At 33.4% G+C, this 144,179-nt stretch overlaps 1 long non-coding RNA gene and 1 pseudogene across 1 annotated transcript; both read right to left on the minus strand.

Annotated features, from left to right (window-relative positions):
• Window positions 1-10,345: 10,345 nt before the first annotated feature.
• On the minus strand, window positions 10,346-72,350 carry LOC146997017 (uncharacterized). The gene is made up of 4 exons (XR_015040983.1): window positions 72,088-72,350; window positions 32,553-32,653; window positions 22,868-22,963; window positions 10,346-10,853 (listed from the first exon to the last, which is right to left on the minus strand). It is a non-coding gene; the product is annotated as an uncharacterized LOC146997017 (long non-coding RNA).
• Window positions 72,351-143,416: 71,066 nt separating this feature from the next.
• LOC146997018 (ATP-dependent RNA helicase DDX19A pseudogene) overlaps window positions 143,417-144,179 on the minus strand; it is an 880-nt pseudogene continuing 117 nt past the window's right edge.

A 144,179-nucleotide genomic window follows, 5' to 3' on the forward strand; every position in this document is an offset into this window, starting at 1 on the left:
GCGCGAGACTGTTGCCACTCGGAAAAATGAGTGCGAAAATGAGAGCTTTTAATTAATTTATCGGCTGATTCAATCCCTACAAAAGATGAGAATGATCGAAATGACTTCCCACGAATTTTTGGAATTCTGGAGTACTTTTCTCGAAACTCAACTCCCCGCCGTTTCGAAGATGATGTCACAAACAAATAGACAGATTTTTATTAGTACAAATGTGCTTCATTATTGTTCAAAATTAAATTTGTCGATTTTAGATCAAGCATCAGGTTTTCCGGTTAAACACTTGCAGGGCTTGATTTGAAATGATTATGTTTCTTTGTCATTTATTATGATGCGTTTACAGTTCATGCGTTTCGCAAGAAAGCTAAATAAACAAGCTGCCTATGTTTCATTTGATGAAAAGGGCGAATGGTTGAAAACAAGGAAAGAGTGCGTTTTCCCCCTATATTCGTTTTCTTAACGTAACCAAATTTAATGGTTAAATAAGCTAGAGATACATTTGCAAAGTATTGTTGAATCACTTTAATACCTGTTGAAACATTGTAGCCATTCTTAACGAATCACGACATCAAAGGAAAGCATAATTTTCCTTCTAAAATATTTTCCTCGTTTAAACATCCGTAAGGTGAAAAATAATCTTGGGAAATTTCATGCTAATGAACAAAATCATTAATAATTTCAAAATTTTGCAATTTTAAACCGTAATTTTAACTCAAAATGTTTTTTTAAACGAGAAACCTAAAATCCACAAGCATAAAATGTAAATGGATTCCAGTGTACAATATTTTTTGCTACATTTTCAAAGAGAAATTTAGACAATAATCACTTTAACGGAATTTAAAATTTATTAACTGATTATTTTATTGATAATCGATCTTCAGCAGAGTTGGCTACCATTTTGCATGAGATTTTCTATCAGTTTGTTTAGCTTAATGCTCGATTTGTAGAGTCTATTAGGTTTAGAAGCGGAACAGCAGAGATGGACTCCCGCACCAGCACTTTAGCCTTTGAGGAATCGGAATACATACTCCGGAGAGAATCCACGCTGACGCAGCCCTCGCGGCACCCACTGGGCAACAGCGACACTGTTACCGGACGCTACCCCTGCCGCATCTTAAACAAACGATAATGGTGTTCCGTCTGAAATGTCGTTCCCCACTCCCGAGGTAGCCAAACCAAACCAAACCAAACCATACTTCTTGCGATACTATGAACGGGTCATATGGTCCCAGTCGTTGCTGAAAAGAAAGAAGACGGATTTAAAGAATTTAAAGAGCATAACTGCATTTGATTTAACTAGAATAAGTAAAAATAATTTTTTTAAAAAATCTGAAAGGTTTCAGATTTTAAATTCCGTCCAAAGAGGCTTTTTTTTTTTTTTTTTTTTTTTTTTTTTTAACATTTTGTCTGTTACCTTTATTTATTAAACGTCATGTTCTTCGCACTTAAACCATAAAATTCAGTTCAAGAGTGTTAATAATAAATAGTCTTAAATTGAGTATATCTTTAGCCCTTTGCACTCGAGCGGTGCCTCTCAGGCACCACTGCATGTGATGCGATAACTCGAGCGGTGCCTGAGAGGCACTATTCGAATCTATGTGTTTATTTGTGTTTGACCTAAGGAATATCGCTTGAGAGATCTACTTGGCCTTTTGTAGATCATATTACGAGGTGTCTGAATAGCTATAAGGATGTCTTATCTCAAATAAAGGTTGTCTTCGCAATGCTTATGCGATTAAATGTCTTATCTCAAAAATACTTGCGACCGCGGGTAGGACTCTGTCTTCGACATCAGTTCGAACTCAACCTTCTTGCCAATCGCAGTATTTCTTTCAAAGTTACTGAGCCCAATAAGTATGGAACACGACGAAGAAGCTACTTCTAGCGAAGACGAGTTTAATTTTTCGGCAATTACGAACGAAATTACATCACTACATAGACAGCTTGCCCATGAGAACGAAGACGGAAGTGATAAAGATAGTGACGACGTTAGAGGAGCAGGAAGACGAAAAATCCGAATAATCGATAGTGAATCTGGAAGCCAAAGTGATTGTACAGAAGAGACTGAACCTTCAGAATGGACAGTGTGAACAGAAAAGCGCGTTTATTGCAAAGGGTTAAAATTTCCGATACAAAGTCTCGCGCCCTGGAGATATTTTTTTTTTTTTTTTCCCGTACAGTGTTGCCATGGCTCCTTTGAAATCCTTGAGTTTGTTCATCAAAAATTCATTAAAGTTTTTACAAAATATGAAATCGATAATAAAACAAATCCAAATTTGGGCTTCCACACGCCCATATTCGTAGGAGGATTACGTCATTCAAAACTCGATGGCTTTAGAGAAATATACGTACATTTATGCAGATTTTTCATTATTTAATTTCTTCAAATATAATGCAGGACTCTCAACATTTAGTGGCAACCGTTAGAAAAGTGAAACGGACATTTATAGTGAACCAACACAAAATGGCAAAATGAAAACAATAGTCCTTCAGGGACAAAGCCCTTTGGACTCACTATTGTGTATTTTATACATGCCTGCAGAGAATTTTTTTCGAAATTATTAATCATATGGTTCTTGGAACAAAAATTAACTGATTATTGTAAAAGTTGGACTGGAGTTGTACTGTATTTTAAAAAAAAAAATTGTAATCTATTGTCAAGTTATTATGAGCTTTTATATTTTTAACTTGTTCCAGCTTCAAAGGACGACATTTTTGCGATAATTAATGAATTAGATAAAAAGGCAGAAATCTTATGGGAGAAAAGGATTTCGGAATGTGTAGTCGAGGTATTAAATACTGGATTAAACCAATGTACTAATTGAGAGATTAGAAATAACCCAAATCAAATGAAAATGGACTTGTCTAAAATAAAAGAAGACCAGTTAGATACAGTAATTAAGGATGCTGGAGAAATTGAAAACATCGAAAATGACTGAGGATATTCAACGGAGAAGGAAGATAAAAAAAGGATCAATTAGAACATGAAATTGAAGCAGATGTAAAGAAGAAAAATGAGATCATACGTAAGCCCTTGAACGAAGACATTCATATTTAAGATGAGATTAGGATTGAACTTTAAACTGTTAAAGATTGGGTTTAGCCTATATTTTAGACTAGTATTTTAACCTCGTTAGCCCTTACCTCGTTAGCCTTTTTACTGAATTTATAAATTTAACATTAAATTACAGGATTTTAGATAGTGTTCAGATAACTAGATTAGTGTGATAAGATAGATAAGTGTTTTTATTATACTATTGGATTTATTATAGTTGTTGAAATTTCAGGAAATTAGGTATACATGCGGATTTATTATACGTATTGCATGTGTAAGGAGTTAAATCGAAATTTGAAAAAGTAAGAATGTTTATGAAAGAAATTATGAAGATTATAAATGATAATAACGTAAGAAAAATTTGGAGATTTGTAAAATAAGAAGATAATGAAGTTTATGGGTATAACTATAATGGATGCTTTTATATTTTGCTGGCGCAAGCGATAAAGTCGCCAAAAATGGTACAACCGAATGCCAAACGGAATTTCGTCGCTGATAACATTTTACGTATCATTTTCAAAACAAGTCGCAGCCATTTCTTATTAGATTGATTGTTTCTTTGATTACTGTCATACAATTACATAGAATTTTTATCAGATAGTTCAATTTTATGCCCTAAAGCCATTCGCAGTAATTAAATCAATTAGGATGCAATCACACCGTTCACCCGAAAATATGGAAAAGGCAAAGTCAAGATTCATCCATTCTAATGAGAATGCACTAGCGAAGTAAAGCACTGAGGTTTGATTTCTGAGTAAGCTATTCTTAGGAATTGAAATAATTCTTGCATTTAAACTTGTAATCCAAATTAAGATTTAACTTGAAATTAATGTAGATAATTACGGAGAGAATTAGATTTTTGTAGCATAGTTTACGTGAGATGAGATCACTTCGGGTCACGTGATTTGAAATGGCGAATACCATGAAATACCATGAAATTTAATACCATGAAAGTATAGCATATTCTTAAATTAATGTCTTTTTACAAAATTTTAAACGATATTAAAATGTTCATGCCTTCAAAATAAAAATTTCTTAGAACTAAAATTTGTTAACATTTTTTTATGTGTATACTGTGTGTTGTCGCCGATTGCGCCGGCGAAACGGAAAAGTACTATATAAGGGAAAATGATAAAAACAAAGAACACCTTTTAAAAAGAAATTTGAGAGCGAAATAATAAAAGACGTAGTGTAAAATAACCAATATATAAATCCATGGTTTAATCCCAGAATGATAAAAAAATAAAGAGTAAAAATAATATTAAACGTATATAAACATATAACGAAGTTGTAAATATATATATACAGGATGACCCAAAAGTAGCTCCACAGTTTTAAATTAAAGAAGAGTATCGAAAGTTAAGTAAATTTATATTTTGAAACTCATAGTAGAAAGTGTCATTTTTGAAGTTTTTATTTACGAAAAATGACGTGAATCGTGAAATCATATCATGAAAAATTCATGATAACAAACAACGAGCTCTTTATTATCTTCCTGTTCGCAAGCTTCCTGCTTTCATTGCGTCCTCCTATTGATGCTGTCTATTCAGATTTGAATATTATTTGTAATATCGTATTGACTAGAAGGAGCATATTTGACATTACAATATCGACGGAAGTTTTTCTGCATAGAAATAATGCTTATTCTGTTTCCCAAACAAAATTGCTATGATGTTTATCCATTTCGCTCTATATCGAAACTTCCAAGTATTTCTTTTAACCTAAAAAACGAGAAACTCAATAAATATTAATTAATGCCAGAAAGAATTATTGAAATTAAACCATGAAGGTACTTTTGCGCCAGTGTACAGTGTATGTACAGTGGAACATCGAGCACCTCTATATGCGGAAAATTCGGGATACGAGGAAAGTATGAGCGAAACATTTGTCTCTAAATACGAGCATTGACTCAAGTAACGAGCAATGAGCCTGGCTGTGGGCATGCTTGGCGCCATTTCCCGATCCGGCTCGACTCTTGTAATCCCCTCGCCAGATCACTCGGTGTTCGTTGATCTACGTGTTTGTGCGCTTGTGAATTAATTGTTTATTACATTTAACGTGAAAATAATTATTTCGCGATGCCTCCCAAGACTGCCTCGGGCAGTGCTGCAAAGAAAAGTTAGGAAGCCATGGCCGTTGAAATTAAGAAAGAAAGAAATCGTTAATTAAACATAAGCGTAAGGTGAGAGAATTGGCGAAGACTTACGGCCTTCCGACATCGACGATCTGCACTATTCTGAGAAAGCAGGAAGATAATTAAGAAACTTAAAGTAGGCAAGGAAGATACCATTACTTCCAAGCACCATCCAAAACTCCTAGAAGCTGCTGTTGGTGTGTATTTAATGAGAAGCAGTTAAGGTCGGAAGCTGTCATAAAGGTAAACGACGGTTATATTATTTACCAGTGTTATATATTAGGAAAATGTATTTTTATGTTGATATTTTTGAGGGTGCGGAACGGATTAACTGGATTTCCATTATTTTAAATGGGGAAGTTTGTTTTCAAATAAGAGAAATTCGCCATACGAGCTCAATGCTGAAACGAATTAAATTAGCATGTCGAGGCTCGAACGTACGTATTAGCATGTACGAGGAAGCACGAATTGAGTCATTGAACTGAGTAATGATAATTGAATTGAGTAATGGGGGCAATTTCCCCTTGACAAGTCTGTCTCCAGCCTGCTCAACAATGACTCACTTACGCAATTTTTAGGAATAATAAAAATTGTTTGGAATAATATATTTTTTCATGGTTTTAGATAAGTGCAATTAATTTACATGTGCTCTTAGAATTTAAATGATATTGTAAATTAGGTCGTAGCAATAATAATAATTGTTATTTTTATTTCTTTGTAATTAAAATTTCTTAATTAAATTTTAATATTATATTTGCTTTATAAACGAATAGAGAATTTTATATCTGCTCTCTCTTCTTTATATATATATATTATACGCATACTCACCCTGTTATTCGGATGGGTGAGCTCTGATTTTTATTCTTATATGTATATTCTTATATGTTTTATTCTTATATGTTGGTTAATTTAGATTTTTTTTTAAATGATTGAAATTTGTTGTTCTTTCATTAGGGTTAAGCTTTTGTGCCTTTAGTTAACATCGTAATGATGAAGATCAAAGTGGCGCTAAACCCTAGCGTGGTGGCTATTCAGTTACATTTGAAACGCTGAATTTATACGCTGAATTAATTTAGCTAGTGCTACAAATTTCAATGTCTTTTTGTCCAGTGGGAACAGAAGTTAACGTTAAATTTTTGTGAACTGAAAATTTTATATTCGTGCCCTTTGGATGGGGTGCTTGTTTTCAGGCAGAAACTAATTGTAATTGTGAAAAAAAAAATTGTTTAAATGTATTTATTAGTATTTTTAAGTTTACCTGTGTTTTATTATTTTTACTGAAGATGTTTTGACTTTTGGTATATTTTGTGCTGTGTATTTTGTGTTTATATATTTTTTGTTGTGTACTGCAAAAAAGTGAATTGATTGAGTGAGAATAAGTTTAAATCAAGTGCACGGGAAACACTGCAGACATGTATAATTAACAGGAAACGTTTAAACGGAAAAATCTTTTTATATTCTCGAGTGTGACATATTTATAATGTGACATCGAAAAATGAAGTTATCATTTTTCCGAATACTGATTATTAGTCTAATAACAGAAAAAGTCCTTGATACTTTATATCACGAAATCTACAGCTTGGAAATAAATAAATAAATGGTTGCTGATTACCCTGCAGGTAGACTTGTAGCCGAGTCTCGAAGTAAACACGATGTTTGTCTCTGTACAATTTGTCTGCCAAAAAAAAAAGGCAAAGCGGTACAAGACATATTGGGGCCTTTTAGGTTATTTAAAAATTAAGCGCAATCGTACAGTCATCCAAATGGACAAAAATAGAATGTCATAAGAGTGACAAAGTGAAGGAACGTAATGCACAGGATAAGATCTTGACATTGTTAGTGCTGCCTTGTTGGCGTGAAAGTGAATTGTGGTAGTACTCCACTTGTGGGTATAATCAGAGCTGAAATTGCGCCGGAACCCGACTCCGGTACTTCTTAGTTTCTAAGATAAATCATAATTGTAGGCGGAGCGCACGGGAACTCTAAATATAAAGGCTCCGGCACTTCTTTTATGTAACTGAATAACAATTTTAGTAGAAATTTGATCTCGAAAATTTTCTTTTTTACAATAATATTCTATTAAAAATCGCTTATTTAATTTTAGTTTTATCTCTTTACTTTTTATTTTAATTATTTAATTACCTTAGTATTTAATTAAATAATTTTTATTTAATTAAATAATAATTGATAAATTTTAATTAAGTAATCATAAATTAATCTGATAATTTTTAATTATTATAATTATTTTAATATATTTATTTATTTACTTTTGTTCCTCTCTGTTGACGGTTTTCCGCAGGGCTCCGGCGCTCCGGACAAAAGCTGGTACATCACACACATATATATAATAAAACATAGACGCAGAATATAAATAAATGAAAATTATGTCATTAGATAAAATACAAAAATACGTCCAGAATAATAGTAGAAACACAAAGTTCTCGAGATCAAGTACAGAACTCGTGACCTACTAGAGAAGTGCTCCTCTTCCTGCTGCGCTGTTAAGTCCGCATCAAGATCTCACTGACATGATAGTATGATAAATGCTGAATCAATACGGTTTAGAATAAACTGATTCTAGAGTAGAATGAAAAATATACAGATATATACAAAATGACTTGTGGGCATTATGGTGAGTAGTTGTCACTCTTTTGACGGTATTTTCGATTGTAGAATCATACTCGATAATTCGTGTCATTGTCGAGTATTTCTTCATTTTGAAGAAGTTGGGGCCTGTAGGGATTCAGAAATACATTAGAATATATTCAGAGTTTGGACTATTTGTTTCGTGTGTATCTGGGAATTTCTCATGTATCAATAATAGTTAACTATAGTGTGGAAGATTTTATTTTGGAAAACTTAAATTTTTTGTGAAAAGTTTTCTCCCACAGTTGAGGCAGTAACTCCATGTAAAGATACTGATAACAGTTTGGAGCAGTTACTCCACGTACTTGCTGTCGTCATGCCTGGAATCAAAATATCGTGCTGTTTTATATCTCATTTGAAAGTTTTAACTCATAAAGTGAGTAGTTCAGATATTGCTTTGCACTGCTGTATTTCGTATTTTTGTCCTTGAAATCATAATTTAGATTAGCGGTTCTCAACCTTTTGACTAACGTGTACCATCTAAACAAAAACTAAAAACTTTAGTACCACTAGTACATTTTGCAATGATTATTTTTCAATTTCTGAATAGAAATATTAAAAAAAATAATTTGCCATTTGTACAACTTATTGGCTATTTATATTAAATTTGAATAAAAAATATTAGATTAAAAAGTGATTACCATTTTTACTCTCAAAATTCAAGTTATAATAATTTAATTCTAAAATTCACTGTGAAATTTGGGCCTGTTTTAAAAAAAGAGAGTTCAATTTCTTTATTTTTGTTATTTCACTTAGTTTTAACCATAAATTAGGATCCGCTTTTAATTTTGTTCCGTATTTATTTTTCAAATATAACATGGAAGAAAATCCTCGTTCACATAAATAGGCTGTGCAAAAAGGCAATAAAAATTTAATAGCTTTATTTGAAATGCTTATAAATTATTTTTTTCGGTTCAGCCAAAAGTTAAAATGTGTGCTATTTTTGAAATCTTCAGATCATAGGAAATGTTTATCAAATGTTCTTTTTCTTCACGAGATTTTGTAATTTAGTAGATAAAAATACTTACCTATTTTTCTCTTGCATACCACCGGTTGAGAATCGCTCCTCTAGATTATTTTTGTAATCTTAGGTTATGAAACTTTCAAAATTGTACTTAGATTGTATTCAGTAGTTAACAACAACAAAATTATCAAAGTACTTCATTTTTATTGCAGATCATAAACACTTTAGCTGTCTCATGAGATATTTTTCATGAGACTCAGTTGAAAGACCGAAATTTCTTTTTATTTTTTGCATATTTTATGATATTTGTACCTAATAGTTTCTTGTAGTACCCAGATAATAATGCTTTACTCTATTATTAAAAAATATTACAATTTAAGTTAGTGTATAATAGTTATGATGTAATAATAGTTAGTATATGATGTTTTACTGAAAATTTGCTTTAGACATTCGGCCAGATTTTGACTATAGTTCAAGGAAACACCCTGAAAAAATACGTGTTCATTTCAAAATATCAGAAATTTTTTTATATGGATTGTTCAAGAAAGATATATTGGGTCTGTCCTAAATTCGTGCGCATTTTTTGGAACATTTTAATCAACGTGCGCAAAAATTTAACGTGCGCAAAAAACACAATGTAACATTTTAATCACTTATACATTTTCCTCCATTATCTACAGTGTCTCGCCATCTTACAGGCAGCTTTTTTATGCCATTGCTGTAGAAAGACAGCCATTGCTGTTTTGATACAAAATTGAAATTTCATTGTGTACATCCTGTTTAGAATTTAATTTTTTCCCCGTAAAAAATTTTGTAAGGCACGAAATAAGTGAAAATCACTTGGGGCAATATCTGGGGAGTAAGCAGGATGTGGCAAAAGCTCCCAATTAAATTCACTCTTTTTTTGCAGCGTTGTTCGAGCCGTATGCGGACTAGCGTTATCACGATGAAACAACACTTTCTTGATATTCACCCATCGTGGGCGTTTTTTGATCCATTCTGAATTTAGACAGCAAAGTCGTTCACTATAAACTTCTGAATGAATCGTTTGATTTGGTTCTAAGAGTTCAAAAAGTCCTGAACGAGGTTCATCACTAATGCTGCTTTTTCCAACTTTAAATTTTTTAAACCATTTCTGGACAGCCCTTACACTAATAGCATGTTCACCATGCACACTATTAATTTTTATCGCTGCAAACCTGGCAGATTCACCACACGAAAATAAAAAATGTAGCACGGCACGTTTGTACTGATTATCTATATTCATCAACTAGGGGTACTAAAATGCGTTGGATATTTACGAAAGTTGGTGATGAACTGAATAATATGTTAATGAAACGATGACAAGTTTCAAAAGGTTGAAAATTGTATTGTTTTAGTAAATGCGTCATAGTGAATTCCACGCACATTCTTAATGCGCACGAACTTATGCATATGTGAAAGAGAACTATGCAGGGTCAGAAGGCATCCGCTATTACAACCGCTGTTTGTTGTATTAGTTTTAACTTGTCTTCATTCATTTTGTATTCTATTAAAATAACTAGAAAGATTTCGAAAATATATTTTAATGCAATTACAAATTAACTGATAATACGCAAAAATCTATAGCTTTCTACATATATTTTTCTGTAAAGAAATAATGGATTCGAGTCAAGAAAAACCTTTTATTCACCACGTTCAATGTGACATTTCCTTCATCTTTGTGCATTCTGTCCATGACAAAGTGCGTACACACTTTTACCCGTCAGTTCGTCTGTTGTGTAATCCAACAGTTCTGACACTCTGGGAAGAAGTAATGGAAAATTAGAATAAAACTTTGGCAACAGTAATTACTGAAATTTATTTTCAAGTTCCGCTTTATCTGGGTCACAGCTTGCCACTCGAAGTTCGAACGCGAGACGCGTCACGATTATATCGGTCCCCAATCTTACTTCGTTGATAGAAGGTAAAGGTGATGCAATGGTCATGGTCACCATTTCCGTCACATTTGCTGATCTCTGTTTCCTGCCGTTAGAGAAGCTGTACTAAGTCTTCAAATGAGACAGTATTAGTACAACCTACAAAAAATAAAAATTTGCTTCATAATATTTCATGTAAAAGAAAACTAAGCATTGATTAACCAAGATTCACACAATCTATATAATTTCAGTTTAAGCATGTCAGAATTTATTTGCTGGGTGTTTCTCTTACTTTGACTAAACATTTAAAAAAAAATTGTTTTTATCTCGTTTTCTATCTAAGTGGATAAAATATATGATAAATAAGGTAAATTTAGCATTTAGGATTTTTTTGACAAATGGTTTTGAAGCCAAAGGCTGGGGACATGTATGTCCCAGCAAAAAACCCACAGGAAAAAAGCCCACAGGAAAAATGCTCACAGATATAAATGCTCCCAGGAAAAAAGCCCACACAGAAATATGGCCACGTAGAAAAAAGCTCACATGGAAAAATGCTCACTTAGAAATATGCTCACACGGATATATGCTCACATGGAAATAAGCCCACTGATAAATAAAATACGTAGAAATATCCTTACATTAATCAATCTTGAAAATCGTACAAAAACTTGAATTGTTTAAAGAAAAATTATTTGATGATTTGAAAAAATTATTGGACAAATGCTCACATAAACCTTTTCAGAGGCGGTATATAAAAGAATGAAAACTATAGTAAACTTTTGCATGTATTATAATATTTTATACTACTGCCCCTGTACGACATTTTTATTCCTTTAACCGCCAACAATTAATTTTTTTTTTTTTTTTACTCTATTTTTGCATAGTTTTGATATGTATCTATAGAAATTGGTGTTTGAATGTAGTTATTTAAGTTTGGAGCCCAAAAAGTTCTAGAAGACCACAGTTTTCAATCGAAGCGTGGATTCATTATGATGCAGCCTTCGGAAAATCTCCTAAAACCAAAAATTGTTACGAAAGCTTTCATAAGGTACTAAATTCATTATTTAATTGTATCCATCCCAGTATGTGGTTTTTATTTGACGGACTCATAAAAGATTTAGTCTTTTGATAGATTTTAGATTTTATTATTAGCTTTTGTGAATACACGGCGTAATGAAGTAAAAAAAAAAAAAAAAAAAAAAAAACGGGGGGGGGGGGGGAATATGAAAATTTACATTTGCTAATCGCGAACCATGTAAAAAAATATGATGAAATCGATGATAAAATTAAATATTGACATATTTTAGCTAATATTCAGCACGTTTATGTATTCATAACTTTTGAAATATATATTTGTGATTTATATATAATAAGGTACTTTCGTAATTTAAATAAAATAATTATTTATGTTTGCTTACTCTTCTAAATAAGACAAACATTGTCGAAACGAGTCTGTCGGTTGATACAGAATTCCTCCTAAAGAGCGAAATTGTGCAACTTCAGAACTTAACTACTATTTAACTTATTTAAACTTAATTACTACTTCACCTATGATTTTTCAAGTTACTTTTATCATTACTTTTCCTGTGGTTCAATGGCAAAGATTAATGTTAAGAAAAATATTCTTTTTTTTTTTCCTTTTTACGCAATGTTTAGAACGCAGTGTTATCTTATTTTGATGATGTTTATGTTAGCAATGCTAATTTAATGTGTAACTTATATTTACTAATATTTTTTTAACAATTAAAATTGTAATAATTTTTCACTTATATTCTGTTTAATTTTTCTACTTTTCCTAATTCAAAACGGCCCATTTCTTAATCTTATATAGCAACTGATAATCTTATATAGCAACAGATAATCTTATATACACATAAGTTATACAGATTTTGATATATATATATATATATATACCATAGATATTTTGGTAATTTAAATATTTTTTCTATGAGCAATTCCCGTAGATATTCAAATCGATTACTTATTGATTAATCTAACGATATTTCTACGTATTTTATTTATCAGTGGGCTTATTTCCGTGTAAGCATACATCTATGTAAGCTTTTTTTCCTTGTGAGCATATTTCTAAGTGAGCATTTTTCCCTGTGAGCTTTTTTTCTATGTGGGCACATTTCTGTGTGAGCTTTTTTCCTGTGAGCATTTATACCTGTGAGAATGATTCTGTGAGCATTTTTCCGGTTACCGTCACAGCCGTAGTTAATGTCCCACACGTAGCGTTCAACTTACTGTAAGCACACCTATTATTCTGGAAAACATTATTATATGAACAGCTCATATTTGTTCTTTTCGCTACGCTCATTTGTGCGGCGTCGTCTCGATTTTCCATCTATTGGAAGAGGATCCCCAACAGTGAGAAGATTCTAAGTACTTTTTATGTCAGCAGTCATTTTTAAACTTTCAGTGGGACATACATGTTCCGTTAGTTGTCAAAGGGTTAATATTAACTTGGTTGGAAATGGGCGTGCAAACAATTATTCCATACAAAAGTATGTGATAGATGGTATAAGAAAAATATTTTATTTCTAAAGAATCATATTTTATTTATTTCAAGAATGCAAATGTTTATGAATACTTTCACTCTGTTAATTACAAATCTCGAGAGATTCATGTAACTTCCATGTATTATAAATTACACAGTTACGGATATCACTAAAGATTAAATTAAAATTATTAATAAGTATACCACATTGCATTTAAATCAGCAAATTAGGTAAGTCGCACACACGCATTAAAGATCTTATAGGGCGTCGAATGGCAGGCCTTTCGAAAACTGGCAGTTTGCCAAGTTATGTCGATGACAAACATTGTCGAAACGAGTCTGTCGGTTGATACAGAATTCCTCTTAAAGTGCGAAATTGTGCAACTTCAGAACTTAACTACTATTTAACTTATTTAAACTTAACTACTACTTCATCTATGATTTTTCAACTTATACTTTTATTATTACTTTTCTTGTGGTTGAATGGCAACGATTATTATTATTGTTAAGAAAAATATTTTTTTTTTCTCCTTTTCACGCATTATTTAGAACGCAGTGTTGTTCTCAGCTTATTTTGATGATGTTTATGTTAGTAATGCTAATTTAAGGCTGCATTTTAACTTAATAAAATAGCTGTTATTCTTTAAAATTATCGTATTCGTTCATCTGGAGAACTTGTAGTTCATTTGAGTGATTTTAAAGGCGTCCGTAACTTTTCGTTTGCAGTTGTTTTTTACATCTGATAACAACAACAAAAGGCGATCAACTCTGCTGCAGCCCCAAAGCGGGATGATGAGATTCTTATTTATGTTTATGCTTGCATTTGTTTATTTATTTTTTTAATTTTTGGATAAATTAATGGAAAAATGCAATTAATGTTTTCCCACCAAATCTGAGACAGCATAGTAGGTATAGGTTAGTTTCACTTCCAGTCTACTTTGCTGCTTCATTTTCATTTGCAAGCTAGTTATATCTAATTCCGTTTAAAACGTCTGATCCGCAAAGATATATTAGCACAGATGGAAGCAGTGCACATACAACTAAACTTATTCTACGACTGTCATCATCTTGAAATGAAGAATAAGCCAAATGGCCTTCGTCTTTTGTACAACATTTTGATACCCATGACCATACCGCTCATCGTTCCTTGGTCTGTATTGTCTAATAATGAAACTGGTGCAAGTTTTATACCATTTCATTCCTCAATTCTTCGGCGCGTATTCGAAAGGTCCGTGGTTCGAGCCCCGGCGAGGGCACTGCTCATTTTTCATCTCTCCTACTTTCAAAAATTACCTATTGTCTCTACGTTGACGTCCAAACTAAAAAAGGTGGTGGATGAAGATTCTCCGCCACCAGGATCTGTCGATGGGGGTCCCTTAATCTCCAGTCGCCCTTTAAAAGGGGGAAGTATATAGGTTACAGGTTACGGAGGGCACGGTCACTGTCCCTTTATCATAATGGTTAATCGGTATAAGCACCGTTCCCACCAATATCTAGAGCCGAAAGATGAGATCACACGGGCACCCTGCACCCGGAACCGAAGCCCAGAACCCGGACCATCCAGAAGGCAGTCCAACAGACCAAAAGCGCCCTCCAGACAAACTCAACCAAAGTCCGGGCATTTATTAAAGAAAAATAATACAAGGGCTTAAAATTGTACAGCAATAGCACAATGAATATGACTTGAGAATAAATACATGATTAAATATAAGCAAATAAAAGAAATTAAAAATAATAGAAGTAAAAAAAAATATAAAATCTAAACTTACAAAGAGAATACATTACATTTACAATATAATATTCAATACAATATATGATATTCAAACATGTCACAGTATTAAGTATCCAAGGTACAATATATAATAAAATGGCAAATGAAGAAATTAAAATAAGTAATGCCTACATATTGAACGAACCGAGAAGACTTAAAAACATAAAATAGTAAAATGGCAACGTTGTAGCCATATAACAAAATTAGGTCTATCAGTAATAAAACAAGCATTGCTGGAGCGGATCAAAGGTGCAATAAGAAGAGAATGATACAAAACAATATAAGAACTCAAGATATACGTAATCAGCAACACCAACAATTAATAAATATGAAAGACAAAAATATAAAGTACATGGAACAAAAATATATTATATATATAGTGCAATTACAATAAATATACATCATATAGGGAAAAAAAAAAAAATTTAAAATGTTGTCCCAGTACTTATAATATTTCGTATGTTAAGTATAGTAAAAATTTATAGATATACCTAATCATCAAAGTTTAATGAATATATGAAAAATTAAAATCAGTACATGTAGCAAAAATATTTATAGTAGATTACAATACAAGGTGAAAAACCGAATACAAGAGTGAAAAACTAAATTATGAATCTCCAATACTATGAATAAATCCTAGTAAAAATACCTGTAAAGTCGGCTTCCCGCAATATATGGCAATATGCGGCAGAACAATTTTACAGTCAATTAAGAAGTTCCAAAAAGACAGATACCAGTAGTAGTAATTAATGCATTAGAAAAGGAAAAGAGTTACGATACACGGGAAAAAAACAGAAAAACAATAAATTGAGAATTACAGACAAACAAAGAACTAAGAAAATTTAGTTATAATAATTTAATCTAAGAGTGCCAAGGAACAATTTTATATAGTTATTAAATTAGTCACTTATCGATAACAACATTTTCTAGGGGTCAAAATTAACATTAGCTCTATGGAGTTATGCAAAAAAGAACCAGGAAAAAGTTAAAAGTATATAATAACAATAATGTACATCTTCCATGCACAATCGCATTTCTATGCCTTCGTGGCGTAATGGCCAGCGCACTCGGCGCGTATGAGAGGTCCGTGGTTCGAGTCCCGGCGAGGGCACTGCTCATTTTTCACTTCTTTCCTACTTCAAATTAACCTAGTGTCTCTACGTCTATTCGGCATATATAATCTTTCAGGTTATGCACCAGGAACTCCACCCCATCCTCAGTCTATCAATTTTCAGGTCGCACGGCTTGATTAAGTTTTCCTCAGTTTCTGTATGTCCCCCCCCTGCTTTGTTATTTCGAGAGCTACGATTCAGGAAACTTCCATAGTTTCTGGTTCAGAAATCTGGTTCATGGAAATATGCGTCATCTCTTTTAAAAGAAATCACATAGCGATGTCTTTATATTCAGTGGGAACATTGTAAACATAAAACTGTTGGAAAAAATAAAAGCAATCGAGGGAAAACAGAGCCAGAACTTCGAAACACAGCATGCAAATGTGGTTTGTTAAGTTAAGTAAATGATTAAACTTGCAGCATCATTCAGAATTGTGGAGCGATACAGTGCGCGTCTGAAGTTTACAGCTGGTAGAATGTTAAAGGGCAGGTGTGATGAGGGACGAGCATTTACAATCTCTGCTATGCTGACGGCTTGGATAGAGATTGTAATAAATTTGTAATGTGGCATTGCAATGAAAGATGCCTTTGAGACGTACTCGACGACGTACAAACATTTGTCAGACTTTGAGAAGGGTCGCATCATAGGGCTAAAAGAGGCAGGTTGGCTGAATAAACGGATCTGAATATTGGTCAAAGTGATGTGGTCGTTGCTATGTTATGCTATCAGTGATTAAATGCCATTTGGAAACTCGCAGGGATTCTGGGATATCCTGGGATACGATTAGCAGGAGACTATAGGACGCTGGGGTTAACACTTTGAGGCGCGGCGCCGGTCCCTGGGGACTGGTGGTGAACTTTCCGTGTGGCCGGCGTCGGTCCCTAGGGACCGGAACTGGAATTTTCGTTTGGCTGGCGTCGGCCCGCGGGAACGACAGTATTAAAGTTAAAAAATAAATAGAGTCTTAATGAAATGTGATAAAATTTAGTGTTAATGAAATGTATTGAAACATTCTAAACAAAAATACGGCTTAGCTCGCTGCCGGCTGAACGGAAAGGACAAAAAATTCGGCACCGCGCTCAACGTGTTACGATCTTGACGTCTATTAAGATGCTTACCATTGACAGTCCACCATAAGCAGTATCGTCTTACATAGTGCCGCTGTCGCTGAAGCTGGACAATGTCCGATCGGAGAAAGTGATATTCAGTGATGAATCCCACTTTTTGTCAATGATTGATGACTGCTGTGTATGTGTCCGAAGACGGAGAGGTGAGCGATCGAATGTACCATTTATAACCGATCAGAACATAGGGTGTGATAGTCTGAGAAGCGATCAGATAAGACAGTCGTTCACCATTAGTCATGCTGCGAGGTATTCTGACTGCTCAAAGATATGTTGATTAAATTTTGCAGTCGATCGTACTGCCTGTGCTAGCCGATGGTCCAGGTTCTGTTTTTCGATAGGACAATGCTCGGCCACATACAGCATGACTTTCCAACAATGTCTTCAACATGTCCTTCACTGGCCTGACAGCTCTCGCTTATCAAACATGTTGGCCAACTAAATTCAGCCATGTAGAAATACTGAATAAAATTATAGATTTGTGTGAATTACAAACAAAAGGACATTCTTATTTATATTATTATGTGCGCACCGATGATAGCTTGTTGAAATTAATTTTTTCAAAAGCAATTTACTGGAACTTCAGCTTTTCCTGCTGATTTAGCGGAATAAAATTTAAATAATAAAATAATATTACAAAAGGTAAATCCATTATTATCATTGAGATTGCAAGCCACTTTTATGACTGCTAATATTACAAGCTCGCAGAGTGATCTGAACAAAACTCTAAATTATATTGAAGAACTAATGCTTTCTCCAGTTTTATATAGTTTTCCTCTGCCCGCCGAAAAATTTCCAGTACCTTCGATTTCTTGAAATTGCTGGAAGGTTTAGACAGTTAAGAGTTCAGTTACAGTTACACAAAAATCGGACCAAAATGTCGCTAAGCTTTAAGACAATATCCCACCTTCGCGCTATTTCGCCAGTTTGGAAAGACAGCCGAACGACGATGTTTCGCCCTCTGAGGCCTTTTATGCTACATTTTACAGGAGGTACTACAATTTACGCATAGGTTCATTAAAATTATTTACCATATGTACAAAATTCATAGCATTTCCCCTTCCGAAAGACTGCATATCCCGGGCAGTGAGACTCCCGGACAGGTAGCCATAATTACAACTAAGGAAAATCAATAACTGAACACCAACGCAATACTAAAATAATAATTTCAATAAATAACGTACAACAAATCAAACACCAAGTCAATAAATAAATGCATACATTTACAAATTTATTTACCCGAAGGACCATGATCTATTTACATTATATACACTATGGCCATAGTAAGGGACTAGCCTCTCGTAACGAACGATTTATATTTAGAATCTGATGACATATGGATCCGAACTACGTCGCAGTTTAGCTTAGTTCTTTCCAAACATCGGCACAGAAATTAGAAGCTCCAAGCCCTTCCTAATTTATTGCCTCACCAGTCATGTCCCATATCCAGATTATTTTCTGAAAAGGAATCTCTCCAATAGCAAAAATGGCGTGTGTGGAGTCAAAGGAGATGCAGACCATTATCTATGCTTCTGCCGTCTCACACATTCGGAAACCCACCAATCTAGATTCTAACTTTAAGGGGGCTCATACACCTTAAACCCCACATGATCTTCGAATATGTGACTGTTGCAAGAATTGGAATATTTGATTTATTTTAAAAACAATTACTTCCAACTTTTTACAGCTGACTACGTAATATAACTGCTTTGGGAACTATAACCAGAAAGTTTGTGTTGCCACAAATATTTTTGTAATTTAATCCGCTTTGTGACAAAAGTTTTCTCCATGTTTTCACCTCGTGTGCATGATATTTTAAAAATGGCTAATGGTACGTACATACTTGAAATTGGATGGAATTCTTTATATGGACACTATTTTCTAACGGAACCAAAAATCTGATGAATATTTTAATATTAAAAAATTTTATGGACGAAAACATTACAATTTTTTTAATAAAATATATTTTATAAACTCAACTCCAAATAAAATAAAAATTTAACATGATATTCTTAGAATTTTTGGTTCATGGTAATTTCCAAATGTTATAAAAGCTACATATTAAATATGGAATTAAAATATGCAACAGAATGTTTTAAACTGTGCGCGCAAGGTGGAAACATGGCGAAAGATTTTGTCACAAAGCGTATTAAATTATAAAAATATTTGTGGCAATACAAACTTTCTCATTACTATTTCAGAGAGCAGCTATATTATGTAGTCAGCTGTACAAAGTTGGAAGTAATTGCTTTTAAAATAAATAAGTTATCCCAATTCTTGCAACAGTTAAATAATCGAAGATCTTGTGGGTTTTAAGGTGTAAGAGTCCCCTTAAAAGACTGGAAATTTTCTCTTTTTACATCCCTATGGGACCAGGTACTGCGTTTGACGGTGAAATTTCTGCGATTCGCACAGCTCTGTCCCAGCTACCATGCCACTTGGAAAAATTCACAAGAGTTGTTATACTCAGTGATTCCCGAGCTGCTCTGTTGGTTATCGTTTCAGATGAAAATTCCATATCACAGGATATATTGGATTGTCGACATCATCTACAAGCCCTGCTTCGCTTGAGAAAATTATAGTCCTGCAGTGGGTTCCTACCCACTGTGGGATTCCAGGTAACAAGAAAGCCGACTTCTCGGCAAAAAAGGGTGCTTTAATCATGCAGAATATTTCTCGTCCTTTGCCTTTCCATGCTATTAGGGACCTTATTAAAAGATCTATCAATGTACGTGCTCAGGAAGATCTCTATAATCGTGTTTCTCATAAGTCTTGGAAGAATGTTATCCCGAATTTGTGTAATGGCCCAAGGGGTAGAGCCGTCGCTGAATTCCGCCTTGCCACCGGAAATGACTGCGTATAATATCATCTTCACAGATTCAAAATTGTTCCTTCTCCGATACGCACTCTGTGCAGCTTTGGAGAGATGATGGATGCCGCACATCTATCTCATTGTCCTACTCTGCGCAAGACATTTTTCGCCGAGCGTTACTGGGAGGCAAGAGATATGTTAGATTAATGGACTCTGTTACAGCTGTTTTTTTTTCCATTGTGCTGCTGTATTGTATGTTCTTGGTATTTTTTTCCTGTTACTATTCATAATCTGCCATTGGAAAAAAAAAAGTTTAGAAGACTGGCGATAGCTCAACACAACCTATATTTAAAAATCATGAAGGTACGCAAAAAAGCTCGGTGCTTTAGGACTGGACCTATGCCGAGTCACAAGTTAAGTCCGAAAACGATAAAGCCGAAACGCAAGAGCAATGTCTAGGTCACTCAATAATTGACTCCGCGATACATTAATAATTTCCATATTGCTCCAAAATACCTAACTTACTGAGCTGAGACCATGAGCTTTATTTATAAACTTTGAAAGATTTGAGCTCAGATCTAATTAATTACCTGTAACAAACGTCACATAACAAGAATCAGACTCCCAATATATTAGCAAAATCAAATCGCGTATGTTTTTATATACTTACATAAAAATGTAAAATTTCCAGTACAACGATCTTCAAAATATCAGCTCTACTATATTTACGTAATCGAATATTTTAATGAGTATTCTAAACAGTTTGTGTAACTTTGTATGTAATTTTATGTTATTATCTTCTTATGTTTAAATTAACAATTCCGATGTATAACTTCAGTATTACTTAGAAATAGCATATACTTAGTTCACGTATTTCATACTCTAGCTGGTTAGTGTATTGGGGCAATACGTGTTTGATTCGGTAGTGAAGTTGTTGGTGCTCCCATGCACTTTTACTTGTTTACCTGTTCAGGATTGTGTAAGGATCGTCCGAGGGTGACTGTAGTTTAGGAGAAACTCCTTTCCTTCGAATTGGATTCCATAACCACACTTTGTCATTTTTGTTAAATTGATGTCCTGTAGCTCTCGTGTCGAACTGGGCCTTCATCTTCTCCGTCACTTTCTGTCGAGCAAAATTGAGCATCATTTGAAACCGTGTCTGGAGAATGGCACCTCAGGCGATCCGAAGGGCAATCAAACAATAAATCACAAAGCTGACGAAGGTGACGACCGAAGAGCGTCTGAGATCGGGATAGCACTACGGTGGGCCAGTAGAAGCAGAGTTAACGTGTGGTCCCAGTACTGTTGATTTCTGGAAACAATTAGCGAGTGGTTGCTAAAGGTAGTTCGGTCAAACCTCTCTACCATGGCTGTGCGTGTAAAGGAGTCGTTTGGGTTTTGTCTATGCGGAGTAAAGGTCTTTTATTACAGTTGAGATAAAATTTCTTCCTTCAGAGTTCGTACATCAAGGAGCAAAAACGGAATTGGTCGCTCGTTCCCTTGTAATCTGGATAATTCATTGGTTGGATAAGACTTGTTATGGTGGACGGCAGAAACGCAACACAGACGTTTTCCATGTTTCTTAGCCCATTCTTTTATATATTAGTAGCCGGCTTATTTTCTTCTTATCCCATTTCATATTTTTTGATCTCACAGGCCTAAATTTCGGATTTAAATTTAGATCTTCGAAAGTACCTTTATTTTAATATTGGCAGTTATGAGGGATTTTATAGTACTTGATTTAAATCACCATGTTTGCCAATTGATCAATCTCAAAACATTAAATTTTCAGTCGTATTTATAGGAACGGACAGAGAAATCTTTATTTAATATGTGGTATGGTGACTTCGGACAGAATATGGGATCTTCAAACAGTTTAGTGAATTGCTTTGGAATTCCACGCCAGTCTTCAGAATGTGCACTATTTAGATCCTCACAGACATCGGTCTCGGTGCAGTTTTGTTATCCAATGCATGCTTAGTAGGACTGAAGTGTGTTGAATAGACTGTTCAGTCCACTGGAGAGATATCTTCTGTTTCCGAAAATTCTGAGAACAGCGTTATTAGTCATTACCAAAACGTCTGGTCCAATAGAATTCCTAAAAAGCCTTACATATGATTCCAAGACGTCGTTCATATATTTGATGTATGAAAGAAATATGTTTGATGATTCCACTGCAAACCATACAACGGATTCCCTGGATTTGTATGAACAAGGTAAGGCAAGTTGCTTGTTCCTGGTTCTTTCCAGTTGCCTAGAGCTGCAATTCAGGTTTTTACCTGGAATCGTTAATAAACAGTGCAAGCTCTCATTCCTCTTGCGTGTACTGAGTATGATGAGGGTACCATGTTACAGGGGTAGCTATAGAAGATGGAGGGAGTGAGACGCAAACTATCGGTTTTTCAAGCATAACGTCAAACTTCATGCAGCGATAGAACAGTTGATTGGAATTTTCGGTGTCACCAAATCTTTTTCAATCGCTTCGTGTTAACACCATACATCTTTGATGACGCTGTCTATTAATTGAATGATTGCGGTTTGAAGTTACTGAAATGTATATTGAGATCTTGAGCCACCTCTATGTGGGTACGAATGAAGTGCGAGTTTTGTCTTTTATTTGACAGCTTAGGATAAATAATAATTCTCAAAATCTAAATTAAACATGGTTATACATTCAGATTTCAGTATTAGTGCTTTGCGGAACATGTTAGCTGCGTACTTTTGAGCGTTAAAGGACGGAGGGGAAGAAGGTCCGGTTTTCACATAATCTAAATATTCGTTTATAACTTTAACTACTATTAACAATTTTTTTTTTCAGATTGCTAAAGAGTGGAAGAAAAAAAAAAAACTCACTTTATATGCAGAGCTCTTGAAGCGGGAACCTTGTTTGGATAGGGTAGATTTCATCCGTATAGAAGAGGATATGTTCGTTCTTTTATAGGATGGGAACTGGAAAAAAAATAAAAAGAAGAATCATACATGTCACTTAGGGGAAGTACGAATGATAAAGATAGTGTATTAGAAGTCGTTTAAGCTGAAATACCTAAGAGAAACAGTTTCTTCCGCGGCCCCAGAGACAGGTCGGCAAGATACTTCGCTTCTACCTAAAGATCTCAAGTTCTATCCACGGTAAGTACGTGATATTGAATTATAACTGTTGGATGTAAAATAAATAAGTAATATAAACGAATGAGGGCGGGGGCTGTAATAACGAAATTTGTTGTAAGTTACAGGTTCGACGAAAGGGAAAGGGGCCCCTAAACAGAAGAAAATGTCCGGGTGGCACAAGAAATAGCCCCGAAAAGGAAGAAGGAGATTAATTTAGGAGGAAAACGGTGCCACCCAGAAAGGGGCTTTTGCAAAAAATTTATTACATCTCCAGAGATACGGGTCGTAAATTTTAGATTTTATTTTGAAGTTTATTTCTAACACAAATGTTGTTGCAGTTACCCGGTTTGTACAAGTAAAAATAAATTTGTTTTACGGTTTTATGAGTCTTTATTGTTTATGTTCAAATATTCATCACGATGTTTTTTCCGGTTTAAAAATCAGTTCATCAAGATAATTTTTGGCGTTAAAATCACTTCATCTCGCCGTTTAAAAGTCAGTTCATCAATATATTTTTTTGCCGTTTAAAAATCAGTTCATCAATATATTTTTTGCCGTTTAAACCTCAGTTCCTCTCGGCGTTTAAAAGTCAGTTCATCAAGATATTTTTTTTTTTTTTCGTTTAAAAATTAGTTCATCTCGGCGTTTAAAATTCAGTTCATCAAGATATTTTTTTGCCGTTTAAAAATCAGTTCATCAATATATTTTTTTGCCGTTTAAAATTCAGTTCATCTCGGCGTTTAAAAGTCAGTTCATCAAGATATTTTTTTGCCGTTTAAAAATCAGTTCATCTCGGCGTTTAAAAGTCAGTTCATCAAGATATTTTTTTGCCGTTTAAAAATCAATTCATCTCGGCGTTTAAAAGTCATTTCATCAATATATTTTTTTGCCGTTTAAAAATCAGTTCATCAAGATATTTTTTCGCCGTTTAAAAATCAGTTCATCAAGATATTTTTTTTTTTTTTGGCGTTTAAAAATCAGTTCATCTCGGCGTTTAAAAGTCAGTTCATTAATATATTTTTTTGCCGTTTAAAAATCAGTTCATCTCGGCGTTTAAAAGTCAGTTCATCAAGATATTTTTTTGCCGTTTAAAAATCAGTTCATCTCAGCGTTTAAAAGTCAGTTCATCAATATATTTTTTTGCCGTTTAAAAATCAGTTCATCAAGATATTTTTTGCCGTTTAAAAGTCAGTTCATCAATATATTTTTTGCCGTTTAAAAATCAGTTCATTAAGATATTTTTTTCCGTTTAAAAATCAGTTCATCTCGGCCTTTAAAAATAAGTTCATCAAGATATTTTTGTAGCGTTTAAAAATCAGATCATCAGTTAAATTTATCGTAGTTAAAAAATTTTAGTCTCTAACCTCTTCATTTTTGTAGAATATATTAACCTGCTTTATTTATGAAAGTAATTATAAATTAATTTTATGAACTCGAAATATTTACGTTTTCCCTATAATTCAATTCATTCTTCACAAAATCCAGCTCTTTTGTATATTATTTACCCTCTGGCCTATAACGGCCTATCACGAGTCTGACTCGTGATAAAGAAGTTGTGCCATAAGCAAAAGCTACGAGTCTGACTCGTGGTGAGGAATTTGTGTATAAAATGCCAAGCAGAGCAAGCAATTGGAGTTATTCTACATCGAATATTTTTCATTTGATTGGAACGTATTTTGCTTTTTTCAGTTGTTTCTGACGAAACTGGATGAACTGTTACTTCCTCGTAAGCTCCGTTACGTTCACACGTTTCAGGTATAATTTCGCATAAAGAATTAAAAAACTCTTATACCCATCATGCCAAACTCTCATTACCATCATGCAATTATTTTTCTCAAATTATCAATTGATTATGATTACACCCTAGACTTCTTAAAATGATAATTTCTATCTAAACATTTTTTATTATTTCACAATTCCTTTCGTTACACGAAAATATATATGTCATGAAAGGGTTAATCTTTGGATTATGGTAACTTAGAGATTTTTTGGCGAAAATCTGGCGACCAACCCTGCTACAGCAACCTGCTAGTTTTGTTCTGGACGCCATTTTGTTTTCACGAAGTAAAGGCAATTTTTTTTTTCCCCCCTACTCAACATTTTTTTCCAACAATCTGCTAGCCGAATTACGCTTATGCTAGAACTTTTATGGAACAAAAGTGCTTAATCATGACGAAGATTAGGTGCGAAATTGGGAGAAAGTGCAGAATCGCCCACTGCTTGCCGCGTTTTTAAGAATTGCACATACACGGTATCATCCATGTACACGTCGACCTATTTTCACTTAAAAAAAAATATCCCAGAATTGCACAAAAATGGCATTGCGCACACTCTTGAATTTATCCATGTACACTGCTAAAGTCCTAGCTAGTAACCTTTATCGCCTTACCAAAATGTCGCCAAACTACCTGTTACCATATTCCAAAGATTAGCCCATGAAAGTATACATTTTGCTCCAGTTCGGATATACGGCTGAATAGTTGAAAGGCACGGCGCGGGACCGACTTTCTTGTTTACTATAGCTCGCGCAATTGGCAGATATCGTGTAGGCCAAGGGGTTAAGGAAATTTAATGATTAAAACAAATTACCTTTGAGGTCTTCCATTTATTACGAAACATTTATTAAGAGCATCCGCTGTCTGTTATCTGATAATTACTGACGTTCGTGCAAATCATGATATTCAGAAATATATCTCCAATGAACTTTATCTTATCAGCTTTGTTTTTTATGAACGTTACGTTACCTCTATACCGAACTTCCATTGGATAAAAATAAGATTTAAAGAACTCTGCGGATTTCTATGAATGAAACTTTTTTATGAATTTTTTCAGAATTTCTACACTTTTTAACTAAAGTAAAGCATTCTTACTCTTTAAAAATCATCTAAATTTTGAATTTTAGGAGGCATATCTCCCCCCTCCCAAAATTAAATTACCCGATTATACATTCCAAACAAAAGCTAAACTGAGCAGATACAACATCTGCTTTTTGGAGAACCAAAATACACAGTAAACACAGTTTGCGACACCAAAGAACTTGAATGGGATCTCTCATTCCATTCAAGGTGCTTGGATAAGCTATTCACACAGATCTCTGTTCAAAACTGATGAAAGCTCAAATTGTGCCGGAGCCCACAGGAGGTCAGCTCCGGTACTTCTTAGTTTTGGGGATAAATTCTAATTTTAGCCGGAGTGTACCGCAGCCCTAAATAAGAAGGCTTCACTTCTTTTATATAACTGAACAACAATTTCAGTAGAAATGGGATCTCGAAAAAATTTTTTAGCAATAAACTTATATTAAAAATGGATCATTAAATTTTAATATACCTCTTTGCGTTTTATTTAATTACTTTAATCCTTAATTATTCATTTAATAAACAATGTTAAATTAACTATGAATTCAATAATAATTATCAATTAAATAATTATTAATAAACATTCATTGCTAACATCCATTCTACAATTACATAATTATTAATTAACTATTCAGTTTTTAAATTGTTAATGATTTTAATAGTCATTTTATTCCTTTATTTACTCTTGGTTTCTCTTTCCTGCCGGTCTTCTATAGGGCTCCGGTACTTCTACTTTTAGAAATTAAGCCCTGAATCTGATGTTATGACGGAAATTTTCGCTATTTAAGAAAAGAGGAGCTTGGGAAGAATAAAATTTTCTACATTCATAAAATACATAAGGCATTTCCAAGCAATAAAAATAAATAAATATATAAAAAAAAAAAAAAATACAACCATCAACCCAAATACATCCTTAATTCTAAATTAAGGATGAAATGTAACCTTATGTACATCTCTTCTTAGACCAGTAGGATTTCCTGAACCAGTTTCATGAAGAAATAATAAATGTAAAACAACAAATACAAAATTACAAACTGAAAAATTAAATGAAAGGAAAAAAAAAAAAAAATTCGAGTCAAAGTAGAATTCTCCATTGCAAATCCATGTCAATCTCGCTCTACTAATATTATTCCAACATAAGGCACAGCAGACGCAAGTTATTCATCTTTTAGGAAATGAACATTTTGTATCGTTATCAGTTTGTTTTAGTTCGGTATTTAAAATGCTTATTAAGTCCTTTCTTGTGAGTGGGGGGGAGGGAAATTTTGCATTCCTTAGGTCTTTCGCAGAATTTTCGAACGTTATTTACAATTTAACAAATATTCTAGAAACAGCTAATCCACTGAATATATCTTTCCATGCCTAAATAATTTTTTTAATGCCAGTTAAAATTAAATACGAAATGACAAGCCTAATCTGGATATCAAGTACCAGTTCAGGCATCATATTTGAAAGCCCAACACAGCAAGCCCACACCAATTCGGTTTGTTCTCCAATAAAAGCTCTGTACCTGCAATCAATGAAGTTCTACAGCAGATGAAAAAATAAAGTGCAGAATCAGGACTCGGCTTTGATGTGCCTACACATCCAAAAAAACCTTCGATTCGTGCTGCTGGCCGGAGGTTCTAGGAACATTAAAAAATATAAACGGTCCAAAAAAACAATTATGAAATTTTCAAGATTACTTCACTAACAAACGCAGTGTAATTATAACTAACAACCACGGTATGACTGAAAATGCCAGAGTCTGTCCACAGGCCTCATGCCTAAGTGCAGATTTTTAGAATCTGGAATTTGACTAAATCACTAATCACAAATGGCCTTAACACTCTGAATGCATAGCTTTCATGGACGATGTGGCAAAGAAATGTAAGTAACACAGTAGAAAATTGCAATTCTCTACGAAAACAGTAAAATTTAATAATTTCTGAAGAAAAATCCCACGCCCTAATTATCCACAGACCCTCGTAAAACGTAGCAAAACTTCCACGATTCGAAATCGAAGGAGGCAGAATGAAAATAGTTAACTCCCTAAAATACTTAACCATTTCCCCAAGCACGCTACCTTTTAAAGTTGGAGTTTTGATTAAAAGATTTGATTTGATTAAACTTTTAAAGTTCAAACCGGACATGAAATTCAATGAATTTATGAAGGTACTACGTACCGATGTTAAATGTGAATTTGCAGGCGAGGTGCAGGAGGACTTTCTAAAAATCTTCCCCGACACTGAGGACGATCACCGGGTAATTACCAAATTCCTGGATGAAAAGAAAATTGATCACTACATAATACTGTCCAAATTAGACAAACCACTCAAAGTGGTATTAAGAGTTATGCCAATAGACTGCTCATCGAAAGATATCCATGAAGAGCTCACGAGGATGGGCTACAAAGTTAGAAAAGTCGCTCAAATGCACCGAATTCGGACAAGAGTCCCCATGCCCTTGTTTCAAATTCACATCGAAAAAACTCCGGAAGTTGAAAAAATATATGATATAACTAAGTTTCTAAACTTTTATGTTAGTTTTAAACCTTATCGAGTAAATGGGAGTGTTGTGCAGTGTCATAACTGCCAGCACTTCCATCACTCATCAGACAACTGCAAACTAAAACCTAGATGTGTTAAGTGCGCTGGCACCCATAAAACTGAAGAATGTGTCAGCAAATTCATAGAAAATGTTAAATGTTGTAACTGCGGGCAGACTGGACATCCTGCGAATTATCGCGGATGCCCCAAATTCCAAGCTCCCCAAGGTGCCAGATTAAATAGCAAAAAAATCATGACTACCAATAATAGCAACCAGCCTGTTAAGGACAGTTTTGTAAAAGCTGGAGTTTCCTATGCAAATGTAGCTAAAACGTAGCTAGTGGGAAAACCCCCCAGATTCCTGAGGAATCAGTTAATAGTGAAAAGAGTGAAAGAATTGTAAAAAATGAGAAAAAATAAATAAACCATGTAACCGTAACGATGTTGGCCTATCTGGCCTATTTGAGGTATCCAAATTTATAAAAGATATTGTTAATATGTTCAATGGCATATCCTTTGTTAATGTATTGCGTAAAATATCAAACAAAATGCCTGACCTACAGGCAACCCGAAACACTGTAGATAAATTGTTTATTTTATTTGAATTGTTTAAAGAAATCTTTGGATCTGCCACTAATGTAAATAATGTATAATGTGAATAATGTTTTGAATATAATTACATAGAACGCAAATGGATTATCTCATAGAATTCACGAGCTAAGAGATTTTATAAATGAGTACACTCCTACAAGAACACAAACTTGGCCCAGCCACACCTATTTATGTGCAAAACTACATAGTGCATCGTTCAAACAGATCTCCGTCAATTTCCCGCCCAAGAGGGGGTGGAACTGCACTCCTGATTAAACGCTGCATCCCACATATTCCTGTCACAATACCGCAGCTTTCGGTCCCACTGGATATTTCCGTGCTGGACGAATTGTCATCGGATCACAATCCGGTTAAGATGATTCTGGACATTAGTAGGTATACCACAACAGACACAAGAGCCTTTAGGATCGACTGACATATATTTGCCAAAGCTCTCAACAACATACACTATACACTCCCTACGATACAGACTGGGGATGACATTGATAGTTTTATTCAGGAGCTTACCCAAAAAATCAACACCGCACATGACGGAGCCAAAATTGAAATTCTAAAAAGGAAGCAGACAAGGAGCAGAGATTTGGAAGCACTAATCAAGCAAAGAAATGCAGCACGTAGACGTTTCCAACACACAAGGTGCAGAGAGGATAAACAACAGTTCAATCGCCTATCTAATGCAGTCAAGTCTCTTACACGCGAACAAGCACAACAAAGCTGGACCAGCTACCTTAACTCACTTTTCCACAGATGACAACTCACTGTGAAAAGCTGTCTCTGGGTATACTAAATGCTACAATAAAATTCCGCCCCTTAAAGGCCCCACGAGGATTCACTACACTGAAACTGAGAAAGCAGAATTGTTAGCACAGCAACTGGAATCTCAGTTTTGCACGAACAACATACATGATACATCAACAGAACATATTGTTTACACATTTCACAACAACATCACAACAGATACAAACATAAACAACATCCCTCCAGTCATGCCCTCGGAGAATGTTGACTATGCCAATAAACTCAAGAAGAAGAAGAGCCCTGGCCTGGATGGCATTACTAACTCCATGCTTAAGAAACTTCCATTGAAGATCCTTTTCGTACTAGCGAAGCTTTCACTAAGATTATGCAGCTACAATATTTTCCACAGGCATGGAAAACTGCGAAAATCATACCCATCCTCAAGCCAGGAAAGTCATCATCAGACCCCGAGGTTTATCGACCGATCAGTCTACTCTCCTCCATGAGCAAGCTCTATGAATCAACACTCCTTCACAGAATCAACGACCATCTGGAGCGTAACAGCATCCTCATCCCAAGTCAATTCGGCTTCCGGAAAGGCTTGAGAACAACCAACCAACTGTACAGGGTGGTGGAGCTCATCTCTGAAGGTCTACACAAGAAGAGAGTCACTGGAGGTCTGTTTATTGACATAGCCAAGGCCTTTGATCGAGTCTGGCTGGAGGCACTTGTTTACAAAATACACAATCTGGGCTTCCCAGATTACATCACAAACATCACCAACTCCTACCTAACAGGTAGAAACTTTGTCGTTCACGTCTCTGGAACAAATTCTACTGTACACCCTATAAGGACGGGGGTCCCTCAGGGGACCCTTTTAGGGCTCACTTACTTTAATATTTACGTGAACGACATCCCTACAACACAGAACACAACACTGACTATGTATGCCGATGACACAGCAATCCTCACACAAAGTGCATTTGCTGGTTCAGCTATCCAACATTTACAAAATTACATACAAGCACTGGAGACTTGGCTCCTGCAGTGGAAAATTAAAGTTAACATCGACAAGACCCAAGCTATCCTGTTTACAAGAAAAGAAAAATTTAAAAAGAATCTCACCATGTATGGCAATTCTATCCCCTGGGCCAAGCAAGTCCCTTATCTTGGGGTGACCCTCAATAAAACTCTGTCATGGAACCCACACATCACAAATATTATCAATAAGTTTCGAACCCGTAAAGCTCAACTCTTCCCCTTAATTGCTCGAAACAATGCTTTGTCAATAGATAACAAGTTACTCATTTATAAATCCATATTGCGTCCATTACTATGCTATGCATGTCCTGTATGGGCGTACTCATGCAATAGGTATCGAGGTAAACTGCAAATAGCACAAAACTGTATTCTCAGGCAAATTGCTAACGCACCTTGGTATGTGCGCAACAATAAAATACATGAAGAACTGGGCGTACGCCCTCTTAAGTCTGTATACTATCAAATAGCCAAGAGATTTCACTGCAGGCAGTTAGCAATCCAAAACCCTACCATTAAGATACCTGAGTACGACCCATACAATCTGGAAAACGAACACAGACCATTGGCCATTCTAAATGAGTGGATTATGTAGCATAGCATAGTAATGCATTTCTGCTTCATGAATTTATATATCTATGTAGCACCTTCTTTCTTACTACTGTTGTAATCACTCATACTATATTTTGTATCATCATCTATTTATGTTTATCTGTAAATTTTCGATATCAGATTAAATTATGAGTGAAATGAACTTGTTGACAAAAGTTGGATGAGCGCAGACAGGTGTCAAATATGTCAGAAATTAATGGCCAAATGATGAATTTGGAACGCACATGGTAAAAGACCAAGATTAGTTCAGCGAATGTCGGAAAGCTGTCAGAATGTAACTGATTACAGCAAAAATATGAGGAAGTTATTCTACCAACTACTTTGAATTGAAAAACACATGCGAAATTCTAGTAAAAAATAACATAAACCAAACATTAAATAAAATAGCTTATATTTGTGTTTCATACAAGTATGGGGAAAACCAAGACCATCATTAATACAGACAGCACAAGGATTGAATTTCGATGAATTTACCCAACTCTTCAGTCACTTTAGCCAATGGTGGCTGAATCCAGAATTTCAGCCACCCGGCTTAAAACTCATTGGATAATAGATTATGGGAAAGCACATGGGTGCCGTCTCTCTCAGAAGGTACGCTTTTACGGAAAACATTCTATGGGAAACTGGCTCGCATTAACATTGCACAATGCGAAACACATAAAATTCCTAATCTGCCAACCCGTTCACTATGAACAAGATTCGGGGTAAATTTCTGATAAGATCCTTGCACTTATACCAAACGAACTTGGTACTTACGTATTATTCCGTCGACCGTTGGTGAAAATTTTGGCAACTGTCGCCAATCGCCAGTCATTACTGTGGAATTCTCAAAGAAGTGGTCATCCACACTTGGGCTAAATCGCGCTATTTCGCCGTGCGATGCATTAATCCACAAGTACCACGGACATTTCCAGTACGAAATAAAGGGAAAACAACTATTTCATTTCCAAAAAAATCCTGTTGTTATTATTATAACACTGTTTAATACTAAAATACAAACGCAGTAGAGGAAATATATATTGTACATAAATGAAAGATCACACTTACCAAGGGCTGGTCTCACTTTGTGCACTGCTTTAGTCATAACATCTTGACTTTCAGGTTTTCACCACTCGATAGCTTTCTGTCCTTCCAGTCCATTACAGTTACTGAAAAAGATAGCCTGGGTTAGTTCAGGAGGTAGGATTATAACTTAGAATATACAAAAAACCCAAAAAATCTACAAAAAAATTAAAAAATTTAAAAAAAAAAAAAAAAAAAAAAAGATGAAATCATAAAAGTTAATGTCATCTCAACTATTCGAAATGTCTAAACTATTCTACAAGGGGTAGGGCCTTCGGCCCAGGTACCCTGGTGTACCGAAGCACCGTTCCACTGGGTTGGTTAGTAGGTCCATGTAGATAATCATGTGACATAGTAAACCCCTCCTCCCTCTTCGGCTCTACCAACCCTCTAAAAGTATGGCTCTGAACCTCGCCTTCATGTCAATAGCGAATGTTTGCGCCCCGCTTTAAAATGTTACAGAGTCACAATTTTTGTATACATAAACGTCTTTGCACTTTCGTGCTACAATGTGCATTCAGAAGTTACGGAACATGATTGCATAATGCTCCAACTCCAACTTGCTTTATTTGCCGCGATTAACCTGCGAAATTGCAGGTTGTGTTCCGGCTATCGAACTTTGGTGCTTCTAGGAGCGCTGCAGGTAAGGAAATGCCGAACGTAGTTCTCGTGGAGACAGGATAGCAGATGCAGGGGGTGTGACCAATGTCACGTGATGAGCGATAAGACATCTGGTTGGCGATGAGGTATCCAGGCATAGTAGCGCTGTAAATCTGAAGTTTTACAATAGTTATACATAAAATAGTACTAAATCAGTTCATAAAAGGTGTGTGTTGCAGTCATAAATGCAGAAAATAAAATACGATTCCAAAAAGTAAAATAGTATATACAGGAAAAATATAAGTAATATCTTGTGGGCGTGGCTGTGTGTGTCACATGATCATCCGGCTAAGATTTCTAAACATCATTATTTACAAGTCAAATAAGTTTTTCAGAGTACTACATACTTAAAAACACAAGGATCATTAAACATAAGTACTTGATTAGGTATAATAGTAGTGGATAAGTAAAGCTGTCATTAGTAAAAATTGTGTATAATCAAGTGCAGTGATTAGATATAATATTCAAAGCAAACTGTACAAGGCTATTTGTGCATACATTATATGTAATTACTTACCACTAATATTTATCACTACTTTCTGATTATAATGTATGCACAAATAGCCTTGTACAGTTTGCTTTGAATATCAGAAAGTAGTGATAAATATTAGTGATAAGTAATTACATATAGTAAAGTATCGTGTGCAAACAATTGTAGAGAGTAATTACAAAATTACATATAGTACAGTACCGTGTTTACGAGAATTCAGCTCAGTTAGATGGAAGACACCGAAGGCAGAGGTTTGTCTAACAGCTGGGCTTAATTTTTCTATTTTATTTTTCATTTGTCCAAATACTGTTAAAAAATACTTGTATTTGTGCAAACTCAGTTTTACTGCTTAAATTTTTATCAAGGTTTAACACCAGTCCTACTCTCCTCCCCTTTGTTGGCTCGACCAATCAAAATCGTCTGGCTCTGAAAACCCTCCTCTACCAAAAATGCCTGCCGATAGCGCTCATGCTACACTTTCTCTCCTCCTTCTGCTACTTCCCACAATGAAATCTATATTTAAAATAGAAGAGAAACACGCCAATGTGACAGTGACAATTAAAATCGCAATAACAACCTTGTATTTAGCGTAAGTATATTAAAACACTCGACAGATTTCGATGGCAGCTAAAGGTGCCTCCTCCTCAGCAGAACGAAATTCCTAGAGAAGGGGGGAAAAAATAAAAATAAAGCAAAGGAGTCTCAGAAACACGTGGTCCTTATCAGCACTAGGACCACTAACTAACAAGTAACTAAACAAGTAACGTTCAAATAATTCAAAGGGTAATTTTACACGAACTATTTCGGTATCTGTTCGAAATTTGTCTGAAAGTGCAAGGTGCTTAAAAGCTCAAATAGAAGTAAATAAAAAATGAAAGGAAAAATTTTCAAATAAAGCTACAGTAAAAAAAAAACAAAAAAGCAATTTCTGATAAAGGTACAATAAAAAAAAAAAAAAAAAAAAGATAAGAAATAAGTAATTCTTTTGTTTAAAAACGTATATGGGGGATGAAAACGTATTCGTCCGGAATAGAAAAAGCTTTGAACTTTCCAAGTACAAATAGGCCTTGAAGAATTTCGCTATCTCTACACGAATTTGCGAAACTAAGAAAGAAAACTAAATTGCAGTGGCTTTAGTTGCATTAAAACTGGCTGCCCAGAAGAAACTTTCATTATGTTTAGCAAGTGAATGGCTCGGTATTCTTTAGCCCAATTAATTTCGGTTACCTTTCCATGACTTGGAGCAAAGAGAGAAAGACGCATTCAACTGATAAAATGTTCGAGATCTAGAAAATCGGAATCTATTGTAATAAGGCACCGGCAGTTGCAGAGGAGAATCGCAGGACCAGTGAGAACCACCTTAAGGATCTTTAAAGAGCAGACAACCCAAATGGGTCATGTGACTGCTCTGCGGTGGCCTTATAACCCAGATGTCAGCCGATCTTGTCTAAGCCCTTCGAGACCTCTTAAAACAGATTTGGGGATTTACCTGTCCCTCTTAACTTCGGCCAGCAGGGAGATCAGTAGACGCCGCGGACTTCGCGGCCCATGTCCTGTGGTTCAAAGCTTTAGGCTATTTTTTGACTTCATTTCTTTCTTTAGGCAGCACGTCTTTTTTTTTATCCATTACACATGTTTTTAAGTTTCTGCAGAATTTTTTCCCCTGCTCTTACATATCACTTTTATAAAGAAAACGCTTTCGTCTCGATGATGGATACTTCATTTTGTGGGACAATTAAGTTGTTCGCGATTATTAGTCAAATTTGACCGCGGACAACAAGCAGGGTAAAAATTTTATTGCGTTACATCCAAAGCTGCGCGTAAATAAATATTTAATGAACAATGTATTAGTAGCACGGGAAAAATTGCAATCGAAATACTTTTTCCTTTAACAAGGTGTATTTAATTATAGCAAAGCACACTAGGGCTATCTGCCTAAAAAGAGGGATGGCTTCGTGGAGGACTTTCTAAGGGAAAATGGCTCGTATACACGTTACACATGGGGAAACCCACGAAAACACCCATGCAGCCAGCCCGTTCGCGGGATTCGAACCTCGGACCGAACTACCAGTGTTCAGCGACTCAGCCGCTGGTGGGCCTTTCCTTTAACAAGACACGTGAATCAAGTTTTAAGCCTTGCTTAGCATCATTTCAGTGTCCAACAGGGAAACTATTCTTTATCCATTGTCCTGAGTTTTTGTTTCCATTAGTTTTTTATAAATTCCTTAACCAGTTAACTGTGATTGACGAGTATACTCGTCATGTGTGTAATGAAATGGAAAGATAAGAGGGAGGTTTATTTAGTAAGTATTGTACATAATGACAACGTAATAGAAACAAAAAAAAAAGAAAAATAATAACAAAGAGAATGGAGCTAGTGATTGATTATAATAAAAAAAAAAAATGGGTGGAACGGATATGAGCGAATATCGTAGCTTACTCCATAGCAAGAAAACGAGTCAAAAAGTACTACAATAAGATATTTCTCCATTTCTTAGACATTATGTGTCTGAATACATTCATATTATATAAAAAAAAATAATGGAACATTACCGCGTATTAACTTTTTGCTCAAATTTATTGAAGACACTTTTGCGACGTATCCAACTGAAAGAAATAAATCGACACAAATTCGTCATTTAGGCGGGATTAAACCAATTAGGCGGGAGTCGTGTTCCGGATTATACACCCGGAAGATCGGAAAAAAAAAAATACCCTACGCGAAGGTGTTCGCATTCCTACAAACGTAAGATCAGGACGGAATCGCGTTACTGGAGTTCGATTTACAAAGTCCCATTGTGTATCCCCCTGTTTCGCTGAATATCGCCACAGCAGGAATTTAAATTCTTACTTTTATATGTGTAATATTTAATTTAATTTATTGCGTCGTTTTTAGTTTAATATGTATGTAATATATGCTTATGTTAACCCAATAAGTAAATATTAGTAATTTTCAATTTTATAAAATAAACCCATCGTTTTCATCCAGTATCTTACCAGCGCAACTTACTCTGTGATGGACGAATAGACTCGTCATGGCTCGATTCCGGCAACGCAAAACGGTGCACACTCTTAAACAAGGACGCCACAGTTAACTGGTTAAGATAAAGGCATTCTTTTATGAAATATTATTTTCCTCATTGGTCGAAAATGAATGCTCTTTGATATTATATTTAACTATTTCCTTCGGTCTTCATTATGGTGTTCAAAGCATCATGTTTAAATATTATGCAAGTTTGCACTGCATCCATTTGTCCCACACGTTCATAGTTCAAGTGCATCTGATTATCTATTTATCCTGACTTTTTTAAAATCTTTTTTTTTTCTTTGTTTTTATACTCGTTCTTTAAATTTCTCATTCTAAAAACCTCTCGGTTAAGTGAATCTTTTGTAAGCGCTTATTATCGAACCTCATTTATCCAGAAGGAGAATGAGCTATTTATAGTAACATTTCACCCTGTCTATTCCGAGAACAAGAGACACTCTGGCGCTAGGTTCACTTAACAGTATTATATTTCGTTCATATTATAACTCAGAATGCACAAAATTTATATCATTTAAGAATTATCTCATCGTTGCCACATGTTCTATTCAAATACTATAATAAAGCTAGAACGAATTATAAAAGAAATTAAGCAAACAAACCAAAAAAGAAACAGTTTTTCACAGACGATTGAGTATTTCTCATTCAATTAATTCAGTTCTCACTTCGTGACAAGGCAAAAATACATAAAAACTCAATATCTGTATTAAAAATTACGAAGTAAATCTTAAACACTTATTTCCTCGAAAACATTCCAGAAAGGATTAAGCATGATTTAATTCGCAATAATAAATGAAGGCGTTATCTTTGTTGTTGAGAAGCTACGTTTCTCTAGATTGGCAACAAATCCACTACTCTGCTGTTTCAAATGTAAACAAGCAATGGCCGCCATCAGTGCCCTTAGCGGCACTTAAACAACTTTTAAATTGTTCATAATTGTAAAAATTATGCATACAGATTTACTAAAGGCATAAAGACCTTAACCGGAAGATAAGAACAACATAATTCAATCATTTTTAAAGCAAAAAATGTACAAGCTAAGTTTTTCTAGATTGGCAACAAATCCACTATCCTGCTGTTTCAAATGTAAACAAGCAATGGCCCGCCATCAAGACAAGAATAAATGCTAAGCAAATTGTATGTATTACAATACATTCAAATGTTACGTAACACAATCTAAAATAGGGTTTGTATGTCTTTGATCTCTTTCTTACTACACTTATTAGTTGACATGTTACGCCACAATTTGGTGAACTTATTACTCTTCCATGAGTTATTTCCTAATAAAAAAATAAACGTTTTGTGCTTTTACATAACCTATAGTCACACTGCTCATCCTAATAAATTAAGCATTTATTTCAAAAGAATAAAAAGTTGGAAAAAAAAAAAAAAAAGAAGAGCAAATGATTGGTTTTCAGGATGATTCAATATTATTTTTCTCCAGCATTTCGGGTTAAGCGAAGTTTGACTGATCTCTCCAATGTCGGCTGTACTGATAACGCCGAGTTTAAAGATTAGACCTATTATTTTCCGAATATTTATTTTGATTTCAGTAGAAATTGAATAAAATTTTGGCTTTAAAGTATTGCTTCAAATACGCAAATCTACTTGTTAAGTTTTTATAACTGCTGTATTTCTGTATTTTTAACATATGTTATTTCACATATGTTAAAAATGGGAGGGTCTTCTTGCGCGATTCCTTGGCTTGGATAATCAATATCACATTAGTTGCTGTTACTCGAAGTGTAAATTGCCACATAATAAAAATACTTCAAATTATGATTTTTGTAAAATAACAGTGAACACAAAAGCATAAATTAAAATTATGGAAGTCTAGAAATGTACGGAAATATTAAGGACAAACTTTATACGAATTTTGAAAACTGAAGTAAGAAAGTGAAAAAAGAAAATGTATAATTGTCGCATGCGTACGAGAAAGGGCTTTTATACACGCACCTACTACACAATCAAATTAGGATAAACAAAATATCTATTATTAGCAAAAGAAAAAGTTGAGGAAAGTGTGACGACATATGCACACCTCGGACACACAGGTGCTTAATGAGAAGAACTTCTGTTTTGTTCAGAGACTAATTGACAGAGAACTTTAAGGAAAGGTGTAGCGGAAATCCCCTGGTGTGGTTTCCGGACATAAGGGACAGTAATTACCTCATTCCAGGTATTTTTCCGACAATGTGTTGAATAAAACGAAATAGAGGATCTTTTGCGTAATCTTTTTATGTAATAAAAGACTAAGAAGACGCAATCCTGAGTCGTGGCTGCATCCAGCGGCCATTGTGTGAATATTGGCTGTAATGGTTGATTATGTTAATTGTTACTAATCTAGAATTTTTTATTAAGTTTTAAAATAAATATTTATAAGACAACAGTTCTTTTCTTTCACCCAACACGGGTGTTCAGACGTTACAGCTTTATTAAAATTGGTGGCAGCAGTACAAATAGACATCCACGAAGTTACGAACATCAGTTCGAAAAAGAGAATACAGCTCATCGTTAAGCTGTGTGGATCGGAAATATCAAAATGAAATATTGTTATTAAATGTAATAATTTACATAATAAACATGATTAACTTTTCCCTTTCGAACTGTTAATGAAATATACATTTAGAAAAATTACTAAGAATGTTTACAAGATTATTAAGTGCACAAAGAAAAACATTTTCTGACCCAATGACTCTTCTTTCACCCAATGGTCTACCAGCGCCCGAGTGGTAAAGTCGCTAAATACTGATAGCTCGGTCCTGGGTAAGATTCCTGATGAATGGGGTGGCTGCATGGGCGTTTTCCTGGTTTTTCCCATGTGTAATGTGTATATGAGCTATTTCCTTTAGAAAGTCCTCCACAAACGCATCCCCTTCCCTTAGGCAGCTAGCCCTCGTGTGCTTTGCCCTAATCATCTAAACCAAACCAAAACCCTTCTCCAACGCACATTTTCCATACAAGGCAGATTACGTGCATTTGTGCATCATTCACGTACTGCTTTAGGAGGATTAGTTAGCAATTTGTATGTGCAATAATAACACAGCCAGGGAATAATTAGGTGCTTATAAATTCCAGGATAAATAGCACACCATATATTAACATGTTAGGCGCTTACTAAGACTTGTTCATAATTGTTGACAGCTTTAATTCTCTTAGTCTTGATGTTCGTAATTATTTGTACAGAGTGTTTCTATAGAAATCCAATATTGAAAATTCTGCAGTTTTGAAGAAGTTTAAAGAACTTTTTCAAGTGTTATATTGAATATTTTGAAGTTGACATTTAAAGAATTCTGGGAGGAAAAATATCTAAAGTGTGTAATATTTCAAAATAGAAATATATTTACACTATTATGTAAAATAAGGGAATTGAAACAAATAAGCAGTATGAAGTTAATCCTTGTAATTGAAATATAAATCAGATTTGAAGTAAAATCGATAAAAAGAAAAATATTTAGGGAAAAACAAACCGAGTGTGAAAATCTCTCCTTGGAGGATGAACACCACATAACTATACTTACCAGTTGAAATTTTTATTTTCCGTCCTCAATCAAAAAACCATGCAAAAAAAGGGAGGAAGGGAAAATAACATAATGAATACTAAGAAATATTTGAAAGAATATTAAGAAGCATTATCTCAATTCTCTATTGATCATTAACGTTTAAAATACGCGATGGAATTTATTTTTCGGACTGGATCTACTGATCCGCTGCAGTGAATATTCTTTTCTCCGGTCATCTGAATCCACAGATCCTAACCATATCTCACAGTTACAAGCAAGGTGTGATACTTTGCTCTCGTTAAATAAGGTTTTATATGTTTCTCAAGAATTTTATTTTCTTGAACTTTGACTAGGAGGATTTTTAATTGCTTTTCATGTTTCTTTGCATTTTAGATTAAGATATAAGTTTGCTTATGAATTTAATATACGTAAATATCTTTCATAGAAAATGTTACAAAAGCAAACTGAGTTCTTGAACAACAGCTTTAGTTACTCATCATTTAGCTCAATTGTGTTTTAATATGACCAACAGGCATCCTCAAAACACGTATATAGTATTTAGGATGTGATCTAAAATGTTAGACTAATGCTTTGATTTCTTCTTTTCGATTACATAGAAGATAAGATATAAATATTTTAACGATAAAACATGAAAAGAGTCTTTAAAATGTACGAGTAAAGATTAATGAAGGAAAAATTATGTTTTACTATTTTTGCTTTTGAGATTCAGATTTAATACTTGATTACTCACGTATCGTACAGTTGCTGCACGTTTGCTCTGCTTCTTATACGTAACTGTCATAAAAAGCTTTTATTCTACAGCTAATAAATTTAACAACTTATCTCAACAACTGATTGTTTTTCAATGTATAATTATAAGATATGTTTCTAATATTAGCTTACTTAAACAGCTGTAGTTAATCTAGCTGCATTATGACAAGGCAGTAGTTGTAGAAAGACATTAATTAACCCTATGAATTAGAGCAATTAATGTTTGTTCTCCAGCTGATAAAGGTATTTGAAAGTTGCTTAAATAAAAGAACTCTGTTTTCGAGCTCTCTGGCTGAATTTTGCATAAGACGAATAAGTAACAATCTTTTATTACAAACACTATTTTTTCCGAAGTATGAGAAAAACATTTTTTCCCCCTTTTCTTGGAAGAGTCTAAAATCTCCGTCAAACTAGTTCGCCACGCAGAGAGAAGACACCGCCAAATGTTTTCCGTGTAAGTCCCGAAAACATCTATCGAAAAAGAATGGGAGGACGAAGAGAAAAACAGAGAAATAGAGGGAGAAAGAAGAAAAGATAAAGATTGCAGAGGGAATTTTGGGTTAATCTTTAGAATATGGTAACAGGTAGTTTGGCGACATTTTGGTAAGGCGATAAAGGTTACTAGCTAGGACTTACTGAGAAGTACACAATTCGAATCACAGATTATTTTGTCTCAGAGAAATGAGAGATTATGAGACATGTAATGTGACATTTTCCGGAAAATTCCAATCGTGATTTTAGCTAATGAGCACTTAGAAAATAATTTCGCTGCTCAAGTGCAAAATCATCCACTTATTTGTTTGGCGCTTTTTACAAGAGTAAGAAGAATTGGATTTTTGTCAATTTTCTTTGACTTTTTAAGTAAAAATAGGTCGACGTGTACATAGATAAAGTCAAGAGTAAATGCCATTTTTGTGCCATTCTGGGATTAAGTGAAAATAGGTCGACGTGTACATGGATACCGTGAACGTGCAATTCTTAAAAACGCGGCAAGCAGTTTGCGATTCTGCACTTTCTCCCAATTTCGCACCTAATCTTCGTCATGATTAAGCATTTTTGTTCCATAAAAGTTCTAGTATAAGCGTAATTCGGCTAGCAGATTGTTGGAAAAAATTTTGAGGAAAAAAAAAAAAAAATGCTTTTATGTCGTGAAAACAAAATGGCGTCCAAAACAAAACTAGCAGGTTGCTGTAGCAGGGTTGGTCGCCAAAAAATCGCCAAGTTACCATAATGTAAAGATTCACCGAATTTTTTTATGCCGACACTCTTTTTCCCATCTTTTCCCGAAAGCAGGCGCGCTTTCCGCAAATAAACGGAGTTGGAATAAGACACGGATTGCGAGGAAGGGTGAACCATTTATAGCCTCACGACTTTTAAAGCTTAATGTGCAGAATCTGCATGGCCTTTACATGCAATGTCTTTTCCCTTTCATCCGATTTTAGAACCCCGAAAACGCAGAACAGACTTTAGAATGTTTTCGAAAAGTCAATGCATCCCTAATATTATTTTAACAGATGGCTCCAAGTTTCAAATAAGTTAAGTTCAGGTTGTCGTAAACTTGGAAAAGTTACTATTTCGGATACATATCTTATTTGATACAGCTGAAGTAATGTATCTAAATTGAAATCCTTCTCCTGCGTTTCCTCACATAAAATTCGTTCACATATACTCAATAGTACAATAAGTTATATATTTAAAATTAATTGCGTGACTTTTTTTAATAAAAAAATTTTTAACACCTCGTCAAGTTATAATTTTCCTCCGTTAAACTTGAAATCCTATCCGTTACAAATAAAGATCAGAAACGACAAAAACACGTTGCTGCCAATCGAGGATCAGTTTTCAGCAAATGTTATTTTACACTCATGTCCATAAATTAAGGATAATTCGGAGTCACGCGGAAATCGAACTCTAAAATAAATATATCACCTGTAAAATCACTACACACATCTTCAACAATCATATGCAAAATTCAGGAAGTTACCAGATGACACCGATGGTGCGTCAATATGACGAGAATGTAAGAGAGTGATATATAAGGAATACAGGCAAAGAAGTAAAATTGTTCGCAAGCGCTTTATAAACATTTCAGTGCAATAACCGAATAGTTATGACACAAAGGACGCATTTGGATGATTTTTTACGTGGTAGAATTATCGGCTGTCTGGAATGTGGGCGTACCCAACTGGAAGTATCAGACGTGACCGGTATTTAGCAGTTACCTCCAAAAGAAACAGGCGGAGCACAGCCTCAGACCTGTCTCGTCAGCCACTGGTACGACAATTTCAAGGCAGACCGTGTACAGACGCTTAGGGCAGATTGGTCTATATGCTCGTAGACCTGTCAGATGCGTTCCACTTACTGCAACTCACTGTCGCCTGCGGTTAGGCTGCACACCGCAACAGTGGGCTTGTGTGATGTTTTGCGACAAGTCCAGGTTTAGCTTGCAGTCTGATTCTCGCCGGACTTTCATATGGAGAGCTCCAGGTACCCGTTACCACCAAGACAACATCATTGAACGAAACCGTTACGGTGGTGCAGGAGTGCTCGTTTGGGGTAGAATTATTCTGGGTTCCAGAACCGACCTGCATGTTCAAATTCGAACCATGACAAGCCAAATCTATCGGGACGTCATTCTGGAACAACATATACGCTTGTTTCGGGGCGCCATGGGCACACAATTTGTGTTTATGCATGACAACGCCCGTCCTCACCGTGCAAACATCGTAAGCGAATGCCTTCAATCGGAGGATATCACCCGTATGGACTGGCCAGCATTCTCATCGGACTTGAATCCAGTAGAGCACGTGTGGGACATGCTTGGCCGACGAGTTGCAGCCCGTCAACCTGCTCCTACATGTCTACCAGAACTTCGGAGAGCACTGCTTTTTGAGTGGAGTAATATTCCCCAAGATCAGATCTAGGCGTTGTACGGACTGTATTGCATCGTCTGGGAGACATGCAATGTATTAACAATCAATACCAACCATATAATATTGGTTTTTTGTAAATAGGTATTTTTTGTAATTTGCTCCAGGGAGAAAAAATCGCTAATTTTTTTAATAATATCAAACATATAGCATCTTTTTTTGCTCTTTACCTTTTGTTTAATAAATAAGCTTTACAAATAGGTCAAATTTGTTTTGCTTCTAACTCTTCCTTTGCCTGATTTTGCATTATCCTTAATTTATGGACATGGGTCTAGATCATAAATGGGATTAACAAAGTGGATGGATGGGATTAACAACCCCTCTCTCACTTAATACTCTATCATTTCTCAATTATAGAGTTTGAAAATCTACTATTTTTCACATTGTCGTTTACACCCAAAGTATAGTAAAATGCCGATAATAAAGTTTTGTGGTGATATTCAATTTACAATCCTTTCATGTTATTCAAACAGTAATCCATTTATTTAATATTTTGATATGCTTTTGCTTCTAGTATTTTGTATTTAAGGAAAGAAAAATGCAAAAGTCAACGCCGAAGTTTTTGAAACTGAAATTGGCTTTAGTCCAGTTCTGATATTTTATTCTATTCAACAGCGCAGTTTTCGTTTTCTGAATTGACGTCAGTAGATATTATTTTTATTTAAGAAAAAAAGCAAAGTATTTACACAGTTTATTGTAATTTTAACTAAAACCCTTTTTAGTTCCAAATTTCAAAAACAAATTAGTACGAAACGCTTTGAGGAATTAGATCGTATTCTGAAGTTCTCAGTCTTAAAAAAAAAAATTCCATTAAAATGTAAAGCCAGATAATAACTGATAAAACTGTGACCTACAGCCCACGCCTTCGAGCCAAGATAATAAGATAGGGAAATTTAACTACTGAATTCAGACATAACATATAAAGTATGAAAGCAAAACACTCAGTACCTAATGTTTATACTCGTTATTATATAACGAATATCTCTTATGCAATCTGTATGATATATGTATAAATTTATATGGTCTTACATCTATGACGACATCTCATGTTAAAAGGTTAGACACGATTGCTTCTATTAAAGTTTTATGATTTTTTTTTTTTTTTTTTTTTAAAAGCCCAGAAGAGCTATTAATTTAGTTTTGCATTTTGCGTCGATTCACTTTTCGAACTGTTGCTACTAACTATTACAGCCCTATATTTAAAGAATTTAAATAATGAAGAAGCTACATAAATGTATGTATGTTTCTCGCATTGTGATAAAACAATAGTACCTAGAGCCATCGAATTTTGAATAACATAACACTCCAGCGAATATGAGCATCTGGAAGCCCTAATTTGGAATTTGTTTTATTACCTGTTTCATATTTTGTCAGACATTAAGGAAGTTTTGATTACGAAACTTAACAATTTCAAAGGGAGGAATGGCAACACTGTACGGAAAAAAAAAAAAGAACTCCGCCGCACGAGACTGTGTATCGGAAAATTTAAAGACATGATCATTTTAAAATTATTTTGTGATATTGCTGTTGAACTGAATTTTATGGTTTAAGTGCGAAGAACATGATATTTAATAAATAAAGTTAAAACACAAAACGTTAAAAAAAACGCCCCTTTGGCCGTAACGCAAGATCCGAAAGCTTTCTTTCCCCACTTTGCTTTAGTGAAAAACATGAAGAATTTTTTTTCCTCTTATTAAAGTCCTTTTTCCTAAATTTTTTAAAGGCATCTCATTTGTTATCAATAATGGATTAAAATGTGTGTATGTAATATGAATCATGCTTTTGATTCCCAAATATTTACACATATTCTACAGATAGAGCACTGTTATCGCCATTTTTAATGAGATATCCTGATCTCTTTGCTGTAGTCATTGGCCGTTAACAGATCTTTTCGAGTATCACTCATTTAAGTTTAATGTCTCTATAGAACGTAGAACCCCAGCCCTACGATAGAGAATCTACAACATCATTGACCTGCTAATGTCATCAGGACTGGATGTTGTGGTCACAAACTGAGTAAGATCTATGTCAATTTTCTTCCTGAAACGTTTCCATGGCGGTTGTACGAGCAAATATATGCTTCACTCCACCAGCGATAGTGCCAATAGTGCCAGAATTGCAGCAGTAAAAATAATTAATTAATTAAGTAAGTAATCAAGCATGGAGGTCTATAAATATTCAAGCTTACATGAATTTATGTATTCAATGTAAACTGCCATACATACGAACTTTATGTATCCAAGAATTACTGTATATATATATGTGATGCACCAGCTTTTGTCCGGAATAAATAGATTGGTGAAGAATCATAGATGTAGTCAAATGCTCTTAGTATCAGACGATAAATTTAAAAAACAGGATCCATTTATCATTATTCAGGAGAAATAGCAGTTACAAAAAATCAGATCTCCGGAGTAAATAAAAAAGAACTACTAATAACTTTTTGTATGCAGTTTACTGCATCGTTACATTACCGAAAAGACCCCGATATTCCTTTGCGAGTCCTTTTATAGCCTCTGGAAAGGCGGAGCTTCCAAGAAATGACGTCAGCTATTCCAGTTCGCTTTAAATATATCGCGAGAACATTCTATAACTGTACGTGTAGAAAAGGCGGGAAAAACAACTTGATTACGGGGCTGCGGATTTAATTCCACGTACTTTCAAAGAAGAGACCGTCGCCATTAAAAAATGAAAAGAACATACAGTTAGAATTTTAAGTGTATTCTTGATTATTTATTATTTTATTATTACATATATATATATAAGTGTCAACAACCATACTAAGTACTCTTAACTAATCTATGTAGGATAATGTAATCAACTAATCAAATGTTTTTATTGCAGTCAAGTATTCAAGTATATAACTAGTATTTAAATGTATAAACGGTATTCTTAACATAATTATGTATCTATTATGTTTTTATTGCAATCAAGTATTTAAGTATATAACTAGTATTTAAATGCATAATGGTATTCTTAACATAATTATGTATCTACTATCATAACAACGCATGTATGTATTCAAATAACGCAAGTCACAAATAAGGAATGTAAACAGGTCTAATGTACGTCTTACCGTAATCAAGCTAGGAAGTACATAACTAACGTATTCATGTAACTTTATAGTGTATCCAGTGTATTAATGCATTTTATTGAGGAATCCTATTTCATTCATTTAAAAATTATTATTATTGTTCTGGGACTCGGGAGCTGCCGGTTCAAGACAGTGGAGGGCGTGGGACATATACCTGCTTACCTTTGTTAGACATCAGGTGTCCCCGTCCTCCGTCACCTATCATCATAGAAGTAAAATGTATCCGATAATGCTAAAAGAGAAATCTTCTGAAACTCAACAACATCAATATGATAAACAATGCAGGAACCGCTAAGAAAATGAAAAGCAAGATGCAAATTAAAAAAATGCTTCTCGTGTACATTAAGATAACGAACGAAACCATACGTAGTTTAGCTTTATTAACCCTATTCTCTTGCATCTGAGTGCATATCTATCCAATTTTATGTATTAATATTCAATAACTGTAACAAAATAGAGACGATATTTAGGATACGAGACTAAGTTTTCTTACTCATTTCAAAATTTAGAAGTTTATACTTAATCGAATATGGTATAGCATTCGAGAGTTAAATTTTAAGGGAACGAATGCCTTCTTGGGGAATATCCTAAGAGAAATTAACTCGAATCCAAGTTACTCATGGGGAAAGACACAAAAATATGCATCCATTTGACGGGATTCAAACGTACATCGCCCACCGATGGCAAAGCGTTTATATAGCTGAACACTGAGAGCTCAACGAAGATTCAGATCCCGGCAAACAAGCTGGTTGCACGAGAATTTTCGTGATTTTCTCCAAGTGTAACTATGAATACATACCGGTCTCCCTTAGAAAGGGCTTCACGAAAGCCTATCTTCCTTTAGGAGCATAGCCATTGAGTGCTTTGCCATAACCTAAGTAATCCCAATCCAAACTCGGGTCGAACTACCAATCAGTACACAGCAGTATTACCCCCTCGGCCACTGACAGGCCTGCATTATATAAAGGACCAGCCGCAATCCAAAAAACGTATCAGCAAATGCATTTTCACAATATATGAAGATTGTAGGGAATGCATGTTCATTTGCGTGCATCGATGATGCATTTAGTGTGAAATTTTCTCATGGTTGCTGATAATTATAAATTTAAAAAAATAATGAAAAAAGAAAGAGCATAAAAATGCCGAAATCGAAAATCAATCATTTCAATCACGAAAAAAAGAATCATTTCAATCACGTGGTGTTTTCAAAATTTTAATTATTTTTTCTTTGTATATTTATGGATACATGTGTACGCTTAAGTGTATGGCATGCATGTATGCATGACAGAAAACAAGAATAAACTATGTATGATTTTCCGCGATCATTTGGAGTAAAACCTAGAGACATAGTATAGCAACTAAGTAATGAGAGGCATAAATTACTAAACAAAGGCAGACCATAAGTAACAAAGCTTGAAATGAGATGTAGTAACAAAACTTTTTGTCACTGGGTCATTTCAGGAACTTTGCTCTGTCGTTGCATGGTTTTGATGTATTGATTTATAGATATTATACACTCTTTCTTTACCATTGCAAGCATGTGTTCTTAGATCCATTTTTAATTGATCAGGTAATATCCCTGAAAATGTATCATAATTTTCTGCAATGTCTCCAGCATAGCGAGCCCAAACATGGTATTTAAAAATATTTATTTTATTTTATTTTGTCCTGTCATTTTTAAAAGCGAAGTCACAGAGTATTTTCTAGTTTTTGTAAATTGTAGATTTACCACATTCTGCAACTCGGCGTATAATGTATTTCTCCTTGCCTTCTTAGCATGCCTTCGTGGTGTAGTGGTCAACACACTCGGCGCATAGTTCGAGAGGTCCGTGGTTCCAGTCTCGGCGAGGGCATTGCTCATTTTTCATCTCTCCTGTTTTCAAAAAATCCTAATGTCTCTACATTGGCGCCCGAACCAAAAAAGGTGGCAGAGGATAATTCTCCGCCACCAGGACGGTTATTCTACGCTACGAGAGTCGACAGCAAGTTGTGGGCCGCCAGATGTCGCTGGTAGTAAAAAACAGGTCTGCCCGACATCCTATATTCTCTGAGTACGGAAGTTGTCGAAAGCGCGTGAAAAAGTGTTGCCGCGCCGTCAATCAGGGTTGTGCAGTTGACGTACTAAGTAGACAATGGCTTTGTATGTGTTTTCGCTGCTGATTTTTTCATACTGAAACGAAGAATACGGTCGTAGATCTCTGAATCGGTGGCGAATTTATAGAAAATATATTGATGCTTTTGCTCTGCCAAAAGATGTTTTCATTGCGTATTTCAGATTGCCAAAATTTATAGTTATTTTAATTTGCGATGAACTGAGAGAGTATTTGGAGCCACATTCAGAAAACAAGAACGCAATTTCTACTGAAAGAAAAGTTATACTATTCCAGAAATTATAGATATAAATTGTAATTGTATGCTTTAAAAATGTATAAGATGATAAGTTTATCAAGCACATAAACCTTCTTCATTTAATACAAATATAGACATCCCATAAGTTTCTACTCGATTTATGTACAGCAAGAATTACGTTTACTTTAAAATCTAACAGTTGAATACCTTACGAATAATACTTTGAACACAAAAAGGAATGTCTTTCATTATTACGCGAAATTCACACTACTGTAAAATAAAAATTTTAAAAAAAATTATAAAACTATAAAATAGCTTTATAATATCTTTTTCAGTAGCTGTACTACTACTAATGTGATACTTTCAAAAATAAGTTTTAGCTCAGAGGGGCTATTAATTATTAATTTCGTTTTGCCATTTTGTGGCGTTTCACTTTTCAAATCGTTGCCACCAAGTATTATCGCACTCTATTATATTTAAAGAAATTAAATAATGAGGAATCTGCAGAATGTATGAATGTTTCTCGCACAGTGATAAAACAACGCTACCTAGAGTCATGAAATTCTGAATAACGTAATCCTCCATCCTAATATAGGCATCTGGAGGCCCAAATTTGGAACTGAGAATTTGTTTTGTTATCTATTTCATATTTTGTAAAGCATTTATGAGTTTTTGATTAAGAAACCCAACGATTTCAAAGCGAGCAATAGCAACATTGTACAGAAAAAAACATTTTCATCTCTAGCGCGGGAGATTATGTATCGGAAATTCTAAAGATATGCTTTTTTTAAATTATATGATATTGCTGTTGAATTGAATTTTATGGTTTAAGTGCGGAAAACATGATATTTAATAAATAAAGATAACACGCAAAACGTTAAATAATGGCCCTCTGGAAGTAATATAAAATCTGAAGGCTTTCAGATTTATTTATTTATTTATTATTATTATTATTTTGTGTGTAATTTTATTACGTTTTAAAACTGGTTTCTAAGTGAGGACTTTCTAAGGGAAACTGGCTCGTATACAAGTTACACATGTGGAAAGCCACAAAAACGCCGGCTAGCTCGTTCCCGGGATTCAAACCTCGGACCAAACTACCTGCGTTCAGCGACTCTACCGCTCGGCAGCTGGTGGGCTTGTTAGTAGAATTATACTGCATTATTATTGTATTATGCTATAAAGTAACAATGCTATAAGACTGAGGGTTTATTCATGGAATAGTACTTTTGTAACCTATTATAGTATTAAAAAATCATTGTTTCTTTGCAAATTTAACAACAACAAAAAAAAAAAAAAAAAAAAAAAATACTGTTCATAGCATTCTCATTTTTATATTGTAAAAGAGATATTGATTATTATTAGTTTTCTATTTAAAATGTGTCGAAACGCTTGTTTGACAAGGACTTCAACTGCAAGAGACCTGAATTCTGAATATTTTTACTTTAGTACTTACACTGATTATTTTTACTTTAGTACTTACACTGGGAAAATATTACTATATTTTAATTATTTTCACAGAATAAAATCTTTTGAGAAGGAAGAATATTTAAACTGAGCAGTTCTTATATATATAAAAAATTCAAGTAACAGCAATGTAATATTAAAAAAAAAAGGTGTTAGTAATTGTGTGACAAAAATTGCAAAACGAATTAATCACACATACAGGATAGATTAGTTTAATTTTGGTTATATATTTTATATTGAAAAAATATTTTCTTTCATGTTAATTATAGAATAAATTATTTAAAATAAAGCATTTTGATGCGTGTGTGATAGTTGAATGCAGCAGCAATCGGCTATACTGTAATAGCGAATGAATTTTATTTCTTTTCCTGAAAGAAATAATTTTCATAGTAAAAGAAAATAAAAAAAAAGGGAAGAAATATTAAGAAAGAAATATTTTCTTTCTAATTTATTATGTAAAGAAATATTTTTCCAATAGTAACTATAAAATAAATTGCGGGAAAACAGTTTTAATGTAAGCATGAGAAAAAAAAAAAAAAAAAAAAAAAAATTAGTTTGCTATTAGATTGTAATGCAAATTAATCATATTATAAATTTAAATGATTAAAATTGTTTATTTCTAAAAGGATTTGAAGTAAGCTTAATTCATTTACTTTTATCTATTTACCATTGCTTTCGTGGTATCCCATATCACTCTTTATTTCTTAGCTCTAAATTCCTGAGTTAAGTTTCCCCTTAAAAAACGGAATTTTCCTTCACATAACACAGCAGCATATTCCGCTGCGTGTTGGTCATAATACTGTTTTGTGCAATTTTTTTCGAACTACAAATGCAGCGTGTAAGTTAGTGAAATAATGGGAGAATATTCCTAGAACTTCAGCCAGCGCGCGCTATAAATTTCGTCACTCGTCTGTACTGCGATTGGTCTAAAGCTCCTTGAAGCCTTGTCCCCTTTCAGTAAAGTTAAATGGACCCACCCGCCCACCAACTGAGGACCACAGAATGGCTTTCTCCGATAAGTTGTTGATAGCTGTCCATACCGGTTTCTTTGAGTCAATATTGTTCGCTTAAGTTGTAGACAGATCCAGTGATCATAGAATAGGCGTCCAGGATTTGGCGATTCGGTCCCCTAAACCCCAGTCGCCCTTTAAAAGCGGGAGTATATAAGGTATTTCGCCCACTTTCTTAGTCTTCCCTCCTTGACAAATAACATGTACAGGGTTCGTACGGTTCTTAAGAGTCCTTAAATTTTTTGGGAATCGATTTTTGGTCCTTAAAAGTCCTTAATTTTGGCCCAAATCAGCAGAAGGTCCTTAATTTTAATCATCTGAAATTTCTGTTTGTTTTTATAACTGTCATTTTAAGTGTGAATTAGCATTTTGGAGGAATATTTTTGGCGATTCACTGACATATATAGTTATCTTTTGAATTAGATTGGGTCCCCTAAACGCCAGTCGCCCTTTAAAAGGGGAAGTATATAAGGTATTTCGCCCACCTTCTTAGCATGCCTTCGTAGTTAGTGGTCAGCACGCTCGACGCGTATTCGAGAGGCCCGTGGTTCGAGTCCAGGCGAGGGCATTGCTCATTTTTCATATCTCCTTCGCTTTGAAATAACTTAAAGTATCTACAACAGAAGAAAAGAGTTAAATAAATCTGGTAAATTTGCATTCGTGTACAGATTACTTTTCACCCACCGCATTTGTATTTTAATATTGTTACAACAATTAAAATGGAATTTTCTTTTAGGACAAGATTAATCATTTTCCCTTTTTCTTCCTTGAGCGAAAAATTTCGGGTACCCTATTTCAACAGAAATATCAATTTTCACAGTCCCCAATAAATTTGGACAATTCCCCCCCCCCATAAGGTCTGTACGTTCGGACAGAATAAAGGACTGCTTTTTCCAAACGCATTGTAAAATGGATTCAAAAGGGATTTTTTTTTTTTTTTTTTTAAATTTCTTCGTGACATCTGTACGTTCATTTACGTAGGAATGTATGCATCTTGAATAACTCAAAAGTGATGGAATGGGGAAATTTTGTATATGCGACTACTCTATGATCTAGTTGTGCAACTCAATAAAAAGTTAATTTTCGGTAAATAACGAAATACAACTTTTATTGCGATGTCCCGGTCCTTGAACATACATATGGGAATATTTACTACTCGTTATGGAAAAATAAAATAAGAAGTTTGACTCTCGTACAACAATAATATTTAAGTTTAAAATTTTCAGTTTTTTATGTCGTTTCCTACATGCCTTGAGGAATCGGTTAATTAAGTCAGAATAATTCAAAGAAATATGTTTACGTGAAGTACAGCAAGAAACGTGAATAATTTATGAGCCGGACTTCAGTGACTTCTTATCGAGATCAATACGCTTTGACGATTGGAGGTAAACATTTGGTAACTATGACGTAAATATAAGTATAAATGTATATATTTTCTTTTTCTGCGATATTTTAGAGGCCTAAGTATGGGAAAGAATACATTTAAAAATTTTCATTTTGAACGGAATTAACACATTAGCCGCTGGTGTTGCGTTGACGCAACGGTCAAAATAAATGGGTATATAAATATAACTATCTAAGACATTTTATACCAGCAGATGGTTTTGTGTAGGGAATATTATGAAGATTATACGAGAATGCATTATTCCTTTTGAAAACTCCTATTGAGATTGTAGAATTAGCCAGAAATAGATCAGCAACAGGAAGACCTAGTAAATTCAGCATTCAAAAACCATTGCATGGAGATGATAGAGATTTTATCGTAAAGTCCGTTGATACCAAAAGACTTTGTTGTAAAGAGTATCATAGCCAGACTGTTTACAGATGCAAAGTATGTAATGTAGACATGACAATTACATCATGATTGTAATCAAGCTTTTCACACTTGAATCTTTCAGTTGAAATAATCTGTATTGGTAAAAGAAATACAATGCATAACCTTCGTTTGATACACGTCCAGTTTCTAATTTTATATAAATCCGAAGATCTGGAACGGATTAATGAGGTATACCGAAGTACCTCCGCATATAAAAGCCGTTTGGCTTGCTCTTGATTTGGATTGAAGTGGGAAACATCATCATAGATCTGTTGTGAAATTTTCTTTCGTACGTTACGTAACACTTACCTGCTTGGATGTATGGAAGTTACCGAACGATGTCTGCGATGCCGTTTGGCTCACGTTCGAATCCAGTATAAGGCATGAGCGTTTGTAACTGCAGAGCCTTGAAGGCACGAGAAACACTTGCAATCTGTTGGCTGAATAACCTCTCCAAGAAGTTAGTCGAAGAGGAATTGAAGTGCATTTTTACTTCCTTGTACGAAGTAAAAAGGAAGTACTGTAATCGCGAAAAGTTTTAGGCAGCATATTTCAACGAAAATACCCCATTTTGACCTCTTTCGAATGCAATTTAACGATGTATTTCCGCGATATATGTATGTAAGGACAGAATAAAACACTCTTTTCCTCCAAAAAAATGATAAAACTGCTTTAAAATGAATTCTGAAGAGAATTTTTCGTGGCGTCTGTACGAACGTGCGCATCTCGCATAACTCAAAAACGAGTAGCCTCAGAACGTTGAAATTTTGTATATAGGACTGCTATAACATGTAGATGTGCACCTCGTATTTTGGTTGCACTCGGCCGCGTCAAACGTATATAAATATATTTATATATATATCCACTCTGTTACCCGGCTCAGTGATCTCAGTTTCTTTACTCTTATATGTTTGTAAATTGTACATTTTTCGCTTTAAAAATGATTAAATTATGTTGTTTTTATCTTCCGGTTAAGGGTTTTATGCCTTTAGTAAATCTGTATGCAATATTTTAAGAATTATCAACAATTTTAAAATTGTTTAAGTGCCGCTAAGCCTAATAATGTTTTTGATGGCCGCCATTGCTCTTGTTTACATTTGAAACAGCAGGATAGTGGATTTGTTGCGAATCTAGAGAAACTTAGCTTCGCAACAACAAAGATAACGCCTTCATTTATTATTTAAATCATGCTTAATCCTTTCTGGAATTTTTTCGAGGAAATAAGCGTTTAAGATTTACTTCGTAATTTTTAATACATTTTGAGTACATACATTTGATATTTTGAGTTTTTATGTATTTTTGCCTTGTCGCGAAGTGAAAACTGAATTAATTGAATGAGAAATACTCAATTGTCTCTGAAAAACTGTTTCTTTTTTGTTTGCTTAATTTCTTTTATACATTGTTCTAGCTTTATTATAGTATTTGAATAGAACATGTGGCAGCGATTGGATAATTCTTTAAATGATATAAATTTTGTGCATTTTGAGTTATAATATGAACGAAATATAATACTGTTGCGCCAGAGTGTCGCTGTGGTAAACAAAGTGAATTTTAAAGAATGCATTTATTCTATTCCGTACAAGGAAGTCATGTGGTGTACACATCAGATTTTTTTAATTTTATTTATCAAATGCGTGGCCATTGACCATCAGGTCATTAGGCAAAGAGCTCTCCGGTACATCTTTAGAATACAGTGCAAACTTTTAAGTGCAGAGCACACGTCCAGATGAGCAGCGTCCATGACTTGTCCAGAATCACGCAAAGTACGTACATAAAAGTAAGGCAGTCGGATTAAAACGAAACAAATGAGCAGCAAGGCAGTCATGTCCGGTCTAAACTGTAGGAAGTGAGGTGCAAGACTCTCATATTTTATCGCCGTTTGGTCTTGTTTACATTTTTATTTACACAAAACACATTTCGTAAGACATGAAATATAGTAGTTTGTGTTCAATCAGAGAGCCTTCGTGTATTTTGCCTTAATTAATTAAATAATTCTAAAAAGCACTCAACAATAATAAGTTTATGAGGCAATATTGTAAATTAACTCAGGAAATACTTTGTTTTGTTTCAAGAACTATTTTGTTTGCTGATGGAACAATACTGTAAATGAGCTCAAGAATTACTTTTTGTTTGTGACGTGAGAAACTTACGAACAAAATTTATATTCCAGAGGGAAAGGAACAAATCGGAATAACGAGCAAAATTATTTAAAATGATTATGTCCTGATTAATACAGGAACATTAAGTAAATTCAATTTCGACTGCGTTCGGAACCCATATTTTATTCTGAAAATGCATTTAGTATTGGAAAATGCATGACGCGCCATCGCTGTTCCAACATTAATTCGCCTGTATATAACCTCACTAAGTGGGGAAAAAATGAATGTAATTTCTCGCGCATTAGCTAACAGTACTGATTCATATTTGAGGAACAATACGTCCCGATTTAAAAAACTGTAACTTCCATAATTGCTCAATCAATTCCTTGTGCCGACACATTTTGCTACGCGCATCTCATATTAATGAGATGCGTGTAGCAAAATGTTAAACTAAAAATGCTTCCAAGAATCTAAAGTTCACCGATGGTACTAAAACGGTAGCTTTTTATCCAGGGAGTCTATAAAGTATATATGTAAAAGAGAAGTAACACATAAGCAATAACAAGCTTTAAAAGTCCATATCAAAACTTGCATGAAACCCAAAGTAATTACATTTAATTTGTAATAAAGAACATAAGCGCAACTTCGAATTCTTATCCATCACTATTCATGTCATCTTGATTCATAGCACTACTTCATCAGTATCTAGGGTTTATCCAGGAATGTTCCATTTTCTCCATTTACGACGTACTGATACATTACCTTGGATTAATTATACTTTTTATGCAAGATTAGGTTGTTTGGATTATGTCAAAACAAATATGGGCTATCTGTCAAATGGAAGGGGCTTTTTCGTTAATAACTTTTTAAGGAAAACTGGCCTGTATCACGTTCTACATATTACCACCATGCAGCCAGCTCGTTCGCGTGGGATCGAATCCAAGTTAAACTCCCACTATTCAAAAATACTTTTCTTTCTGACATTTTTCAGTTGTACTTTTCAATTGTAGCAGCGAGATCAAGACAAAGAAAATTATTCCAGTTGCCTTGGAAATCGCAGAGGACTTTTTACTTCCTTGTACGAAGTAAAAAGGAAGTATTGTAACCGCGAAAAGTTTCAGGCAGCATATTTCAATGAAAATATCCATTTTGACCGCTATCGAATGCAATTTAACGATGTTTTTGCGTGATATCTGTACGTAAGGACAGAATAAAAGACTCTTTTTCTCCAAAAAAATTATAAAACTGCTTTGAAATTAATTCTGAAGAGAATTTTTCGAGGCGTCTGTACGAACGTACGTGCGTACGTATCTCGCATAACTCAAAAACGAGTAGCCTCAGAACGAGGATTTTATGCTTTTGGTAAATCTGTGTGCAATACGTTTAGAAGTATCAGCAATTTTAAAGTTATTTAATTGCCGCTAAGCCTGCTTTTAATGCCGGCCATTGATGTATACATTTGAAACAGGAAACTAGTGGATTTGTTGCCAATCTAGAGAAACTTAGCTTCGCAAAGAACAAAGATAACGCCTCCAACGATAACGATTATTGCCAATTAAATCATGCTTAATCCTGTCTGTAAGTGTTTCGAGGAAATAAGTATTTAAGATTTACTTCGTAATTTTTAATATAGATATTTTGAGTTTTTATGTATTTGTGCCTTGTCGCGAAGTGAAAACTGAATTAATTAAATGAGAAATACTCAATCGTCTGTGAAAAACTGTTTCTTTTTTGTTTTGTTTGCTTAATTTCTTTTATACATCTTTCTAGCTGTATTATACTATTTGAATAGAACATGTGGCAACGATTAGATAATTCTATTCTTTAAATGATATAAATTTTGTGCATTATGAGTTATAATATGAACGAAATATAATACTGTTAAGTGAATCTAGCGCCAGAGTGTCGCTATGGTAAACAAATACTAGAGTGAATTTTAAAGAATGCATTTATTCTATTGTGGTTTATGCGCTGTCGGCGAAGTAGATTTAATTGAATCCAATGAGTTTAAATGAAATGCAAGAAAAAATGTGTATAATTTAATATTCCGTACAATGAAGTCATGTGGTGTACACATCAGATTTTTATTTTTAGATTTTGGATTCTAACGGTTTGAGAGAATAGAGTTAAAAAGTGCTGTGAGTGTTTTATAAATGAAAGTAAATGAAATGAGCTCTTCTTAAAATACAGTCCACTGAAATTCTTGTAACAAGTGTCTATAATAAGCAACGAAATGTTTTATTAGTCCAAAAAGGGCCGAGAAGGACTATTACTTTCGTTTTGGCATGTTACGTTCATTCACTATAAATATCAGTTTACTTTTCAAACTATTGCCACCAAATATTAGAGCCCTGCATTATATTTAATTAAAGCAAAAAATTCACAATTTACCAACATACAAGAATAAAAAAAACTGATGTGTACACCACATGACTTCCTTGTACAGAATATTAAATTAAACCTGATTTTCCTGCATTTCATTTAAACATATTGAATTAATGGTTAATGAATTTTTTAATTAAATATACTTCGTCGATAGCACGGAGACTACATCATCTCATTCATTTTATAACTCAGAGTGCATAAAAATTATACCATCTGAAGTCACCACAAGTTCTATTCAAATACTATAATCAATCTACAACGATGTATAAATGAAATTAAACAAACGAAAAAAGAAACAGTTTTTCGCAGACCATTCGGAGCCGCTTACTAATGCGCATGCGCTACTAATTAATTCAGTTCTCACTTCGCGGCAAGGAAAAATACATAAAATCTCCAAATATCTTCATTAAAATTTGAAAGATATAAAGAAACATAAAACTCCAAGTACAGTTAAAACAATTTTTAAATTAAAATTTACAGTTTCTACGCAAAAACAAGGTAATAATTTAAATGATAATTCCAGAATGAATTAAGCATAATTTAATTCGCAATAATAAACGAAGACGTTACTTTGATGTTGCTAGGCTTAATTTCTCTAGATTGGCAACAAATCGGCTACTCTAAGTTTCAAATGAAAACAAACATGGCTGCCATGGTAATCAGAAGTGAGGCTTAGTCGCACTTCAAAAAAGTATTAAATTGTTGATAATTACACAAGTATTGCATGCACGTTAACTAAAGTCATAAAAATTGTAACCAGAACCACATAATTTCGTAATTTTTAAAGCAAAAAATCCACAATTTAGAAACATATAAGAATAAAGAAACTGAGCTCAATGAGCCGAGTAACAGAGTCAATATATATATACACATCTATAAACTTTTGGTGCGGCCGATTGCAACCAAAATACAAGGTGCTCATCTACATGTTATAGCAGTCATATATAAAATATTTCAACGTTCTGAGGCTACTCCTTTTTGAGTTATGCGAGATACATACGTATGTACATATGTACGTACAGACGCCACGGAAAATTCTCTTCAAAATTCATTAAAGCAGTTTATAATTTTTTTGGAGGAATTGAATCCTTTATTCTGTCCTTACGTGCAGATGTCATGCAAAAACATCGTTAAATTGCATTCGATAGCGGTCAAAATGGATATTTTCGTTGAAATATGCTGCCTGAAACTGAGATCACTGAGCCGGGTAACAGAGTGGATATATATACAGTTAATATATATACTTGGATGCTGCCGGCTGCAACCAAAATGGGAGGTGCACATCTACATGTTATAGCAGTCCTATGTACAAAATTTCAACCTTCTGAGGCCGCTCGTTTTTGATTTATAAGAGATACGTACAGACGCCACGAAACAAATCTCTTTAGAGTTCATTTTAAATCAGTTTTATAATTTTCTTGGTGGAAAAGAGTCTTTTATTCTGTCTTTACGTACAGATGTCATGCAAAAATATCGTTAAATTGCATTCGAAAGCGGTCAAAATGGATATTCGTTGAAATACGATACCCGAAATTTTTCGTGATTAGAATATTCCTTTTTACTTCGTAAAAGAAAGTAAAAAGACTATAGAAAAATTATCTTCGAGTCTTGTGATTACAAAATGTCAGAGGAAGGGTCTATAAGACCTTTTTATTTGAACACGAAAGAAGTTACAATGACCCAGCTTAGGTTCACACAAGCCACAACTTCTGGGTAAACTTAAATACGTAATGTTGAACTAACTCAAATGTTATAGATTAGCCTAACGGCTCACAGTATAAAGTAACGCGCAGGAAAGGCTCTGGTTTGTAGGAAACCGGCGAGACAAGCCTAGTGGCTAAACGCACTCAAAGCCACAGAATCAAATCGCTAATAAATCCCGGTAAAGTGTGGTCTCAAGTAGGCAGAACATACTCTAAAATTAACTTGCGAAACCTTCTCTTCCATTTCACTTCTATCTCATTCAAATCTGAATAAACGCTCGTTAAATTCTGGTATGAAAAGAGTGGGTGAAAAAGAGAGTGGCAGAAAACTAGCTTAAGACAAATGCAGTACATGAAGTCACATGAAAGCTGGAGCACAATGTTAGTGTAGGTAAATACAGGTACATCTTGAATGATGAATGATGTGTTCATGAATACTCATGTGTGCAGAAGAGTGCAGTAAGATTGCTAAGGCGTTGATTATTGTAGCGTCGCTAAGAACATAGATAAAAAATCTGATGTGTATGATGTGTACACCACATGACTTCTTTGAACGTAATATTAAATTATACGCATTTTTTCTTGCATTTCATTTAAACTTATTGGATTGAATTAAATGTACTTCGTCGATAGGGCATAAACCACAATAGAATAAATGCATTTTTTAAAATTCACTCTAGTATTTCTTTACCATAGCGACACTCTGGCGCTAGATTCACTTAACAGTATTATATTTCGTTCATATTATAACTCAGAATGCACAAAATGTATATCATTTAAAGAATAGAATTATCTAATCGTTGCCACATGTTCTATTCAAATACTATAATAAAGCTAGAATGATGTATAAAAGAAATTAAGCAAACAAAACAAAAAAGAAACAATTGTCACAGAAGATTAGTATTTCTCATTCAATTAATTCAGTTCTCCCTTCGCGACAAGGCAAAAATACATAAAAACTCATAATATCTGTATTAAAAATTACGAAGTAAATCTTAAACACGTATTTCCTCGAAAAATTTTTGATAATGCTAAAAATATTGCATACAGATTTACTAAAGGCATAAAAACCTTAACCGGAAGATAAAAACAGCATAATTAAATCATTTTTAAAGCAAAAAATGTACAATTTACAAACATATAAGAGTAAAGAAACTGAGATCACTGAGCCGGGTAACAGAGTGGATATATATATAAATATATTTATATACGTTTGGCGCGGCCGAGTGCAACCAAAATACGAGGTGCACATCTACATGTTATAGCAGTCCTATATACAAAATTTCAACGTTCTGAGGCTACTCGTTTTTGAGTTATGCGAGATGCGCACGTTCGTACAGACGCCACGAAAAATTCTCTTCAGAATTCATTTTAAAGCAGTTTTATCATTTTTTTGGAGGAAAAGAGTGTTTTATTCTGTCCTTACATACAGATATCGCGGAAATACATCGTTAAACTGCATTCGATAGCGGTGAAAATAGATATTTTCGTTGAAATATGCTGCATGAAACTTTTTGCGATTACTATACTTCCTTTTTACTTCGTACAAGTAAGTAAAAACACTGTTAAAAAAGCAACAAGATGTTGTAACACTAATTAATGGGCAGTGCCCCAGCAATGACTGCACCATGAGGCACACAAGCGTTCACTAACGTTGCATAAGAAGATGCCTGTTCATATGCTATTGTGCCAGTTATTCATTCCCCGAAGTGAACTGTGCAACACGGCGCGTGACCGCCACTTTGAGCTCTTATTATTATCTACGTGTTCCGCCCTACACGGAAGGGGACGATCCCTTCCTGGAGGATTTTCTAAGGGAAACTGACTCGTACTTAACCCGTTACACATGGGGAAAACCACGAAAACGCCCATGCAGCCAGCCCGTTCGCGGGATTCGAAACCTCGGAACCGAACTACCAGTGTTCAGCGACTTTACCGCTCGGCCGCAGGTGGGCTCGACTACTGGTGAGCCTATTTTGAGCTCATCAACGAATCCTATTATGCAACTTTTTGTATTGTTCATTTGCTTTCTCAGCACTGTTATAAGTTCATGTCGAAATTCTTATTTTACTCTTTTCTGTCTCTCATAGGAGTGTTCCATGGAGTGTAATTATTGCTCGTTTGGATGGGTACTATCACCCTTCTGATTATGTAAAAACAATTGACAGTCACTCTGCATACGAAAAATCCTAATACAGTGTCACTTTTACATATTTATTTTACATGCATAAAACTTACTAAAGGTTTAAGTACTGGAGAATCTCAACAGAACCAACTCGCTAACTTCAAAAAAACATTTCTCTTTAAGAAATTAACTATATATCGCAAGTTTTCCCATAATCCATACCTGACTAAAATGTTTACACATAACTCAAATTTTTTCAACTAATACTCTAAAAGCCTTTATCGTCTAACTTTGTCGAATGTAAATACCTAGGTATTATCCTAAATTCGGAATTAATGTAACCCTACATAATTACGTTGAGCGCCACGCGTATGTTTTAGGCAATCCCGTTCAGGCCACGCGCTTCGCTTAAAAGCGCTGGTATTGTAGGGCCAGTGATTCGTATCGCGGTAGAAGACAGCAACAAGTTGTGAAAAAGAAGACATTCCGTCGAACAAAAAATGCAAGGATATCTAGAAAACCACAACATAAACTCCGAAGAAAACCGGGAAAAGCCTCTGAAGTACGAAAATATTGTAAATTATGTTATGATAAAAATGCAACAGAAGCTGATAGAGTAATGGCTAGAAAAAAGACTAAAAGAGTGTTGTCACATTTTGTAATAGCTGTAATGGAGAACCGTTTTTATATTTTCCGTGTTTCAATGAAATCCAACGAATCAAAATCAAATCATGAATCAAAATTAAGTAAATTTTAAATAAATTTTGTGTCATTTCATAAAACAGTGTAAATTTTATAGTTATATATCATGTTACACGCTGTCAGCCAGCGGCGGTCGACGCGGCCTAAACGAAAAAGTCTAGTGTCAGCCACAAATGGCTGACGCGACCTCAACGGAAAGTTTAGTGCAGCCACGGATGGCTGACGCGGCCTAAACGGAAAATTTAGTGTCAGCCACAGACGGCTGACGCGGCCTAAACGGAAAATCTAGTATCAGCCACAGATGGCTGACGCGGCCTAAACGGAAAATCTAGTGTCAGCCACAGATGGCTGACGTGGCGCTCAACGTGTTAAGAAAAATTCTTTATGCAAAGCTAGCCAAAACCTAATATTAACTTATATTGGGTACTTATTGACTTCTAAATTAAGGCCTTATCTAGGTTAGTATTCTCTAAACTCATCCCAGTCGAAATTCAACTTTCAAGAGTAAAACTTGAACATGCGCAGAAATATGACCCATTCAAAACTTATTATCTTGCTCACGTTATAAACCAAAAGCAAAATGTTTTCACTCAAATGATGATATGGCAAGCAATAAATGCAGAAATTTGAAAGCAAACTCATTATTGTTGTGCACTTTCACAAAACCAGTTTTTATTCTATTCCAACGCCCGATTTGTTAAGAGTTTTCTTATTCTTTAAAGATGTAGCACGCTTTTGGTCCACCAGCGGCGGCGTAGCAAAAGACGCTGAAAACTGGTTGTTCGAGTCCCGGCAAACGGGCGGGCTCCATGGGCGTTTTCGTGGTTTTTTCCCGTGTGTAACGTGGATAAGAGCCACCTCCATGGGGCATACTGCCCTTTCTGTGTAATAAGTAAACAGCACCAAACTTTGTTAAATCTGTTTTGTGGGTCCTCAGTTCGCATTTGATTCAGCCTGTACTAGTTTTGCCTCTTTTCCTTCTTCTAGCCAATTCTCAACCATAGGTACTTTAAGACAAGTACTTTGGAAGTTTTTGTTTTGTTTATTTGACTACGGCAAAGCATTTGAGGGCTACCTTCATAAGGGGTGGGATGCCTTCATGGACAGACTATCTACGGAAAACTGGCTCATATATAAACGTGGCATGGGGCACGGTATGGGGGGCAAACCACGATTTCACGGGATTCGAATCTAATCAGATACAAATTTTGCACTCTGACGTAACTTAGAATTGCATCTAAATCCAGTTCCGCTTAGATTCAATTCAATATTCAAAACAAATAAAACAATTAAAGTCTCTTATCTAACAGACGAGATCAATTCAATCCACGATATTTTATCCAATTTATTGACGACGCAAACAATACATGACAATGAAGGAAACACGTATAAATCCAGTCATAGTTTCCACTTACAAAAATTATCCTTCAACGTTGTTGCAGACTCAAAAGCACTCAATCAACTCAAAGAAATTCAGACGCACAGCGCCATTTGGCCCCTGTAATTCTAGTTATCCCCGCCCCGAATGATCAGGGGTTCATTCAAAATTTACATTAATGCAATTTTAAGCAGAAGCTTCGCAATATCGTGGCATTACATTACCGATACCGATATCGCACAATGTTAATTCATGCATGACAGTAACGAAATTTAAGAAAATATATACAAAAACACTTTTATTTTATAGAAATGAATACTTATATAGGACTTGGAAAAAACACGATGAGGATCACATTAGATTGGAATAAGGTTTTGGTTTGGTTTGGTTTATTGACACACAAACACGCGCGCGAGACTGTGTGTCGGAAATTCGAAAGATATGCTCTTTTAAATATTTTGCGATCTTGCTGTTGAATTGAATTTTATGGTTTAAGGGCGAAGAACATGATATTTAATAAATAAAGGTAACGTTGCCCATTTTCCCAGTTATTCTATAGATATAATTTAAAGTTCTTTTACAAGAAAGTTCTTTTTTTTACTGTTAATGGGATTGACTATAAAATACATTTAATTAACGCTATGTCTAATTAAAAACATTAAGCATTTTTATAGAATTACATTACCAATCTTTTTCTTTTCCAAATACATGAAAGATGTTATATTATATGTTAGTCTAATGTCCTACAAATCTATATCTATCAATATCTAGTCACCTAATGTCCTATAAAATGTTCCACTATTCCACTTGCTCCATGTCCATACATAAACTCTACTGATAAACCATATTAATATTTAAAAGAACCTTTGTTTAAAAAAAATGTATTTGTAATATTTAGATCGTATTAACAGAACTGTTGATCACAATAAGCGACGAATTTTCCTTGTTTTCATATACAAACTGGAGGGAGTCGTGCAATTCGATGACAATATCCAAATGATAATATTAAGGGGCATTTACTGCATTTTACACATTTTCCGATTAATAGGTTTGACTCAAACTCTTCGTTAACACAAAGCGAATGGGCTGACAGCATGAAAGTTTGCGTGATTGTCCTCGCAAGTGACGTGAGAATACGAGCCAGCTCTAATTAAACTAAATTTTATTTTGTATTTATATAAAATGTACAATGTTTTTCAATAAACAATAAGTTTCGCAAAAAATGTATTTTTAGACTAAAAAAAATAAAACACTTATTTCAATCGGGTGCGGAGATATATTTTCAGATTCAATGGCGTGCGACTCGCTAGAAAGGTTAAGAAACACTGATGTAGACAAAAGCCAGTGCACCTCGAAGCGCTTTTTTTCGAAATTCGAATTTTTTTTTTTTTTTTTTTTTAATTTTTAATTTTATGTTTTGTGACGAAATCGCGTCATTTTGAGACATAATGGGCTATAAGGAAAGCGAGATTTTACTCTACGCACTCCATTTTCACATCTTCATGAAATGTAGGCACATAGCTATTTTACGAGATTAAAATAAATTTCGTGTTTCAATAAATCGATTAAATACGAATTTATTTAACAAAGTGAGCTTAACACCTTTTCAACGGGATTTTTTCTAAAAACGTTTATGTCTAAAAATGTACAGTTTATTTTTCTTTGATTTTTGGGCACGTTAAACTTTCATCCTTGCGACTGCTTTTACAAAAAGAATGATAATATTTTGGAAAAATGATAATATTTTGTATTTTTAAAAAAATTTTTAAATGAAGCTTCCGAGTACACTTCTCACATCTTTAAAAATGTGATTTTGGCAACAATTTTCCCGTTTTATTGTTGTTGATAGATTTTTGATGAAATCGCATCATTTTGAATAGTTTCATTCTTTTAGAAATATGGGTTTGGCAACAATTTTTCATCGTATTTCTTATGTCACTGTTTTTAAGAGATTGGCATATTTCATTGTTATTTATATATATATATATATATATAATACATTTTTATTGATTTTTCGATAAAGTTGTTCTGTAGAGTAAAATTCTGCGCGGAATTTTATGTTTCTTGAGTTTTTTTCATGTTATTTTTTGCTTATTTCACTGTTTGTAAGATATTGAAATGTTTTGCATGGTTTTTTTTTTTCTTCTTCTTCAACGGAAAGTTGATTAATTTTTTTATTAGGATAATTAATATTTGTATTAAGGGATATAGCTTAATTCACTGTAATTTTGTTATACGTAATCACTCTTTTTTTTATGAAGTTGTTCTGCAGAGTAAAATTCTACGCAGTTTTTAAATTTAACGTTTGGTGTTCCCTTCAGGCATTTTCCCGGTACAATTAAAAGCCAGACGAAGGCTGGCAGAGAAGCTGCTAGTAATTTTCAAAAATTTTCTAAACTCCGAAATGGCTATTAAAGGCAAAACGTTTTAATAGATGAAATTTCTGTATTCTTAAAAGTAACAAATCACATGAAACTTCAGTTGTACATTATGTCATTACCCTGTAGAGATATCAGGTTGTTTCGAAGCAGAAGTCGTGAACAATGTGCAATGCCTTCGCTGGGAATCGAACCTCGGACTCCTCGAATACTCGCTGAATGCGCTGACGAAGTGTGAACGTACCACGAAGGCATGCTAAGAAGGTGGAAGAAATACCTTAGAACCTTTAAAAATCCATTGATTTGCTGCAAGACAAATTTTTATGACTGAGCTTTACTTCGCAACGCATTCCTACAGAAAAACTGTTGAAGCTTTTAAAGATTACCTCCCCAAATGTTCGTGAATTTAACAAGACAATAAGTTTGCGATTAGTAACTTAATTTCGAGAAACTAAAGCAAGCTTTCACCATAAGAAACGAAGTAGCCGCCAGTCTCCTCTGAGTTCGGACAAAATGGACTCGCAATCAAATCTATGCGTTGCGAAATAATGCTCAATCATAAAAATTCTTCGGTAAATCGATACCAAATAAAACAGTTATAGGGGGTCATTAAATGAAATGATTTGCCATTTATATCCATTTTGTAATTTCAAAATTTTTGTGAATTTGATGAAAGCGAATTTTGGAACTCCCTGTACCTTTCTACAGAAAACAAGGGTTAAGATTCTATAATGCATTTTAAGCAACATCGTAAAACTCAAAAATAAAATAATTTTACTAATAAAGAAGAGTAAATACATTTTTGACACCATTTGCTGTCAATAATGGTACATAAAGAATTTTTCTTCCCCTTTTCAGCTTCAAAGGCTGTTAGAGCCCAGAAGTGTTGGTTCACTATAAAAGTCCGAATCTCTTTTCAAATTGTTGCCACCAAATATTAGCGCCCTGCATTATATTTAGAAAAATTAAATAATGAAGAATCTGCATGAATGTATGTATGTTTCTGGCACTGTGTTCTGGCAACGCAAAATTCTCTTTTGAGACTAATAGCCCTTCTTAGCTAACGCCTTTTGGACTAATATTACATAGTTTTTTAAAGAAAAGTGTAAAATATAAGAGAAAAAGACCATTTTAAAATCCTTTCTTTTATATTTTCAGAGAAATCGGCATGGAACAGAGCAGTTATAAGCAAACGAACCTTAAAATATCTTCTGAAGATTATTTCAGCCGCGAAGTATCTTCATCATTTTGTCTCTTCCACCACGATTCTCGAGATTTTTATCTAGTTAACTATGGGGTATTTTCTTCGTCCTTCCTGCATGCTTTCGTGGTGTAACGCTAGCATGCGTGGCATTCGAGAGGTCCAAGTTCGAGTACTGGCGAGGGTACTGCTTATTTTTCATGTCTTCTGATTCTAAATAACCTAACGTCTCTACAGTGGCGCCCGAACTAAAAGGTGGAGGATGATGATTCTTCACCAACAGAATTTGGCGATTGAGTCCCCTTACCACCAGTCACTCTTTAAAAGGGGATTATATAAGTTATTTTCTTCCTCGTTCCTGTATGCCTTTGTTGTGTAACTGTAGCACACTCGGCGCTTATTGGAGAGAGTCCAGGTTCCAGTATGTTGCTAAAGAAATCATATTTTGAATAACATTGTCCTCTACCCGATTATGAACACCTGAAAGCCCGGATCAGGAATATTTTTGTCTATGTCATATTTTGTAAAGCTTTAACGAATTTTTGATTAACAAGCTCAAAGATTCCTAAGTAAGCAGTGGTAACACTGTAAGGGAAAAAAAAAGAAAAAAAGAAATATATGTCTAGTGTGAAAGACTATCTATCGGAAATTATCAAGATATGCTGTTTTTAAACATTTTCAACACAAATGGACATTACCGGAAATGCTCTCGATGTTATGTATGAGAGTGTAAATGAAAGACATGCCTAAATGCAACTAACAAATTACGAAAATGATCATGTAAAATCACACAAAAAAAATCACTAAAAGCGATTTGTCACTTTTAAAACAGCTGTCATCATGTTTTTCTCTCATTACGAAAACCCAACAGTACCTAAAGCCAGCAAATGTTGAAAAAAAATAGTCCTCCATACCCGAAAATGAGCAATTGAAAGCCCGAATTTACAATTTGATTTATTGTCCATTTAATATTTGGAAAGCTGAAAAATAAATGAGTTATGAAAATTTTGGAAGTGGGACATAACTTGAAAAAAAAAATTACAATCTAGCCTGTTTCTGTTAACTATTAAAATTTGTTCGAAGCATAAATAAAAATACAAATGTTTGTATGCAAACGTCTGTACCTTCAGATCTTTGGATTTGCATCCATTTATGCCTTTATTGGCACTGGGAAAAGTAAACCTTAATAATTTCGCTAACGCATCTACACTTTTCAACTAGCATGCTGCGGCCCGCCAGCGGCTGAGCCGTAAAGTCGTTGAACACTGGTAGTTCATCCGAGGTTCGAATGCCGCGAACGGGCTGTCTCATGGCGTAGTCTATATGAGTCGATTTCCCTTAGAAAGTCTTCCACGAAGGCATCCTTCCAGTTAGGCAGATATAGACCTCTATCAAAATCGTAAAAACAACCTTGTATTTAGCGTAGGTATAATGAAACACTCAATCGATTTCGAGAGCAGCTAAAGGTCCCTCCTCATCAGAAGAAATACCTAGAAAGAAGAAAATAAAGGAGAAGGAGTCACAGAAACACGTGGTCCTTATCAGCACTCCACGTGATTATAACTAGACTTTTAATCAGAGTTGCACTGGCCGCCTACTTTTACTGAGCCAGGCTATCTGATCGAGCATGCAAAATTAGCGAAGTTAAAATAGGGAGCGAGGGGCAAATGCACCTTACGCTCAAAATCTGAACTTCAAATAATAGACCTCTATGCTTAATCGCATAAACCAAATCACATAGCATCCTGCATCGAAATCGACGTCTTCTGGAAATTCCTACTTTCTTGCATGTGTATTGTTCACATTTTTAAGCGAAAATGATTTCGAACTAATCACGTTCACACGATAACTACCACACGAGTTTGTACGAAAATCTCCTTCTGGCAACCAGGGCTGCTGTACTATACGTCAATTGTTTCCAATTGTAGGAGTTTAAAGCATCTTAAACGAAACTTTTTGGGAAATGCATTCAGTTTAATGAAGTATCTGAAGAAAGAAGTATCTAAGAAAGTGTGCAAGATTCGAAAATTATTTCTTTTTCACATATTTTTGTGTAGTGACAAATTAACACCATAATTATCGTTCCTCCATTCGATTAGAAAAAAGAAAAATGAAATCTGAAAGCTTTCAGATTTTATATTACGCCCAGAAGGGCGTTTTTTAAACGTTTTGTGTGTTACCTTTATTTAATAAAGAAAACACACTTGTTCACACTTAAACCACATAAAATTCAATTCAACAACAATAACAATAAATATTTTAAAAAATGCAAAATAGCATATTGTTAGAATTTCCGATACAGTCTCGCGAGCTGGAGATAAATGTTTAAAAATAGCATATCTTAATAATTTCCGATAGATAGTCTCTCACACTAGAGACATATTTCTTTTTTCTTTCTTTCCGTACAGTGTTACCACTGCTCACTTTGAAAGCGTCGGGTTTGTTAATAAAAAGTTCGTTAAAGTTTTACATAATTTGCAAAAGATTATAAAACGAAATGGAAATTCATTTAAATATAATGCAGAACTGTAACATTTGGTGGCAGCAGTTTGAAAAGTGAAACGGACATTGATACTGAAACAACGCAAAAATCGCAAAGCGAAAACAATAGTCCTTCAGAGACAAAACCCCTTTGGACTAAAACGTAATTGGGAATTGAACATTTAGTAATTAAAAATTCAACTATTACTTAAAAAAATGTTTTCTGTAGGCAAATAATGCAATGAATCTATTACGATGGATAAAATTAAATAAAAGGAACTGCAAACCTACGTATTCATCTGATATATATCCCCTAGATACGAACAGCAGCTATATGCTTATCTTATATTTATAATGCATCCTTTTTACCCAAACTCATTACATGCGAGGATTACATCTTATAAAAGTTGCATGTTACTTCCCAGTAGAGAAAATATAGTAAAGTAAAATATATATATTTTGCTTTCTTTCTTTCACTAGCGAGTTGACGCGCTTGCTTTAGTGTTTCTGTGCAAATTGTGGGTGAAAATAATCCAGCACACTCTAAATCAGGGCTTTTTCAGTCGCCACCCCTTTTCTCGACTGAGAATTTTTCGCAACCCCAGGACCCCATAAGCATTGCGGCAAATCCTACTACAATTTTAGGTCATTAACTTTATTTCTAATTTTAAGACGCAGAACAATGTGAACATTTTAAACAAGTAACAGACGAAATGACAGCGTCACGTGCAAAGCAAGTAAAATGAAAGTTTATATTGTAAAAAGAATCCGTCAAAACGTTTTCGTTTTTCGATTTTGTCTGAATGGTCTTATCTTTAACCATCTTCAGATATATTGTGTAAAAATATTTGTTAACTGTAAAATTATTATTACAAGTTAAAGCAATATTAAAACTGCTACTGCAGGTTGCAACCTACAGTTCGAAAGATCTAAATACACTGAAAATGCTCGTAGAAAGTGTATGCCAATTACACAGTATTCTAATTCAGCTCTGCCTCACAATTTCAGTTCAGTATATATAAGTAATATTCAATACATAAATCCGTGCATACGATGTGAAAATACTCCAACACATTCCTAATACACAGAAACCACTCATAAAATTCTTATTCACAATGAAGTACTTTTTACATGTATAATTGTTTCTGAATTTCAAAAAAATATAATAAGGAGCTAATTTTTGGAATATGGTAACAGGTAGTTTGGCGACATTTTGGTAAGGCGATAAAGGTTACTAGCTAGGACTTTAGCAATGTACATGGATAAAGTCAAAAGTGTGCGCAATGCCATTTTTGTGCAATTCTGGGATGTTTTTTTAAGTGAAAATAGGTCGACGTGTACATGGATGACAACGTGTATGTGCAATTCTTAAAAAAGCGGCAAGCAGTGGGCGATTCTGCACTTTGCACCAATTTCGCACCTAATCTTCGTCATGATTAAGCAGTTTTGTTCCATAAAAGTTCTAGCATAAGCGTAATTCGGCTAGCAGATTGTTGGAAAAAAAATGTTGAGTTAAAAAAAAAAAAAAAAAAAAAAAATGCCTTTACTTCGTGAAAACAAAATGGCGACCAAAACAAAACTAGCAGGTTGCTGTAGCAGGGTTGGTCGCCAAATTTTAGCCGAAAAATCGCCAAGTTACCATAATCCAAAGATTAACCATAATTTCAGTACTCAATCGTACTCATGTATACATATCAGATTATAAACAATTATCATGTTTACCTCCAAATAACGCACATAAATAGAAAGACAGTTATTCAAGGAAGATTTGTCAATACAGTTTACACTCGCATTCATCAATATCACTTCAAAACATTGAGTAATGTGCAATTTCTCACTATCATATGCGACGAAACAAAATTATTCACAAATTCCTGTGAAATTTATATAAATCAGTTTAATGTGCAAAATAACGAAGCAAAACCAAATACATACCGAATCGCTTCGAGGTGAACCAACAATCACATCTTTTAGTCCTAATAACTTCAAATCAAAACATAAACAATCCATTCCGCTTATGCTAAACCCGCTGAATATGCTTGTAGCTCTCCAAATAAGTGTTATAAATGCACACTATATCACTGAATCAACTTCAGATCACATTTTAATGTAAAATATAACGCAAAATTTCAGATACACTATGTAATTACCAAAAAATAATGATAAATTGAAGAGCTCGCAGAACCAGAGACAGCAATGGCGCCGAGCATGCGCAGAACCAAACATTAATGCCGTAATCGAGTACCCAATGACTCGCCAGCGGCCGAGCGGTAAAGTCTCCGAACGCTCGTAGTTCGGTCCGAGGTTCGAATCCCGAGAACGGGCATGAGCGTTTTCGTGGTGTTCCCAATGTGTAACGTGTATAGGAATCGGTTTCCCTTAGGAAGTCCTCTAGAAGGCTTCCCTCCCCTTAGGCAGACAGCACTCGAGGCTTTGCCGTAATCATATAATCAAACAAACGAACAAATACTCCATGGCCTTGTAGGGACGATTCGAAAATAAACAACAAATTCGAGAGTGCTTATGTTATTCTAATTTCAGAACATGAAGAGAAAATATTAAAAAGCCACCTGCATGAACATAACAGCGTGTTCGGAGGCGAGCTGATGCTATAAAACGAGCAATTATCTGAGCAACACAGCGAAACGTGAAACTAATCAACATTTATTCAGAGAATGAGGCATCAATTTAAGCAACTACAGATTTCAGAAATAAATCTCCAATTGTACAAAAGATTCCTGAATTTTTTGTCTTGTTTCTGTTTGCTAATTATAAGAAAAGCTCCTCATCGTGTTACAATCATAAAATAATGATGATTGATAAAATTGAATAAAAATAAAATAAATAATCGCAGATGACTTTTTCTTTTTAGATTCTGCAATCTAACGGTTTAAGAGAATAGAGTTAAAAAAGTGCAGTGAGTGTTTTCTAAATGAAGGTAAATAAAATTAAATAAAAAAATCGCTAATTTTTAAAATACAGTCCACTATATTTCTTGTAAAAAGCGTCTATAATCGCTAACAAAATTATTCCAAAGGGGTAATTTGCCAGAAGAAATATTAATTTTGTTTTGGAATTTTAATTTGATTCACTATAAATGTCCTTTCACTTTTCAAATTGTAACCATCCAATATTAGAGCCCTGCACACCTAATGACTCTACAAGCGGTCATTAATTTGGTCTCATTATTAAGCCAAGCGGTCTAATTACTTTGCCTTTATTTGTTCTTGGAAAAATTCCTTTGGTATACACACAAAGTTTTTTTTGGTTGGTTTATTAGGTTACAGCAAAGAACTGGAGGGCTATCTGCCTCAGGGGAAGGATGCCTTTGTGGAGGACTTTCCAAAGGAAAATGGCTCGTTTACACGTTACGCAAGGTGAAAACCCCGAAAACGACCATGCAGTTAGCATGTTCACGGGATTAAGACCATAGACCGAACTACCAGTGTTCAGCGACTTCACCGCTCAGCCGCTAGTTGGCCGTATACACCCCAAATTGAATAATGAAGTATACCGAGGTACTACTGTATGAAGATAATGTGAACAGCTTGCGTTTCTCGCATTGTGAAAATACAACGATTGCTAAAGTCATCAAATTTTGAATATCGTATATCGTCGTCCAGCTCGGCTGTGCAATTTGATTTATTGTGTATTTCATATTTTGTAAAGCTTTAACGAATTTTTGATTGACAGACTCAAGGATTCAAAAGCGGGTGGAGACTCTCTATCCAAAATTGTGAACATATGCTGTTTTTGAATGTTTTTAGCCTAAAGGGACGTTAGCCCAAATGCTCTGAAATGCTTATGTTTGCGTAAATTAAAAACACGCCTAAAAATTCACTAAAAATGTAAAATCGCTAAAACAGAAACAGTTTGTTTAGTATTTTTTGTTACCAAACAAATTTCTAGTGTGTCTTGGCAACAAATAGTTGACTACCTCTCATGATTCAATTACGGTTGCTGTGGTAGCCCGAATTCGGAATTTGTTTTATAGTCTATTTAATATTTTGTAAAACTTTAATGAATTTTGGACTAGCAAACTCAATGCTTCCAAAGCGAGCAGCAGTAACAATGTACGAAAAACAAATCTCCAGCTGGGTGGCTGTCTATCGAATATTTTAAAGATATACTGTTTTTAAATGTCTCAACACAAAGGAACATTTGCCCACATGCTCTCAGAACATGTATGTGTCTGTAAATGAAATAAAAAGGGGCTTAAAATTCGCGTAAAATCACGAACAAAATCACTACACGTGTTTTACATTTTTTAAACTGTTTCCGCCACGTGGTTCTGGCATTCAGAAAAAACAACGGTATCTAAAGGCATCAAATTTTGAATAACGTAGTCATCCACCGGAAGCTTAGCACCTGAAAGCCCGGATCTGGAATTTGGTTTATTGGAAACTGATGGTAAATACGTGAGTTTATATTTATATGTAAAAACTAAAGGCTGGTGCAGGTCATTTTAGCCAGTTTCAAATACTGCAAATTGCCATTAAAATTTCTCTAGGAAGAGAATACATAAAAACAGCATATCTAAGTTTTCTGATAGAGTGTTAGCACTATATTACATTCGCACAATGCACATTATTATATTCGCTAGATCATTTCTTTAAAAACTAACCACTCATGTAACCAGCAGCCTAAAACAGTAATCATAAAAAAAGTATATGATGATTTTAATGAGTCTGTGAAGTGTAATTTTATACAAATATTGAATATTTCTAGTTAGACATGTCAAGATTTTAAAACGTATTTAATTCAATCACATTAAAAAGTACACAAAACTGTTCTTAAGAACTCTGTTAATTGCTTTTAAACCGCTTCATTTATGACTCGATAACCTTCCTGAACAAATTTGAAAGTATCTTAAGCTTTACTGAATGGCAACACGCTGGCACGTAGAAGATAAAAATATTTAATTCCGGCCGCTGCAACACTTTGCTTTCATAGAGTCGAATTTGTTAGCACAGATCGAAAGATAATTATCTCACACATTTTTTTTTTTTTTTTTTTTTTTTTTTTTTTTTGAATGACAAATGTCTCTAGGAGCTCTGGAGATTCTGGCGCTCTGGGAAAATGCTTTATTTGGAATAGTGTTTCGCTGAGTGTGTTAATCAAATCAATCTTTAAGTGTGTTAATCAAAAATCCATTACAGTGTTAAAAAATTATAAATAAATTATCAGTTGTTGTCTAGCAATTAAAAGCGAGAGAGCTGTAAAATCATTTTTACCAAGGAATTCACAAACAATCTCCTTAAAAAGTTCTCCCTGCAGAATGTCTTTCACTACCCTGGAAATTTATAGCTATGGGGGGATAAACATGTGTTGCATCGTTTGTGAGGGAGTAGAAGTAAGTGTAGTGGTAAAGAAAGGTTTCCGAGGGGAGGATATGGGTCTGAAACATTACAATTCTCCCATTTGGCACTAGAAATACTAATAAGATTTACACCATTTTTTTCTTTCAAAACTTTCATAGTTTTTTTGCAAGAAAATAATGCGCAGATACAAACATGTATAAAACGTATGCACAATTTTTGCTTATTCGAACTTCCCCTTGATTAAGGAGTCGATTACAGTAACTATGCCATCAAGTGATATATCACTTTTTATAACATAAATATTAGTAGTAAAAAATTCAACATGTTTTAGACTATCAGTTGTAAAACAGGGTATCGGCCTTAATTTCTCAATATCAAAACCAGTCGAATTACTTCGCAATACACTTTATGTAGGAGAATGTTTTGTTAAGTAACTTAATAATAATCATAGCTTTAAACAGTAACCAGTGCCATAAAAGATGCCATATCATTAATTTATGCATTCAATTCGGTAAGCCACACAATGTGTCAATATTTTCAGCGTTGGTCTAATGTCTTGTCACCATATATTATCGCCCTGTGTTATATTTAAAGAAATTAAGAATATCTGAAAGTTTCCAGATTTTAAATTACTTCCAAAGGGGCGTTTTTTTTTTTTTTAAATTTTGTGTGTTACTTTTATTTATTGAATATCGTGTTCTACACACTTAAACCATAAAATTCATTTTAAGACCAATATCGCAAAATAATTTTTTATTGAGTGTATCTTTAGAATTTCTGATACGCAGGATCTGATACGCGCTGGAGATAAAAAGGTTTTCTCTGTACAACGTTGCCAATTCTCGCTTTGAAATCGTTAATTTATAAAATCCCCTTTTAAACAGTGACTGGTGATTAGCGGACCCAATCGCCAAATTCTGGTAATGAAGAATCATCATCCTCCACCTTTTCATTCGGGCGCCACTGAAGAGAAATTAGGTTATTTAGGAGCAGAAGACATGAAAAATAAGCAGTGCCCTCGCCAGGACTTGAACCTGGACCTCATAGCGCTACACCACGAAGGCATGCAGGAATGAGGGAGAAAATGCCCTATAGCTAACTAGATACGAATCTCGAGAATCGTGGTGAAAGAGACAAAATGATGAAGATACTTCGCGGCTGAAATAATCTTCAGAAGATATTTTAAGGTTCATTTGCTTATAACTGCTCTGTTCCATGCCGATTTCTCTGAAAATATAAAAGGATTTTAAAATTTTCTTTCCTCTTATATTTTACAGTTTTCTTTAAAAAACTATGAAATATTAGCCCAAATGGCGTTAGCTAAGAAGGGCTATCAGTCTCAAAACAGGATTTTCCGTTGAATCATAGCAAAAGACTGAATTACTATTCAAATTCTTGCCACCTAGAAGGACCGTTAATTTCGTTTTGGCATTTTGCGTTGATTCACTATAAATATTGGTTCACTTCTCGAATTGTTGCCACCAAATACCATCTCCCTGCACTATATTTAAAGAAATTAAATAATAAATGATCTACTTGAACGTATGTGTGTTTCTCGCATTGTGAAACAACGACGGTGCCCACAGCCATCCAATTTTGAATAACGTAATTCTCGAACCGAACAGTGGGCACTTGGAAGCTGAATTCGGAATTTGTTTTATCGGCTATTTCTTATTTTGTAAAACTTTTAACAAATTTTGATTAACAAACTCAACGATTTCAAAGCGAGCAATGACAACACTATAAAGAATAAAACATTTTTATCTTCAGCGCGCTAGACTGTCTATTGGAAATTCTAAGGTATGCCGTGAGCCCAAATGCTCTTGATCATTATTCTTTTATTTCAAATTTACCGCAAGTAGTAACTTTTCATTCTACTTAATTTTTTTGGGAGGCTACCAGCGGCCGAGCTGCAAAATCGCCGAACGCTGGTAGTTCGGTGGCTGCATGTTCGTTTTTGTAGTTTTCCACGTGTGTAATTTGTATACGAGCAATTTTCCTTAGAAAGACCTCCACGAAGGCCTCCCTCATGCAGACAGCCCTTGTATATTTTCCAGTAACCAAACAAACCAAATTATTCTACATTTTATTAATACTGTATTATAAGAGGCATATAATTGTGGCAACAGTTTTATAGATAGGTAGGTTGTTTCTCTGTAGAATTATATATATATATATATATGGATGTTGACCATTTTTGTTGCAAAGAAATATATCATTCTCTGCTAACCCAGGCTTTAAAGTCTGAACTAAAACTGTACCGATGTTCTAGAGGGCAGTAAACCACAATAATGATTGAAATGTGATAGGCAAACAAAATATGCTTTGGCCCAAAATTATATCTCATAGATAAAACTAATATTATTTATGCAATCAATATGAGTAATGTTTCATGCACTTAGAAGAAAGCTAAAGTAAAAATCTGTATACAGTAGAACTTGGTCAATCTGTTCCTAAGAGTCTGAATAAAATGATGAGGTATTGAAATGGAATGACAAATGCTCTAAGCCAAGCTTAAAGTTTCAGAGTTTAACTTCAGCGTTCATTCAGTCAAAACGTTTTCTGGTAGCAAATTAAACCCTTGTTTAGAAGAAGAAGATGTTTGTGTGTGTGTGTGTGTGTGATTATGGTAAAGCCTCGAGGGCTATCTGCCTAAGAGGACTGATGCTTTCGTGGAGGACTTTCTAAGGGAAACTGGCTCTTATACAGGTTACACATGGGAATAACCTCGAAAACGCTCATGCAGCCAGCCCGTTCGCGGGATTCGAACCTCGGATCGAACTACCAGTGTTCAGCGATTTTACCGCTCGGCCGCTGGTGGGCTAGAAGATATGAAACTGAGAGATGTCGGCCGTTAAATGGAACACCGTATTTCCTTACGCACTTCTCCCCCTTTTTGTAGTAAATGTTTCGTAAGTAAATCGAGAGGGAAAAATTATGCGAATACCTCAATTTCCAAAGGACGTGGTTACAGCAAGAACATCAGAAAAGAAAAGTATTCTTTGAATGACCTACATGTAACTATCACAATATTACTTTTTTTAAGTAATCTTTATTCCAGCAAGAATTAGTAGTAATATTAACATTAGTTTAACTAATATGATATCTTCATGTCTACATCCCTATAACATAGATCTCGCCGTTGTTATTCCTCAAAATATCTATGCAGCTGCTTCAGCGAAATGGTAAACTGAATGTCAGTTGGTGTTTCCTTCGCTCTGACTTGTCGGTTATTGAATCAGACTAACAAAAAATTCAACAGTTAGATAGGAACATTTCGGCGGTATCTTCGCAAGTATTTTGCGAGAGTTTGTCTGTTAGTAAGATGAAAAAAATCACTATATGAGCAAATTCATTTTAGAATTTAAGGGAGTTCGTTTTCTGAACGCACTGAGAAAGGAGAAAAATCACGCGAATATTTTTAAAAATTTCAGAACCTGGCGCTTTAGATCAAAGAGGAAATATACGCAAGGGAGAAAAGGGATTTACGCGAGAAATACGCTAATTGTTTGCATGCAAGACGTAAGAAAAAAATGATGGTATTATACGCTGAATATATAAAAGCAGAATTGTCTTACATTATAACTTTTATTGTACATTTTATAAGACATCTATATTGTATAGTTTAAACAGTGTGTGATTTTTATTTTTCTGGGAAGCGAACACAAACTGACATTCCGTCTACAACTTCGCCGAGTGAGCTGCACATTCACCTTCTCCAATTATTTATGATTGAATTGAGGCCTAAGGAGTACCAAGGACAACAATAAAACTGTCAAGATTCATTTGCAGGGAACTAAAAATGAAGACATAACAAAGATGCGTGGTTTAAGTATCTGTATTTTTAAAGTATGAAATAAAATATATTTATTCCCAGCCATGGAGACTGTATACAGGGAATTCTAAACATGTGCTACTTTTAACTGTTTAGCCATTTTGCTGTTCAAATGGGTTTACCAACTATTCAGTTTGCCGAATCCCAGCTAGCCCGTTCGCCTGCAATAGAATCCAGTCTAAATTGAACTACGAGTATTCACCCGAGTCTACATTAATTACACCATCAAGTGATGTGTCTCTTTTTATAACATAAATATTAGTGGTAAAAAATTCAAGGTAACTTTCATTGGACTACACTTGGGGTAGCGGGTCGCAATACAATGGGTTCTATGTGGATTCTTACAATGGGGAAATTCCATCTATTATTAAATAAGATTTAGAAAATAAAAAGATTGATTTTCTTGTATTTTTTTATAAATTTAAAAGTTCAGTAATGTATTTTATCAGTTAAAACTGGAATAATTTAAATATCGCTTCCAAAAATTATTTCTAAATTTCTTTTTTATATATTTTCATGTAAAGGAAAAAGATACTTAAATGCTAATTTTAACATATGTGATAGCTTAAAGAGCCGTCATAAAGCATGCCATTCGGAAACATTCCTTTGCCTTTATGTTTATATAATAAAAAACCACGAGTATACTACTTTCATTTTGAGTAAAAGGTAAAATCTGCATGTATCTGAAACCATATGGACATACAATGCCATCTTGTGCCAAAAGTTATAGTTTTTAAAATGTTTTAAGACACTGGCACAAATTTGTGATGGCCGGGGATAAATGAGAAAACGCTCTGCCATGCCAGAGCCAGGTAGAATGGGCGATTTCTGAATACTTTTTAGTAAAAGAATTTGGCTTATCTATTTCAAAAATAACTTCAGACTATTGATTTTTCAAGTAGTTATAATCAATCTGACGTAAAAGAAGAAAACAAATTCCTTTAATGATTACACCAATCAGTATTTGAGTAATACTAGTGGAGAGGTCATACCTTCAACTTTAAATAATAATTCCAGTATTCCTTATCGTATTCATACTAATAATCTAGTCTATAAAACTAATGATAGTAATTATGAATATTGGCTTGAAGATCAAGATATAAGGGATGTTGTTCAAATTTATATGCCATATGCGCGTATCCAAGCCATTCATGATGGTTATGAAAAAAGTCCTATTCATTAGGCAATGAATTAAATAGTCAATTAGAACAATTCATTGATGGTTTTTTCTAACTTTTCTGAATTATCCTCAAAGACATTTTATATTAATACAGGTAACTTTCATTGGACTACACTTGTAGTAGTGGGTCGCAATGATCAATACTATGGGTTCTATGTGGATTCTTACAATTGGGAAATTCCATCTATTATTAAATAAGATTTAGAAAATAAAAAAAATTGATTTTATAGAATTTAAGCGACAGCAATCTGATGGATATAATTGTGGTTTGTGAGCATTGCTCGAGATATTAATAGTATACTGGTAGAGTTTGATCAACAAAAAATGAGTATTCCTTTCACGAAACTACTCCAACAGAACAGCTTTCTCAACTCTATTCTAAAGTAATGTCCATGTTAGAAATGGGTAATAGAGATTTTGAAGGTGAAAGATGCAAAGAAAAACTTGAGATGAAATAAGCAAAGATGATTCGGGTATTTTTATAGATCCAGAAGATGAGTCTCATGTAGCTCTGGAGAATTCTACAATGGACATATATAAATAAGCAGGTTAAATTCATATACATATAATAATTCGTATAACACTCCTATAAATGATACCACTGAAATTTTTACTGAGCGTATAGAGCAAGAAAGTATAGAAGATTCGGCGCTTAAAAGAACTGAGAGCTCTAAAAAGGAATTAACGCAACAGGATATTATTGATATTACAAGCTCTAAATATGGGTGATATAGGGGTGAGAAGAAAGAGATTGTTTTAATGTTATTAACCTGGAAAAATTAGGAGAGGTATTACAAACATGGAAATTGAGGAGAAAAAGCTGACCGATGATGAAGTCCATTATTAATCTTCATAGTGAGGTAAATAATGGACATTGGGTAGTGTTAGCCATTAGATTTTGTAGTCAAAAATATTATGCTTACTATATTGATTCTTCTGATAATGAAGATAATACAATAGATAGTCAAGTCCAAAGCAATTTAAAACAAAGTATTGGTAAAGGGATTTATATTTATAATATAAATCCTTATCAAAAAGAGGAGGAATATGTTTCAGGATCGGTTGCTCTTAAGAATATAAAAGCTAGATAACTGTTTATTACAGAAAGGCCCCATAAAAAAAAATCAAATTAGAAAATATTTTGTAGAAAAAGCATTTTCTAGTAGTAGTTTCTAAGTGAATTTGATAAAAACTGATCTAAATTTTAGTTCAATTAGTGGAAATAACAAACAAAAGGAAAAAAGAAAAGGGAAGGGAGGGAAAAAAAAAAAAAGGAGTCTTATTTTTGAAAAATTTTTAGCTAATGAAGGGGCAAACTATGCTCGATAAGACATTTGAAATGAAGGTTAATACCCGCATGTCCAGTATCTTGTGTGGCTCTGCTAGTAAATCTGTTGAGTCTTTTCAAGATAATATATAACCTTTGACCAACTATACTGTTATAGAATCTTGGGCTATAATTGGTAACAAATATAGTTAAGTGTATAAAATAGGCTGTAAGCCGCAAGGTTGAAGGGATAGAGCTTCGTTAACATCAAATTAGGAATGGTCGACAGTTTTGTTCATTTGGATTGTATATATTTGCACATTTGTATTCCAGACCTGTACAAGCTGTCATTGATGTCGACTTGGAAAACTTTTTCGGAAACATAAATCAAGAAACACTGCTTAAAGTATTACAGATAAAAATCAAAGACAGTCGTCTTATACGATATATTATCAGAATGTTGAAATCAGGTACATTATCAAATGGGGAAATCAGTGTTCATGAAACAGGAGTAGCGCAAGGTAGTTGCTGCAGCACTATCATTGCAAATATTTTTGCACATTATGTAGTTGTTAAAATTTATTGCAAAAGCGAGGTAATATTATTACGTTATGGAGATGACATATGTTGCCAATATGAAAATGTTGAGCTCATTGCAAGAAATTTGCACGATGATGGTTCTAAAGAGGGACGTAAGTGATTCTTCTACTCTCTCATTAGATTAGTTCTATCAGTGAATCCATAACTGTCAGATAACCCCTGATTAAACAATACTTCATTAGACTTTTCAATGGCCTTTACCGAGTCTGCAAATAAAATTGTGTAAGTGCTTATTATTAACTAAGCTAGCACCTTAAAGTACTAATGATAAATGAAGAATAAGCAATGGAACAAGAACAAATAAGCATAGATCCCGATCTATTAAATGAATTAGCGAAGATTTAGCTGTTCTCAGCAAGCAACTATAAAACTCACCGTAGAACGTGCCATGGATGTAGAATTAGACAATCACCTTAGCTATGATGCTATAGAAGGCAAGAACACAGGATTTAAATTATTGGAGCACATTAGCCATATCGGATGGGATAATGTATTGCTATACGGAGAGTACATTATAAATAAAAATTTGATTAAATGATTTAAGTCTTAGCGTACATTTACGAACCATTTTGTCTAATACCCTTATTAGGTCAGCATCGGAGGAAGGAAGATATCCAAGTAAACGACGAATAGTCTGACGATGCCGTTTTAAACTGACGATCGGTAGGTTCGTACAAAGAAAAAATATTATAAAGAACCACAAGCTGTTGAAAAAGGTACTGAATAACATCGGAACTGATATCCCAGGCTGATACAGGAAACCTGCCATATATCTCCATAAATTTTAACTGGCCAGAAAAACCAAGGCGACCTTTATCAGTCATGCCAGTCAATAGCGAAATTTGTTCTGGAGTCGATACCCAGGCATCTGTCCATTCAGATTTATCTTGCCCAGTATCTGTGAATACTGTAACTATTTTTTTTTCCTTGAAACCTCTCGCAAATGTCCCCATATTGTAGCTTCGCTCCCACTGGGCCTAAGAGCATCAGTTTTGGATTTTATTTATATTAAATGAGCCATATATATTATTTATAAAAGATTTTTTTTTCCTCTTTTAGTCCATAAGCTGTAATTATTCCAGATTTGCATAAAAGCATTTTGCATATTGCTTCTGATTTGAGTAATCAGTTGTATACCTTTTTACATGAGTTTTTTCAAACAATTTTTTACTTTATCGGCAAATACATTGCTTATCAAATTTTTAAATAAATTTTCTACTGGGAATTTATCATTGATTTTATCTGTAGTAAAGGAAGAATTCATAATTCCTCTTAAATAATTGACAATCAAATGTAATGATCCAAAAAACCAACCAGTTGAGGTTTTACGTTTGCTAGCAATAATTTAAACACCACACCTTGTGTCTATAAGCTCTTTTGATTTTACATACCTTAAATAGGAGTTGCGTCCATAAAGTATAAACCTGTTTTCGTTTTGGAAAGCCTCTGTGTGAAAAAATTATTTAAATGTATTTAATGTATGAAATTATTTAAAGATTATCAAAAATATTTCATATATAAAATAACACAGTCAACTTCAATGACCGTATTAATTAAAAAAATTTCATTATATTCTGCTAATTTTTTATAGTTATTGAACTAATATTTTTTTTTAATTTCCTATATATTTCAGCCTTATATTCAAAATATATATAAATTTATTCAAATATGATGCATTTTCCTTTTAAAAAAAACATAATTAACATACTAATACGCTCTGACCTTGAACAAACAACCACAGAAAGACAACCACATCTTTTATTTATGAAGAAAAGGTTAATTTAAAATTGTATTTATTTTTTAATTATTTACATTTTCTCTGACGTAAACAAATAACAACATAAATTAGAAAAATGCTATTTAAAATTTTATTACTTCTTACTACAGCTTGATGTTTCGATTCTGATAAAGCTTGTAGTCTTTTACAGAAGTTAACTAAAAATTCATCTTCATCATGGATTGAAGATTACTTTTCTTGATGTTTCTATGATTTAATTTTTGATGCATAGCATATGATCTGCATAGCAGAAAAACATTTATGGCTATTATCACGTGCTGTGCTTCATTTATGTATGATTTGTATTTGCATTTTAATATTAAGAAGTGTTATAATAATAACTGTAAAATTTTCTAGGAACCAATTAATTACTTCTCCCCCTTTTTTTTTTCTTGTTGAAAAAGTTTGTTTAGATCTCAAATGGACAGGATTTGTTTGTCCAAGGATATGAAACGTGTTAATGACATAACACCAAGGCACTACTGCATTCCCACCCCCAAAAAAAACACTAACTTTCAAACCCACATTAAAAAAAAAATAAATAAAAAAAAAATAAAAAAAAAATATTCACAGATCATCAACAGCATGAATCTGTTCTCATATTGCAATTCTAATATGCAGTTTTTTTTTTGTTGTTGTTGTTGTTGTTTTTGTTTTACATCCTGCACTTTCATATCCATTGGATTTAATTCTTAAACATCCTATAATTTTATCACTAGCTTTGAAATTGTCTTTTAAGGAAGAAACTACTTCTCATACAAAAAAGGTCCTCACAATTAAATTCAATAGTGGATTTTTTTTGGGATAGGGCAGAACATTCTAAGTATTAAAAAGATAATGGCTAAAATTAACTGTTTAATTATCTTCAGAAATAGAGGAAAATTAAAAAATCATGCTAATACTTTTATTCATTACATGCAACTAATATCTTCTGCTGGTCTTAAAATAAACTCCCTGATTATTAACTCATAGTAAAATTACAGAATGAACAATCCACGCCAATTGAAATTCAAAATGGCATTTGATAGGTGATGCGCTAGGATGCCTTCTCTTCAATTTGGTCCTAGAAAAAGTAATAAGAGATTCAAATATCAATACCATCTTTCATAAACTGGTACAGATATTGGCTTTTCCTGATGACATTATCATTATTACTACTACAATACAAGCTGCACTAAAATGGGCTTTTATATCTCTAGAGGAGGCTCACAGGAGGGGCCTGAGAATTAATGAAAATAAAATATATGCCATGCACTAAATGAGGCATCTAGATAGGACACTTAGACATGGGAGAATATAAATTTCAAAGTGTTGCCAGCTTCACATATTTAGGGACTGAAACTTCAACAGAAACAATATTACTACAAAAATACAAAAGAGAATCACTGCAGTCAATAGCTGCTTCAGTGGAATGCAAAAATATATGTACTCAAATGTTGGTCAAAGAAAAACAAAGGTTTTACTGTATAAGACCAATTTTGACATATGCATATGAAACGACCGTAATGCGCATAAATGAGGATATTGTTACGAAATGTCCAGCCGCGGTGAGATACCTTCCCCGCAAAACAGTTTTAGTGTTGCCATAAAATGGCAAGATAAGGCAGAGTTGCCACATTTGGCGAGAAATCGCCCATTTGGCGACAAAACTGGCGATATGCAATGGACGGATGGAAAACCTGCTGGAACGAATTCTTCCTGGTTTAGCCCAGAATGTTCCCGAACACCAGTCAAAACTTATATAAACCCTGCTGGTACGCTAGTATCAAGTTGGTGTCTCTTTTAGCGAGTCAATCCCTGCAGAGTCGATCGAGTTGACAGCCGGGCAGTGAGTGCCAAGTGGGTCGTCGAGTGCACTGAAAGCTGTTATCGCTGTTAATGCATCATCGAGAGGACGTGTTGAGCTCCGGGAACGACTGAACCGAAGAGTCGGGAGCTGTGCTCTGTGTGTCGTCGAGTGCATCGCGAGTTGTAGCGTGGAGAGTGTAGAAAGTACGTGGAGTTCCGAGAACGACCAAGCAGAGTCGGGAGCTGTACTCCAAAAAGCAGAGTCGGGTGCTTTGCAGGAAGTACTCTAGTGCTTTGCCGTGAAGCTGTCTCCACTGTGATAGCCTGAGCTAACATGGAGGCTGTGTCGCTGATCGTGTCAGCGTATAGTAGTTCATCGACGGCTGTAAAATGTGTTTTGGAGCTGTCCTCACAATACTGGCCAATAAAGTGTGTTTCGATACTTCATCAAGTAATATTGTCATTATTCTCTCCAAATCCTCACGAACCCCATACGAACGTGAAGGAAAAAAATAACGTAACAACTGGTGTCAGAAGAAAAACATAACAATATGTTGGGCATCTTTGAAAGGAAGGTTTTTGAGAAGTACTTTTGGAGGAATACAAAAATATAGTGTGTGGCTTAGAAGATCAAATTTGAAGCTATATCGCAAATATAACGAACATGACATCATTTAAAAAAACAAAGAATAAAATGGGCAGACCATGTAAATAAAAAAAGTCTTCAACGGCAGACCAAATCTAAGATGCCTACATAATGGCCTACTGGTCTTAAAATCCAAAAACTGTAAAACGCTAGCTGTGAGAATATTGGCCTGAAAAAAGCTTTTTGAGAACGCCAGGGTGAACTTTGTAGGATTTACTGGAGGATGGAATTATTAACTCAAGAATACTGAGGTGCATGTTATAAATTTGGTACTCCATCATAAATAAATCAATGCATTCAAAATTTATAAGGAATGAAATTCCACATAAAAGAAAAGCTCGGAAAATCCCGAATTCCAGGTACAGGAAAATTCCGCTAGTGGTATGTAAAAAACAGAATTCTCATTAAAAAAGCCAATTGAATGGCAAAAATGTCAACTTTAAAATTATAAAAACAATCAACAAATTTGTTTACCAACTTGAAAAGTATCACCATACAAAAGCACATAAGTTTTTTAAATAACATTCAGTCAAAAAAGACACATATTTTGATTACTATAAAATCTCACTGTACCTGGAAAGTTGGCAAAGGTGTTGCCAGTTTTTATTGGGCAACACACAAATAGACATTTATATGCATTAAAGACGTATATATAAATATAAGCATCTTACCAAGGTCTTCGTTCAGAAACTTTTCATATTTTCATACTGATTAATCCATAGTGTGTCTTATGAAGATTTTGAATTTGAAGGTAGCCACAGATACCAAATTATGTATCCACTTTTCAGTAGCAAGGCAACAGTTTTCTAATGCAATTATTTGTTGGGCTTTTGCTACACAGCAATACATATGCTGGCTGGATCTAACTGATCTGGTTTCTACATGAATATTCCACACTTTGGGATTCAATGCTTCGACTGCAACATCAAAAGGTAATTCGCTGATTTCAATTCAGTGTAATGGTGGTGTAATTTAAGAGGACTTGTTTTCAATTATGGTACGTTTCCGAAAACATATTTATGCTTTTACAGCGTATATCAGAAAGATGTACCGAATGGTATCAATTCATCCTACTCAACAGCAGCTACAGAGAATTTTTCGGAAAGAGACAATTAATGGGTCCAGTTAAAACTTTTGAGTTGAACACGGTCACTTATGACAAAGTGCATCTTTTTTACCCATGAGAACATTACGTCAGCTTGCTATGGATGAGCTCACAAATTTTCTATTAGCAGCTGCAGTTCTACAGAGTGATTTTTACATGGATGATGTGCTAACAGAGTCCAATTCATTGAGGTCGGCAAAAGAGCTACAGCATGAACTAACTGAGATTTTAAAAAGTGCAACTATGACTCTGCACAAATGGTGTAGCAACAATCCTGAGCTTGCAGTTAATGTTGATGATGAATACACGTTTCAGTGCGAAAATGAAGTCTCAGCTCTTGGTGTTTCCTGGAAAGCATATAAAGATTGTTTTAATTTTAAGGTTAGGTTAGGCTATTTAATTACGGCAAAGCCTTGAGGTCTTCGTGGAGGTCTCTCTAAGGGAAACTTGCTCGTATACACGTTGCACTTGGGGAAAACCACGAAAACATCCAAGCAGCCAGCCCGTTCGCGGGATTCGAACCTCGAGCCAAACTACCAGTGTTCAACGACTTTCCCGCTCGGCCGCTGGTGGGCTGTTTTAATTTTAAAGTGAAAGTAGAAAATGAGTGTGGAATTACTAAAAGGCAAGTTTTGTCGACAATAGCGAGAATCTTTGACCTACTTGGTTTATTGGATCCCGTGATAGCTAAAGCTAAAATATTTCTTTAGAGACTATGGTTTTTGAAGTTCAATTGGGACGATCTTCTACCTGAAAAGAAGCCAAAGAATGGCAACAGTTTTTCTCTGAACTGCCAAATATTTGTAAATTAGAAATTAACAGATGCATTCTTGTCACAGAAGCAATTGTTACTGAATTACACGGATTTTGTGACGCCTCCGAGTTAGCTTATGTAGCTGTAGTTTATTGAAAATCCGTCTCCCAATATGGTGAAGTAGTAATAAGGCTTGTAACAAGTAAATCAAGAGTTTCTCCTATAAAGCAAGTTACCATACCAAGATTACAGTTATGCGCAGCTGTATTGCTTGCAAAGTTATTGACTCGAGTAATATCTGCTCTGTAATAATGTATTTTTCTGGAGTGACTCTATGATAGTCTTTTCCTGGCTGCAAAAGGAGCTCTGCTGTATGAAAAGTTTGTTGCTAATCGAGTTGCAAAAATGGTTGATGGTTCAAAAAATGACAGATGTGCAACAGTGGCGGCACGTTCCATTCAGTGAAAATCCGGCTGATATTATCTCCAGGGAACTTGAATCAATCAAGTTTGTCCAAAGTGAACTATGGTATCCTGGTTTCTTGATGAAGGATGAGTAGCCATGTAAAAGTTATTCCTACTGAACTTTTGTGAAAGATTTCCTTAATGAACTCAAAAAACTTAATGACTCTAAAATTTCACTTAATATAAAAGTCAATTATTTCCTAAGTGAATTCTTAAATTCGAGTAATAATTATGTTAAACTTTTGAATATTTTAAGTTATATTTACAGGTTCTACAATAATTGCAAGGCTAAGAACAAGATTAGCTGTCCTCTTAGCAGTGAAGAAATTAAACATGCGGAATTAAAACTAATCAAAATCGTTCAAGAAGAGTTTAAAAAAGAATTAGCTAGTCTCCAGAAAGATGGTAAAGTGGTTCCGAAACAGTAAGTTAAAAAAAATGTATCCCTTTTTAGATAAAGAAAATATTTTGCGAATAGGCGAAATAGTAAGTATAACTTTGAAAGAAAATTTCCTATAATATTGCCGAAAAATCATAGATTAACGATCTTATATTTCTCTCTAATCTTGAGATGATCTATAAAAAATACATGCACATTGGACCTCAAGGATTACTGTGCAATATTAGACAGAAATTTTGGCCTTTAGGTGCTCGTAATCTTTGTAGGAAAATAGTCCATGGCTGTATGATTTACTTTAAAGCAAAACCAGCCCCTAGTGACCAGCTCATGGCCCATTTACCACAAGAAAGAGTTACACCAAACTTCCCAGGAGTTGATTTTTCTGGGCTATTTATGATAAACTACAAAAATCAGAAGAAAGGAGTTCTAAATAAAAGTGAGGAGTAAAGTTCTTAATAAAAGGCGTATTCTTCTAGTGAGGCCTTTATCACAGCATTAAAAAGATTTGTTAGCAGAAGAGGTGCACGTACCTTTTCCGACAACGCGAGAAATTTTGTTGGAAGTAATTTAGAACTGAAAAAACTGAACAAGTTGATCAACAAACTAGACGAGAAGTTGGGAATTATTTATGCGTCGAAGGCATTGATTGGACTTTCATTCCTACACGTGCTGCTAATCACAGAGGACTCTGGGAGGCAGCCGTCAATTACGTCAAACATCATCTCAAACGTGTGGTGGGAAATTTAAAATTAACATTGGAGGAATTTTTAACTATAATTACTCAAATTGAGGGGATACTTAATTCAGGCCCACTGTATCCTATGTCAGCTGAATTAGATGACTTTGACGTCTTGAAGCCTGGTCATTTTTTGATTGGAAGACCAATAACTGCATTAGTAGAACCCAGCATTTTAAATGCAAATGATAACATGTTAAACAACTGAAAAAAATTAACGAAAGTAATTCATTCCATCTGTAAATGTTGGTCAAACAATTATTTAAGTACACTTCAACAAAGAAATAAATGATATTATGGAAAAAATATTGTAGAAGTTGGTACTATGGTCATTCTATGAGAAGATAATACACCTGTTTAATAATACACCACTAGGTAGAATTATAGAAACGCGAGCAGGTAAAGATAATAAAGTAAGAGTCGTAAAAGTAAAAAAAAAAAAAAAAAAACTTTTATAAGGCCAATTTCTAAAATTTGCATTTTACCTTTACTTAAATGAGTAAAATTAAAGTAATTACAAGATGTAGATTTATGTTATTATATTGTAATTAGATTGTGTTGTAATGCTTATGAAAATTTTTAATTGTTGAATGTAACCACGTCAACGCCGGGCGGTATGTTCATGCCTGCGAGTGCAGCGCCCCTGGTGTAAAAAAATTGTTACTGGTAAGTTAGTTGCCAAGAGTACGAGATGCAGTAGGTTTAATACATTGAGTGCCAGTTTTATTTACAGTCCATTTTAGAGAATATAATAATATTATCTTTGAGAAAGTGAACCGGCCAACAGCCTCCTTATTCCTGTTATTAAAAAATTTTTCTTTCCTGCCCATCCCCCGGGGGGGAGGGGAGTTGACGCAGAGAACTCTCTTAGGCTACTGGCTAGGATTGTACCTAGACAGTCTCGGCCATGGGGGTATAATATCATTGAATTGTATGGTTCCACGTGCCCAGGAGGATATACCTCAGGACTAACTGTTGGCCTGCCTGGGTGGGTAGGCCTCGGTGTGGGACGGCACCATAGTTTGCTAAGTAATGACAATATTGTGAACTGCAGCCCGCGTAGTACTGGTAGGTAGTCTTAAAAAGACCAGTCAGATCTCCAAAGTGACATTTTCCCGCCACAGTGAAACCTGAGAATCGGGAATGGTAGCCCCGCGGGCACAGGAGGTAGCCGTGGTTATAGAGACCATTTTTAGTCTGCCACCCAGAATTGGGAACCCGGGGTGGTAGTATGATTAGTGTATGTTCTTGGGAGACTAAATTCTGGGATCCAGCCCCTTGCCTGATATGGGGGTTCCACAGTTGGTACCAGACGTGTAATGACAAAGAACGGGGCACGTAATATTTCTCTCTAATATTGGGGGGAGGGGGCATCTGGGCTAGGTCCATCAACAGTAACTATGCTAGCACTTATCCTGAAGTTTTAACTGCAGGCAAAGTAGCCTCACCTTTGCTTGCCTTGACCAAATTTATAGTTAAATTTCAGTTATAAATCGCCAGGAATGAACCGGATATCTGTAAGTATGTATGTTAATAATCAGACAGAACTTAACATGGTTAATTTACCAGCATGTTAAGATTACCCTGTCAGCCATCAGGATTAGTATTCATATTAATCATTGTGAAAATGTTCCAAACAAATGAAAGTGAAAAAAGCTGTCAACAAAACTGTCTCAGAAAAGTAAAATTTGTTGCTAGAATACCATGGAGATATTTAGATACCAAAGACGAAAGTTGGCTCACCTTGCCAATTTTCGTGTTTGGTATGAGGCGAACCTTTTTGGTGATGTGAGATCATGAATCTAGGATCAATAAGATCATCATTTGAAGAAATAAATGAAAGTTTTGCTTGAATTATGCTCAAAAGATGAGGCTAAAGATCATGATATATGTGGCACCATTACGCTTTCATTCGATTTTGCTCGTACAACTCAGGTTTAAAGGTGTTAAATGCAAATAAGAACTGTAGCATATTTGCGTTGCTACGCTACCAACATTATACCAGTAAGAAATGTAAAGAAACCTTACACATAGAATATCAGTGTGGGAAAATGCATGTCTTCCAGTTATTCTGTATATTTGAGTAATAAAGTCTTGTTCGTTCAAAATTAGAGAGATTTCTCTAAAAATTCATTACAGACGTATAAAAGAAATAAATATCTGGTGGTAATCACTGGGATAAAGGTGAAACCAGTGTTTATTTAAAAACAAAAGAAATAGAGTATGTGTGAGTATTAGTTTTTATGAATACTGTGCCATTTTATATGAAAGTGTTTCATCTTATTATTCAATTCAACTAATAGAATGATATTCTAAGTTTGGATTAAGCATCAAAATACTTAAGCCTGATTACGATGTTCTTTTAAAATTTGAGCTCTTCTATTTAGAGTGGCAAATTTACTATGTTAATGTTAGAATATATTTATATTATGAAATTTAAGCTCTTGTATTAGACTGACAAATTTATTACGTTAATATTAGAATATTTCTACTATGAAATCTGAGATCTTGCATTAGAGTCTCAAATTTATTACACTAATATTAGATTACTTCTATTATAAAATTTGAGCTCTTGTATTAGAGTGGCAAGTTTACTACATTAATATTAGAACATTTCTATAATAAAATTTGAGCCCGAAATCAAGAATTTTGTTGTGCGAATCAAGTTAGAGGCTTGAATTTTTTTTTTTTAATTTACTTTAGTGTAATTTATTAAGAGCAAGTTTTGTAGATTTTTGTTTCTCAGAAAACACATACGTTTATTGCATTATGTGTTTTAGAAAGGGGGAAAAATACGTTGTATCATACATTAATTTCTAATTATAATTAAAAAAAAAAACTAGATTGAGCAAGTTAATTTGAATTTTTGAATACTGACTAAACGCCTTTTAAAATTAATTTTGAAACACTGTGACAACTTTTTTGGCATAATTACTGTGAGTGATCTCGCAGACCGCTTTAAAGAAACGTGTAAAAATACATACTTTTATGCCTTTTTAAGGAATGTTATAGACACTTTATGCATACTTATAGAATTCTAATTCATTTAAATCAATATATTTTAAATATAAATCATTAAATTTTACGCAGTTAAATCTACAATAAAAATTACTATTTTCTTCGTTTTAAGGAACAGAGCGTTAAAGAACAAAAATTTTATTAAACATGCATGAAAATATGTGACTATTAAGCATTACTGTCAATTAAACCACAGCTATGAAAGAATGAATTTAGTTATTAATAAATAATAGATTAGTATATTTGTTTACAAGTATGACTCATAAGATGATACACAGTCAAAACACATTTTTTGACAGCACTGAAGACACACTGCTTCCTTGCATCTGGTATGCTAGTTTTCTCTTCTTACAAGGTGAGCACAGATAATTTTTTTTGGAAGGGGGGGGGGATTTTATAAATCCATTCTCTTAATTTTCATTAAATTTTACGCAGATTTCATTAAATTTTACGCATTAAGTTTAAATCCATTAAATTTTTTATTTATTCTTCTAATTGTTGTATTCAGTTCCCTTGGCAAAAAAGAGGGAATTATCCCAACTCTCAGATGCGGATTAATAATTAGCTAATAAAAGCATTAAATTTTTTGTTTTCACTTTTGTAGCGTCAGGATATGACTAGAACATTATATATGAACTTTAATTCCAAGTATTTTCGGGCTCTGCTCTAGAGCCTATTTTTGCAAGATGTTTCTGACTAAGGAGGTGAATTATTGTGTTATGCTTTGATGTTCGTGCTGCCCGATTTGGTTCTTTTTTGCACCATTTGAAATGCTTTTTCCATAAAAATTATCATTTTGTTCACAGTCATTAGAGAAATTATTACATTCATGTGCAGCAAGCTCAGATTCACTTTTTGCTTTCACTGTAAATACTACATGATTCTTCAAACTCCGAGTATTTTACATAAAAAAACATTGTTGACAAGATATTCAATTTCTTTTTGGGTGAGATATACGGGATTTTTTCTTCTAAAATTTGAAGCCATATTTATCACTTTTACAAAAAACAAGCATCCGATAAATAACGTCTATAGTCCACTAAAACACGTACACATCTGCTGTTAGGGGCCTCTCAGACAACTTAAAAAGTAAAAAACGTAGTAACTGAAACCATAATAAAGCTAGAAGTGTAAAACTTGATATGTGACCTTGTGGGACAGATTTGCGAAGGTAGGAGGAAGGACAGGGACCATTCTCCGTTTTTAGGGGTGGAGACGACGGTTTGAAAATCCTCAGCGGTCTCTGAAACCGCTCACAGCAGTTGAAGGTTAATTTATGTGAAACTTTTCTTCTGTTCACTATTTTAAAATAGGTAGGTTTTAGGGAGTTAAAAAATTATTTTTCTCCAATTTACGAATTTCAGTAATTGAAAGAAAAATATTTTATTGCTGTTGCTATAAAATGATGCAGTATTAAGAACAAAATATTTTTATTCCCAGCAGAGAAGATTATATAATTTGAGACCGAAAATTGCTGGCACATATTAACAGAATGATTTGCTGAAAAAAAAAATATCTTTGACATATTTTCTACTTTCAAAGATTACTCGAATAAATCAGTTAAGAACTGTAGGACAGGGACCATTCTCCGTTTTTAGGGGTGGAGACAACGGTTAGAAAATCCTCATCGGTCTCCGAGACCGCTCACAGCAGCTGAAGGTTAAACGCGAATTTTTTTTTCTGTTCACAAGCTATTCTATTACTTTTAAGGTTATAAATACCTATTTGTGTCTTTTAAAATAGAGAGGTTTTAGGGAGTTAAAAAATTATTTTTTTCCAATTTACAAGTTTCAGTAACTGAAAGAAAATTTTTTTTCTTGTTGTTGCTATAACTACTTTCAAAGATTACTCCAATAAATCGGTTAAGAACTGTAGGTTTTATCCAGTGCTGCCATCTATTGCCGATTAATAAGACAAAAACATTACTATTATTATTTTACTTTTTTCTAGTTGTCGTGAAAGAACAAAACTAATTTTGCTGTTGAACTATATATGGCATAAGTACGAAGAAAATGAGGCTTAATAATAAAGCTAAAAAGACAAAAAGAAATGTATTAGCAGGAATGATTAGACCTGGTAGAGCTCAGCAAGAGCGTAAAAAAACTTACCATACCTATTAGGCGACCGTTAAAATCTAAGCCCTTTCAGATTTTTTTCTTTTCATTTGGGAAACAGTTACAAATACTTGTTGATCGGAACAGTTCTGCTGCCTGCGCCTAGCCGGAATCCCAGCTATTTCAAGATATCAGTAAGACCAACACTGTGTCAACCCTCATACGATATTGTGAAATTTTAAATTTGAAATCCGAGATCAGAACTTTATGTTCTTTAAATAATTTAATGTTAATTATGAAATTTTTTTGAATATTTTATATATAAAGTACTTACGAAAAGTACTCTTGAAGTTATATAGAAATTGTTTAGCGTGGAAACTTCCTGGCTTCAAATTAATCATTTGCAAACACGGCAAATTTATAGCTCTGGATATTTTTAGAAACATCTCGTAAATTTTTACGTCCCTTTAATAGCTGCTTAATGCTTTAATTTATTTGAATTGAATAAAATTGTATTTTTAACCAGATATAATAAAATAAACGAATTGAATAAAATTAATTTTTATCTGGTTTATTGCTTTTTTGGTTGCATTTGTTTTTGTATACAATAGTAAATTTACTCACAAATATCGAAAAATCCAAGAGTTTTCTCTTTCCCAGTTATTTTTAATACCGCCTTTTATTACTGTTTTTTTAATTCCCACAAAAAGGGCCTTGAAAAGTAATTTTGTTTTCAAATCCAAATCAGAAGAACTTTCAATTAGCCCAATTTGCTGAACTTTTAAACAAAAATAAAAAACAAATAACAAAATATCTAACAATATGGATATAATAACAAAATATCTAACAATAAGGATATCCAAAATATCTAATTATGGGTGTTTATTTTTATTCCATTTAATGATTTTAGTTCATATATATATGTGTTAATATGTATATCATTATCATTTATCATTCATTGCTCACATATTATGTGTAAACCTAGGTTAATAATAACAAAACCTCTGACCATGGATAGATTAGTGTTTAATGATTTTATAGTTAGTTCTATTTTCATTTATCCTAGTTTAACAACTTTGTTCCTAGATAATCATTTAAATACTAGCAGAGTAGAACAGAAATTTTTTAATATTCACAATTCCACCGGTTTCTCATATTTCACACGTGTCGAGCATTGTTATCAGTAATTGGTGCAGGAATTAGAATACTGCAATATTTTTTTTTTTTTTTTTTTTTCCAAAACAAAAAATCAACATTTTCTTAAGGATTAAATGAAGAAATGACAGATGCCATGGATTAGAAGTTGTTGATATATGTTCATTGGTATTAATGCAATGAATAAGTTTTATATTAATGAATGTGTATGCAAATGTTTTTAATCATGCATAAATAACAAATCCATAAATTTGAAATATATCAGTATGTAACTTTATGATAAAAGTATAGTTTATAACGCATTTATAATCTAAAAAGTATTTCATTAATAACAAACATAAAGTAATTGCATACGAATTTAATGAATGGTTTACAAATTTCTATTTTCTGGGTTCTATCAAAGAAACAATTCTATAATATACATGGAAAAAATATTTTTTTTTCTTGGTAATTTAGATTTTTAGGCGACATCTTCTAGGCGACAAGGTGGCTGAGTCCTGCTGTATCTGACTTTCATGAATGCAGCATATTTCACAGTGGTGGTTGTTTACTGTGTTCTTACATGTGCAACCAATCACTGTTCAAGAAAGTATAAGTGATCTAGTAGCTACACATTTGGGCAAAAAAATGTAGGATGATCCTTTCCTGTGATATAAAAGTAGACTAAAAGTAGACTGTCAAAAATATTTTCTAGTCTTCTTATAAATGTTATTAAAAAACTTGTCTTCCCTTTCCCTGCATTTTGGTTATATTTCTCTCTAATCTTGGGGAAGGGGTGAACATCTGGGCTAGGTCCATTCACAGTCTTCCACTTGATGAGTTGTAACTATGCTAGCACTTATATTGAAGTTTTAACTGCAGGCAAAGTTTGTTTGTTTTGTTAGGCCTTGTCCAAATTTATAGTTAAATTTCAGTTATAAATCACCAGGAATGAACTGGATATCTGTAAGTATGTATGTTAATAATCGGACAGAACTTAACATGGTTAATTTACCAGCATGTTAAGGTTACCCTGTTAGCCATCAGGTTTAGTATTCATATTAATCATTGTGAAAATTTTCCAAATAAAATGCAAACGAAAGTGAAAAAAAGCTGTCCACAAAACTGTCTCAGAAAAGTAAAATTTGTTGCTAGAATACCATGGAGATATTTAGATACCAAAGACGAAAGTTGGCTCACCTTGCCAATTTTCGTGTTTGGTATGAGGCGAACCTTTTTGGTGATGTGAGATCATGAATCTAGGATCAATAAGATCATCATTTGAAGAAATAAATGAAAGTTTTGCTTGAATTATGCTCAAAAGATGAGGCTAAAGATCATGATATATGTGGCACCATTAAGCTTTCATTCGATTTTGCTCATACAACTCAGGTTTAAAGGTGTCAATCTAATGCAAACTTAATAAGCATGGTAGCGTGTTTGCGATGCAATTTTACCAACATAATAATAGTAAGAAATGTAAGTAAAATTAAACTCTTGGGTACATTTGACGTCTGAGAGACGTCATTCGCTTGTTTTCCCTAGGAGCGGATAATTCATTTACTTAGCATGAAACATTCAAATGCTGATTTGACCAACACAGGCATAAGGTGAAAAAATGAAGGTGGCGATAGCGAAAATATTATAATACCAGCATCTGTGCTTGAGTATAATAAAGGTTAGGGAGGCGAAGATAAACAAGGCCAATTGCTAGCGTGCTTTCCAGTTATGAGAAAATGTGTAAAGGGTAATATGAAAGGGTAAATATGAAAATATTTTTTATCCAATAGATATGGCGTTTTATAATGCTCATGTTTTATATTCTAAAATCAACTGCACTTTTATAATGCTGATGTTTTATATTCTAAAATCAACTGCACAACCAAACCAAGCCGATATTGCCGAAGAATTGCTGGAGCAATTGTCATTGCCAAATTATAAACATTGTGGACGCCTGTCAAGTAGTGATACAATCATTTCGTTTGGCAACGAAAAATTGAGCACACTTTCCTGAGAACATTCCGTCAACTAAGTCCAAGCAGCACCCTGGAAAAAGGTGCTGTGTTTGTTATAAGCATAATATTAGGAAAGAGGCAGTGCAAACAATGCTGTGTAGCACTGCATTTAGTTACTTGCTTTGAAAAATATAACACTCTGCATAATTATTTGTAATTGTTTTTTGTTATAGCTTGAATTTATTTCATTTAGTTTTATTTTGTTGTTATTAATTTATTTTTGTTTTGCAATTCTAATTACTTGAAGACATCGTAATACTACATATGTAAACAATATTTTTAAATTCTTACGTAAAATGTACTGCTTTTACATTCTACTCCAAGCAACCAAAAATTATATCCGTTCCACATGCAAATATTTTCTCAAATAAATCCGAACCCAAGGGGTTAATGTTAGAATATTTCTATTATGAAATTTAAGCTCTTATATAAGACTGGGAAATTTATTACGTTAATATTAGAATATTTGTATTAAGAAATTTGAGCTCTTGTATTAGAGTGGTAAATTTATTACGTTAATATTGGAATATTTCTACTATGAAATTTGAGCTCTTGTATGAGCCCCAAATCAAGAATTTTGTTGTGCGAATCAAGTTAAGAGGCTAGATTTTTTTTAGAATTTACTGTAGTGTAATTTATTATTACTTTAGTGTAATTTATTAAGAAAAAACTTTGCAGATTTTTGTTTCTCAGAAAGCACATACGTTTATTGCATTATGTGTTTTAGAGGGGAAAAAAATACGTTGTGTCATACTTTAATTTCTAATTTAAAAAAAGACTACATTGAGCAAGTTGATTTGAATTTTTGAATACTGACTAAAAGTCTTTTAAAATTAATTTTGAAACACTGTGATAATTTTTTCGGCATAATTACTGTGAGCGGTCTCACAAACCGCTTTAAAGAAACGCGTAAAAATACATACTTTTATGCCTTTTTATAGATACTTTATACATATTTATAGAATTCTAATTGATTTAAATCAATATATTAATTAAATTAATCATTTAATTTTATGCAGTTATTTTCATATAAAGATTTTTTTCTTTTCATTTGGGAAACAGTTAAAAAGATGTGAAATACTTGTTGATCGGAACAGTTCTGCTGCCTGCCGGTAGGCCGGAATCCTGGCTATTTCAAGGTATCAAAACAGCCATATCTGGCTAGATCAGGTAAGACCAAGCACTGTGTCCACCCTCATACGATATTGTGAAATTTTAAATTTGAAATCCGAGATCAGAAGTGTATGTTCTTTAAATAATTTAATGTTAATTACGAATTTTTTTGAATATTTTGTATATAAAGTACTTACGAAAGGTAGTCTTGGAAGTTATATAGAAATTGTTTAGAGTGGAAACTTCCTGGCTTCAAATTAGTCATTTCCAAACACAGCAAATTTATAGCTCTGGATATTTTTGGAAACATCTCGTAAATTTCTGCGTCACTTTAATAGCTGCTTAATTCTTTAATTTATTTGAAAAAATTGTATTTTTAACCAGATATAATAAAATAAACAAACTGAATAAAATTTATTTTTATTTGGTTTATTGCTTTTTTGGTTGCATTTGTTTTCGTATACAATAGTAAATTTACTTGTGGTTACTAGGTTTAAGCGGATATCAAAAAATCCAAGAGTTTTCTCTTTCCCAGTTATTTTTAATACCGCCTTTTATTACTGTTTTTTTAAACCAATTTGTGCTACATTTCTTTAGAATTCCCATAAAAATGCCTTGCAAAGTAATTTTGAAAATACAAATGCAAACACAAATCAGAACTTTCAATTAGTCCAATTTGCTGAACATTTAAACAAAAATAAAAAACAAATGTTGTTACCCGAAGTTATGTGCTAGCCTAAGTTAATAATTACAAAATATCTAACAATGGATAGATATCCATGGATATCCAAATTATCTAATCATGGATGTTTATTTTTATTTGATTTTAGTTCATATATATGCAATAATAGGTATATCATTATCGTTTATCATTCATTGCTCACATATTATGTGTAAACCTAGGTTAATAATAACAAAACCTCTGACCATGGACAGATTAATGTTTAATGATTTCATTTAATGATTTTATAGTTAGTTCTATTTTCATTTATCCTAGTTTAACAACTTTGTTCCTAGATAATGTTTTAAATACTAGCAGAGTAGAACAGAAATTTTTTAATATTCACAATGCCACTGGTTTCTCACATTTCACATGTGTCATAAGATAAAACATCAAGCATTGTTATCAGTCATTGGTGCAGGAATTAGAATACTGCAATAATTCCCCCCCCCCAAAAAAAAACAAAAAATTAACATTTTCTTAAGCATTAAATGAAGAAATTTTACAACTAGCTAAAAATGAATGGTTTACAAATTTTATAAAATTATTCTCTCTATATAAAAATTAAATATCAGTTCTGAGTTTTATATAGCTCCTGCACAATATTCAACAAAACTATTCCTTCTCCTTACAAATTTAATTCAAAAAGTACTTTCTATTAGTTAAGAAGAAGCACTCTTTTAAACCTTTATTATGCCCCATCATTCATCCTCAAAAATATGAACAAAAACAATATGCACAAAAATGTAGAAACGACTTGTTAAAAATACTAATAAATTAGTCCTTTAAAATATTTTATTAGGTATGTCAGCAAAATACTTACAAAACCAGAATATGTACGAACTAACATTTAATTTCTACATCTATCTAATGGAAAATAAGCTGAAGTGTATATTAAGTTTAACTTTTTCAACTGGTAGCGAACTTATAGGTTTAGTTATTTTGTCATGCCGCCCTAGTCATGTTCGACGAAGGTGTTGTACAACGTTTGTTCTTTACAACCTGCTTATTCATAGCAAATCACAACACTTTACTAAAATACGACTCTATGATATGCCTATGGGCACCACGGTGCACAATTTGGAAACCCCTAAAATAGAATATTTAAATAGCAGAGGATGCTGGCTGACAAACTATTACTGTAAATGGGAAAGTTTATTTATATGTGGCAAATCACGCTAGAGCCACCTGCCCAAGGGAAGGGATGCCTTTGTGGAGGAATTTCTTATTCTAAATGAATCATATTCACATCATATGCATCTATGAAGGCAAAAAAGTGACTTTCATCCTCTCCTACAATTACTATCATAAAATATTATAATTTTATAACCAGTTTTCTATAAAAATTTTACATCAGATTCACATACTTTGCCGAAACTAAACTTAAACGGAGATAAATTATTACCATTTAAAAAAATTATGACAAAATTATTTTTAAGCTTTAAGGAAGGAATGTACGCTGGGGAGCACGATAGGTGCAATGAAGTGAAACTACACTTGAACCACATGCTTATGCTGACTTGGAAGAAGGGGAAGGGGAGATTTATCAAAACAGTGGAGTCTCCCGAAGATCACTGTTTGTGCTAGTCCGCTTGGGAAGTGAACTAGCCAGTTCTTTCCTCTGCATCTCCATTTCTTTGCCTGTGCTTTCTCTCGGAAATTTTTAGTTTCATCAGGGAGCTGAGATTGATTTATGGTTTCTGTTCTGCAACTTTTAAAAGCTGTCCACATGAGTAATATTTTTATATTCATACAATTTTGATAGTACCATACTTACTGAATAACATGAGAGATTCAAAAATATATTACAAAAGCGTAATTATAATAACTTACTCATTAACACATTACCGACCGGTAGCCTATTAATCAGCTTTTCCTCACCAACGTCTAACGATCGATCGCCTATTAATTGGCTTTTTTTAGGCAAAGCCTGCCAACCTATTACCTATTAATCGGCCTTTTTTTTTGCCAACGCCTATCGACCGATAGCCTATTAATCGCTTTTTTCTCGAGACTATTTAAAAATAGCCTATCAATCGGTAGCCACGAGGATAAACAATTGCCATTTGCTATATCATCTGCATTTTGTTATTAGTATTGAGTTACATTGCTCACTTGCGTTAAGTGCATTTCTTCATAAACTGCCACATTTTAACACTGTTTTTTAAAAAAATTACCGTTCACGATGAGCGAAAAAAATGGTACTGGAGAGTTTTATTTAGACGATTTATCAGATTGTCCTGACAGTTATTTCGAACATGAAGAATCTGCGGCTGAGCAGCCGGTCGGACTTGCGTATGCTGTTGAACTGCTAGCAGTCGGTGCTTGGTACTTGCCAACGACAGGCGTAATCTTCTCTGCCACAATAAATTTCTGATAAAGTTAAATAATTGAACCAAACAGAATATAAAATTCACTGAAATACATTAGCAATTAAAATAAAGCAATAATAATAATAATAATTACAAAAAGGAACTGCCACCTCAAAAATAAAATCAAAAATTGAGGATGCACTTAACAATGGATATGAACAAATTAATTTTTAAAAAATCTAAATTAACTGAGAATTAATTAAAAGATGAATGTTTAAACCAGGGGGATCCCACCCTTTTCGTCGCTAAGAGCACATTTTAGATTATATCTGTTGGACGGCAGGCAACATTTCCTTTTTTTCCAAGGCGATTTCATAGTTGGATAGAGTTGCACACTTAAAAAAACAAGGAGAGAGAGAGAGATCGCTCACATTTCGCTTCGTGTTGGGCCCAATTTGATACGTGCACGTGAGTTAATAATACATGCACACATCACAACAATAACAAAAAAAAAAAAAAAAAAACGATCGCATTTGGCTTTGTGCCGGTATCATCATCTATGTTGGATGCAATTTCTATTTCATGGAAAATGAGAAAATTCTAACATGGAATTTTTACAGAAACTAAAACATTTTTATTGTGGTTGAACAGCATCCAATAAATGAACATTAAATCATTAAATCAACAGTGGGCACCATTGTGCTTGCAGGCATACGTTTTGGGAACTCCTGGTTTAAACAATGGATAAATTAAGCACTATAGTTATAAAATTTATATAAATCAAATTGCAGTCCATAACTTTAAAAAAAACCTTTGAAGACTGACTTGCAATGACGTCGGAGGTCATATAACATATGTAACTATGATGTCATGTGCTACATTTACTATTCTATACTTGTCAACTTTACTGGTCTTGTCTTCCTACTTTAATTAAAAAATTTCTGTCAACACTGTTACAAGCATCAATTAGCGTTAGTTTTTTAATTTGATTTCAAGACTAAGCTGTGAGTTTTTTACATATTCTTTTAAAATGATTTACAATAGACACATAACTGAGAGTGTCCAGTGTCATACTTCACATTAATCTCAAAATATAGTTTTCTTTCGATATAAGAAATGGATTTCATTGTTGGTATACTGAATATGTTTTAGGGATTTTCATTAATAGACATTATTAGTATTCTATAACAAGCTACTTATCAGTGAGAATAGAAAAAGGTTTCCAAGATGCCTGTGAAATAACAGCATATGTACTCCATTTTGAATAGTTTATCAGTACATATTAATCCATTTTATTGCAGAATTTTCTAATTTAAAATAAAGTTTTTGGGTTTTTCTGTTAGTGTATACATTTAAAAATTCTCAAATGTTTTAATGCACTTTGGAGGGTCTATGCGTGAACATTTTCAATAGGGGGACTGAGAATTTTCAACTTAATGTTCATAAAGCATGTTCTTTTATTTATTTATTTTATTTGTTAAAAACTCCATGTTGGTCCAACATTTTCACCTTTATATTTTTTTTCTGCATATAACCGGTTAAATATATTTAAAATTATTCATTTATTCCTCTCCTTATTTATTCTGAAGTCATGTTTGTTACCTGTTAACAGAGATAGAGATCGCTCAATCCATATAATTACTGTTAAGAACTCTTCACATGTTAAATTTTCGCTGTCAACAACTATTTTAAAATGATACTTGAATGAATTTAATTGCAACTTTCCAGAGGCCTCCAAAATTGTGTGGCCTAGGTGAAATGAATTTCCATTCAATATTCTCAGGAGATAAAAAACTAGCTAGAGTTTATCTTGGAATTTTAATTACGTCTCTTTATTTCTTTGTTGGCCGCAACAAGATTTGTGGCACTGTCGCAATATAATGCTGCACAGTCCATTTCTACTAAATTCAAAAGGATAATCTGCTACATCTCTGTCTGATGGGAGGATTTCCCATTATTTGTCGACACACTATTGTTTGTTTTTAAAACACATAATATAATGAAGTACAACTTCATGACAAACAGATTGACCATTTAATGGCCAGAACTTTTCGTGCATGTGACTCTATAATGCACGTCCTGCATCAACATGCAAAAAAATTTTTTGATAATATTCAATAAACTAATAAGATAAATTTGTGAATTTTAGGTAATATTGCCAGATGTTTACCAAAATAAGTAAGATTTTTCTTACTCAAACAGCCTCTGAGAACTAAATCAGAATCCACGAATGGATTCACATTTTTTAACTTACATTTACGTAAGACATTTCTATGCCGTATGTAATTGGTGAATGTCCTTTTCAAAGCATTCACTTTCTGTTTGTTGTATGAGGAACATTTTGGCCATGCTGAACACTAATTGGTCCTGAAAATCTTTCTAAGGGCCCTTTTTCAAATAAACCTGAAAATATAACTAATAACATATAAAATAATTATATAATTATTACTTAATTTAAGTAAATTATGTAAAAGGCTATTCACTTTTATCTCAAATAGATACTGTCCGAGTTGGATAATTTCTGCCCAACAGAAGTGCCTGACCACACAATTTGTGATGCACTAGCTTATCAGGATTCTGATTCGATGCCATGGTTGAACAGATGAAAAGTTCTTGAATTGTGGCCACGCTATGCTGAACAAACATCTTATCATCTGCAGGTTCCTTTTATATCCATTCCAGGGCTATCATTGAGTCTGTCCATAAGTAGACTTGAGTCACTGCTAATTTCAAGGCGATAAGGGCGTTTTTAACCAACTCGGGCAATAAGACAGTGGCACATAGCTCAAGCCTTGAGAATGATTAGGCTCTTAAGAGGAGCAACTCTTGATTTGCTCAAGATTAACCTTACCAATGTTCTCCCAGAAGAATATACAGAATTGCAATAAACTGCTCCTCCGAAGCATCGGCCTCCATAAGCATCGGCAAAACAATGGATTTCAACAATTTTAGCTTGATCAACCACTACATGTTTGTCATTATTGATGTTGTTTATGCTCTCTAGTGTCAAAAGAAATTGAAGCCGTTTTTTGCAGTAGGAAGTCCATCATTCGAATCAATTTTAAGACGGCACAGTTTCTGCATAAAAATCTTTGCTTTGGCTATAGTTGAGCCAAAAAGACCAAAAGGATCAAATAATCTAGCAACTGAAGATAAGACACATCACTTATGTATGTGATATGATACATAACACTACGGCTCTACTTTATATATGTATATGATAACACTACGCTCTACTTTAAAGGAAATGCTATACTTTATTGGTTTCCATGACACACTCAAGGTTTTTCTTTCAACTGAATCAGAGAAATTGTATTCTTTCTGATTTAGAGAAAGTTCAGAATGATTTGCATATCATTTATATGCAAATGGCATGCCTTCTTTTTGAAAAACCACTATAACCTGCTGTTTGCTTTGGGCTCATTTAACATCGAAGCTCCGCAGCATCACCCATGGAGACTCGTACGGCAGGAAAATGTGATCCTGCTAGTTGATGGGCGAAATACAATCACCAACACAGTCCTATGACCTCTGTTTCTGCATAAATGGAAGGCACTTAGCTGTGACCTCTAGTGTCAACCGGCTAGTCACTAGTCCAACTGGTCAGTAGATTGAAGTCAAGCTTTCCGAAGACTAACACACAAAATAAAGCACACGCTATAACCTAACAAGAGTAAAGAACCAAGGTGTTATGACTGTGGAAATATAGGGTGCGTAGTGTATGTGCATTCTTTATGCGCATGCGTAAAGCGTTTGTGGCTTTGAGGTCCAGATTATAGATCATTCCGGATAACAGACGTCCGGATTACTGACTTTGTACTATATCCAGACCAGAATCCCATCTGTCTACATTTACTCAATGATTCATGCTCCCGTTTATATCAGGCATGCACAACATGTATCCCATCGTTTGGTTTAAGAGTTAGCACACTTACAATATATGACTGACCTAAATACACAGCTGGAGAATCCTTTTCAGATGCCACTAAAGGAGAACTGAAAAATTCAGTATCTGAGCTAGTCGATACCCATCTTAATTTAATGTGCATTTCATATTTTTTATTTTCTGTTAATTTCTTTAGCCATAAGTGGTGGTGAATTGTGACCACCAAGTACAGGCATCTGTTTAATTTAGTTGAAATAAAAAGGTTATTTAGAACTTTCTTCTGCAGTATTTATTCTTCAAAGACATATCGAGTATTCACTACTTCGTCTTTTATACAGAGTTCACACTGACTTCAAAAGCACACTGGCTCAATAAAGTGATGTTATTTACAGCCAGATCACTGTGAAACAGAGACACAAATACAGAAATGATATCCCTCTGTACAGATGGATCAAAATGTCAAGATCACGTTGGTGTAGCCTTTGTAGTAGGGAAAAAAAATTCTGGGATATCGATTACACCCGGCCTGCAGCGTTTTTTTTTCTGAACTCACTGCAGTTTATCATGCTCTAAACATTTATGTCAAAAGAATGTTGGAGGATTTTCGTTATCTATACAGATTCCTTGAGTGTCCTAACATCATTTAAAGAGCGTAAGTATAAATTCATATTGCAGTATTACCAGAATTCTGAAGCTTAATCAGACTAAAATATCGAAGATATCAGATTCTTTATTTCTGCATCCCTGGCGAGGGTGGCATAAAAGCGAATGAACTTGCAGACATTACAGCTAAAACTGCTAACTACAATATCCAATTCCCAGATTTCACTCATAGATATTAGTACGATGATGAATCTTTTTTAATAAATGGCAGAGAGATCGCGATTAACGAGCTGAGAAATGTTTAATCCACAACTGAATGCTGGCTGTATATGGCAAATAGAGGACAACAAGTTATCTTGACCCGGTTGAGAATAGGTCATTGCCCAAGCGGCTCTAACATTTTAAACATTGCTTCAGTACACAGCTTCTTCAGTGTACTTTCAGTTTGCTTTGTTAATGTTCATATATGAAAAAATTATTCCTATGTCTCATTTGCTAAACTGATAAGTATAATCATTTATAATAATATTCAAATACTATAATGTTACTTATACTGTAATAAATAATATGTCATTTATGTAGTTTTATAATATGTTCATGATTAGAGGGCATTTTAGTTTTATTACAATTTACAAAATTACTATATTATGAAGAATAATTAAAATTTTAAAATTGTAATATTCTGAATGAAACCAAATGTTCTCATATTTAAAAAAAATTTTTTTTTAATTTAGCTTCATTTAATAATACTAGAAAATTCTTTCTGGTACTTGGATTTTAATTTTGGATAACATCCAATCTGGAATAAAACAATGAAACTTTCAGGGAAAAAAAAACAGTAGCTGTAGTGGAGGACACATCTTTAGTTTTAAAAATGTGCAGATACAGAACTATACTCATTATAATAATTTGGAACACCATTTTACAGAAAACCAAAACCAATGCTACCAGCAAATCCATACAATCAGCTCAATGCAACATATTTAAAGGAGCTGATTTCTTAAAATCTTTAGAAAATCTTATTGCAGTATTCCATCATGAATGTTTTGACATAAAAGAAGAAACTTCTATAACATCTCTGACATATCAAAAGCAGAATCGCAGACCACAAATAAGGAAAATATTTTTGACAAGTGTATTGAAGAATCCAAATCACTTTCACAACAATTTTTAATTCTTTTATCGTTATTTGTAACAATATATTATAGGAACAATATAATAGCTCACAGAGATAACATAGAAAATTTTAAAATATCCTTTTAAATTTTTCGAGTTAAGAGCAAAAAGTCTGCATGAAAAAATTAAAATCTTTATAAAGGTGATATAAGTGTTATAGAATTTTATGATGAAGTACGACAATTTTTATTATTTTTAAAGAAAGATGACGAATTTAGTTCTGCCACAGAAGTATATCACGCTGCCCAAGAAATGTCAACTTTTCCCAATGTATTATTCTGAAAAATATTTTGACCATTAGAGTTTCTAATGCATCAGGATCTGTTTTAAAATAAGTAAAAATCTATTTAAGAAGTACCATGTCAGAAGAATGATTAAACACTAAGCGTATATTATATATATAGAACAAGAAGTGTTAAATAATATCCATACCTCGAAAATATTTGACGAATTTGCTACAACAAAATCAAGAAAAAAATTTACTAAAACCTTTGCTTAACAGTTATTTAATTTAATACTCAATTATATTAATTTTAAAATTATTCAGAAAATGTTTTTATATTCATTGATATGATTTTTCATAACTAAAGGTAATTTTTAATTTGTAAACTATGAATGGAAGATTTCTGCTTTTGAAATTTTCTTTTGGATTTACAATTTAATAAATGGGCTATAAGAAAATATGAAAAGGAACTTTACGTAATATTTCTGTTGAAACGAGTTAAGAATGTACCCCAGAGGGATCAACAGAATTCGAAAACATTATTCGCTTTTTAGTTTCATATATGCTATATAAATTAATAACCAAAATTGTGGAATTTAACGAGAAACATTTTTTATGTGCCACTGATTAATGAAACTGGTACATCATGAAAAGGACAAAAATTGACAATTTATATAAAGTTTGCATAGAAGCAGATAATAAAACAATGAATGCAGCAGGCAAGTCCTATTTTGAGAATATGTGGGACAAACGAAGCAGAAACAAAGAATCGTATTTTGCTGTGCTTTGATTTATCAGGTGAATATTTTAATATTAATCTGTAGACTTAAATTTTAAACTTAACATATGTATCAATTTACTGAATTTTTAATTCCTAACAATTAAATTGTTGGACAAAACAAGACTTCTGCAAAATTTATTTTCTGTTTTTTATGTACAAAAACAATGAAAATCAAGCAATAAATAGTTATTCATAATAATGCTGATATTATTAGGTGAGTTATATTTTATGCAGAAAATTCTAAACATGCCTTTTTTAAGTTCATTATTTTATAAGTCAATCGAGGTACGGAACAGTTTGTTAAAAGATGTAGTTTTATATTAAATATGCACTATGTTCAGATGATCTCAATAACAAGTAAGTAGATATATGCCAGAACTTAGGAAAAGAATGAATGTTCAAAATTTGCCATTATCTGGACAATGCCTTTTTTGCACATATTTATTATTGTTTCCTGGCTCAGTGAATTACTGCTGCTAAACATATAAGACCTTACTAAATAAAAGGCAAATTATATTATTTTGAGCCATTTTAAAAAACTCATCTTTGAAGATATGCCATTTAATTTGAGTTTAACTACCATTTAAAAAATTTATTTTACTTCGTTCTTTTATGCCTTGTTTTGTCACAAGTTCACACTAGGATTTTATGCAGATTAGTTTGGCAAATGGCAGTTTAAATTCAGAGAAAGAATCATAACCACAGTTATGAAACCACAGCATTCTGTTGGATTTTTGGCTGCTGATGTTTGCCTAGTATTATTAGAAGACACTGCTCAAGCAAGCACATTGCAGTACATGAAGTCTAGGATAGTAAATGCATTTAAGATTTAAGTTGTCCAAATGAAATGGTTTTGTAGCCTTGAGTACTGGTATTGAGTAAGTTAAACTATATGTTCCAGCTAGTTATTGAAAGTCAAGGATACTTTAGATATTATGTTATTATTTCAATGTAAAGGCATTTTAGTTCACTAGAAAGATCCATCAAGTGCTCTAAAGAGGTTGAATTACACAAATACAATTTTTATAAAAAATTCACAACACATATGGCATCAGTGTTCAAACATTGTTGAAGTACATAAAATAAATAACATGCTTCTATAACACTAACTGTGTAGACCTTAAAAGAACATGCTTAGAATGTTTCATATCATTTTAATTTGCCAATCTGGAAGTTTCCCTACGAGAGGGGAGGCAAAAGGTAGGTAAAGGACTAATTTTCATGGAAATTAATTTTTTTTCATCTTCCATGTAACTACAATAAATTACTTAAGAATTGAGTTTTGGAAATACTTAGAACTCTACAAAACTTACTGGAGAATCTACAGGGAAAACTCATTAATTTATAATTATTAAAAGCTACACTGAAAATCAATGCAAAGAAAATTCTTAGATACATTAAATGAATTCAGTTAATTTAAACTAGGTAACAAGCCTGTTGAGGTAAGTTGTGGCAGATAACATGAGAGAAATAAGCATTTAATGCGCTCTATAAATATACTCTGCAAAATAGATGAAATATTATGATGTTACTTACCATCCTGATACCTCACTAACTGTCTGTTACTGGCCACAGTCTTGGATATCTTCTAATAGACAAGATTAACTTCAACTCCTTCCCAGTTGTGAGAGAATTAACTTCTCGTAACAGCAGACTTCTCCAAAAAAGACTTCCTGTGCTCTACTGACTTTCATTACAGTACCAAAACAGTATCTTATGTATCTTAGAGTGGCCATTTGTTTTAGATCATCGTTAACTCGATATGGTAGCTATGGGCTGCAAAGTGAACTTTCGTACAGAAAGTTTAAGGCTTTATACAGCAGACAGGTATATTACATGTAAAGTGCCTCAAGATTTTACATATACATGTAGATACAGTACATGTGCAATATCCCAGTAAGGCCAATGACAGATGCTTCCAATTGCTATTTAATAAGGCAGGTAAAATTTTGGGTATTTATCTGTTACCCATTAATTAGAGGGCAACAGTTATTTCTGACAATACAACAATTTCAAGCAATATAATGACAAAAAGAGATACTGATATCGCTATTAGAAACGTTTTCAGATAAACCAGCATCAAATCATTCAAGCTTACAGCGTTTAGGTGATATTTCTAATGAGGTAATTCGGAACTCATATTCATTGCATGTAGAAGCTTCTAAAAGTTGTTTTAATATTTATTTTGTGTCAAAAAATAGACTCTGAAACTCATTATTTATGGTCTCAAAAGTAGCTATTGACATTCCTTATCTGATAACTTCTTAGAATTTAAGTAACAAATGTGCTTCATTAGAAATTTGTAATACTGAACATGAATAGAGACCTTAGCGAAAATGCCACTGTAAATAAAATCTGCGTCTGATTAATGTAAAGAAATAATTTTGTTTATTTGTTTAAAGAATGGGTACCATTAAAGTATTTAAATTTAAGGAATTAGGTGTAACATAGGGAAAGATAACGTAAAAAAATATATAATCTGTGCTTTAATTGCCTCTGTGGTACTTAACATACTTGCATTACTTTTTCTAAATTCAAGTAATACACTGTTACATGAGAACAGTAAGTCAGTTTTGTTACAGCTGACTTAAATCCAGTTGTGATCTCAAATTCTTATAATTTAAAGCTTTACATGGCATGTTATTTTTGTGGAAAAAATAAGATTTTGTAAGTATTGTTTCCCACAGCAATCATTCAAGCACTTGATAGAATGGGAAACCAGCACAGTTGTTCTGTTCTTCTGCATACTGGTAATGAATGCAGCTTTATTTCGGAGTCTTGTACACTGAAGTTACCACTGAAAAGAAGTTATGCTCTATCTACTGTTTATCCAGATGTGCTTTTCTGCACATGATTCCAAAATTTCATTCTGGAAGAGAGTGTTATGCTAAATAAGTTACCTCTCCTCTTCCACCGAGGCATACGGATCATAATATTCTGCCATCTGCAGATTCTGTTGTTAGCTGAACTTGAATATAGTAAGAAAAATTGACATTATTATTGGCAGTTATAATGGATTTGCCTTTTGTTGCCAGGTATAATTAAAAATTCAGTAGTGGCACAACACAGATATTTTGGTTGAGTACTTTCTCGAAGAATTGGAAACACGAAACACATTTCGTGATAATGAAATCGCAATTGCACTACACAGCTTTTGGACTGAGTTAAACACTGACAAAGCCCTGAAGTGGTTTTGGCAAACTAGTGAGTTACTTCAAAGGGTTACAGTGCTAGCAGAAATAGAGAAATATTGTGTAAAACTTTTCAAAGTGAATTCTAATTAGACTCGTTGTAATGCTTCCGTTTAGAGATTCTGCTGAAAATATGAGAGAATATATTAAGTGAAATCCTAGTTAATTGCCAATAGGCACAAATTTATGTGAAATCCTAGTTCCTAAAAAGGTTATAAAGAATACATGCCCCTATATGAAAAACTGAGTCTATGAGTCTAGTTAATTTAACACACATGTGTACCTGAAAATGCATAATACATTCCTCAACATTCTGCATTTATACCAAATGGTGCTATGGTTTTTCTAAGCCTACTATAAAGGTCTTTGAATTCCATATTATTTGCAAGCCTAACTATCAAGTGTGATTACTTTCGGTACTTGGAAGTTTCAGAATACATATTGTAGTGTTTATGTCTAATACTGCCAAATTGTATGAGCACATTCTTATAGCTAAAGAAGGTAGAAATGCTTTGCAGAACAGAAGTATGGGATTGATTAATTATGGTAATTTATTTCATGGCTCCTTTTCATTTCTGCCAATGACATTTTGAAACAATTGCAGTGGATGGTGAAAAAGATTTCCCACATATCAGAGATAAAAAAAAATTATTTCTATGCAATGATCGTTTCTTTAGATTGGAATGCACTGAAAAGGCTTTTGATACTTGTAGGCAGTTTATATATCGGAAGCTACGAAATTTGTGACTAAAGAAATTAAGGAACTGAAGAAGTTTAAACTGAGGAAATGGTGAAACAATTAGCCTTTCTTTAAGCCAAAATTTGTTGAACCAAGAAACTGGTTCTCTCAACATGAAAATTATGCCCTAATAAATTGTCTAAATTGTTGAAATTATAATGTGATTAAGACAGTCTTGGCTGTTGAAGAAAACCTAAAATATGAAAAAATTTCAATCATCGGAGATTTTTCAACCTTCCAATAGCTGTAAAAGCGATGAAGATTACATATCGACATCTTTGGATTTTCAATAGTGATTGGTATGAACTGGTTCCTAATAGTATTAATGAAAAATGGATTCAGTTTCAGTATATTAAAATTCCTCCTAGATGCATTCACTTACAGACAATGCAGTTAACAAACATCTTGTGATGCATCAGATTTTGCATATCAATAAGTGATTAATTATAACAGCAAGAACTTATTATTATAATAGCTGTGATGACTACAGTTATTCTTCTTTTCCTACATTAGAACTGAATGCTATCATAGTTCCATCCAAAATATTCCGAGTTACTGTAAATTTCAAATCTTTGCATGGACTGATTCTAAAGTTGTACTAATAAGGTTATCATCTTCTCACAGATGGAAAACATGTTAACTGAAGTAAAGAAATCTTGGGAGTTTTACTGAGGTCTCATCAGAATTACATTCAATCAAAATTATACCCAGCAGGCCCTGCTTCCTGAGGTATTTGTTCCAAAAGCTCAAAATGAACTGACTGTGGTGGTTAAAAGAGGCCCCTTGAATTTGACTGAATCACTGAGGATCATTGACTGAAAAGAGGACTAATACCATACTTTTACGACATAGTTTAAAAATTGAAACTTTAAGTACTTTCTTAAATAGCACAGCTTCCTTATCGAAAAGATACAAAACTGTATGCTAAATTTCAAGGGTGAACGTTTTCCTATAACTCTTTGGAATGTAGAAAAGCATCAAGGCATTATTTAGCACTGTGGGTATAGTAAGTGCATTTTAAAGATGGAATACAATTATTAAGTTACAAGAAACCTTTGAAAATAATTTTGTTGGTGGCATCGAATAATTTTTTTGAAGATGGCCTCCTACAAGTGGCAGGTTGTATTCAGCATACTAGAATAAATTATAATGCTAAGCATTCATTTATTATTCAATTATTCAGCATACTAGAATAAATTATAATGCTAAGCATTCATTTATTATTCCATCTCCTAACAGACTGGATGAACTCTTGATTGAGCTGAATGAAATTAGATAACTTACATACATGGTAAATGAAAAATACTAACAGCTATGCTGCATTATTCGTTTGCATGGCAACAACAGCTATTCACCAAGAAGCTGTCTCAGATTTAACAATTGACTGTTGCATTCAAGAGGCTTGCTGGAAGCCAAGGCATACCTGACACATTTCCTGTGATAAGGAAGTAACTTTATTGCAGCAAAGAGAAAACTGAGTGAACTTTGAAAGAATTATGTGAAACTACTACAAGTGTTCCTGAATGTGATTGTATCAGGCCTAACCTTCATTCCATGAGGTTTCTGTTGCAGAAAATAAAGAAGATGAAGAAGAGAGATGGCACAGTGAATGCTTGCATATGCTGAAATCCAGATCAGAATGGTCAATCCTGGAAATTGGTGATATTATTCTGCTAAAAGGTGACATTTTCCCAGCTACATGGCCATTAAGAAGAATAGTAGAGATATATCCAGCACAACATGGACTTGCTCTTGTAAGTTCAAGTTTTATTTCAAGCAAGTTAATTAAGAATCCACTTCTTCAGGACAGGTGTGATGGCTGTGTGCCACATGGGATCTGAGTTTTTACCTACATCTGCAGCATATTACAAGTAATGAAGATGGCTCATTACTGTTACAAATAGCCACGTCATCATAGCAGTGCTGCTGCATTCTCCGGATTGATTTACACATTCAGTCATGCAGTGCTGCTGACTGTCTTTTTTTTCCCTCTTTACATTGTGTTAATAAATGTTCTTTTTTATTTCGTGACCTGGTTTATATTTCAAAAATTCTACATCCATCATAATTATTACATTCAGATACCAAAACATTAATTGGTAAACTGGTGATTGGTAAACAAGATATGTAGCTAATTGGACATCATTAGCTATCATGAATATTTATATATTCAGTGAAGAGATGTTGTTGAAAAGGTGAAACAAATTATGAATTTGCGTATTTCTTTTATGACAGCAGCAAAATAAATTTTTACATTTTTATTTAATTTAAATTTATAATTATGTATTTCAAAATATCAACTATTTAATAGACAAATTTTTTCCTTTAATACATATTAAGCAGTTTAAAATGATCGTCGTCTCAGAATCTTATTATTTACTGTTATTATTTATTATTACTGTCATTAGTATTTCATATACAAAATAACATACGCGTTGAAGCATAGTTCATTCAAATAAGTATCAATTTTTAAATGTTCAATTATACTCTGCCTATTTTCTATTCTTTATTACTGAATTAATAATATTTATCCCTCCTTTATATTTAAGCCTTCCGCTCAAAATGTATAAATTTATGCAAATATGATACATTTCGGTATAATTAACATATGAAACCCAAAATATGTTCTATTTTTAGCAGCTATATTATTAATTCTGACATTAAATGGCAAGTAATGCATTTCTACACAGTACATAACGCATAACGTATATTTCAGTGTATATCATGCCCTTTTGCCAAAAATATGATCGAAATTTACGAGTGCATGTTATACGAGTGCACGACAGATATAAAAATAATAAATTAAAAATATGGAAAAAAATCGGCATACATAAGTTACATTTTTGTGTTTACTTATACTGTTTTAAAAGAAATGGCATACCTCTTAAATTTAAAATCTTTTCATTATCGGATAGAATAAAATGTTCAACATGCTGGTATTCCATTATATCCTCAGGCACATCATCGAATTCTGTTTTATCTTCACCGTCACTGCAAATCTGGGACATAAACAAACATCACTGGGTCCATCATTCACCAACACCAAACACCCTCGCTGCAGCACAATTTCCATTTTCTTTCACAAACTGAATGACTTTGCATTTGAAACCAGCAGTGTGTTTTTTTTCAGGAACCATATTTATTACTAAAATTAACACAAGATCAACTGTATTTCAACTAAAACCTTCGATGTTCACTTGAAAATCACACTTCACAGAAAGAGAAAACATCTGAAATCTAATTCCACGACTTCTTTCGTGTTGGAAGTGCATTCTTTCTCCAGATTATATCCACCTTCTCTCAAAACCCTACCATAGCATTCTTTTGGACATTTGCATTGAATCCATCCTCTTTGCAGGAATATTTACTCCCTCAAGCATTTAACCCACACACATATTGTTCCTCTTAAGACAAGTCAATGCAGTACATTATTGTTCGAAAGGCGCATTATACAGATATACACACAAAAATTTAAAAACCTAGCGTAAAATTATAGATGAACATTATACACTGGTGGGCGTCTCGCGCCGAAAAATACGGTAATTAATATGCAGTAATCTTTGACTTAAATCAGCAACCATATAGAGCAAATATTTTTTATTTATAATTTACAAAAAGTTATTTTAAAAGTTTATTCATTTTGTTTACTCATTTATATTTCAACTATATAATTTTTCAGCAGGCATTTAAATATTTTCAACAATATAAATTTAAACATAGCTTTTTATTAGAAAATGTGTTATTCCTGTGAAAGCCAGAAACAAAAACACATAATAACTAAAGTTATTAAATATATAACTGTTGCATTGCCTTGAGGGGTTGTAGGATGAAATATTCATATCAGAACATTTATTCATATATATTAGAACAGAACTGCATATCAGGTCTATGCATAGAAAAATAAGTTGTTCAAAAATGTCTGCTAAAACCATAGACTTATTTTCATTTTGCAAAATAAACAGTATCACTCACATTAAATATGGGGTGGGGGTAATACATTAAAAATCAAAATAAGAAGACTAAAAATAAAAATCGTTTAAGGCTATCTGTACAATTTCCTGAGATTTTATACACGGAATATAAAAGCTTTCACTTATGAATCTGTGATTTTAGAACCTCTTCCTATCATAGAAATACTGATATAACTGCATGCTCTGTTATCTTCAACTATTATGAACTTCATATTCACATGTACTGTAAATAGTTTTTAAGATTACTGAACAGTAAGGACAAAGCTAATCATAATAAAGTAACTTGCTATAGTACACAGACAGTAGCTCAGCAAAATGAAAATGATGAATGCAGAAAAAAAGTGTAGAAATTTAGAGTGGGGTAATTCTCATAAGCATAAATATAAAACATAATTTAAAAGCAGAAATTCTCAGAGTACTTTTCTTTCAAATAGTTTAAATATAGATCTAAAGTGAAAAAGTCGCGCTTTTCATTCACTTCATTGCAACAGAGATATTAAGCTATCAATTTTTTTTAAAAATTACATAAGGGTTTGGAATGAATACAACTATTATTTAATAATTAAAATCATTTAAGATTTAATTCTTAAATATCTCATGATTATTCATGCCTCACAAGCTATGTGTAAGCCTGGGTAAATGATAACATGTGTGAAAACTCAAGCCTAGTTTTGAGTATTTGGTGGAGAAATTAGAAAACTGCTTTAAATTAAATTTATTCTAAAACAAAAATCAACATTTTCTACTAGCAAGTGAATGGATGCAATCCTTCCATAAAATTATTTGTAAAGAAATTTTACAACTTACCAAAATGAATGTTTTAGAAATTTTATAAATTATTCTCTCTATATTAATTAAAAACTGTTGCTTTGAGTTTTATTTCAATAACACTTGCACAATGTTCAATTAAATCATTCCTTCTCCTTGCAAATTCAATTCAAAGAATGCCTTTTCATAAGTTAAGCAAAAACACACATTTTTAAATCTTTATTAAGGCTTATCATTTGTGCCCCAAAATGTTAAATAAAAACAATATGCACATGGAAAGGTAGAAATGATTTGTTTAAGACTAAACTAATAAATTATTCCCTTGAAATGATTTATCTGGTATCTCAGTAATATACTTACACAATTAAAATATATATGAACTAAAAATTAATTCTATACATCTTAATTCCCTTAATTAATAAACTTAATTCTCTTAATTCTCTAAGCTAAAGGGTATTTTTATGTTTCAGACATTCAAGTTTTAACACTTTCAATCTAGTTCCTCATGAATATTAGAAAAAATATCCGATAACAACATGCAAATAAAATATTTAAAAAGGACAGGATACAGTCCTTCTATAATTAATTTGTTTTTTCATCTAAATTTGTTTAACTTGTCCTTTTCTTGATACATGACACTGACATGATACATGATATTGACTGATGAAATGTAATTAAAAGGACTGCCTTCATGGAAAAATTTCCAATGCAAAATGGATCAAATTCACAGTACATATCTATGAAGGGAAAAGAGTGATTCCCCTCCTTTCTCACAATTATTTTTTTTAATAAAATATCATTTTATGAACAGTTTTTCACAAAAACTTATTTTACAACAGACTTGCATACTTTTACCTTAACTAAACCATTTTAAAAAACTTGGATAAAATTATTTTGAAGCATTATTTTCCCCCCTCTCCTGTAGTGAAAATTGCATTTCAATTTTATTGTAAAAATCGTGCTGATTATATTTAAAAAAAAAAAAAAAAAAAACATGAAAGATGTTTAGGAACAAAGGAATTGAAGGAAGAAAATTACTTCATGTCTCCCCTTCACCAGGTGCATTATCCTCTGAAGAGAGTTTGATGCACATGCATACTACTCCTCAAAGATTAGCTTTGCCTCCTTTCAAAATACTCATTTATAATTAAAATAATATATTTTTATTGTTTAATATATAAAATAATATATATTTATTATTTAATATATTATTAATATTAAAATAATATACTGTTTTACAATTAAAAAGTATATGCAGAATGTTTCAAAGCATAATTTGTTTACAGCTAAACGTTAAGGCACGTAAGAATAAAAAATTATATTTTTCCTTAACACTTAGCTGTGAACTCTACAGATTTCACAGCTAAATGAAGTATTTCAGAATGAAAGACAACAGAAAAGTTTTAAAAAATTCCACATGGTCTTATATTTAAAGGAAAAAATAAACAAAAAAAGTGGATTTCTTTTATCCTGTGCTTTGTTGTGCCTGTGCTTTGATTTATCCTGCATAAAATTTCATGGGTTTTAACAGAAAACAATTAATGATAGGTTGAAACACTAATATTAAAATCCTCTTAGACTTCATTTTTTAGCCTAAGATCTTATATAATTTTTTTTTTTTTTTTTTTTTTTTTTTTTTTTTTTTTTTAAATACAAGACCTGAAATATTTCTTGAATGCTAAAAATTAGCCCAGCTTTAAAATGCAAAACTGTCATTTCCCATTTGAAATTTTCAGAGAAATGTAGCATTTAATGCTATGTAAATTTAAGTTTCACAAATATATAATTAAAACAAAAAATATCAAATACATTTCTTATGAAATATGAAATAGATGCAAAGTTTTTCTACATAATTCTTAGGTAATACATGCATTTCCATAGTAACACAAGGTACCAGGGTTTGGTTTACATAATAACAGACAATTTTGCCAGCCTCCTTAGTTTTTTTTTCCACAACATATAAAATTTATTTCTGAAGCAATATTTTGTTATAATAATTTTCAGATATATAAAATAAAAAGTTGAGGTAATAAATTTAATTCATATTAACAGTTACTGAATATTAGTTATTAATGAGAAATTTTAAAGACAGAAGCAATTCTATAATTAGAAAAAAAATAATATATTGAGAAAAATGTTCCCACACTTCCTGCATTTTTTTAATAAAATTCTTGGAAATATGAAAAACACTTTATTTTGTTAAATAATGTTTACAGATTTAGAAAATAAAAATATATAAATAACTTCTGAATTAATATTAGAAATTAACGTTTCTCAGTAACAGAGAAAATTATAATTAGGAATAATTTTTTTTCACAAGAAATGCTTCTTCTTTCTTTCTTTTTTTTTTTTAAATAGCTGTCATTGTCATACCTACTGTTTAGTGCAAGATATCTTGCATTAAATATATTGAACAACATAAAGCAATTAATAAAATTTAGAATAAATCTAATAATAGCTCTTCGAAAACTGACTGTAATTGTCAAAAAGAATCAATTTTAAAATCTTAAAAATACGTCTTGTGACATACTTTTTAGCATCAATTTTTTTTTTTCACGGAAAACAAAAAATTCAGATATCAAGTTCAAAAATATATTCTTTTAACAACTAATTAACATTAGATATTAATTGGAAAATTTCAAGGAGGAGGCAAAAAATATAAATGTAAGAAATATAAAGTATTAAAAATATTTTTCTCCTTTTTCAAAATATTTGTAAAATAATACTTCCAAATTAAAAAATTAAACATTTCATGGCACAATTCTGAAATATTGAATTTTAAGAATTATTCATTCTGAATAATAATTCAATTCTCAATATTGAAATTACAAAGCATTATGTTGTTATTTAGTGCTTCAGTTGCAATTTTGCAAGCAGAAAAACATAATCAGATATAACAACAAATATCAATAACAAAGACAACACATATCTTGGAGATTATTTTTTTTTTTTTTAAATTTTTTTTGGTCTTTGTGACAAGTTTCATCTTTATCTCCCAATTTCTTAGTTTTCTAAATCAAAATAATTATAAAAATAAAAGAATTATATATAATTTCATATAATATAAATTTTTAAAATGTTAAAAAATAGAAAGTTATTTTAAATATGAATGTTCAGAGCATTAAATGTTTATCAACAGCAGAAAAAGTTAATAAAAATTAATTTCAATATTTAAATTGAAAATTAATCAAGATAAATAAACTTTAAAAAATTCGTTATTTATTTATTAATTATACAAAATTATTTGCCTTCTAAAACATGTTCTAAAACATGTTCATCTATTCACATTTCTTTTTTTTTAAATTCATTTACATAAATTTTCTGTACATGTTTAAATAATACAGATCACTGGGGAGTGATGAATTTGTCACAAATGTCAGTTATTTAACACAATACAAAAAGATAATAGATGTAAAAACTCATTGCCATCATGTACATGTATCAATAAGTATTGAACAAATACTATGGGAGCTCGAAATACATACAGTTTCTCCCACTTAAATACTACAGAATCTCGAAATACAGTTTCTCCTGCTTAAGTAATGTTAGAAATGCATTCTGAGTATTTCTCTCAGCAGGAGCAAGGAAACATACATTTGAACAATGCAGACTGCAAGTCCTGAGTTAAATAACAAATAAGTGTTCTTTTTCATAATAAGTGTCCTTGCCTTTCAGGTAGTTAAAATAGAAAGGAACTGCTACGAAAACACACAGTGAACTTACAAACTTTGGCAAATCACAGCTGCAGTGATACTTCGCAGACGTTCAGAGTGTGTACCTGATTTGCTTCCTCTGTTGGGGGGGGTATGAAAAATTAATACAGATAGGCACTTCTTGCCTGTTTGCTCAGGAACTGTCCAGGCGAATCATTATTATGGAAATTGTCGACACCTTTACAGTTTTTTCTAAAAACAATTCGCCAAATATAAGTCCTAAATCGTGGAGGACCTTAAAACCAAAATTTTGGTCAAATTCCTTGTTTTCAAATTGTTCGACAAAGTTTGGCTCGATTTTCAGGAGTCGTTTCGACAAAGTCCAAATCTCTAGGCTTTCAGTTGAAGCTGGAATTTTCCCAGCTATGGCTGTGATGGAGAGGACATTTTGTAAAAGTCACCAAATTTGTATGAGTTACATTTTATGCAGGTATTCTGCATCTCCTGGGAACTTGCCGGTATATGATAAGCAGTAAAGACATCCAGAATGGTTAGGACATCCAGTTTGCATATGCCCAAAGTGCTGACACCTGAAACAGCTGCTGGATGTTTGCTTCCCTGATCTGTATTTTGCTTCTGGTGGAGTCAGAGTTTTCATCCACTGATTAAGCCACATATGACAACCTTAAGTGGAACTTGTTCTTTTGAACTGAAAGGCACTGACAGCCCGTTCTCTGCTGTGCCAGTCATGGAACATTCAGGAACACTCTCCTAAACATTCTCCCAAACATTTACGATTTTGTAGAGTCTCACCTTCTTTCGGAACATATAAAGGTGACACTGCAGAGGAATGGGGGCATCGATATTATTTCTGCCGAAAACAGATTTCTTTCCACATGACTTGAGGTCGCAGGCACATTACGGGAAGCAGACAACATTTCTTTTCCACGGGAGGTGGGACGCTGTATCCAATAAATCCATCTGCTCTAGGCAACAAAAGGAGTTCATAGAAATGTTGAAAGCTCTCATGTCGGAATTGATGCAGTCAAGAAAGAATGCATGATGACGGCAATGGATGTTACTGGGGTTAAGAAGTTCATTTTTGATTTACAAAAGATCTCTTTTGAAAAGAGAAGCTTTAAAATCATATCATACACTGTTGGAGCTCAATAACTCTCATCCAGTTTTCCAGACGATGTTGAAGTAGCAAATTCAGTCATAATTAGTAAACTGCTGGAGCTGGCAGTCCTGTGAGGTTGATGATTTCTAACATCAGAAAAAAGTCAAAGAGAGACAAGAATTGGTGACTTAATTTTAATGCACCAGTAATATCTCTCATTTCTGGCTGAGCATAAAAGTTTTTTTTTTTTTTTTTTTTTTTTTTTTTCCTCCTTGTGGTCCAAACTTGTGTATTACAGCTCAGCTGATGAGTGTCTAATCCATATATGTGAGGGCATGAGCAGTGTGTCCTATTCAGTGCCCCCCCCCACCTACTGGAGCAAAGAAATGTTTTTCACAAATGGTAGCAAATTTATTCAAAAATATGAATAACATTTCAAGTGCATAGAGGATCATTTAAAAGCAAAATGCTTAGATTTTATCATCAAAATATAACATAAGATGAAACTGCAGAATTAAGCAGAATATACTGAGTTAATGTGTCAAACAAATACACAGAAATATAACCTAACATGATGAAAGTTATAACAGATTATGCCAGAATGGGTCAACATAGCAAAGAACTGTGTATAATTTATTCTAAATTACAAATGTTCAATAAAATGAGAAAAATGTATTAAAATACATAAAACAAAATATTTTTGCATGCAAATGTAGTTTGGCTCATCAATATGTAAAGAAAAAACAATTAAAAAAATACTCAGTTCTAATAAAATAGAACTTTTATGGAACGTTAGTAAAATATTTTTAGTTGTAAGAGACACAAAAAAAATAAAGATGGACATAATTATCTCAATAAAAAGTAAATTTGTTTTTTTATATAAATATAATACAAATGCATGTTAAAATTTCATTCAAAAATTGTATTTATGCATCTTCATAATACAATAATTTTGCTAATTATTTCAAACAATAAAATCTGTTATATTCACAAAGTTTTTATAAAACAACAGATTTCCTTAAACAGTCATGTTTCAACTAAGTGCAGTCATATTTTTATATTTTACAGAATTAGTACATACTGCACATAAAAATAAGAAAATCCACAAATTAAAGCATACAATTTTATTATTTCCCCTCCTCATAATAAAATGACATTTTATTTTTCCAACAAACATTGATACTATTAAATTGATTAAAATTTCCCCAGAAAAGATTTACACATTTCTATATATTGTGCTACGCAAATTTTCCTCTAATAACCTAATAACTGGCTTTTCATAAACTACTTTGCATCTATTTAATAATTTTTTAAACATGAAGATTTTTTAAAACAAAAATATTTACTTAGAAATTATATGCATAAAGGAAAAGATTTTTACTAAAAAATTATTGTATAGATTTTCAATAGCCTTAACACAATAAACTTTTTCTTTAAAAAATTTTCTATGATGAATTGTATTTAAACATAGTGTCAAGAATTATAACAGTGTGCTTTTTACAACTGTTTTAATGCACACACAAATTTAAAATGCATAAAATGTTGAAATTATATAATTACAGTTTAAGCTTTACACAAAAGACATGCTAACATTTAAAATTTAAATTAATTAAGGATAAAAGGAGTAATTTATAAGTGACTGAATAGTGTAAGAGGCTTTCAAATTAATTAAGTATAAAAGGAGTAATTTATAAGTGACTGAATAGTATAAGAGGCTTTCAAATTAATTAAGGATAAAAGGAATAATTTATAAGTGACTGAATAGTATAAGAGGCTTTCAAATTAAAGTATTAGCTCAATACTCTGAGGTCAGCAAAACCATAGAGAAGGTAGTTTAATAATGTCATGAATAATATGAAATTGTTGTTCCACTTCATGTTTAAAAAAGTGAAATAAAATATTTGAAATAAAAATATATCATCAACCTTCATAAAATTTGTAATTTAATTCTCATAAAATTTGTAATAAATTCTCAGATGAATGCTTTATTGGAGTAAAACTCAGACAGTCTTGCGTATTATTACTATATTATTATTATATTAGCTTTTATGATATTAAAAAAATATATAAGAATGCAATTTTACATGCATAATAAATTACTTAAACCAGACTTAAAAAATTCGACAGAAAGGTATTTTTTTATAAATTTTGTCAGTGTTTAAAAAGAAAGGCAAAGATTCCCTACACAAAATTAAAAGCGTTTTATTGCAAAGAAACCAGAACTTAGTATTAGTTCTGGTGAATTGGGGGGGGGGGAGTTTAAACATAATTAAAACAAATTTTGAATGACAATAATTTTGTCTCAGTCTTTTAGATGGTTTAGTGAAGCATGCGAATCTGAAATTTATGAAAAACTGGTTACACAATTATAATATTTTATTACAAAAAATAATAGTTGGACTGGAAGGGACTTAACTTTTTTCCCTTCCTAGGTATGTAGTGTGAATATGATCTGATTTGCATAATATATTTAGCTACTGAGTGAATAAATTCCTACTAGTGCCAGACCTGGTCATAAGACATGTTGCCATTCATATATTACTGCATTCACTGCACTGTTTTTTAAATGATTTGTTTATTTTCTTTACAACAACTATGTAATTCTGCAAAACTCAGGAATCATGCAAACATGTGCCACAGAAAGTGGCCTAAAATGCTTGGTATGGGGATGAAGTAACTTCTTTTAGATATTTCACTTGTCACACAGAAAAAGAATACTCAAAATAATTTTCAATTTTTTTTTTCCTTAATTTATCCATTTGCCATATTTAATTAAACTAAATTTTAAAATTTACATTTCCATGTGCATATTATAAAGATTATTATTATTTTATATATACATACTGTATATATAAAATATGTAGACCCAGATTAAGACTAAGGCTCAGATACATTTACTTCACCCCCCCCCATTTCTTCTTTCTTGGTCTTGGTTCATTCCACAATAAAACTGGCATAATTTTTTTTTTTTTTTTTTTTTTTTTTTTTTGTGTGTGTGTGTGTGTGTGTGTGTGTGTGGTGTATCCTTTCCTGAGTTTCTAATGACCTTTTGTTCCTAATGACCATTTCCTTGTTGCCCTAAAAAATGCTTATTTTGCTAAATGGTTTATCCAGTTCTAACTGTTTGCATGTATCATATAATAACAGAGCTGTGACAGACACATATACTAGTGTTAAAATATTTTGTTCTTGATGTGAATTGCCATTCATGTTACAATACTGAGCATAATAATAATAAAATTTACATCTTTTTTTTTATTATATGCTTGCCTACCCACTGAATTTAATTTTATATTATCATTTTTTTTTTTTCTTTTTTTCAAAATTGTATTTTAGAATGTCCCTCTCATTCTTTAACTTCATTTTTCTTTACTTTGAAATTCTTCATTTGAGACATATATAATTTCCTCCAATTTTAGTACAAAATCGAGGGAAAAAAAAAGTACCTGGAAAATCTCAGTAACGATGGCGAGGTCCAGATTAAGTTAGAAATTAAGGAATTCATTTCACAGCTGCATTTTCAGCAGTGAAATTTCTTTTAAGGTAAACTCATAATTGTCTTCTTTAAGTCAACAACAGCAGACCTTCTGTGCATAACAACATGAATAAAGAAATAACTTTGGTGCTGAACTCTTTCATGTTTGCTGTAGTGAATAAGCTATTTTACTTTAGTATATGTTTCCAGTTCCCAGCTTAGATGAAAATAATTTAAAGGACATTAAAGTTACTCATATCAGGTTCTAATTATTGTAATATTAAATCTGAGAATTCCATATAACAAAAATTTCACAGAAAGCATAAAGGAAATAAAATCAAGTATAAAAACAAATCCTATAATGGTAGCAGATATTTTTGCAAAATAATACATATCAGGAAAATATATGATCACCGATGTCACTATATTGGTGTCGCTAAGCACAGTTTTACTGTGATTATTAAATGCCCCTCTTTCTCGTCACTATGAAAAACGGACCTGGTACATTCCATACATAGATTCCAAACATAGATTTTCAGATACTGTTCTAAGATCTGAGATTCTAAGCCTCCTTACCTGCACATCACCTCCTAATATCACTAAACTCAGTTCAAAGTATGATACCGACTTCAAAATTCATAGTCTCACTAAAAATTCTCATATTTTTTTTAATTTATTGTCTCACTAAAAATCGTCATACTTTTTGTGGATAACTCTGCCACCACCATAAAATTTGATCTACGGAATCACCTGCATAAAAACTTCAATCGCACCTGGGATCCTTATGCGAAAACCAAAAATCTAATAATTAAGTCTCTTATCAGCGAGCACAGATTCCAACCGTGGCAATGTGAGTCCATCAGCTTAACTTAGATGACAGTTCCTTTTGTAACTACGTTGCACGATTTAATTTGACCAAACATTACTCTCAGCTAATCAGAAAAAAGAATACTGCTTGCACTGATTAAGAAAAAGCAGAGCTTTTTGCCAACTCTCTCGAAAATCAGTTCAAGCCCAACATTTTTCCAGCTAACAACCCTCTGGATCACGAAATTACGAACTTCATGATTGATGAGATTTCCTCCCCAAAGAATATCACACTTTACCTCTCCACCTGAAGACCTTATGCAGCTCATTAAGTTAGATAAATTAATTACTAATATATTTCCACATTTTTGCTTTAATTCCCACATCTAATGATGAACTTGCAATGCGAAATTAATTTTCTCATAGCATGGACCTGCTGACAAAATTCGTGTGACTTCAACCTTCCTGATTCGCCACTATAATGCTTCTGATTCATCAGCTGAACATAAATGCATTGTTCTGGCCCCTTCTGCCCCATGATTATCTTCTCCTTTCCGATCAGCAAATGGAGCCACATGTGCGTCCTGCTTCCAGTTCTCACTGTTGTTTTCTATGTATTGGATGGCTTTTGTGTTGTGGACGTTGATGGATAAAGTGTCCTTGCTTCCTACCTTATTTCTGTTATCTTTCCTGGGAAATTCTGTTAGCGAACTATCACTTTTGTCATGGCTTTTGGTGACCCTTGAAAGAGCTTGTAAGAGGTATTTTATAATAGTTGCATGGCAGCATAACAACTAGTTCCAAGTTCCAGTTGTACTGCTGATGTTAATGGAAATTGCTTTTCATTGGCATTACTTTCCATTAACTTGCATTACTTTCCATTTATTACTTTTCAATTTGAGTTTTACAAATTTCATTCCCCACTTTTACAGGGTTTAAGAATGATTTTCCCTTTTATTTCAACTTAACTGATTTTTTTTTTCTTATTATATATATTAAATTTCATTTGATCTGAATAGTCTCATTCTACAGTAGCTTTTTATAGACTTTTATATGAAGATTCAAGCACTGTTTAATGTGTTAATATTCACACTTTGTTTTGCTCCAATATAATGTACTTCAAAGAAGTTTACCCACATTTGCACTGTGTACATTCATTATTCATTTTATATTCCTCATTTTCTAACTCCTTCATAAATTAATGCTTTCCTACCCTACTCACAACTTCCTCTGTATAAAAGTGCAAGAAATTGTATCCTTAGTGATAACTCAACAATATTTTTTAAAATATAGAATTTAATCATCATTCGTATTTTTATGAAATTTGAATACTTGTACATATATTTAGCCACTTATCCATTTTTAATCTTGTATTAATCCTTTTAGGTGCATTTTTATCAAAAATCAAAGATTATAAATACCTGAGTAAACTGGTTCACAAAATGCATGAATAAAATAATAATGCTTCATTAAGCACGAACAAAAGTAAGAAATTATCACCGATGGCAGTATATTGGTGAAGATCAGCTCAATTTTACTGTTGTTACAGTAAGCACCACACATGCTAACAGGTGTTTTACATGAAAATTGGGAATCCTTGGATGAAAAGAAGCCCACAGAAGAAGTTTCTCCACTATTCAACAAGAATGGACTGGGAGCTGCGTCATTAGTTCTGAGAAAAATTTTGGAAGTTAATGTGAAATCCAGACTGAGGAGAAAATTAATACAGACAATAGTTCTGCCCTCTAAAAATTTAGCTTTCCCATTTTTACCCAATAAAGGATGTAGTACTGAGGATTTTCTCCCCTTAATTCTACTCCAAATGCTGGTAATACATTCATTGATTTATCCTGAATTTTAGAGATCAGCCTGTTTGTCCTGTTTATGATTATGTACAAAGTTTCAAAGAACTCTTTAAATAACTAGACCAGATAATTCTCGTTCACATGCAGGGAAGGGGGGGGAAAACACAAATCATGAACTTTATGACATGTATTTATTATAATAAAATGCCTTCTAATAAGAATATTGTATTTCATGAGTCATGAAACTGCAGTCACAGTGAATTCATGCAGTTGCATATTTATATTTACTTTTTTTTTTTGGCTAAAAAGCCTTTCAAAATGTTAAAAGATATAAATGATTCATTTTTTACACATACAGTACACTCCCGATTATCTGCGGAATTGGGTGGCGTGTACGCCACGGATAACAAAAATGGCGGATAATCCGCAAAAAGATAAACGGGTATAGCAAAAGAGCAAACGGTCATTCCAAAATTGAAAATCGTTTTATGTACAATAAAACGTAAAATAAACAGCAGGAAATGTTTAACTAACGCTTAATATTTTAGTATATCACTCTAAACCAACCTAAAATGCATTTTGTTAATGAAAATACAAAAGTGCTTTGTATACTTACGAGAGGCGTCAAGGATACACAGAAAATTTAATACATATGTACTGTTTTAATACTGTAATGTATTATGCAATTACAAAAGCATAACTGTAAAGCATAACAAAAGCATAACTGTAATCTTTTTGAAGAAATCAGTCATTTGTGTTTGCTTCTTGCTTTGGAAGCATTTTCTCTTGATCCGAGATTGCATTTTTCGTAGCATAAGTTTCTCGGCCAACTTTGCATCATCTTGTTCTTCCAAATAACTCAGCAGTCCATCGACTTGTTGCAAAGCCGCTTCGTAATTCTTCCGCATCTGCACAGTGGGCTCTTCTTCGCCTTCACTTCGCTGTCTTCCATTATCGGTCTCTCTCCTTGCTTTCTTCACAATTTCGTCATCTGCCAAGCGTTCGAAGCCAGGTTCGTTGACTTCACACTCCAACCACTCATTAATGTTTTCAGCATCAAAGTTCTCACCACTTGGAACTATTTTCATCATATCAGCAAGAGTTGCCATGGGCATGTTTATATCCCATGAAGTCCAATTTCTTGAATTCCACGTCGCTGCTTAAAACGAGTCAACCAGCCAGAAGACGTATCAAAATTTCCTTTCAGGCCTAACAACTCAAAAAGGTTTTTGCCTCTCCTGCAATGATAGGACCATTTACAGGAGTACCCTCTTTTCAAACATGAGCTAAACACTATGTCAATGCCATGTCTAGATCATCAAAGGCACAACTCTTCATAGTTTTTCACGTTTTCTTTGTGGAAGCACTGTCCAAAATTGATGCAAAGTTCACCACATTGTCTTTTTGCTTTAGAATGTCACGTACTGCTGTTTCTACGATTCCGTAATCCAATTCCATCTCTTGCCTTGTAGCGCCGTTTGCGACTTTGGTAATTAATTATAGTTTTGGCGCAATTCTCAACACAACCTTCTTTCCTTTTCCTGACATTTTAAATCGGTAGCAAAAAACGCAAAACCAAACAGCACAAGCACTGAACACAATAAAAGATAAGAAATTAACTCCGACAGGTTCTCAAACACTATCAGGCTTAAACTAACAATGGCGAGTGGGAGGAAGTAGACGTGTCAGTAAGATTAAGATGAGAGAGGGTGGTCGAGCAGGCACTGAAAGGGTGAGTAAGAAATCATTGACTCATCAGAGGGGAAGGTTCCAAGAAGGCCGGAGATATTTTTGCCATAAATAAGCACGATGTTAGCAAATTTAACTTTTCACTCAGTTTTCTGAACATTTTTATTTTCTTTGCTTTAAGCTTGTTAAAAAAAAAAAAAACTGTGTACAGCAAGTGTGTATAATCGGGACTCAACTGTATAACACACCTTATTTCTTTCACATTCTGCTTATTGTTATTAATAAGAAAAATATTTAAAATTGAATATAATGGAAACGAAGCAATGTAAGTTTTTGGACACTAAAAGAAACCATTTGCATTTAAGAAAACTCAAAAAAGAAAAACACATCCAGAATTTCTCACAATGCCTCCAAACGTTATTCATTCTTTTATCATGATCAAATTCCCACGTTCCAATTTTGCTTTTATCAGTTTCAGCAATCACACCAGAAGCTCCAATCATATTCTCATACACATACTTTTCCACAAAAGCTCTTCTAATCCATGACACACATCACCAAGACATCTCAAAAGAAATTAAATCATAAATGTCCAGATCTTTGCTGAGCTCTTTCAATGGAACTCCACAACTTCTCAACCAACTTTATGTGAGCCCCAGAAATAGGGTCTTTAAATGCCACACTATGACTGACTGAAAGACAATTACATGCTTTTCAGCAATATCAGACAATTATAGCAACCTGCTTTATGTTCCTGTTCATAAATTCAAAGAAGGGGGGAACATCACACTCCCTTTTAGTGCCAAGAAACACCCAGGCTCCATTCACTCATTTATCACACTGAAATTTCCACTTTTCATACTTGCTTTCATGAATTTCAACAATCACACCTGCACCTAAAATCATACTTTGATTTACACACAGTATGACTTGTACTTCTCTGCTAAAACTTCTCCACTGTGTGATATATTTTGCTATGCTTTTGCCTCAAAACAAATAAAATCACACGAGGTAAGTTCCATGCACGATCTGACTGACTGAAAGACAATTACATGCCTTCCAGCAATGCCAGACAATTACAGGAACCTGCCTTATGTTCTTCTTCATAACTTTAAAGAAGAGAGGAAAAAATCACCCTCCCTTTTAAGTGCCAACAAACATCCATTCACTCTTATCACTATGAAATTTCCACCGTTTTCAAACTTCCTTTCATGAATTTCAACAATCAAAACAGCACCTTCAATCACATTATTTTCACTCACATATATTTCTATTTTCACTTCTCTCCTAAATCTCTTGCATCTGTGTCACATATCAGCAAAGCTTCAATATGAAACTAAATCATGCCTGCCCAGTTCTATGCAAAAAAAACTTTAATGAAGATCCACAAGCCTTCCGTGAATTTTGTGTGAACCCTAAGAACAGAACCTTACATATCACATTATCACACCTTACATGTGACACAGACAGGGAAGAATGCCTTCTTTCCTTGTAAGAATCTGAGACATTTACAGGACCTTACCTTATATTTTTCTGTATAACTTGAAAAACAGTTTTCTTCAATTCTTTCCAGAACCTCAAAAAATATATTTTTTAAATTGTCAGTCATTTATGGTTTACATCTTGTTATGGTTAAATTTTAGCTTTTTAAACTTGCTTTCGTCAGTCTTCAAAATCCCATTACAACCTCCAATCATGCTGTTTTTCATCATCACACACACATTCCTACACATAACTCTTTGGAAAATGTCATCCAGTCTGTGACAAAATTTTCAAAGTAATCTACATCAAAACAAATTAAACAATCGATGGCTTTTGTACCCATGTATGGCATTACCAACTGCACTCTCTCCAAACCAGGCATATTTAATCACGGACATTCTAACATGATGCCCATTCATTTTGCTATTATGAAACTTCCCAGAAGAACCATTATTCATTTTTCCCCCCTACTAAGTATATCGCATTCTTCTATACAAAATATTAGCTTTATTTGGAATGAAATTCATTGCCGTACGTGGCAATTAAGTAAAGGTAACACAGAAAACATTTAAAAAATGACTTTTGGGGCATAATGTAAAATCAGAAAGCTTTCAGATTTTTTTTTATATATTTCCTTTAGTTATGTTTTTTTTTTTTTTTTAATTTTATTTTGTTATGCATGTTTTGTATTTTTATGCAAAACACGCATAAAAATTTTAATTTAATAACACGTCTTTTTGTGCTCTTAAGGTCATATTGTTACTTTTTTTTATTCTTCCGACACCAGTTGTTGTATTATTTTCTTCCTTCATGTTCATACGGGGTTCGTGAGGATTTGGAGTGAATAATGGAGACACTTGATGAAGTATCGAAACACACTTTATTTGCCAATAATGCCAGGACAGCTCCAAAACACGTTTTACAGTCGTTGATGAACTACTATAAAAACGATCAGCCAGCAACACAGCCTTCAGGTTATCACGCACATTGTTGCACAGCTTCACGTACTCTCAAGACTCTCCACACCACAACTCACGATACACTCGAGAACACACGAGCACAGCTCCCGACTCTTCGGTTCAGTCGTTCCCGGAGCTAACACGCTCTCTCAATGATGCACTAACCCTGATACACTAACAGACTCCTTCAGTGCACTTGATGACCCACTTGGCACTCGCTGCTCGGCTGTCAACTCAATCGACTCCACAGGAATTGACTCGCTAGACCAGACACCAATTCGATACTAACTCGCACTCTAGACGAGGCACACACACTCGCCCTCTCGATAAAGCACACACTAACCGACTGCGGACCAGCAGGTTTTATATAGTTTTCGGCTTGTGTTCGGGAACATTCTGGGCTAAACTGGTAAGAATTCGTTCCAGAAAGTTCTCCATCCGTCCATGGTATATCGCCAAATTGGGCGATTTCTTACCAAATGTGGCAACCCTGAAACTGCTTTGCGGACAAGCCATCTTACCGGGCTTGTACATTTCGTAACAATATTATTCATCATCTGAAGGTCACAAATTTTTGATTATTTCATAAATCAGTATTTCATATTTTCAGTTTTATAATTCCTACATGTCATCTTATCAGATTTAAACTGATGATGTAATATCGAGAAAAATCTCAAATCTAGAATGCCTGAAGTTATGACCAATCCAGGTCTTGAACTTTCTAATGTACCAGAACCTGTATGATGCTGCAGCAAAACAAATTCAAAATGGTATCTAAATGGTATGCAATATCTACAAATTCCTCAATATATAACACATTCAGATTCAACAAAGATACTTTTGCTACCGAATGGTGAATGCATAATATTTTGGGTATCTTTTACTGCCTCCAAATTAAAAAACTTAAAATTTTCGTAACAAACACTATGGATATACAAAATACAAAAGTTTCCTAAATGAATATACAACATATATGAACATACAAATATGAATAAGAATATGAAAATACAAAAGTTTCCTAATGACCTAAGACCTAAAAATAACTGCACAATAACTCAAATAAAAAAAATTCTTCTAGGTTAAATATCCAAATAAAAGTTCTATGTGCTCACTTATAGAATTGCATATATCAGGGTTGCCACTCAAACAGGAGAATGAAATTCCCTGACTTTTCCAGGTGTGTTTCAAGAAAATTCCAGTCTATCCGCGTAATGTACGTTGGCTGTGCTAAGAGGTAAATTAATTATGGTATTACTTGTATTGTGTAGCAAATTCACTTAATTATTCAATAAATCCCAGAGGACATTTATTCTTAATTATTCTTGGTATACTTTGTTTGATAATTTTGTTTAGTTTTCCACTTAAGAAACTTAATAAAATTTAAGATATATATATTGGATAACAAATGTATGTTTTATTTAATTATTACTCATGATCTACACCAGTTCAACACGAGGCTAATCCGGTCCTTATAAATCACAACGCAATGCTAAATAGTTAGGTAGATTTTAGGTAAATTTAATTTGCGTGAGGTATGTTCTTAAAAGGCACCTTAACACTTGAAAACACAAATATAATTATAATAGTTTTTGTTTTCTCCACTGAAGATTGAGATTAGAATCTTCCCAATCTGGAACAAAATAAGGCTTTTTTTTTTTTTTTTTTTTTTTTTTTTTTTCTTTCAGACATTCTGCAGCTAAACAGAAGAAAGAAATCTATTTTAATAAATTGAGGTATTTTATATTTATTTCGCAGCATACACAATGAAAAAATATGTGCATTAAATTTTGTGATGGTATGTCATCATACTGCTATAATTAATTTCTGGATTATGTCAGAGAAAATTTCCTGAAATTTGGAAATATTATTTACTAACAATAAATAAATTTAGAGGGAAGAAGCAACATTAAATTATATGAATAACATAAAAATAATTACTTAAAAATTGAATTAGAATAATCAACGATACTTTAGCGAATATAGTTATATTACATGGCTAGCCTAGATGACTGATTACTATTTTTTTATTTTACTGCAAAATGGCAAGGTATTTATTAAAAAGAAAAAAAAAAAAAGGTTTAAAAAGATTTTGCGGTAAAATTCTAGTATACGGTAAGGCTTTGGCATGATTTTGAAAATTGTCACCAAGACCAAAATGACCCGTTTACTGCGCATCATGATGTCGCCAAATCTCATTATTATTCTAACCAAAGAACGTCTATGTAAAGAAGAAAAGGTTCCATACAAGTAAAATGCTATTACGCCGTTAGAATGCGGAGGAAAAATTTGCCAAGGGATTTGGCGACGGAACTTGGCGGCCAGAATTTCCCTCTCCGCGATGTGTACAGGAAATTGAGAAACACGTGTTAAGAAGAAACGCTCTTTGACAAAAAGAAAACTACGAAAATCCGTTTTTAAAATTATTGAGAAAATTCCAGGCAATAATTTTAAAAACGGATTTTCGTAGTTTTTTTTCCCCTGAAAATAACTAATCCATGAATTAATTTACTTGCGCCAAAAAATATTTTCTTTTCTTTTAGAGTTTAACCACTTGCGCTAAGACTAAACTTCACGGTTGCGGTGCCGTGCGCTACAATATAACAAGCGGTAAAGTGTCTCATTTACGCCGCTCCGCATCTGCGAGTGCAATCCAGAGCTGTAACTCGAGAAATAAACAATCTCGTTGTTAGGCGACGTGTGCACCACGTTATTTTCATTTTTGCGATAAATGCTTATCGACGTGGTGTTCACATCGCTCACGGTTTGAAACAAAAGCATCTCGACGTGCGTGGCACGTCTTTTTAGCGCAAGTCGTTAAAGAAATTTTAAACGATATTCATTTTATGAACTCTTGATAACGTGACCTTCGAACTTCGACACTGGTTTCGAGCTTTGGCAACAGATATATCAGACATGCACAGCTGTTTCCCTCTATGATGGAACGGAGCCACGTCTGTTGCAGAGAGGTTTTCCTTCTTTACAATACATATTCTTTGATTCTAACCTCCATGGTACCGTATACTAGGATTAAACCCATTTTGTTTTATACGAGAACAGGTACTTTCTTTAGTTCATGCACTGCACATGCGATTCTCGAGAATACTGGAAACCAAAAGTTGCTTTGCCTTCCTAAAAGACAATCAAATTGGAGCTGCGAAAATTGGCTCTATGCCAGCAGCTACCCGAATGACACTCACGTGATACATAATTCGCCAAAAAAGTTATCTCTTCCGACGTCGGCGCAAAAATCGCTTTTTTTGGCGGGATCGTTGTATGAACTTCCCTGACTTTTCCAGATTTTGACAAAAATACTTAAATTCCCTGACTTTTCCCTGAATATTTTGGTCAATTTTCGAATTCATTGACTTTTCCCGGTTCTCCCGGTTTTCCAGGTAGCGTGGCAACCCTGATATATAGAAGAACTGCACACATATTGGCAAAATTCCTCCATATTCTGTGCACTTAATGAGTTGCCCAACATGTAACATGTAAAATGAGTTGCAAAACAGAATAAGGAAAGAATATAACTCTTGAAAAGTAATTTTCAATGGGTAGAAAAATTGAACCTCATGCCAGAGCATACATTAAAGTGCAATTTTAGCTAAAATATATTCAATTAATTAGTCCTTTATTTGTACATTCTTCTTAAACGTAAAATGCAGCCTCCAATGCCCAAACATTTAAGTTATATCTTAATAAATTATACAACTTAAAAATTCTTTTATTATTTATAAAAATTCACAGTATGTGACAGAAATAAGATATATGTGTTGAAAAATAAATCATTTATTTCTTTTAACATTTTCTAGGGCTGTTTAGCAAAAAGAAGTAAACCTAAATACTTAAAAAGAAGTGAAAGCCACTGCACGAATTCACTGTGGCTGCAGTTTCATGAACAATGAAATACAATATTCTTACAAGTTATTTTATTCTTATTAATACATACCATAAAATTTATGATTTGTGTTCCCCCCCCCTCCCTGCATGTGAACGACAATTGTCTGTTCTACTGATTTAAAGAGATCTTTGAAATATCACATAATCATACACAGGACAAACAGACAAATCTCTAAAATTCAGGATAAATTAATGAATGTAACAAGCATTTGGAATAGAATTGGAAGGGGATCTTTAATACCAATATCTTTTATTGGGTAAAAATAGCAAAAGATTAATTTTTAGATGGCAGAATTATTGTCTGTATTAATTTTCTCCTCAGTCTGGATTTCATAGGAACTTCCAAAATTTTCCTCAATAATAATGCTAATGATTGCAGATTCTAGTCCATTCCTGCTGGATAGTGGAGAAACGTCTTCTGTGGGCCAAGAATCTGTGGCAAAGAATTCCAAACTTCCATGTAAAATACTTGTTAACATCTGTGGTGCTTACTGTAACAACAGTAAAACTGAGCTGAGCCTCACCAATTTATTGCCATCAGGTGATAATTTCTTACTTTTGTTCATGCTTAATTAAGCATTATTATTTTATTTTATTCATGCATTTCATGAACCAATTTACTCAGGTATTTATAATCTTTGATTTTTGATCAGAATGCACCTAAAAGGATTAAAAATGGATTAGTAGCTAAATATATGTACAAATGTTCAATGTTAATAAAAACCAATGATGAATAAATTCTATATTTTGAAAACTATCATTATCATTATGGTTGTCGATTTTCACAATCAGCATTTTTGTTCATAAAAAAATTTGCATCATTTGGTGTATGGAAATCAATAATTAACCAGAGTTCAGTGTGCTTTTCAGGATACAATTACTTGCAATTTTATAATAGTTAAATATTTTCCTTGCTAAAAACATAAAAACTAAGACATATGTTGTTTACCAAATCACCAAGTTTACCAAATCTGCAATGCTTACACCAATACCGATGTCAATGATGGCCAAGGTTCTATCCTCCTCGTTCGGAATGATTTTAACTCTCAGATTTTTACAGGTCCAGTTGGCTAGGATCTGTGAAACATTCACACCTGGTTTTGTCAAGTGCCTAAATAAAAAATTGATATCTTTAATTCAGATGCTAGTTTTCATATCACATTATATTTACTTATGTCATCCAAATGAACTAATTTTAAGCCATAAACTTGGTAGTTAAGATGTACTATATTACTCTAGCAGCAGTCATGCTAACAAAATTATTGAGGCCCTCGGTAAAACTGAAACAATCTATGACCAATAAAAATTTTTGCAATGAAATCAAATGATGGTCACAAGGGTCCTCCATTATTTCTTGACTTTGTATAGTACCTCATTTAGTTTCAATCTTAACATGTTACAACACGTTAAATATACAACAGAATTACTTACATTCAATGAGTTTGAAATCAGTTCTCGAAGAAAGATTTCTTTATTGGAATAGAAGGTGTTGATGCTGATGCTCAATGAGTGGCCTTCTCAGCTTGGAATGCAAACTTTTCCGCATCACTGTGATCATCCTGCATACAAACTTCGTTCTTGTCTTGGCATCTAAAATAAAAATTAAAAATTTCAGCCATTTTGCCTCATGCAATTTTCTGATCATGTATCAGTTATTTTGTATCAGATATTAAATACTAATGAACATTCATCCACTAATTTATAAACTTTGTTGTACTTCTGTACATTTATCAGTGTACAGAAATAATTTTCTCAATATAATTGTTTTCACATTTATCTAAAAGCATTTGTTTGCTGATCATTAAAAATAAGTTAATATGTTTCAACTACAAGCAGTAAAAGAACAAAAACGAACATGACGTGAATGAATTATTTTCATCAACTGCACATATTGTGTTAACAGAAAAAGAAAGCCAACACTTTAAACTATGACAAATTTGGAATAATTGTAAAAAATATTGCAAAGTCATGTTAAAGACTTCAAACAGCCTCTGTTAGTAACATTAAGGGTAATATTGAACTTCCTACCAAACAACTGTATTCCTCAGTATCATGAGATTTTGTCCCTCAATTGATATTAATGCTCTTGCGCCATGCTTGTTTGCTCAATCGCTCTTCCATCATACTTGTTTGCTGGTCACTCATAATCAGCTTGAGCTTTGAAAAGCTTCGTTCAGCAGACGCGACAGTTACTGGAAATGTCAAAGCTATAAGCAATGCAACAGAGACGTTTGGGAAAGAATTTAATGAACTGCAGATTTTTAAAAGCAGCAGTACTTTGTTGCACTAAACCTGTTAAGTTGCCCAATTCAGCACATGAATCATGAGCATCAACATCCGACCCAGAAATTTTATCTGTTAAGGTTCAGAACATCACAGGTCAGTTTCGCTCATTCCCGTAATGCATCGGAAATTGAGCAAGAAACCAAACTTGTCATAACTCTTTAGCTGCATCTTGGGCCAAATCGAAACCTGTTTCTTTGTAGGATTTCAGGAAGTTGATTGTGTTCTGAATACAATTCAAAGTGACATCAAATTGCATAGCCTTACTTTACAACATTTTGCTCACAATATTAACTTTCTCCAAGAGATAGTACCCTATTACTAACAATACCCAGAAAGGGTAGCATTTAATTTGGTTTGCCAAACTGGCAGCCTTCATTGTTACCTTTGGGTCGTTTCTCTCGGAAACCTCAATTAATAATGCAACATAAATCAATTCTATCTGAAACCTCACAGATTTAACGGAATCTCTTCGACATTGGCAGCATGTTTCTGAGGTTGGCTTCACTGTAAACAATTTAACATATCGCTTGAGCAAATACCATAACTGAGCTGTTGCAGCAAACAGCAAAAAATCCAAAAAAAGGTCGATAGTAGTAGTAGAAGATTTCACCATATCTCTGAACATTAACCCGTGAGAACCGCATGGAAGGTAAAACGCTTTCGGATTTAGCTCAAGTATGCGTTTTTGTACCCCACTGTTCTGTCCTCTCGTATTGGATCCATTATCAAATCCTTGCCATCTGCAGTTTTGTATTTTCTGCAGCAAATTTAGTTCATCAAGCTTTTTCAAGCATGCTTCTGTCGAATGTGTGCTACTACCTACTGCCAAAAAGCCTACAAATCACAATTTTTGTCACATAAACATTGGCAATTCATATTATCATAGTCATTTGCTCCTGATGGTTTGCATCAGGAGTATAATCTACCATGATGGAGACATATTTGATAGTGTGAGCATCTGCAATTATTTTCTTGAGAACCACTTTGCCCATCAGATGGAGGTGTTCATTTTGGATGTGATTCCCTAGATAATGGTCATGTATCTCAGTGTTTTTGATATGTTCTGTCAGCATTTTTGATAAGACAAATCCAGCAAAATTCCTTCCCTGGCCTTTACCTGCACAACTGTTTGTCTGTTTATCACAGATATACATACTTCCAGTTACAAAAATGTTTTAATTGACCCAAATACTTTTATTTTGGTATTTTTAAATTTAAGAGATTATAAATTACAAAATCTAACATTTCATTCATTTCTTCGCATTACATTCATTTACATTTTCTTCATCCCAAAAATTAAGTACATATCATTATTAACATTATTACTGCCCATATCATTATTAACAAAGTGCCACATATGAGACTGACCACCGATACCCACTGAATGAAATGCTGCTTCCAAAATTTTAACTTTCAGAAACTATAAATATTTCATAGCAAAATCAACTAACAATAATCGTATTCGTAACATTAATGACATCCCTACTAACAACGGGACTCAGCCCCTGCCACTCTTCCAGCAATACCACCTTCAATGGATTTAAATAAGCAATCTTGCTGATTTTTCCATCTGGCTGAGGATTTGTAGTGTAACGTTAATAGGAACAGAATTTTAAAAAATCATTCTTTGGAGAATTCCTAAAATACTTAGCTTTGGAACTTAGTTGCCTAGTAAGCCTAAGAATTCCTAAGACTGGGGCAAGTTCACACTATTGGAGAAAACCTTACATTACCAGCAGCTAAAGATATCGTTTTAACATTATTAAACGAAAAAGGAGCTAATGAACTTAATAATATCACGTTATCAAATGATCTAGTAAGTTGATGAATTCATGAAATGGCAAATTCATACCAAAGACACTTGTTCGGAAAATAAAACACAGCAAGCATTTTGCATTACAGTTAGATGAAAATACTGATATAACGTACTCTGTTCAATTATTAGTTTAAATAAGATAAATGAATTGCCGAAGAGTATTTATTTTCAGAATGTATTCATTACAGAGCAACTGTAAATGATATTTTCAAAATACAGTACAAAGTCTTTAATTCAGACATCCATAATCCAGAATGATCTTAATACTCAAAGCTGCAAACTTCCTGTGCATGCCTAAATGCATTATGCATAAACGCATAATGCATTTACGAATGCGCTTAATACATTTACGCATGCACGTTTAATGTATAATGGACGGTATAAGCTAGGCTAAAATTATCTAATTATCTATTTCAGGTAATGTTGCAGATTGTGTTGTTCCTTAATCTTAAAATTGATCCAGTTTATTATTTTTTTGCAGACTTTTAGAGCAATTTTATAAAAGTAAGCTTGAACTTTCGATTATCTCAAAAAGAGTTTCCGATTCTGGAGCTGCCAAAGGATCTACAAAGTGAAAGCATGTTTCGATGTCCATCAAACAAAAATTGGAATTGCTGCAAAACATGGATAAAGGCATATCCTTTGTTTTCTCTAACCATTCTGAAATCTGTTTCATAATCTGTTTCTGAAATTTATTTTTAGAGGGTGACCCTAAAGTTTGCTGTCTTCTCACCTTTATTTTATTGCATGCTCAAATTTAAAAAGAGTGTTTTAGTCCAAGAAATAAATAACTAACTAAAACCAGTAGATCACATACTATATGATTACCGGAACCTGTACATTCTCGCAAGTATACTTCCAACCTGGCTTTCTGTCCCAATTTTGAGAGGGATCTGCAGGAATTAGTCCCTCTGAAACCCGCCATGTTTCTTATCAAGAACAGAAATTCCAATGTTGAAGATCTTGATGAATTAAATTTGTCAAGTCTTAATAAGAGATTAAAGTATAGAACTAAATTATTAAATGATCTGAGACAATGATTTAGAAAAGAATACCTTAGTCAACTGGTTCAAAACATAATGAAAAATGAACTCAGGAACCTGTAATATGAGAAAAAGTACTGATGGAGGATGATAACAGAAAACGTTTATTTTGGTCCTTAGCCCAAATTACAGAATTGATCCCTGGATGTGATGGAGAGATTTGTACGGTTAAACCTAAGACCCGGCATGGAACAGTTGTACGACCAATACAATGCATCTTTCCTCTGGAGATACAGGCCAATTATAGAAACATGATTCCTGATAAGAAACTGGGTGCAGAGGAATCTAATTCTAGTGCTGGATGTATGTTAAAAAAAGGGAATTGCACCTGATAAAATGGTGATGCAACAATATTCCTCCTCTGGACGACTTGTGAAAGCTCCAAAAAAAATCTTGATCTTTAAAATAATGTTTGTTATGAGCTTGAGACTCAACCTGAATCTCAAAGGAATGAACTGAATGTTGTGAAATGAACTGAAGTAATAACTGGCGCGAGGCGCAGCTGTTTGTGACGTCAGCCTGCGTGCTGAGTTTCTCGAATGTTTTGCTTGTAGACAGAACAAACGCTGATCTCTGAAGAGTGAGAATGTTGTGATGAAAATAAAGAATGGCTTATTAAGAATTTTTTGTCTTTATTCATAATGCACCCAGCCTCAGGTAGAGGCAGCCCGCAACTGAACAAACTGTTTTGAATATATTTGATTTGTATATTTTATGTGTTCTTCGTTAACAGTAGATCTAAATGGCACTTTAAACTAATTTGGTGTCCATCCTTGACAATCAAGTACATTCATGCAAGCTGACAATTAATATATGTAATCTTTCCATAAGATAACACAGCCACAATCGAAAATATGATTTTTGCCATCCCATGTCTCCTAAAATGCTACTGGTATAGCTGCAGTGGCTCTGGCCTTGAATACAGCATGTCATACCATCAGAATTGCTTTCAAATAGTCTCACTGCAAGAACACTACTTCCAGGTAAGTCCTCACACTCTCACACTAAGTGTGAAAACTTTTGAGATTACTACAAGTTCAATAACCGGATTCTCTAAAAAACACACCAAATGTCATGTTGCACAAAATGTGAGCAATTTTCACACTGCCAAAGATATCTGGAGAATTACATCACTCCAGACACTTTATCAAACATTCAATATCTGAGTCACTTCCACAGCATCTGCCATTCATGCTGCCAGAGGCATTTACTTTGGACATTACTGGGTAATCTTAACTACATAAATTACAATATTGAATCAAGTTATCATATATTTTTTTGTCCATTTATATTTTGTGATTAAAATTAACTTTAAAAAATTTCTATCGCAATAACTTGCAAATATTTTTATTGGGAAACATAATGACAAAAATCCAAGAAATGACTAACCATACACAGAATAATTAAACAACATATATATCAATAATTCATTATTCTTTTTCTTTAAATTCAGAAATTTCAAAAATTTAGAAAATTACTCATTTGAATGATGCGAATACTAATACCATGTTTGATTAAAGGTAAATTAATATTTTTATTCTTTGAAAAGCAAACACTGCTTTCATAAATAAATTTTACTTTTATAATTATAGAGCATCTTACCAAGAATTGTTACTTACTTTTTCTTTTCCTTCTCTAAATCTATTGAGAATGGCTATTCAACTAACCAAGATGCAGTCTTCCTGGTATGGCAAAATATAATAGCCTGTCCTATTGACACAGTACCATATATATGTTACACAAAGCTTGAAATTTCTTTATCTCTGCATACTATGTAATACTGATCTATATTATCCAAACTGTCTTCTTCCCTTTTCAGTTTAATTATAATAGGATCAGAAAAAATCAATTCTGCAAATTCCATGACTTCTTCAGAACAAGTAGCTGAGAACAGCAGCATCTGACAGTCTTTCGGTAGCTGCTTATGAATGCGAATAGACTGGTCTTGATATCCTTGAGTCGAGATCATAACATCTGCTTCATCTAAAACAAATACTTTTATTTTCCTAAGATCAAAAAACTTATAGCGCATTGCCCAATCATAAACTTTACCAGGAGTTCCAATCATAAAATGAGCAATAATTTTTTCTCCTCTTTGCAAAACCTCACCTCTAACAACAAAACAAAATTCAATGTTAGGACAAAATTTTGCCATTTGTTTTGTCACTTTTCCTGTCTGCATGGCTAACTCATATGTTGGGGACAAAATAAGCACGTGAGGATATTTCAAATTTGTGTCCACTCTGCTCAAACTTGCCAAAAGAAAAGCAGCAGTTTTAAGCGTACCACTCTGAGACTGATATTTTGTGGAGGATCTGCAATAAGAGTAGGAAGAGCAGTCTCTTGTATTTTTGAGGGTGAATTAAATCCAATACCACACACACCTTTAAGAAGTTCAGGTCGCAGATTCAATTCTT

The sequence above is a fragment of the Stegodyphus dumicola genome, chromosome 5 (genome assembly GCF_044657685.1).
Source record: "Stegodyphus dumicola isolate Sdum_Otavi_A_Nest chromosome 5, ASM4465768v1".
NCBI classification, from domain to species: Eukaryota; Metazoa; Arthropoda; class Arachnida; order Araneae; family Eresidae; genus Stegodyphus; species Stegodyphus dumicola.